Genomic DNA, 144179 nt, shown 5'->3' with positions numbered 1-144179 from the left:
TGCGATCTTATTTAGTTTATGAATGCTAACCTTTTCTCCTTTACCTTTAAGAGCATAAAAAGTGCTTTGCTGGGTCAGGCCACAGATCCAAAGAGCCCGGCATCCTGTCTCTGACAATGGCCAATGCGGATCATTAGGAAGTACCTAGCAAATCCCAAAGCATAAATCATATCCTTTATTGCTCACTTCTAAGGATAGTGATGGGATAGCCCTAGACAAACAAAATCAGTGAGATGGTTGTGTTTGTGTGGCTTCTACTGAAGAAGGCACCATCTGTGAGCAGAAATGACCTTTGTTGGCTGTGCTTAATCTTTAGACTGTGCGAGCTCACTACTTAGAGTGTCGTCTTGCCTCTTCCCTTTTGCAAATAGGTCTGTGCACAGGGCACACCGCATTGTACAAAAAATACCAGACATGTATACACAGGCTCCCTGCACAAACTGTGCGGTAATTACTGCTCACCTATTGATACACAGTGTGAACTGTACCCTATGCTACTCATATACAACTCTGTTATAAATGCAGATCCTTGGCGTCCCTCTACATAAATGTTCATAGTCCATTCTACTATAAAAGGAATATAGTCTATAAAAGTGCAATATAGACAGGGCTTGTCCATATTTGTTTAACTGAATAATATTTAATTCCTGCTGCACACATCAGAAAGTTCTGGGCTGCAGATAACTGTCCTGATGTGACTGAGAAAGCACTGAATCAATGCCCCGAACCATTTCTAAGTTGGCAAAGAGAGACAGAGAGAGAAGCAGAGAAAGAGGGAAAGAAACAGAAACGGGAAGAAAATGTTAGATATATTTAAAATTTTTTTTTTTTTTTTTACTTTTCACCTCTTTAATTTTTTAAGCACTTTCTGTATTACTTTGTACAAACTGTTATGTCAAGGAAGTGTACTGAATCTGAACGTGAGAGAGACACAAACAGAAAGAGAGCGCCAGCGAGAGGGGGATAGTGTGCCGACCCTTAACTCTATCAGCGATCTGTAGCCAAGCAATGAACGCGCACAGGCGAGCGTCCTAAACTTACAGTCCGCGACTACACGCAGGAAACCTGACGCGGGGGGGGGGGGGGGGGGATATTATAGCGCCGTGGGATTTGTCCAGTCCTGGCGATGTGCTTTAATATAAACAGCAGGCTCAGGCAGGAGCGTGTTCAGAGCTGTGTCCACCGTGCTCAGCCCTTCGCCGGGCATCTTCCACCGTACCGCTCCCTCCTCCTGCTGGAAGTCATCCCCAGCCGGGGGTTCCAATGCCATTCAAGTCAACCCAAGAAGGCTGATCCAGTCCTATCTTTTTCCCGATCACATGCATAGGGATGCACTTCTGATTAACAGTTGATTAATTGTTTCTCCTTAAATGCTACTATTAAAGTATCTTCAGAGGGCTCAGACAAATGAGTACTCTAGAGTCTAAAAATCTTAGCTGGAGTTAGAAAGGTGCATCACAGCTTTACAATAAAATCATTACTTTATATTATCCTCAGTCACTTTCAGCCTATCCCCCCCTCTCCCTTCTAATTCTGCCTGCTTTTGGTTTTGGAAGAATATCCAAATTATCCTATTCCCTCAAGTTCCTTGTCTTGGACCTCCGCCAGCAACGCATAAATAAAATCATGGGTGCATAGCTCCAGAAACCAGGGCTTTGGCACAAAAACTCAAGAGAGCCTCTTTCCTCAAAACAACACAGGATAAGGATCACCTGAGGAGCAAACACAGGCAAGTAGTTACGTTGCATGTGACTTTTCAAGATACCTCTTTATTAAGGACACAATGACAAATCCCGACTGCATCTTCTGTATGCACTGCTGCCACCTTTGCCTCGATAGTAAGGACATGGTGACCAGTCCTGGCAATATTTCTTAGTAAAGGACTCAGACCCGGATAGAATGCTGATAGTCTCCTACCCTGATCTGAAGTATAAAAGAACTTTCTGGTCTGTTCTTAGTACCCAAGTTCTGTTGAATTACATCAAACCCTTAAATGGCAGAAACAATGCATAGAATTGTATTTAGCAGGTAAAAGCACTAGTAGTCATGGCTTACCTGAGGAAAGCTGGGGCCAGGCGTGAAGCATCGGTCTTCTCCTGAACTTTAAAGGCACTCTCACTCGGGTGCCTGAGCCTCAGGGACAAATGGCTGCCTCTGTCCCCACAGCTGGAGGCAAGTGATGGATGGCACTAGGGAGAGCAGGGGATGGGAGCAGGGGATGAATAATGTGGGAGCAGGAAGGGAGACAGGAGGAGCAGCAGCTGGAAGAGCCGTGTGGTGCCTCCACTCTCACTCCTGCTGTACTGCCTGGGAGGTACCAGGATACTTCATTCACTGCTAGCTCTGCCCCAGCTCCTGGGAGTATTCATTGGTTAGCAGCTGAGATACACTGTAACCTTCGGCTGCTTTACTATTAACCCCTTCAAGGACAGTGGCTGTCTCCTCTTTTATAAACCAGCCGGAGCAGCAAGAGTCTGCAAGCCACCACCTAGTTTCACAATTCTGGTACTTCCTCTTTGGGTCTTATTCCTGGGTCTCCCTTCTTTTCTTTCAGTCTAATGTATTTTACCTTTTCTATGTTCACACTTTTCTGGGAAGGAGTAAATAGATTTTAGGGCAGTTATGTTTTGCTTTGAAAAATTCGTGTGCATATATTGGAGACATGATAACAGATAAAAAAGGTACAGGAAGTGTACCCCCACTGAGAGTGCATGTGCGGGAGTGGCGTTCTTGTATAGCATGCGAACCACCAGTGAATGCCTGGTAATGCAACCAGAATGAGAAATAACGAAACTGAACAAAATAGAAGGCAATAGTATTTCTGATAATTTTTTCGATCAAAATATTCATGTATTCTAAGTACCCAAGTGTAAACTGTAAAATAGTTTACCTCCTGATACTAGATCACAGACATTCAGCTTAGAGATGTGCATCGTTTTTTGTGTTCGTGTCGTTCTTTGTTTTTCGGCCGCCATGGAAATTGTCGTTTTTTTTCGGTTCGGGTCTTTTTTTTCGCGAAAAATCGATTTTTAGTTAGTGCGCGCTAACTCCCCGTTAGCGCGCGCTAACTCCCCGTTAGTGCGCGCTAACTCCTGTCAGTGCGCACTAACAAAAACCGTTAGATTTTGTTATTTTTTGTTACTTTTTGTTAGTTTTTGTTAGTGCGCACTAACGGGAGTTAGTGCGCGCTAACGGGGAGTTAGCGCGCACTGACTCCCGTTAGTGCGCACTAATCGGAAAAACGAATTTTTGTGAAAAAACAGGAAAATCCTGATTTTTTTCAGGCTCCCTGAAACATGCCAAATTGGACAATTTCGTTGCAATTTTCCAATTCGGCAAAAACGAATGCACATCTCTAATTCAGCTGGATGTACTTAAGGTGTTCTTCCTTTATTTTATACAAGAATGCTAATTCAATCTCTTTTTGTGTTGTGCTTTGAAACATCTCCATTCTTGCAGCCCCCCCCCCCCCCCGTGCAGCTGTCTGTGCTGTATTCATGCTTTACATGTTATCAGTGTGCTGCCTGCAGAGGGCTCTGATGAAGATCCGCTTCTCAGCTCTTTGTGCTATATTTATGCTTTGCATGTATCAGTGTGACACCTGCATGGGGCTCTGATGAAGATCCGCTCCTCAGCTGTCTGGGCTCATTTCATGCTTTACATGGGGCTCTGATGACAATAACATGCTTTGGGTGTATTAGTGCAAGGCCAGCATGGTGGTTCTGATGACAATCAGCACAGCAGCTCCCACCACTTTTATTTATTTAGATAAATTAGAAGAATGCCCATCATAAATAACAGGATTTGAGAGTTAAAAAATTTCATAGTGTAGTACATATGCAGTCCATTGCCTCTTAAGATTGGAAAGGTGCATGCCAGTGGGCGTGTCTGTGTTGTGTACATCTGCTCAATTCCCAGTTCTTTCTCTTCCCCATCCCGCCACACAATCCTTCTAGATGTAGCTTTCCCTTAGTGCTGCCTCTATCAAGTCTCTGGCATCCTTCTCAGTGCCTGCCCACTAAACTCCCTAGCAAACCTCCTCAGCCTCCACCTAATTTTCCTCCTTCAACCATCCATCCATCCATAAATAAATAAATGTATGTATGTATGTATGTATGTATGTATGTATGTATGGGCTTTCTATACCGACATTCATTGTTGGACATCATATCGGTTTACAGGCAACATGGAGTCAGCAACAGAGCTTTACAGTGTAACCAACATAACATCGTTTACAGAATAACTATAATAACAGTTTAACAGAAACAGGTAGGCAGTAACAAGTTAATAATGTTTCCAATAGGGGTTGCTACATAATGTTGCTTCCCCCCAATTTCAATCTCCTATCTCAACAACTCATTCTCTTCTCTCGGCAGAATGGGTCAACAGCTCCCTAACCAGCCTCAATATACCCTCCCTCAGCCACTAGTACCACCCCAGCCGTAATCTCCCCTTCATACTCAACAGGCGCCAGCCGGAATTCCCTTGCTTGTATGCATCTGTGCATGGGTGTCTATATGTATGTTACTGTGTTTTTCTGTGTGTGTGTGTGTGTGTATATGTCTCTGTGTGTATGTTTCTGTGTATGTGGAAAGCTGTTTTTGGCAACTTGAAGAAAAACAAAACTAGGTCTTTGAGCTGCTGACTGGCGGTGTGTTTGTCTGGTGCATGGTAACTGGTTCAAAAATCTGAGTAGTCAGTGAGAAACTTTAGAACTCCTTTCAAGGGAGTGTGACAGACAGAAACTGGCTTTTATTATATAGGATAAAAGTGGACATAGCTAACCAGGAGGTGCTTTCAGAAAGTTTTTGATTGGAAAGATTATTTTAGGACATTACGAAGAAATGTAGCATTATCTGCTGACACGTTTTGATTTTCCTCAAGACCCACTTCTACCTCATTGCATGCTGGGACATATAATTCATGCTTAAAAAAACCAACACAATTATTACATTTCCCAGAATGCAATGAGAAGAGGCTGGTAGGAGGGAATGTCAGGTCTGGATCAGTCTCTTATGAGTGAGCCAGTTTGACAAGCAAAATGGTTTTAGGATAATCTAAAAGTGAATATGGATGAGATTAATTTGTATACCAGAGGGTTAGTGTGCATATTCCATGGTGAATCTGAAATCCTAGCCATTGCCTCATTCACTGCTTCTAGGGACTCCATTTTCCAGATGAAACGGAGTTAGCTATTTAATGCTATTGTTAATAGACAAGAAGGCTAAAGACCCACTGACTGGTAAATATTTCACGTCAACATTGTCTCAAATCCAACAGAATATTTCAGATCCTCATCATCCTGGCTGTGAACACTTCTTCCCAGGGGGACATAAAGTCCCCTCTGTCCCATTCCCAACTTCCCGTTGGCTATCTCCAGAATGGTATGGATGAGAAAACAGAGTATCTGTCAAAAAAAAAAAAATCTCTTTGGACTATAAATGGAAAGTTAAATTGCGTCTTCCAATCCCCAGCTGGGAAAAGTGCTTCAGACAGAAGGGGGGACTTTGGTTTCTTTATCATGTTTTCAGAAATAAATGTACAGAAATGTACAGTCAGAAAAGACTGAGAGAATAAGGGGAGTAAGAGAATATCACAGGGCTCCTGGTCATCAGGGATAGGTAGACCCAGCCCAGGCTTCCCCTCACTGCATGCAGAGACTTATAGTTCTAATTTCCGTAATAAAATTGGAGACTACAAATCCACAAATGCAATCAGACAAAGCTAGGACTAGACCTGGATGATCTGGAGTGAATTAGTCACCATCCCCAAAGCACCCCACCCTTTCATTTATTTCCTGGTGGTGGGGTATCCTTTCCATGTGAGCCAGTCCTTGTTTTATCCTATTACATCTATGGATGTGTAGTTTTCTGCATTTCCTAGAAAAAATGGAGCTAGACGTCTGTACATGCAATGGGGCATAATCAAAACTGGCTCAGCCTGTCAGGGCCCATTTGCATCAGGTGGCAATCTTACCCAGTGCAGAGCTACCAAGTGGCCAGTTCCTGGTTTTCTTTTTTTGATTTTGATTTGATTCATTTAATATCCACTTTTACAGACCTTTGAACAAAGCAGCTTACATTAAGTAAGACAGCAGACATACAGATCACATCATAATGCAGTGTAGTATCTGTAGTCCCTGCCTCTATCATTTTAAATCGGCACCTCAGGTACCATCAGGATGAGGGGTCGCCAAAAATCCAGAACTGGCCTCAGCCTCCCTCCCTGTGCTGAAACACTTGGGAGCAGTGCTTGTGGGAGGCTCGGGAGTGGATCCCGTCTCTGGCCTGTGCTGCTCTGCTTTTGTAATTCTAGTGGAAGTCATTGCTTGCTGGATCACTGAAGCTTGAGCACCGCCACCAAACCGATGCCCCTGGGGGCTCTGGTCAAGGACGATTGAAGACAGCCCGGAATTCCACAGCTCATGAGGGCCCCTCTTGGGAAAGAAGCCATGTAATTCATATTTCTAAAAATGAATTTTACTGAGTTCGCTGAAAATATGAAGGATAATGTATGAGAAAGGGCAAGGTAAGGTAGGACTTCTGGTAACTGACCACTCTTTCCACCCCACTCAGTGCTTACAGCGCCCTCTGGAAGAAGAATGGACAAGGGAAGCTTCAGGGAAATGAGGGTCAGGCTGAAGCATTCTTGGGTTTGCTCCACCTGTATTTCTGTGGCTTTTAGGGAGCTGGAAACTACAGGTCCCTGCTTGCCCCGTGGAAATTTCAGTACTAACTTTGCCTATCCCAGATGAACTGCTCGCATCTGGGAAGTGTCGAGATCATAGGACAGATAGCGATGGAGGGGGAGATTCTGAGAAGACACAGATGGTCTTTATCAGCTGCAATGCAGAAGCTTAAAAATCAATAACCAAAGACAAGCAATGGTGTCCAATTTACTTTCATCCTGGAAGCTGTAAGCCAGCCCCTACTTATAATGAGAGCCTGGCATCTCCCACTGTGGTAGAGGTAACCCCATATTACAAGCGACAAACACATCAAGGGGGGCATTTTCTCAGGCTAAGGGGGGAATAGAGTTCACTCCTTTCAGAGAAAGGGGTCCTTTATTTAAAAATAGGATAATTATTAAATATTTTGTCAATGGAAACAGCCATAGTTACAACACTAAATAAATAAATAAAATTAAATAAATACTTCAAAATAAAACTGGGCATGTTTTTGGAAGAAAAAGCTCTTGGTAGATGGGTTGATGAAAAGCATTAGTCTTATTGTGGGTGCAGAGGACACAGCATGAGAAGTGGCAGGAGGGGCAAGTTAATGGTTACTACTAAGAGTGTAGAGAACATGGGGTAAGGACTTATGTAAGAGGGCAGCAATGGCTATTACAATGGGATGAGAAAGATAGGAGGGGGTTCATAGTTATTACTGTGGGTACACAGCGCTGGAATACCCCCCCCCCCCCCCACCCGCAGCCAGTCTGGTTTCAGGATATCCACAATGAACATGTATGAGATAGATTTGCTTGCACCGCCGTTATGTGTGAACATCTATCTTATGCATATTCATGTGGATATCCCGAAAACCCGATTGGCTAGGGATTACTACTGGAGAGGTTTGAGAAACAATAGTCAGGAGGACACAGGATGAGATATCATTGGAGGGGGCAGGGTAATGGTTATTACTGGGAGTGTAAAGGACACGGGGCGAGGAGGGTGATATTATTATTATGAGTGAAGAGGACATGCGCGTGAGGCATGAGAGGAGGGGGCAGGGAGTGAAAGTGTAGAGGGCAGGAGAGAATAGTAACATAGTATTGTAATCAGTGATGGCAGATAAAGACCAAAATGGTCTGCTTCATCCTCGTTTGGCAGACCTGCATATAAAAATTCTCATTTGCAAGCCTACAGCAAATCCCCTTTTTGGGTCTTCCATCCGATATCTCAACCCTCACCCAGGCATGGCCATCATGGTCAATCCATCATAATCATCACAGAAGTGCCGAAAAGCAGAATATAAATCAAAGAATACATAAATAAGGGTTGGCCTCCCCATGCTTTTTTGAGCCCTGATGCAGTCATATCGTTGCTGTCTTTAGGATGCAACTGCCACTTTATGCAGGATATCCCAATATATTTCATTTCCATCCTCTTGCCACAATGGATCCTCTGTGCTTATCTCACACATTGTTTAATCCCACTATCGTTTTTTGCCTCCACCACTTCCTCTGGAAAGGCATTCCAAGTATCCAACGCCCCTTTCTGTAAAAAAAAATAAAAAAGAAATTACTGACATTGTTCCTGAATCTTTCACTTCGGAGCTTCACATCATTTCCCTTACGCTGAAAAAGGTTTGCCTCTTGTGTGCCCTTAATACCTTTCAGGCATTTAAATGCCTTTATCAAATCTCTCCATCTCTCCTCCTCTTCAGTCTCATCTCATGCGGCTTTTGGTGCAGTCCTCACACCCTTTTGATTGCCTTTCTCTGTCCTTTTTGAGATACGCCCTTCCAGAACTGAACACAGTACTCCAGGTGAGGCCTCACCAGGAACCCGTATAGGAGCATTAGCACCTCCTTTTTCCTGCTGGTGGTTATACCTCTCCCTATATACCCAAACATCCTCCTGACTCTAGCCACTGCCTTATGGCACTGTTTCACTATCTTGAGATGATCATACACTATCACCCCCAGGTCTCTCTCCTGATCAGGGCACATCAGTTCCTGACATCCCAGTGTGTACTGTTTCTTCAGCTTTCTCCACCCCAAATCCACGACGCTGCACTTTTTTTGCATTGAATCTTAACTGTCAAGCACTTAACCACTTTCCATTCTGTTTACTCCATCAGGGATGTCTGCTCTGCTGCAGATCTTTGCATGATCTTCAAAAAGGCAAACTTTTCTTTCTACCTCCTCTGCAATGAGCTTCACAAAGGATATTGAACAGAACTGGCCCAGGACCGATCCCTGAGGCACTCAACTAATCACCTTTTTCTCCTCTCCATTTACCACCACCCTCTGACGTCTATTGCTCAACTAGTTTCTATCCCAGTTCACCATCTTGGGACCCATCTCCAGGCTGCTCCGTTTATTAATCAGCCTCCTATGGGGGACAGTATCAAAAGCTTTGCTGAAATCCAAGTACACTACATCCAGAGCACACACAATCCAATTTTCTAGTCACCTAATCAAAAAAATCAATGAAATTAATTTGACATGATCGCTTGCAAGCTGCTGGCTGGTAGATACTCCACTATCTTTTCTTTCAGTAAAGTCTCCATTAATTTTCCCACCACCAAGGTCAGACTAATTGGCTTCAGTTTCCAACCTCCTTTCTGTTATCAATTTTATGAAGAGACACATCTACCTGTGGCATTTGACAGTCTGCGGGCTCATCCCGCAGACTGCAGCACTTACCTCCGGGCCAGGCCTTCCCCCTCCTCAGGATGCCAGCAGCCTGCCTCTTCCTCAAATGCAGCAGGATGCTGTGGCATGATGTTGCAGGACACCACTGACGGGCATCGTGGCAGGATGCTGCTGCCATCGCTGGTCCCTGCTGCCCCTAGGGTGCACGTGTGCCGATTTCCCCAGCCTTGGAGGGCCAGCAGTGGGGAAAACCTGACAGGTGCCCTCAGATGTCGTCACTCTCTCGGGCCTATATAAGGCCATGGCTGACATTCCTCCAGTGCCTTGGCAACAGGTTTTCCTACTGCCTAGCATCATGCATTGCCTCAGCGTTCCTGTCTCTGTGATTCTAGTAATGAGCCTTAGTTTTCAGTTCCACTGTCTTTAGTCCCAGTTCCAGTGTCTTCAGTTCTTACATCTTCTGTCCGGTGTCTTTGCTCTTCAGTTCTTGTGGCCAGTCTTCAGTTCCTTAGTTCTTCAATATGCCTTGCCTCCTGTCCTTTTCCTCACCTTCCTGCCCTGCCTATCCATCCTGCCTTGCCCTTCAGATGGATACCCGGTACTGACCATTGCCAGCTTCTTGGTCCTGCCTGAATGCTGCCTGCCATTGATAACTGCTTGCTCCTTGGATCTTCCTGCATGCCGCCTGCCACTGACCACCACCTGCCATTGACCACCGCCTGCTTACTTGACATTCAGCTCATCAGCAGAGGCCCCCACCTAAGACCTGCCAGCTCTGGCACCCAAAGGCTCAACCCCAGGGGAATGTGGGCTGGTAAAGGCAAAGCTCCAGCTGGGCCGCTGCCTCGTCTGACCCCACCTGCCAATGGTGGGGATCTGCAAGGCTCCTCCCTGCAGTTTGCGCCAACTCCACTTCGGCCCAAGGGTCCATGTCTCCAACACTACCCTTCTCCAGTAACATGTGACCACTCCCATATCCAAAGATCTGTTGAATAGATCCTCAGCGGACTTGCCAGAACCTCTCTGAGCTCCCTTAATATCCTTGGATGGATACCATTCGGCTCCGGCAGGGGGTGGTTAGTACTGTGGGTGTAGAGGACACAAAAGTGGGGAGTAATAGGAGGGATAGGTTAATGGTTATTAGTAGGGGTGCAGAGGACACAAGATGAGGATTGATAGAAGGGGGAAAGGGATGATTAGACTAGAAGTGTAGAGGACACAGGATGAGGAATAATAGGAGGGAGCAAGAGTTGGTTAGTACTGGTTACAGATGACACGAGGTGAAGAATCATAGGAGGGGTAGGGGCTGATTACTATTGAATGTGTAGATGAGTATATTTGCCAATTTTTTTCTGTATAATATCCCTGGAGGTAGCTATGCCTATTGGAGAAGGTTTTGAAGCAGAACGATGTTTCATAACAAAGATACAGAGAAGGATGATCAAAATGATAAAGGGGATGGAGCAGCTCCCCTATGAGGAATGGCTAAAGTGATTAGGACTGTTCAGTGTGGAGAAGAGAAAACTGAAAGGGGATATGAAAGAGGTCTAAAAAATCATGAGCGGACAAGAACCAATAAATGTGAATTGGTTATTTACTTTTTCAGATAATACAAAGACTAGGGGGAACTCCATGAAGTTAGCACGTAGCACATTTAAAACAAATCAGTGAAATTTCTTTTTCACCAAATGCACAATTAAGCTCCAGAATTCATTGCCAAAAGATGTGGTTAAGGCAGTTAGCATAGCTGGGTTTGAAAATCACTTAGGGAACAGCCACTACTTATTACTGGAATTAATAGCATGGGATTTATTTACTGTTTGGGTACTTGCCAGGTACTTGTAACCTGGATTGGCCACTGAGAGAAATAGGCTGCTGGACTTGATAGACCTTTGGTCTGTCTCAGTATGACAATTTCTTATGTTCTTAAAATCTACAACATAACTCCAGTAATCATTTGCAAGTTTTTCTGTCCCTACTAGTGCTGAGTATCATTATATGAGTGCTGTAGCAACTTTGGATGAGTGCAGTGATAGTTTCATAGATACACAAACTTGACTTGGCGTGCCATTCACTTGTCAGGTGTACAAGGTCAGAGGGTCAAGGTCACAGTGATATCACAGAACAGTCTCAGAAGGCGAGAGCATAGATTGCAGCAGAGCAGGGCACATTGATTTTTGTCTCCTTTTCTCTTCTGAGTGAATGATAGAAAATACCCAGAACAGAAGAATTAACCCCTTACTCACTTGGGGATGTTTCTTACAAATTGACTGAGGGGACTCTCACGTGATGCGAGCAGGAGTTAATAGTTATTGCAAACAATACAGAATGCTGGTTTTTATACCAGTCAGGTATCAAAGCTATATTATGTGCATGGATTTTAAGGTGAAGGACTATTGTTCTGCAATTTCTAAGTCAAGAGATCATAGGCTCATTAGCAACAGTTAAGAAAGAGATCAGGAATGGGTAACGTTCACCTCATCACTAGAGAATAGCCCCAACAGGTAAATGCTATGTACTTTATTTATTGCTGATTCATGCTGGTTTATCTCTGGGGTCAGTGTCCCCAAATGGACATTGCACATATCATGACAGGAATGAATCTCACTAGTAAACCGGGGAGTGCTGGATACAATCTCAGTCTCTCAAATTTACTGCAGTTCTCTTCTTAGTACTTCTCTTCTGCCAAAGGAGCCTTCCTTCTGGAGTTCGTAAAGTATAGTTTTAGTTACAGGCAATATATAACAAGCTGAAAGTTCTTTATAATCCAGCTGATGATGCCTAAAAAAATTTGGAACATTTTGATTATCTTTCTGTCACATTTTCCTGGTTTCCAATTACCAGGGCCGGTGCTAGCATTTTTGCTACCCTGTGCGAACAAACACTGTGCTGACCCCCCCCCCCCCCTTGTTTTTTTTTTTAAACACAGAATACCCCACCTCAATTAAACATGTAGAACACAGACTCACCCTCACCACATTCAGAATAAAGAGACGATAAACTATAACCAGCAACTGAACCGGAAACCGCAACAAGCCAGACTCTGTATCAATGCAGCAATGGAGAAACAGAAACATCACCAGTCCTCATAAATCATTCATCAAACAAGAAAATCAAGGACTATAAATCAATCATTTAGTAAAAACTATACATAGAAAAAGAATATTTCCAATGAGCTAAGGAATAGAATAACATCCAATAATTATGAGTTCATACATAATATTAAAGATTTCCCAAACAACAGCAAATTATTTCAAAATGGTAGACACAGACATCCAATAAGTAAAACTAATAAGGATGGAAAATTCACCACTCTCCATACCTGAAAACTTTTTATTTGAGTCATCCTGAGTAAGGCATGGATGAGTGAAGCAGCAAAAATTTTCTTCACACACACACTCACACACCCACCCCCAGACACGTTCCCATTCATTCACACACACCCCAGACAGGTTCCTGCACAATCACACACACACACACACACACACACACATATCCCAGTCAGGTTTCCATGCACACAGAAACACACATACATGCACACACACACACACCCCAGACAGGTTCCCATTCATTCACACACACCCCAGACAGGTTCCTACACACACACACACACACACACACCACCCCAGACAGGTTCCTACACACACACACACACACACACACACATCCCACTCAGGTTTCCATGCACACAGAAACACACACACACACACACCCACCCCAGACTGGTTCCTATTCACACACACACAACCCTCCAGTCAGGCTCCCATTCACATACCACCCCCCTCCAATCAGGCTCCCCTTCACATTACCCCCCCCCCCCCCCAGTCAAGCTCATTTCACATTAATACCCCCTCCCAGTCAGGCTCCCATTCACATACACTAACCCCAGTAAGAATCTCATTCATTCACACACACACACACACACATACCAGTGGGAGCCATTCTGCTGCTTCTCGTGTGTCGGCCTGTGTGCTAATCAAACCACGTGAGCCTAGCACTTCCTCTAAGCTGATTTTGTGCATTGCAAGATCAGCATAGAAAACGTGCTAGCTGCATGTGTTTTGAACAGTGTACACCAGCACCAAGAAGGAGTAGGAGAACAGGCTCCTTCTTTCTTCAGCTGCCGGTGGGATGGGGTCCACCGGCGGAGGCCTCATTCTCTTCCGGGCCGCCAGTGAGATGGGGTCCATTGGCAGCCTCATGGACCTCTTCCTCTTCTGGGCCACCGGTGGGATAATGTCCACCAGCAACCTCGTGGGCCTCCTCTTCTTCTGGGCTGCTGATAGGATGGGGTCCATCGGCGGCCTCATGGGCTTCTTTTTTTCTGGGCCATCAGTAGGATAGAGTCCACCAGTGGCCTCATGGGCCTTCTCTACTTCCAGGTCGCCGATGGGATACAATATATTGGTGGTTTCCACGGGCCTCTTCCTCTTCTCGGCTGCTGGTGGGACAGGTCCACCGGTGGTCTCGCGAGCTGCTTCTTCCCCTGCCCCTTCGGATGTGCTGCCCAGTGCAATTTCACGGTATGCACACCCAGTAGCACCGTGCCTGCCGATTGTTAGTAATCTTTTTATATATATATGTATATATGGCCTCTGTATTAGTTTTTACCTCTGCTTTTAACTGTATATCGCATCAATTTACAATCATAAGAGATTGCAATCAATTAAGAAAATAGTAACCATTCTGTGTTTCCATATGTAGTACGGAATAGTCACTTAGTACTGAGACTTCTATTAGCAATCTGTTCTTGTGTTTTCTGCTTACCACAATGAGTGGTTGGCTTGCATCACACTTTGTATGGGTTGAAAGGGAAATGTTCCAAGTGATCACAACTTCTTTGTTCTCTGTGATTCTTTCAGGCTCGTGAGTCCTGGTGTAATAGTGATCATGTGCTCTCTTCCTCTGGTACTATGTGGACCTACGTGGTCTTCAAAGCTCATGAACAACATCACTGGGTAATTCTTATGCCCACTCCTGTAAAAGGTATTACAGCCCGCAAAGACCAATTGGCTACTAGAAAGCTACCCAACTGGCAAAGTAATAACCCTTTTTAGTGCCTCCTGTGTTTCAGCATCTCCATACCCTTTGGGAATGGGGGGAACTATTTATTACAATGAACGATGGCTGCATTTAAAAATGATCTGTTTAAATAAAACACTATGGGATAGATTTTCAAAAAATACGCACGCACGTCCATGAGCGCGCCTACCCGGCACACACACATGGATGCGCGTTTTTATAACATGCACTGCTAGTGCACGCATGTTATAAAATTCCGGGTGGCCTTCCCCAGGGGGAACTTCCCAACCCCCTACCCTAACCTCCCTTCCCCAATCTCCCTTCTCCTTCCCCTATCCTACCCTCCCCCTATCCCTATCCTAGCTACCCCTAATTTTTTTATTTTACTTTTTGCTCCTGCAAAGGAGCAGGAGCCAGTTGCGCACACCGCCACAGTGGCAAATGGTTGCTGAACTGGGCGCCTCTAGCCTTTCCCCGCCCCTCGGCCTGCCCCTTTCAGGAAGGCCTGCACTTATGCTTGTACCGGCCTTTATGCGTGTGGCTGGGCCTTTTTGAAAATAGGCTCGATGCACGCTAGGCCCGGCCACGTGCGTAAAGGCCGGATTTTATGCGCATGGCCTTTTTAAAATCCGCCCTTGAATGTATTTATTGCTGTACTCTTATATTCTGCAAGCTTCCAATATAATTATCCAGTGCAGATCACAAAATAACAGTCATTTAAAAAATTGTCTATGTTGGATTCTCTCCCTACTCTCTCTCCACTTCTCATGCTTCTCTCTGTCCAGCTTTCTTCTCCTTGGCTCTTTAGTTTTCTCTCCATCTTTCTCGCTCTTCCACTTGGAATGAATCCTGTGCTAAGGCCTGAAGCATGGAAGCTCCAACCCTATTCAGCTTTTTCAGGCATTAGAAACCTCTTCCCGCCCCCCCCCCCCCCCCACTCTGCCACGACCCCTCCATCATTATCCACCCAGCTCAGAAAAAGATTATTGAGTGCCCAGGATAAGTCACAGCACAAGGACAGGTGGTTGCATTGGCACAAGTTGGAAAACATTGGGATGGCAACGCCACCTTGTCAAGCGTTCATCGGTGGCTGATTACCCATCAAGTGCCCTGACCAATAAGAACCAGTCTGAGTAGCACTTTCATGGCTTTTATCTCCTGTCAAGTTGTTCTAGAGAAGGCATCGGTATCTATTGGACGTGCGGGGACTCATGGAGCATTGGCTGTGGATGAGGGCGTTCTTCCCTGTCTTGGGTCCTCAACCTCATGCTCCAGATTGATCGAAAGCTTCAGTACCGCCTTTCAGTATAATTGTAGATTTGCATATTGAAGCCCAGTTTTGGCTGTTTAATAGCAGGTGCTTGTCAAAATCCAAGCCACAATCTGCCTTAGATATTGTTATTGAAACGAGAGCCTGGGTAAGTGGGGCAGAAGATGGGGCAGCAGGTCAGTGAGAGGAGTATAAAGAGGCTTCCTTGCTGCAGCCACAGCTTTCGTCAGGGTGGGGAAGTACTGACGGCATGGCGAGGAGAGGAGAGAAATTCCCGGGATTAGGGGTGCAGAGGATGCAAATGTCTCCAGATACCAGCAGGGGCACTTCTTTCTTACCAGGTTGGGGGCGCACTGACAGCACATATGAGAGAAGAGTTCCTGGGACCTGGAATGCAGAGGGTGGACATTTCTCTCTGGCACCTGCATGAGGTGCCCTTACTGGGGATGCGGGGGATACTGACAGGCTAAGGGGTCCCCATAACTGGAGTGCAAAGGGTAAAAAAATGTCTCCCTACTACTTCTATTATTTATATAATGCAACAAGATGTTTGCCGCACTGTACAGACGCATAAAACAGAGAAAGTTCATTCTCCTTGGAGCTTACAATCTAATTGAGGCACACAGACGAGACAAATAATTTCTAGAAATCACTTGTGGTGGTGATGTCCGCCATGCTGCTTTGCTATGCTCTACTTGACCTTATATCCATCACAACACCTCGCACTGCAGAAAACTAATGTTATCAGATATCGGTCCCAAAATTGGATAAGTGCATTGTAACATGGCACATCTAATACTGTTCTTGCTGGTCTTCAGTCAGTAATCATCTCCTACAGATATGTCCATGCCATTGGCAGAGTGCCGCATAAATATACACGTGTGCAGGGTAGAAATGCAGACGATGTCAGCACGCAGGGATCTCCCTAGTGTGCTGTCCTTAACACCAGCAGGAGGCACTCTCTCACCAGACTGGGGGGGGGGGGGGGTTGGAGCCCCTAGGCGGGAATGCAGAGGCTCTGGTGTGATTACCTGGCATCAAGCAGCTCTTTCCTTAGGGGACTGGGATTTATTTTAGTTTAATTTTCCAAATTAAAATATAATTTCACAGATATAGAATATCTATATTTATTTATTTATTACAAAATTTTTATACCACCAATCATAGTTTCTTGGTGGTTTACAATTGGGACATTCATAATCAATAGTCAGATAATAATACCACTTTAGCTTACCACTAAAGCATACACCCACCTCCCCTCTCTAAAACCTTCAAGCATACACCCACCTTCTCTAAAACACCCACCTTCTCTAAAACTTCTTCTTCAAGCATACACCCACCCTCTCTAAACCTTCAAGCATACACCCACCTCCCCTGCTCTAAAACCTTCAAGCGTAAGCTTAAGACCTGGCTCTTCACCAAAGCATACACATAAATTCTCCTTGCTCTCATCTGTGTTCCCCTCTTCTCTGTTCCCCCTTCGACCTGGCTTACCACTAAAGCATACACCCACCTCCCCTCTCTCCCTTTTATGTTACCCTACCCCCTTTCCTATCCCTCTTCTCCCCTCCCTTCTCCTCACCTTCACCCCTTACCCTGCACATATGTTAAATTATGTTAATCCCTATTATTGTACATATTGTATATACTTGCAATCTTTGCCTACAATAATTTTCATCTACCTTTATTCTTCTGTCACTTTTCCCTACAATAATTCCTCTGTCACTTTTCCCTACAATAATTTATTAATCTAACTTTATTCTGCTGTCACTTTCCCCCCCCCTTTTTTTTTTTCTTCTTTTACCCTTTTGTAAACATGTTATTTTAATTTTAGTTTAAATCTTTATTTCCCCCACCTTTCCTTTACTCTCTAGTTATTATGTTTCAATATGTTTTAATTGTATTATGTTAAACTTGTTCGATGTAAAGCGCCGCTACAGGCACTAGTTTTATGTTACGCTGTGAACCGATGTGATATCATTGATGAATGTCGGTATATAAAACCTTTTAAATAAATAAATAAATAAATAAATAATAATATAAATTAATAGATATTAATAGCATAGAGGTTAAAAGAGATTAAGAAATGAGATATATTTAGGTAGCAATACAAATATTCTAATGAAAAAAATGTAATAGCTCCTCTATAATACCTCCGTTCCCCTCCTCCCCATATGAACAATTTTGTTTAAAACAGAGAGAGTGAGGATTAGGGACCAAGAAGAGGGAGAGTGAAGGGAAAGAAAGGGTGTGAGGAGAGAGAAGGGGTGAAGATTTATTTTTTATTTATTTAGCATTTTTTTCTATACCGACCTTCATACCATATCAGATCGGTTTACATCGAACAGGGAAAGGAACTGTAACAGAAAACAACTTTTTTATATAAACAGAAGAATCAAAGTTACATTCAACAAGGAGGGTAAGATGGAGGGAAGAGAGAAAAGAAGAGAGGAGAGCAGGGGGAGAGAATTTGAAGAGGAGAAACCTTTGAAGGAGTTATGTGACAAGCAGTCTCTGGTCCTGTCAGCGAAGATGGGATGGATCCAATGGGAGATGGTGAAACTCTTCCTCGCATGATGACACCCACTGACAGGCGTCTCAAATCAGCTCATGCCAAGAAGTGTCTGCATATCAAGGAGTCTGGGAAAAGGTGTATGTGTTTGTGGAGGCAGGAGAGGGGTGTAGTACTGAGGGGGGAAGAAAGGAGTCCTCATAGGTGTGGGATCAGTTCTGTTACAGGGACAGAGAGGGAGAGAAACAGAGGGAGAAGAGTGGGTGAGACAGTACAGGAGACAGGGAGAAAGGAGAGAAAAGGGAGACAGAAGGGAGGAGACAAGGAAAGAGCGGTGAGAGAACAAGGTGGAGATTAAAGGTAACGTGAAAATGGAGAGAGAGAAGAGATGAGAGAAGACACATGGAGAGTGTGGAGAGAAAGTCTCAAAGCAAATGAGACACAAAAAATAACAAGACTACGTCACGTATGAATTTCTTTTTGCCTATAAACATCTACCCTCTTTTCCTAAGCCTCCATGTGTGACATCATTAAACCCACCTGCACCCTCTTCCAGGCAGCAGGCACAGGAGTGAGGAGTTCCCAATGAAGTGAATCAGTCGGCTGCCCTGCCATGTGTGAGGGCACCGAAGGTTAAAGGCATATCCGACCTACGAAAAGGGGCCTCCTGCTGGAAGCAGCCACGGATGCCGCCTTCTCCGCCGCTTCCCACACTGCGGCGCGTGATGCTGACGTCACTCGCTACTGCATCTCAGCACAAGATGGGCTGCCCCAGGAACAGCAGGGACAACCTACGCAAGGCCAGCGAGCTCAGAAACCTTGGGAAGGTAATTTTATAACTCCGCAGATACATTGTACACTGCAGACTTTACTGAGGCTTTTCAAAGCTTGTTTTTAAAATCCTCAGGTAATTGGCTGAGTGCACGCACAAATAACCGCGCGTAATTGTACACTTCCCCGTTGGAGGGCATAACATACATGTTTACATGCACATATATTCCAATTCTGCCACAAATCCACGCCGCCCCCCCCCCCCCCCCCCCCCCCCCCGGAAAGCCTCTGCTCAGTGCGCATTGAAGTTCACATGTAATAGGGTTACAATTTACTATTACACACTCTGAGCCCTGGGCTATTTTAGTACTGCCATTTAGGTGTAAAAAAAAAAACGGGTTTTACATAAATGGCTTTGACAATTAAAATGTGTTGACCTGACAAGCACATGCAACGTGGACAGAAACTGGCTTACATTTTGAGCGTGCAAACGCCACGCCAACTTAACACAGAGACAAACTATAACAGCACGGAAAGGCCTCTGCTGATTCTCCTTTCCTGCACAGCCTACATGCTCTCTGGATTTACCACCACACTAAGAACACGCCAGTGCCATGCTGGTTCAGACCAGTGAGCCATCGAGCGCAACATCCTGTTTCTGAAAGCGGCCAGTAAGAATCACTACCAAGCGCCTGTCAGATCCCAGATAAGGAAGGCCACTCCCAGAAGCAGGAGGTGGAAATGCTTTCCCATCCTTCAGGATCCTTGGTGTCTCTCTCCCAGGCTTTACCCCATCTGTCCCCCCACTGCTGAGGATCCTCTGTGTCTGTCCCGGGCTTCCCCACCCACCCACGTTCCCCCAGTGCTGAGCGTCCTCTGTGCCCATCCCAGGCTTTAATGAATTCTGATATCCTTTTTGCCCCTGCCCCTTCCTCAGGGAAGCTGTTCCCTGCACCCACTGCCCATTCTGTGAAGAAATATTCCCTCATGCTGCCCTCGAGTCTGCCTCTCTCCAGCCTCGTGCCATACCTCATATTTCTCTTCTTTTCAGCGGGGATCCCATAGCTGCTCCCTCCCCAGCAGGCACACTCCACTACCATCACCCTCCCACTCCATCTCCCCGCACACTTCCATGACTCAGGGTTACAAGTTGTTTGCAGAGCATTTGAACCTGCTCCCCACAGGCATTGTAGGAGGCCTCAGGGGAGGTAAGAACACACAATGGCAGGGCTGGCTTTGTCGTCATTGCTGGCAAGTAGGCGATCAATGTGTTTGTGTTGCTCAGGTTTTTCCTCCTTATTCCTCTGTCCCATTCCCTCATAACTCGCTGAACCCTGAAAAGGTCACAATGGCTGTACCGTTGCCAGCTCATACAAGTCTGCCTGCCTCTCGCTGTCGGGTTGGTATTTCTGTCCCATGGATGTCTGGCAGTAAGCAGGCCGAGATTGTGCTACGAAGGCTGCAGGTCAAGGGTAGGGTCGGCAGAATAGAATCTTGGCACCACCACCTCCAACCAAATGCAGAGTAAAATCTGAATATCCGGAAAACATCTTTATCATCCTGAACATGTGGATGGCGCCTCTTTCACCTCCTGCATCTGGGGTCTGGAATTTGTCTTTTATGTTCTATCTACATCTGTCTTTAGAATTGCATGCAGTGTCATAATGTTATACATCTAGCAGAATCAGTGTACACAGCACTGTAGAGGCCTCACACGGTGTCCATGTCCAAAAGAGCTAACAGGCTGATCACAGAGTGGTTCAGTGATTTTCTCAAGGTCATGCAGGAAAAGTGAACCAGGCAGAGGTCAGGGGCTTTGCAGCTCCCTGCTGGAAGGCACGTTACAGCCTTCTCTCTCTTATCTGCATCAATGTGCTGCTTTCATCTATTATGCTAAAAATGCCATCAAATTGGCTGTATAGCATCAAGTTATAATCAACCATCTTTCTATAAGCATGTGCTTATGTCTTTCTGCATTAATGTTTTTTGACTTGCATTACTCTGAAAGAATCTCATTTGGCAGGGCAGTCAGGAGGAAGGGCCCTGTCCTTCTCTCTCATCCCACAAACTGCCAAACCTGCACCTCGTGCTCACAGGAACGACAATGTACACGTAAAACACTAAGGCCCCACAAAAAGGGGCCTTAAATAATTCAGAAAGCCAAAACAGACCCTGTCTGTTCTGAAGGATTAAAGAAGGGAGCGGCGCAAACTTTGCAGGTTACGCCTGGAGATAATCTTCCTGTATTAGATTATTTGTGTGAGATACTGTGCTGGGTTATTTTTGTGTGTTTTAGTAGATTACATGTGATTATGTTATTTCTGGATATGGCTGTGCTCGGAAGCAGCAAAGGAGCTGTGCTTCTTGGTAGCGCTCAGTAAACAGGCTGCCATCATTACTCAAAAGTCTGATGATAACAGAAGGAAATGATTATATACAGAAATAATTCACATTAAAGCAACTGCTTTACTGCCTAGAGTTAGCAGGACGCGTCCCTCTGAGCCGGTACCGATCCAGTGTTGCAGCCTGGTGTTAGTAGTCACTTTTTTTTTTTTCTCCTGAGCCAGCACTGACCAAATCACCCAGCCTGGTGTTAGGGGACATTCTTTTATTCTGCCAGGACTGACCCAATGTCTCAGTCTCCCCTGTAACACCATGCAGGATCAGAAGTGACTGAGATGCTGTGCCATCTTCCCTCCATGTCTTTGTTTCCCCGCCTGCCTCACTGCCTTCCCCCCCCCCCCCCCCCCGGGCAATGCAATAGAGGTTCTCTCTCCTCCTTCTGACCCCTCTCCACCCCATCCCCCTCTGCCACATTGTTGTCCCACTCTCCTAGAGCAGATATACTCTTTACATACTTTGCCATAGCAACAAACTACTGTAAGATAAACAGTTTTTACATGCAGAAGTGCAATTTGGCAAGCTGGAGGGGGATCAAGGATTCCAGCAGGCCAGACTCCCAAGTGCAAAAGCCGAGGTCAACTTGAAATATGTGTCCTCTGGTTGGGCATAGTCTCTGATGTGCTGTACAGCCAGTCCCAGGATTTCCTCTCACACACTGTGCAGCTGGCCCGCTGCCCAACCCAGATCCAAATAGAACGAGCTCAGCTTGGTTTTCTCAAACCCCACTCCATAACATTGTAGGGCTTTAAAAAAAATCTTTGCATGGCCAGGGAATAGAAGCAGTTAAGAAAACCAGGGACTGTATCTCTTGGCTAAGGTAGACGGGTTTAATGGTAATACTCCGGGGGGACCTCCAGTTCCTGAGCTTGTTGGAGCAGGTGGGACTAGCCCTGCATTGCATGTGGTCTCCTCAGCTAGCTTTACCATATAGCTCCATATCTGCAAGAAGAGGCTGGGCCAGTCTTGTTTCTGCAACCCCTTCATGCAGGAAGTTGCAGTTCCTACTTCTTAAGAAACTGAAAAAGTCCATGCCTCAGCCTCTCTCTACAGTTATGAGGTTACCCTATCTGCAGCTCAGTGGACTAGGGAACTTTGTAGTCCTGGTTTTGTCTGTACATCCCACATAAGGAAGAGAGTTATGAGGCAGGTCTGAAGAACTGTATTCATGATGACCTGTTATAGAGTTGGCCAACAAATCTGACCCTTGTTATTCCTAAACCTCACTTACAAAGATGCATGCAACTCAACCAGAGCAACTGGCTGGGTTTCTCATTATGCATTGTCTTAATAGTGTTATATGAAAATTATATAATCTTCTCTGATTGGCTATTAGTAACACTTAGTGCAAACCTATAGAATTAGAAATATGAAAAATGTTGGTAGATATGGACCACCTGATCCACCCAAAACTGCATGGATTTCCTGAGCTTTTCGAATAACCTTTTGGTGTTGCTTGTGTATAACATGATAGCACAGTAGACTAGGCTGAAGGAGAACTAAACGTTTACCATATTAAACTTTCTTCTGTTGCTTCCCTGGTGGATCCTTAGTGTGATCCAGGGACAAGCAGAAAGATCAGGTTGTCACACTGGGTTATATTTCACAGTGGAAGACGTTATTCCCCTAGCCCGATGTAAGGGGGTCACCGTAGAGTTCTCCACAGACAGTGGTAGATGAGGTAAGAGAGAGTGGAAGTACAGTGGTGACACACCCCAGTGGCAGGTGTCCACCTGAAATGAGTGGTTTAACAAAATGTGTAAGCACATTTGGCTTGAGAGTCAGTTCAGTTCCTTCCTGTCTCTTGTTCCGAGAGGGTGGCTGCTAGACCCAAGAGTGGGGTTCCCAGCTGCAAAGGGACAATACCATTCTATACAGCACCTCCCTCAGAGGATTGCTGGAGTGGAGAGCCCTGAGGCACAAGGGTGGGGGGAGGGGGGGGGCGGCGAGCCTAAATTAGAGCTTGGCAGAGTAGGTTTGGTTTAGAAAGCAGAAGGAGCAGTTTCAGTGTGCTCTCCAAGTTAAGCCCCTGCTTAACACAAGAAGGGAGAGACACTGCCCTACCAATTCCTAGATCAGGAATTGCTGTTTTTTCTGATTTTTTACAGTTTTGACCTGAACCATTACTGGCAAGCTGAATCTCCTCTTTCAGGTGGTCAAGAAGGGGCTGTGCACCTTTTCGTCCAGACCAAGAGGAAGTTACAGTTCTCAATCAAGGTGAAAAGAGAAGGTTTTTGCCCACCCCAATTTTGAGTTTTTCCTATTTGAGAGGGAAGGAATTATTTTTCTGTCGTCCTTCCTTACCCAGAACTGGATAACTTTTAAAAACTGTTTTCCAATAGAAACCTTTCTTCCTGGGAGGCTGTATCAGTTACCATTCAAAGAGGATTTCAAGGGAGAAAAAGTAGGAGGACATCTGGAGACCCCCAAAAGAGTTTCCAACCCTGGCAACAGGACACGACAGAGTAAAGATTGAGAGTACTCATGGACCTCAGGTACTGTGGAGAACAGGGAAATCCATACCCAGGATGCCCCGTCCCCTTTGGGACACTTGTTCAATCTACCCCATGGAGGATAAGAAAGTTTCAAGACCCTACGCTGAGGACTCATCCACAGAGGTAGAGACACTCAAAATCTGTACTTCCATATGGCTGAAGAACCTAAATGTAACTGAACAGTTTATTATTTGCTTCTATTGATTCTTTCACAATCAATCACATTAAAATTTATTTTGAACATCCATCCAGTGAGCCCAGCCTGTTTTGTCATGGTACCTCCCTCAAAGATCCATGGTAACACAAAACAAGGGAGGTCACCACTATCCTGGGCCTTGATGGTTATCCTCCCGCCCCCAACAGAAAGAACCCACCGCTTGGGACACATAGAGCGGAAAAAAGACTGAGGATGTAACCCCCAAGACACAAGTTCTTTTATGGCTCTTTAGGATATAGGACTCCCATCAAGAAAGGGTTATACTTATTTTTTATATGTTTACTTGCTTTTTCTTATAATAATTTCTATTCATGGTCTATTTCCTCATTGTAAAATTTAGTTGTATTGTAAGAAAATGTTTGATAAAATTAAAAAAAAAAAATCACTGAAGTAACCAAAATAAATCACATCACGTATTAGAAGCCGCAGAGAATCAGCAAGTTTTTACAAGGATGGTAAATTTATAATGTACTAGACTTTAGGAGGCAGGTTCTGTAATGAGGGAGCTGACTATGAAAAGGCCCAGTTTCATACTGATCCCGCTCTTAATTCCTTCACAGAAGAAATTCTAAGCAAGGCCTCATTTTGAGATCTAAGTATGCATGTTTGCATATACCCGGAACGTTTAGTGGAGAGCCGAGGTTATTCACAGGGTAATTTTATAACAGCTCACCTAAATTAGAAACATAGAACCATGACAGCAGAAAAAGTCTATACATCCTATCTAGTCTTCCCATCTGCCCAACTAATTTAACTCTACAATTCCCATCACTCCCTCAGAGATCCCCTGTATTTATCCCATGCTTTCTTGAATTCAAATACCATCTTTGTCTCCACCACCTCCACTGGGAGGCCATTCCATGCATCCATTACCTCTGTAAAATATTTCCTAAGGTTATTCCTGAGTGTAGCCCTTTTACCCTGATCCCATGATCCCTCATTCTAGAGCCTCCTTTCATTGAAAGAGGTGAGCCTGCTGTGCATAGAAACCTTTGAGATATTTAAATGAGTGGCAACCCCCTGGTCAGCCACAAGATGGCCCTAGATCCCTATCCAATTATTTTCCAGCTTAGTAGTGCACTCCCTGCCCGAGAGGGTCTGCCTCATCTTTGAAAGAGAGACTTGATTATCATTTTTTGATATTTGGTGATTGGAGTGAAACCTTGAATCCTTATAACAAAGGTAGTCCTTGGATCCAGAGAACAAGGGCTGAAGACCTGTGAGCCCTCCTTCTAGAAGAGGCAAGATCAGGAACAGCATCACCCCAGCCAGAGACAGATTTTTGGACTGCGGAAGGTGTTCCCCTTTTTGTTGTGAGGAGGATTTTGATCCACCCCTCCTCACAGGGAAGCTGGGCTGGTATCGCTGGTTTCCTGCGTGTATTTGACTTTTTTCCCTCAGAGAAGTCACATCTCTTGGAAGTTCAGGAAGAAGGAAGAAGATCAGGAGACCCTCAATAAGATCTCCACTCTAAGAGACTAGGACACGCTGTGGGCAAGAGACAGAATGCTGGACTCAGGAAAGATTTTTCCGGGATTCCCTCCAATGGGATTTCCGTAACCCACTGGGACAGTTTATACAACGAGAGGAAAAGTGATGAGCTCCTTCTCAGAACTTGAGACAAGGACATGAGCCCATAACTCAGGAAGACAGTGTGAATGTTCCCATTGTACTGTTTCATTTGTGGAGTCCCTATTGGACATTGATGGAAGTTTCTAGATAATCAGTAAATTTTATTTGAACACTTAGTCTGTGTCCAGCTTGTTTGTCCCCACCATAAAGACATCAGCAGGGAAACACACACAGTCAAGAAAACATACATGACCACCTGGGCCAAGAAGGATTGCCTTCACCCTCCGTAGAAAGGATCCACTCCTTGGGATCTGCAGTGAGGGGAAATATGCTTGAGAAGTCAGCCCAAGAGAATAAATACTTTTATGGCCCTTAGAGAAATGGCAAACACATGAAAAAAAGGGTTTGCAACTGTATCTATCATACTGTATCTCCCCTATCTCGCCTTTCCTCTAGGATATAAATGTTTAGATCTTTGAGTCTATCCCCATATGCTTTAGAATGAAAACCACTGATCATTTTAGTAGCCTCCCTCTGGACAACTCCAACCGGCTTATATCCTTTTGAAGGTGCAGTCTCTAGCTTTGTACACAATATTCCAAATGAGGTCTCACTAGTGACCGATACAGGGAGAATATCATCTCCCTTTTTCTGCTGACCATTCCTCTCCCTGTGCACCTAAGCATCTTTCTGACTTTTGCCATTGCTTTATCTACCTGTTTGGCCACCTCATCAGATATGATCATTCCCAGATTCTGCTCTTCCTTTGTGCTTAGAAGAATTTCACATCCACTACTGAACCTGGCCATTGGGATTTTGCAGTCCATATGCATTACTCTGCATTTTATAGCATGACATTTTACCTGTCAAACCCTAGACCATTCCTCAAGATTTGCTACATCCCTTCTCATGTTTTCCACACCTTCTTGGCTGTCTGCCCTGTTGCAGATTTTGGTATCACTGGCAAAAAAAAGACAAACCTTTTCCAACAATCCTTCAGTGATGTTCACAAAAAATGGTGAAAAGACTCAATGGAAGGACCGATCCCTGAGGCACACTACTAGTAACAACCCCCTCCTCAGAGGATCAATCATAAATTCCACAACGTAAAATGGTGGCAGGGGTTTATATAAGCTGAGAGTTCACTAGCTCATACTCCCACATAGGGAAGCTACAACCCATACTAATGCTAACTCTATTCTCAATCAATTAATTGGAACATTCCTTTTGGTAGGTCTCATCTAATTCATAAGGTCTCATCTAATAGCACCCCTAAAAGGAGTTTAAAGAATGGAATAAAACCAAAATGTATCTATTTGTGTTTTAATTACTTTGAATAATTTTGTTTCATCTGCAAAATTGGATCATTTCACTTATTGCTCCCTTTTCTAGATCATTATTGAATAAGTAGAACACTGGACCCAGTACAGATTCCTGAGGCACTCCAGGTAGGCAGAGTTCAAGCTGTGTTGGGGTACAGGCAGTGGTCAGGGGCAGGCAGAATTCAAACAGAGTCCAGTCTGAAGTCAAGGCCAGAAGTCCATCCAAGGGAGATGAGGAACGAGGAGAAGGATGGAGGGCGAGGAACCACACAGCAGAACAAAGATACTGAAGACTGATGAGCAGAAGACTGACCATGGAGGAGAAGACAAGAACTCAAAACACAGACCAACTGCCAACACGGGACCAAGAACGAGACACAGGAACTCAGGAACCCGAAGCAGGAACATAACACCACAGGAATCAAGAACACCGCAAAGGCAATGCACTTCTCCAAAGAAGTCGACCTATTGCCAAGGCAAGGAGCTTGTACAGCAATGGCCTTTAAGTAGTCCCCTAGTGGTGATGTCATCAATGGGCGCTACTCGTCTGTTCCCTCCACTGGCCATTCTAGGCCATCTGAGCTCAGTGGCCCGCTGCAAGCAAGAGGGAAGCAGCATCGGCATCCAGAAGAGTGACAGAGGCAGGGGATTTGCAGCGATCTGCCGTGTCTCTCTTTGGGGATCTCCTGCACACGCCGAATGCAACAAAATGTACATAAGGTTAGGAAACAATATAGAAATCCAAAATAAATAGAAAATGACACCTTAAGATCTTAATGTGAAAATAATAAAGTCATAAATATATAACTGTTAATAATAACGAACAGCGAACCCATTTTCTTTATTTACTTCCTAACAAAAAGATTAATTGACCTTACAATATCTCCTTTTAGTTTTGCCCACTGCTCTTTTACTTCCTCTAGATTTTTCCATCCAGCTAGAACATGGGACAACATGGACAGATGGAGAATCTCTGTGAATGCTGTACACACTGCTGGTCCCTAACAACATTCACCCGCTGTTAATAGTCCGGCTGTGCAAAGTTTGAGCTGAAGCCCGTACACTCATCACTTGCTTATTTTAGACACAGTGATTGACATCAATAGCTTAGCTAATAACTGCAGTTAGGGAACACTGAATTCATTAACTTTATAACTGTACAATTTAGTTAATATTATTAGTCTCTAAGATCACCATATGAGAACGAAGATGTCTTGGCTTCATCAAGCATGGGGATCGGAAGCTTGCTGTGATCTTTTACTTGCCCCTGGAGATCTTTGAGGGATGAATGGTGCTGTAAAACAGCAATGAAAATTTATTAACAAGAGCCATTCAAAAGAGATGACACAAATGGATTTATCAACTGCCTCCCTTTTTTTCCAGAACAAACAATCCAGTCCTTCTTTTGCCCTCTTTGTGTCTCTGGTCCATCCATAGATACACCCCAAGGTGAAACCAGAACTGGATCAGCATGCCCTTGGAAACTTGGAATTGATTGGTCACCTCAGTTCCAGATGTGCTGAGATATTGTTTATTTTTAAATCTTTTATTTCTTAGATTTTCACCTTTACATCAAGAACATGCTCTTGAAAAGCAAGAAATAATTATACCATTATGATAGTAAAAGGCAAACAAACAACATCCAAGCCTTACCAACAAGATACCTCAATAACATACAAAAGGGGTCCTAACACGCATGCTACGCTCCAAGTCCAAAAAAAGGAGCGGGGTGAGAATGGGAATTCAGCAAGGCCATATTATACACAGAAAAACTAGAACAAAATAACTTGACATACTGGCAAAGATGCAGCATTCAAATACAATGAGATCAAACTGATACTTTTTGCTCTTCCAAAAATGTACTCACTTGTGAAGGGTGTTGGTGGTGGTTTAGGGTTTAGGGACAAGTTTTACATGCAGGGTGAGATGTACAAATTGCACAGTACACCTCGGTGAAGATTTGACCCCATTTGGAGTGAGGAAAGTCTCACAGAGATGAGATTTCTACAGTGTTCTCTCGCCCTATCTTGGACTCTATAACGGGGTACCATCAAGCTAGGGCGAGATAACCCCCACAATAAATTCCTGAGTTATATACCATAATTTAGTACTGAACACCCAGAAAAAGGATTTCAGGGGTTGGCTAGGCAAGATGGCAGATGCAAAATGCCACACTGTTTCAGATAGATCTCTATTCAGCGGCCTCTGAATTGTCTTGGCTAAATGCAAAAGGAAGCTGAAGACCTATCCTGCTGAGTCACCGTTGACCCATGAGGTTGGCCTGATTGATTCTTTTGTACAATGGATGGCACAGCTTAAGCAGCAGGAGAGACTGGTAGAATGAAGAGTCCCTTCAACTGTTTCTTTGAGCCCCAAGAGGAGATGTCCCCCACCTCTACCAGATGGTGTGAGGCTACTTCACCACTGGATGATGTCAGATATCTTAGCTTATGGCCCTCCTATAGATATAAATAGTTGATTACTATGAGGGCCTTATAAGTAGTCTTTCTCTCTTACAGGTACCCTCCAGACTCCCAAAACCCTTTACTGCAGCTACCCACTCCTGGCACAACCAACATTGCTCTGACACCATGAGACTAGCCCCACAGGCAGGAAATTGGATGATCTGTGCTGTTAAACACTGCTGGTGGAGGGAGAGAGCAGGAAAGAAAGAGAAAAGTCAGTTCTTTGCAATGTCTGCTCCAGGGTGAAGAGCAGAAACCTGTCTCTCCACTGGCTGGCCCCACTGAGTGACACCACCCCCACAGAGCTGCCAGCCTGCTGCACAGTGATAAAAGGATTGCACTGCAGGAGGATGCACCCTGCCCTGGAGAAGCAGGATTTCAACCCTGGTTTCCCTGATTCATTGTTGTCACTCCCTCCCAATAGCCATCTCTCTGGTCTAGCATGCCTAGAATTTTCTTACCTGGACTTTAGAAGTCTTTCTGCTCACAGCTTTCCAGACATCTCTCCATGCCCAGCGGCCCCTCTGATGTAGCCACATTACCTGCTGTCCTTGCCTTCACTTTTGTGTTTTTCTGCACTGATTTCATTTGTTTGTCAGGGACCACGACCTGATGTAATCAGCTTCCATCTGCCACCCCCGTCCCCCTATATACAGAATAAGCTCCTATCTATATAGGATCTGAATATCTCATTCCCCTGGCAGACAGATGCAGGCTATCGGTACAGTATGGGCTTTTACGCATCGCAGGCCCTGTTAGTCTTGCAGATTTGTGAATTCTGCTGCCCATCTTGTCGCTGATTTGTGATAAGGAAAATGCGCCTCTTGATACAGACAAGGGGGATAAACTTAAGATTTTGTTTTCTTTTCAACTCTCCCCCATTCTCTGTTCACATTCTCGGTTTGGGTGGCTTTCCCCCACGGCAGCTCTCTTCCCTGCATAACAATCATGCTTGTAATTCTGTTTTTATAATTTCAATTTTCCTTTGGGATTGTTTTCACAGCCGGTGCATCATGGATCATGAAAAACATTTAGATTTCTGCAGATGAGGTGGGGGGGGGGGGGGGGGGGGGGTTGCACACATCTTTGTAAATGCAAAATATTAAGTGAGAATCACGGCCCATCGTGCGCTGTTCCTGTCTCTCTGACTCAGTTTGCTTTCCCTGCTGGATATGAGTTCATTTAGAGGAAGCACTGACGGCCTCCACAGCAGCTCGGCACTGAATCCCCCTCCCTCCCTCCCCCACCCCCAATCAATTACAGCTGGAGCCAAGAGAATAGGGGGCTCGGATGGGGGGGCTGTTACAGTTTATTGCCCTCCTCTGCACAAACATTTACGTACATCAGATTCATTTGCACACCAATGAGAGAAATGTTTCACTCCATCCGCCTCCGCCACACACATTCACACAAACTTGATACACAGACTAGGGCACAGATCGCTGCCTTTGGGGAAAAGGGGAGACTTTTAGAACTCTGAGCTGGAACATGGGTACCATAACCCATCTATCTCCCTCCGTCCTCACATCTGCCCGTATCACATAGCCCAGGGAATAAAGACTATTCCAAGGCATTTCCATCCCTTCTATCTCTCGGTATCACATGGTGCAGGGAATAAAGACCATCCCCAGGTATTTCCATTCCTTTTATTTCATTGTACCACACCTCGGGGAATAAAGAACAGTTCCAGGCATTTCTGTTCTTTCTGTCTCACTATATCGCACAATGTAGAGAACACACGCATCCCCAGGTATTTCTATTTCTTCTATCTCACTGTATCACCCTAAGTTGCAAGAACCAGGTAAAGGAATTGGCAGTGTGACTGAGTTTGGGATACCAGAAGGTCCATGGTGGAGCTTCAAAGCCTGGCCTAGAGAAGGCAACACACATTGCCCAGAAAGGGGCAAGCCAGAATGGCCTGCGGGATGCAGCACAATTGGCTGATGGGAGGCGCTGCGGAAGAGCCAGAGAGAGAGAGACGCCGTGGAGGAACCAGATGCAGGTGCTGCAGCGAGACACGAGAGAGGCACTACAGGGAGTCCAGAGGGAGGCGCTGCAGAGTGCCTAGTCCCAACCACTGCAGAAGGACCCGAGGGAGGCGCTGCAGATGGCGAAGGTGCAGAGAAGTTAGAAGTCATGAGGAAAGTTTCTGGTGCCACAGAAGGGTGACAGGATCTGAGAGATAAGCATCAGCACATTCAGGCCGCTCCAGGTCTCTCTCAGCCAGGAGCTGTTCAAGTTGCTGAGGCCACCAGTTATATAAGAGAAATGGAAGCAAAGATCATTCAGCTGCAATCAATGGGGGAAGATGTTGACTGGGAGAAGGGTGGAGCTTCTCAAGTCACTCGAGGAGGGGAAAAGGAAGGCTGAGGACCTGCCATTCCCTGTATCAGAAAAATCCATTACTAAAGGAGATCTAGAGATAGCAATGATGTTTGAGAAATTTCACATCATGGAGCTAGAATTCTACCTAAGCCTGCGAGGGAGGGAAGTACTAAAGCTTCAGCAGGAATTAGAGTCTGCTAAACTGGGGACACTTCTATTTTTCGGGTAAAAGAAGTTAGCGGCGTGCATGAATAAATTGCTCCACTGAACCAGGAGCATCAAAATGAGATCATCAGAAGGCAAGAAAGTTTAAAAAAAAAATGCTACACAGTCTCATCAAAAGGAAATTAATGCCCTGCAAATTAGGGTGAAGAAGATTTCTAGAGAGAAGAAATCTGTGAAAAACAAGCTTGAGTAGGCCAACAAGGAGAATACAGAGCTGATAGGACTTTGGAAGTCAAAGCTGAAGTCAGAACAGCAAAATGTAATGGGAAGTTTAAAAATCAGCCAAGATGCTGAGAGATTCACTCTTGCAAAAGAGGTTGATGCTCTGGAGACTGTGCCTTTAGGAAAAGAGAAAACCTTGGAAGCATTAAGATCCAAGCTGGAAAGTGCAGAAGAACCGTACTTGAGAGAAATGAAAGAGGTTTTGAGCAGACTGCAGGTGGCGGGAATTAAGATAAAGGAACCAGAGATATTGCAAGGAACAAACGAGTGTTATAGACCATTTTACAACTCAGATGAAAGCAGCTGAAAGAAAGTTGGTAAACCTTGACCTATTACAGGAAGCCAATTTTGAAGGGGAGTTGGACATTCGGAGACTGAAAGAGAAACCTGATGCAACGGAGATGCCAATAAAGACAGTGGAAATAGGACACATTTGTCAGAGAAGCCAGACACCTGAGGTAGCCAGAGTACCACAAGAGCAGGGTGAGAAGCTTGCTAGTCTTGAGAATAAGGTGTCCGCTGAGAGCCAATTTCAAGATTCTTTGGCAAAAGAGCTCCAGGTGTGGAAAGAATATTGGGAGCTAAGAACCTCTAGAAAAGAAAGAAAAACAAAGTTAAAGAATGTACAGAGCAAGCAAGGACTGCTGGAGAAACAAATGCAGAAAAGCCTTAGTCAGAAGGAGGTGGCACAGAGTCTGCATAGAAAAACTGTAAGACAAGTGGAAGAGAAACCCCAACAGCAGCACTCATAGAAACATAGAAATGATGGCAGAAGAAGACCAAATGGCCCATCCAGTCTGCCCAGCAAGCTTTCACACTTGTTTTTTTCTCATACTTAACTGTTACTCTTTGGCCCTTAGTAACCATTTGGTTCCAATTCCCTTCCACCCATGCCATTAATGTAGAGAGCAGTGCTGGAGCTGCATCTAAGTGAAGTATCTAGCTTGATTGGTTAGGGGTAGTAACTGCCTCCATAAGCTTGCTACTCCCATGCTTATTTGTTTATCCAGCCTGTGCAACTCAGTCATTGTTGGTTATTGTCTGAATATAAATCCTCTTTTCTTCATTCCCCCCTGCCATTGAAGCAGAGAGCTACACTGAATATGCATTGAAGTGAAGTATCAGGCTTTATTGATTCAGGGTAGTAACTGCCATAACAAGTAAGCTACACTCATGCTTATTTGTTTACCCAGACTATGTAATTCAGTCCTTGTTGGTTGTTGTCTGGATATAAATCATCTTTTCATTTATTCCCCCTGCCGTTGAAGCAGAGAGCTATGCTGGATAAGCAGAGAGCTACGTTGGATATGCATTGAAAGTGAAGAATCAGGCTTATTTGGTTTGGGGTAGTAACTGCCATAACAAGCAAGCTACTCCCTGCTTTTTTGTGAATGCAAATACATTTTTTTCTACATTTCCTCTTGCCATTGAAGCATAGAGCAATGTTGGAGTTGCATTAACCATGTGTATGTTTATTGAATAAGGATATTAATCTCCAGGTAGTAACCATCATTCCCACAGCCACCCTCTCTTCATTCACATCCTCTAGACTTTATGGATCCACAGTGTTTATCCCACTCTCCTATGAAGTCCTTCACAGTTTTGGTCTTCACCAGTTCCTCTGGAAGGGCGTTCGAGGCATCCACCACCCTCTCCGTAAAGAAGTACTTCCTGACATTGGTTCTGAGTCTTCCTCCCTGGAGCTTCAAATCATGACCCCTGGTTCTGCTGATTTTTTTCCAATGTAAAAGGTTTGACATTGTCTTAGGATCATTAAAACCCTTCAAGTATCTGAAAGTCTGTATCATATCACCTCTGCTCCTCCTTTCCTCCAGGGTATACATATTTAGATTCTTCAATCTCTCCTCATCATTCGATGAAGACCATCCACCTGTTTGGTGGATAATCAGAAAGAGCAGTGGGCAGGAAAGAAAAGTGAACCACAAGCCTTTTGAACTGAGCAGCGCTTGTGCTTTCTCAGGTGGAACATTTTGGAGCCAGACTGCAAGACAGATTTGAAAAGGGTCAGAAGTACCGTTGTGTGTGTGTAGCTGCAGCCAGAAAGAGAAAAAACAGGGTTGTTTTTTTTAGTAAGAGAGAAAAAGAAGGTTTTAGCTAAGGTAAGTCCTCAGCTCTGGCAGAAGTGGGTTGCCTTTTTAACCCAGAGCTACAGCTCTACTAGAAGCAAGAGAACTTTTGAAGAGAGGGTAAGCAGAAGGAGAAACTGGTGTGAAAGGAAATCTAGTTAAAGTTTACCAGCAGAGACATGCGGCATTAGTGATCTGCTATAGTGAAAAGTTTGTGTGAAGAAAGGTTCAATTGGAACTAGCTTGATTGTGAATTTGGACTTTAATGTTAACTTAGGATTTGTTCAGTCAGAGTCTGGTATTCAACCCAGAAGCTGTAAATTCTGACTGAAGCAGAAATACTGTGGCAGAGTGACCGTACTGCGGTTCTTTTCTCTGAGACCTGCAATAGTGTATGACTGAACTAAATCTTTTAGCTAAAAGCTGGAGAGAAAATTTAAGAAAGATTCCTCTGCTAAACAACGATATAAAAAAAATTCCCTCTCCATTAGAGCTGTATCCCAGTAAGCCTGCTGGACACCAAAACAGAGAGAAAAGTACATTAGAGTAGCAGACGTGCTTTAAGGTTTATTTTTATTTACCTAGTTCACAAAATGCAATAAAGATTTTCCAGCAAACGAGGCATGCAGATACCTAGTTTCTGCTGGAAGAGACCAGAGGATTTCAAGAAGAGAGACTGCCAACGCACTGCGGCAGCACTAGGCAGGCCTGTGGAACAGTGAACTATTTCTTGCACATCCGTATTAAAGTCAGCACTTTTCTGGCCGGATACACTGACAAAAAAAAGATAAGACACACCGAGATGCTCAGGGACTCACAGCAAGTGATGCAAAGAGAGTTGCGCAGGGAAGGACTGCCAGTAATCGAGGGCAGAGGAGAGTTAACAATTACCTGGGATTTTTTTCCAAGTAGGGACTGAACCCTGCAAGAAACAAAAGGTCAATCCATTTTTAAGGAAAAAGAATCACAGACTTGGTTTAAGAAATTGGCACTTCAAGTTTGGGGTTAACCATTTGAAGTGAAACTTTCTCTGTTTTGTTGCTGTTGGAATCATTTGCACCTGCTGAATATTTCACCACAAGCTGTTAAGTGTATTTCCAGAAATACGCAGAAAAACGCCTTGTACACATGTAAGTCTGACATATGCACATAGAGGAAATTTTAAAATCAAGTGAAGTGCGCACTAAAACCTGAGACATGTCCCTGATGCTGCATTTTCCAATACCTCTACCTTTACTTATTACTGCTCTTCCTACCCTTTTAGTCATTCTATATATTACTTTGGCAGCACATACAAAACTGACATGCCAATAAAATCTGAAATCTGAATCTGAACTTGAAATACCCAGGGACGTGGGTTCAAACCCCATTGACCCTGACAGAATGCCCCCCCCCTTCTGATGGGTGCCCTCTGGACACTCCCACAGGACTCCAGGGTTCCAGCCTAGACAGGTACAGTCCAGAACAAACATGGGCCAGAATTTGCCAGACTGGAATCAGGGCCTGGCTTGCGTCTGGAGTTGGAGCATGATCAGGAACAGTTGCAACCTCTGGGGCTACTGAAGCATGATCAGGAGCAGTTGCAGACTCTGGTGCAACTGGAGGATGGTCAGGAGCAGTTGCAGACTCTGGTGCAACTGGAGGATGGTCAGGATGGTGCAACTGGAGGATGGTCAGGAACAGTTGCAGTCTCAACTGCAGCAAGAACTGGAACTATTATAGAGGGCTGATGCTGAATTCACCAGTGCAGAATCAGGCTCTGGAGCTATATAGACAGTTGGAGCTGGTTTCATGGATGCAGGAAGTGAAGCTGCAGCTGTAAAGACAGCTGGAACTGGATTTATGAACGTAGGAATTGGAGCTGAGGCTGTACAGCAGCAAGTGCTGACCATCAGTGTAGAAGTAGGCATTGGAGCTGGATAGACATCAGTGCAAGGACAAGAACTGAAGCTGAAGAGGAGGCTAATACTGGCCTTATTAGTGCAAAAGCAGGCAATGCAGCTGTAGAGACAGCTGAGGTGGACTTCACAAGTACAAGGTCAGGAAATGGAGTTTCAAAGACTGTTGACACGGACTTCACTGGTTCAAGGACAGGTACTGGAGCCGAAGGGGCAGGTGGTGTGGACTTCACTGATGCAAGAGCAGGCACTAGAGTCATAAAGACAGCTGGATCTGGATCCGTCTTTGAATTTGTTGGCATTGCCAGTAGTGGAGTCGTCACAGGAGCAACTGGCATGGCCTGGAGCAGAGTCATCAAAGGAGAGGCTAGCAGGACCTGGACTATAAGGAACAGCTAGTGGGTCCTGGAGCAGAGACATCAAAGTTGCTGGAGCAGCTGGAACTGGTTTCACTTGTGCAAGAGCTGGAACTAAGATGGCCAGGACTGGACAGGCTGGAGTTGGAGTGGCCTGGAAAGCCAGCACTGGATTAGCTGGAGCCAGGCCTGCATAGATAAAGAGCACTGGGTTCTTCGGAGCTCGGGTTGCACAGATAGCAGGTGCTGGATTCTTTGGAGACGAGGCTGCAAGACAGTAGATGTTGGATTTGCTGGCACAGCCTGGAGTGGAGTCTTCAGTACTGCGGGTGCTGCCTGGAGTGAAGTGACTGATGCACAGAGTAGACTGAGGCTGCTGGGACAGCCGGAATCACCAGTGCATGATGGCCTGAGGTTGCTGCCTGAAATGGACTCTTTAAATTTGCTGGTACAGCCTGGAATAGGATCTCCAGAGATGCTGGCACAGGCTGGAATGGCTCCTTGGGAATTGCTGGCATAGCTTGGAATGCAGTCTAAAGGGGAACCACAGAAGCCTGTGGCTTAAGGCCAGGAACCCCTTCTGTAAGACTCGCTGCCAGCATGGTGTTATAATTAGTGAGGTTTGGGTGGACCCTTGGACACTGTGGCAGCTGACCACGCCCATGGGGGGAAGTCCCGTGAGGGGCCACAGGTCAGGCTTAGCTCTGGACACACACAGATATTTCTTTATTTAGACATTTTGAGAAGCCACCAGAGGTGGCAGTAGTGAGTAGAAGATGTAGCCCGGCTGGGCTAGTATTCCCCAGGATGCTGGAACAGTGGTTCCTCCGGTAGCAGTGCTGTAGTGGAGAGAACTGAGAAAGTGAGCACAATAGAACATTCACAGAGTCCAAATATGGAGAAGTCCCGAGATAGGGAGAGCTGGCCCTCGAGGAGCAAGTACCAGATCCCTGGAGATAGAGAGACTTATTGGCAAAGTACTCACACAGTGGTTCCACGTAGGAGATGGCACTGGTGCTAGAACGGGGGCAGGCCCTCGAGGAGCGAGTACCTGGTTCCAGGGAGACAGCTTTGGGAAATAGATGATAATAGTACTCACTGATGGTGTCTGTAGCAAATTCTTCCAAGTAGAAGAGGAGATAGATGCAGGCAGCGAGTCAGGGAACATGGGCCCTTGAGGAGCGAATACTGGTTACCTGATAGCGACCTGAAAGAAACAATGAGGCCCCCGAGGAGCGGGTACCCCGTTAGCAGAAAGAGCCCAATAGGAGTTGGAAGGCAGAGTAGCTGGGTATGGATAGCAAATCCCATCCGTAAGATCACCCTTGCTAACTCAACGACTAGCAATAAACAGTAGGCTTAAATATCTGGGCAGCGTGACGTCATCACAGGGGGACGCCCTTGAGGAACGCGCCAATGAGGAAATAAGAATGAGGGCCGCGTGACGTGCACGCCCTAAGGTACCTGAAGAAGATGGTGGGAGGCAGCGCCCAAGCCGGTCTGGGGACGCTGGAGAAGATGGCAGACGGATGCTGCGGCAGCCAAGCGTCCATGAGGAGCAGGAGGAGTCGTAAGAAAGAAAAGGTAGGTAGAGTGAAGCCGTCGGGCAGCGACGGTCGCAACACATGGAGTCATGGCCATGTGTTCCTTGTCCCTCTATAGGCGATGATCATAACTTAGAGGCGACTCAAGCAGCCATTTTGATGCTGAGTTTCACACAGATCTTGCTCTTGTATAGAGCCGTGATTGAATGGTTCAATTTTTCCAGAAATGGCATATATGATTGTCAAAAAAAAAAAAATTAACTGGGCAGGACCACTTTCACTGAAAGGCAGAATGCTGGACCAGAAATTCTTCAAATGCTTTTCATTAAGTGTCTTGCGGTTTCAGGACTGCTCTGTTCTATCCTTTCCTCTGGTTTGGGCTGGTCCAAACTGTCAGGGCTATCAGGTCTCGGCTATCAGGGGGCACCCTCAGTGGAAGGTGTGTAATTGGAGGGGCTAGGCCCGAGGGGCAATGGTGGAGCCCAGGGGCTGGACAGGAGCCAGGACAGAGGTGTGCAGCAGGAGCACAGGAACTAGATTGCAAGACAGGAACCCTGGAATGGGATAGCAAAACAGAAGCACTGGAACCAAATTACCAGGCAGGACCACTGGAACTAGATAGCGAGGCAGGAGTGCTGAACCAGGGTCAGGATCAGAGGCTAAACCATTAACTGTTCCGTAGGGCAAATGCCAAGAAGGTTGGTGGACCAGCAACTGTGTGCCTTCTGGGAGTTCTCTTATATGTTTGTGTAAATATGGGGCACACTTAATGCTGGTCCAGACTGACTGCTGCAGAGGCATGTCTACGGTAGCTCTCCCTTGCATAGAGAGGGAAAATGCTAGGACGCCATGGAGAGCCGGTAGCTTCTGTAGCTCTGCAGCAAGATCACAGCCTGCAACTCCCAGCACTGTGGGCTCAAATCCCATCAACCCTGTCAGGGTCACTCACTAATATGAAAACTGGATTGGACGATTACAGCCACCTTCAATGGGAATGTTGTGGACAAATGGTCCATTCCTCTGGTCTACGCTGCTTAGTGTGACTCTTCTACAGGACTCGCTCCTTATGAAGGACCCCAGGGGAGCCCTACATATGAAAGGTACCACATCCAGCTCAGCTTCCTTCTTGGTTATGTATGTATGCTTATAGCTCTGAGCAATTTTGTCTATATTAGAAAATAGTTCCATCAGAAGGGTTGATAGCTTTAATCACATTTCCCCAGAGAAAGTCTGATGTGTTTGCCACAGGCCAATTACTAAAAGCATCCTGCAATTCAGAGTTATAACTTTAGCTGCAATTCTGAAAAAGACTTCAGCTTGTTTGTCAGATTCCTATTTATTTAAAAGTGCGTGACTGTAGAGAAAGGGATCTGTGCGCGCCGTGGAAAGGAGCTTGACTTTGACTGGTGTTTTTCATACTATGTCCCAAAACACAAGCAGAAAAGCACAGAGCCCTCCAAAACGTGCCTCGTCTTAAAGACCATCCCCAGGCATTTCTAGCCATTCTCTCACCTGGTGCAAGTCAAAGCTCCTTTGCCAGGGAGCAGTGGGGAGGATCCCCCCTCCAAAGATCCAGCTCTTCTCCTCAACGTTTGCAGCTAGCCTGCAAAGTTCTGCACCTTTAACTACCAAAGCATCCCATACAACTCCCTTAAAGGTGCAGGGGTGCCAGGCTGTCCTAGGGCAGCAACATTCGGGGCACTGACTAGCAATGCTGCTGCTCCTACCCCTCTACACCCCATGGCTCTTTTCTGAGTTCTCTCACTCCTACCCTCCCCCATCTCACCTCGGAACTGGTCCGGGGTCCTGCAGCAATTAAAATGAAAGTTCTAGCATCATCACAATTGCAGTGTCTTGTCAGGGCACGTCTGGTCACTAGCAAATAATACGGAAGGAAAAGATCTAAAGAAGAGCCAGTGCTGGTAAAATCAAGGCATCTTGGCATGCAGGATGCAGCTGTTAATGCTATAGCATGCGCCAGATTAGGACACTGGAGCAGGAGTGGATGTGGAGCAGGACTGCAGGGCAGGGATGTACTGCAGGAACAAGGCCAGACAAGCAGTAGTTCCAGAGGACCTATCCAAGAGTGTGATGAACCAGCAAAGGTGCATCTCTGTTGCTCTCCTTTATATACTATACCAATCAGGGCACATGGGACCTTTAGGAGTGGAGGTGAGGGGACTATTTACCCAGATACCTGAGGGTAAATGACTCCTGGCCTTTCCCTGCCTCTGTGGCTCCTTTGCAGCTTCTACATTTTAGGATTGCCAGTTTGAGCCCCATTGAACCTGACATGCCTAGATCCTTTTAAAGAGATTATTTTAGAAGAAACAGAAAATGTGTTGAGCTCTGTTAATTCAACTGCATCATATTTTGATCCTTATCCCCTTCTGTATTCTCATGATGGTTAAAGTAGGGTGTGCTTACCTACTACAACAAATCCTTCCTTGAGGTACAGAGAAGGGCAACCAAAATGATAAAGGGGATGGAACAACTCCCCTATGAGGAAAGGCTGAAGAGGTTAGGGCAGTTCAGCTTGGAGAAGAGACAGCTGAGGGGGGATATGATAGAGGTCTTTAAGATCATGAGAGGTTTTGAATGAGTAGATGTGAATCGGTTATTTACTCTTTCGGATAATAGGACTAGGGGGCACTCCATGAAGTTAGCAAGTAGCACATTTAAGACTAATCGGAGAAAATTCTTTTTCACTCAACGCACAATAAAGCTCTGGAATTTGTTGCCAGAGGATGTGGTTAATGAAGTTAATGTAGCTGGGTTCAAAAAAGGTTTGGATAAGTTCTTGGAGGAGAAGTCCATTAACGGCTATTAATCAAGTTTACTTAGGGAATAGCCACTGCTATTAATTGCATCAGTAGCATGGGATCTTCTTAGTGTTTGGGTACTTGCCAGGTTCTTGTGGCCTGGTTTGGCCTCTGTTGGAAACAGGGTGCTGGGCTTGATGGACCCTTGGTCTGACCCAGCATGGCAATTTCTTTTGTTCTTATGCTCCGATGTCTGTCTGAAAGAAGCAATTGTTAAAAACCTTTATTTCAAAACATCTGACTTAGATTCTGCTATTTTTAGGTAACTGACATACCTGAGAACTCTCTGGATTGGACCCAGAGACTCAGGATTTCAGAGAACCAACTCCAGATCCATCTCTGGATCTTAAACATCCTGTGGCCCCACTGTGGCTTTGTTTTTCTCTAGTATAGGATGAAGAGCTGGCAGGAGTCAGTGGGGAGAAGCCTCTGCCCTCTGGCTCTAGTTAGAATAATGAGCCAATCAGCAACCAGAGAAGGGGGACACGCCTGGCTGTATTCAGGAAATGCTTTCCTTGGAAAGGGGAGGTCCAATCTACTGTTTCAGTCCTCACAGTGACTGCAGTTGTAGTACGATGATGGAGTAATGGATTCTTGTGTGTGTTTGTTTATTGCATTGACACACAAATATTGAAAATGACTGTTTAATCATAAGCAGGCCGATGCAATACAGTGTGCTCAGCCGAGCGCACTGTTTAACCTGTGGTTGGATGGGCGTTTTGGACGCGCACTGACAACCCCTTATGCTATAAGGGGATTAATGCATCCAAAATGTGTGTCCAACCTCTCGTGAAGGTAATAGCGCTCATCACATGCATATGCATGCTGATGAGGCTATTAACAATTAAAAAAAAAAAATGTGCGCCCAACGCGCACATTTTAACCTGCAATAATTAATGCCTGCCCGAAGCAGGTGTTAATTCTTGAGGAACCCAAAAAATAACAGAAAAGCACAAAATACTGTTTTTTTTTGTTCCTTTTTTCAGTTTCTCTGACTTAATATCATTGCGATATTAAGTCAGAGGAACCAAAATAGGAGAATTAAAAAAAAAAGTGTGCCAGTGGTCCGGTTAGGAAAAGGGATGCTCATAAAACTGAGCGTCCATTTTCCTAACCAGTTGACAGTCACCTCTCTCAGGTGCCCGCTGCCGAGGAGGCGCTAGGGGCATGCAATTTCCCCATGTGCCTCCTTTTTACCAGGAGAAGTGGATTGGCACGCCTTAAGGGAGCGGGCGCTCAATCATGAGCACTGTTTAACATGTACCAATATTGCATTGGCCTGAACAAGGGCTGAAGACTTCTGCATTTCTTTAAATACACTACAAGGGACACTGATATGTTGGAAGATTGACAAGAACTGTTGTGAAGCTAAAACAGTCTGCACTCTGATAAAGATAGATGCAGTCATTGTTTGGCTTGTTTAAAAATACTGCAGATGGACATTTTTGCTATGGACATTTGCTGCTGTGTGGTACAAAATAGCCCTGCTTATAGCCATGACCATTTCTGGCTAGCAATATCTTGTAGCTTGGCTATTCATATGAGACTGTTACATAAAGACTCTTTTTGAGTAAAAGACTGAAATATACATCTAATCAGGAAGAAACACTTGTTCCCAAATACATTTTCAATAGATTGAGAAAATTATAAAAGAGTGCTATTTATAATACGATCCTTGGAAATGATGAAGAAGAAGATCAAGGAGAAGAATACATTGCTGCATTTTGTCTCTCCACTTACCTGACTTGGGCCCATCAGGATGATTTGGAGTAAGTGTCAATGCAGAAATGAAAGACAGGAATTAGAATTATATTACCCTTAGAGATCTTTAGAAATTATTATGATAGAAGCTACTTATACAAATACATTATGTAAACTGTAATTAATAATAAGATGTTTATTCACTGCTTGTCATTTATTTATTTAATGATTTTATATACCAACATTCATCAAAGATATCACATCGGTTAACAGTAAAACAGTAAACTACACTTAAGATGTGTTTGACATGAAACAGGTGAAAGGGAAAAAAAACAACAAACAAATATATGCATTATAAACTACGCTTAAGTTGTGTTGTGAACTATATACATTGCACTACTAAAAAACTATATACATTGCAGATACTATATACATTGCACTACAGGTACTAGTAAGATTAACAGATTGTCATCTGTTAAATTTGTTTAATAATATATCTGATGTCTAAAACAATGATAATTCTTCTACATTTTCTAATCAGAATAAATCAAAAATTTTATATACAAGGATAGAAGTGGCTTCTTTTATTACGCTATATTCCCCATAACTCACTGACCAAGACAGTAAAGGAGAAGAGAGAGTGACTGACTAACTGTCTGGGGACAGTGAGAAAAAGAGGGGGACAAGAGTCTGTGTGTGTGAGAAAGGAGATCAAGAGTTAGGGGGGTGAATAGTAAGGATGAGGAGAGCAGGTAGCAAGGGTTAGAAGACAGCAAAGGGGGAGACAGATGAGAGCAATAGAGTGGGGGAGGGGAGGAGGAAGATAAATGGGAGAGACAGGGCTAAGAATGGCTGGAGATGGAGAAGGTGGCATCCAGGAAGATAACATAGGAGGAAGGGTAAGAGGAATGGAGGAGAGAGCACAGGAGAAAGAGGAGGTAAACAGTGACAGGCGAGAAGGCAGGAAGAGGAGGAAAAGGGAAAACCAAATAGGAGAAGACAGAAAAAGGAAGAGAAAGTATTAAAATATCTCCTGCTGGAAGTAAGAGACTAAGAACTGACACAGAAAAGGAGGGAGGACACCAGAGAGAAAAAGAGAGAAATAAAAAAACAATAGAGAGAGAAGGGCGGAGAATGAGAAGAGGGAGGCTGAACCAGAAAATCAAGCCAGAAACACTAAAGGTTGGAAATGGTTTTATTGTAGCGCTAGTGCCCTTAGACAGCGCAGTGACTCTGTCAGTAAGTACCTGCTGCCTGGGCAAGGTAAGGCAAAGGGCGAGAAGAGGGTGGCTGGCATGGGAGGAGAAAGTAGGAGGCCCTTCCCATAAGGGGCAACGTCTATGGGAGAAGTCAAAAAAGGTGAAAAGTTTATCCCCTGCGTTAATATTGGGAAAATCCCAGAGTGAGGGGGCAAGGCAGCCCAAGCGGCAGTCTGTCAAGAGTGGTCGCCTGAGGAAGGGAGTCTTCATGGAGGAGCCAAGCCAGAGGAGTGATTGGAAAAGCAACAGACACCTCCCCTTGCTATGAAAGTGCTGAGAGTGATGAAGAAGACACAGGGTTTCCCCCAAAAATCCCTGAAGAGTGACTCTGAGCTAGAGTGTGTGGAGAAACAGAAGTAGCAAGCGGGAAGAGCTGTGGGAGGGAGCGAGGAGAGTGAGACTGCACGTAATGACCCAGTAGAGCTCGTTATTAATAATGCCTTTCATAGTAACTCTTCTGGCTAGGGTCAGTGAGGTGAGTAGTGAGGGAGCTGGGGTGGCCATCCCCTTTGTGAGGAAATAAAAGCAGCTCTCCCTGAGAGCGCTGGGGCAGTGCAGTTTGGTTTTGGAGTCAGGAGGAAGTTATGGAGTTTATCCTTTGTTGATTTTGCAGCCTACCCTTGGACTCATGCCCCACCTGTCTGCAGTTCCTGGGAAAGGTCAGGAAGCTGGGTGGTAGGCTCTGGGGTTTGTTTTTTTGGGGGGATTTTCGAAGATTTTCCTTGGTAAGAAGCCTGCGAGACCTCTGGGTTTTTGCCTGGAGGGAGGTCATGGGGAAACCCCTCCCTGGGGGGGCTCGGGATAGGGACGATCTGCCCCCCTGCACCCTCCTGGAGGACAGAGGTACGGTGGTGACCCGCCGCATGTCTTGGTGTTTTAACTAAGTTTGGGGAAAGAGACTTTTGGTTAGAAGATCAATCAGGGAGGAACATTAAGAGCTGCGTGTTCCAAGGGGATCCCTTCCATCTTGGGATTCAGGAAAGTAAGAGAGATCGAGAGAGACATTGGAGAACTGTGAGTAAGACCAATGCTGAGTAAGATCTGAGGACCCCCACTTGGAGTCTTCACCCCTGGGAGAGAGAAATTTGGAAGGCTGTGCAAGGACTGCATTATTCACCTTTTTTCTGGCCAGTTGGAAGGAGTTTTCCCTCCACACCAGGACACCACTGCCCACTTTGGGATCTTCATTTATCCAAGCCCTGGATGGTTTACGGTGGCCCTTGCAATGGAAGAGATAGAGAGACCTTTGCACAGATACAGAGAGTGAGAACTGATGAGAAATGTGCCAATTACTATTCAGAGAACATCTTCAGTAAAGTTTACTTTTGGACACTCACCCAGAGTCTCTGGTATCATTTGTTTGGCACTCACCCCCCACCAGAGGGGCAGAAAAGGCAGACCTCTGCCATGGAAATGAAACTGTCTCACTCCTGCCACCGAGGGCCCTGGAGGAGATACCTTCCCCCCCCTCCCCTCACTAAAAGAATCCAGCCCTGAGGTGAAGGAGACCGTGAGAGGGGAATGAAAATCTGAGCCAGCCTCTAAATTCTTTTATGGCCCCACTGGTGTTAAGTCTTTACCGGGATAATGTGCAGAAGTTGCATTCTGGAGTGAAAGGAGAATTTGGACACAGGAACTATGGTGGTGGTGGTAGGGCGGAGGGAGGGGGGACAGCTGGACCCTGGGAAGAGATGTCAGGCTGTTTATTTCACTGCAAAGCTCAGGACTGGCATAAGCCCAAAGGAAGGGGATGCACTGTCCTGGGGCTGTTTCTGGTGCGAGAGGACTGAACTGTGACTTCTGCGGAGGGGAGATATACACCAGAGATGCCCTAAGTGTCCTAGAGAGGAGATTTTGGGGAAAGAGACTTCTGGGGTGGAAGGAAGGAAAGTACCTGCCCCTGAGGAGAGTTATTAGAGAGAGACTGTGCACAAATGACTCTGGGTTCCCCATGGCCTGGGAGAATGTGGAATAAGAGTATATGCCATGGGAATTGTGATCAGAGAAGAGGGTGAACTGAATTTGTAAATATTGGTTATCAGGAAAATATGGACGTCCACTCTTCCAGTTTCACAAGGTCCTCCTGCAATTTATCACAATCCGCTTGTGATTTAACTACTCTGAATAATTTGATCATCCCACTCATCGTACCCCTTTCCAGATCATCTATAAATATATTAAAAAGCACCTGTCCAAATATAGATCCCTGAAGCACTGAGAAAACTGACCATTTAATCCTACTCTCTGTTTCCTGTCTTTTAACCAGTTTGTAATCCATGAAAGGACATTGCCTTCTATCCCATGACTTTTTACTTTTCTTAGAAGCCTCTCATGAGGGACTTTGTCAAATGCCTTCTGAAAATCCAAATACACTACATCTATCAGTTCACCTTTATCCACATGTTTACTAACCCCTTCAAAAAAATGAAGCAGATTTGTGAGGCAAAACTTCCCTTTCAGCAGTCTAACATCACAGGGGAGGCTTAGGGGTTTTTTTCTTGATGCCCTTTTGGAATAAAGTTGACTGACAGTGTCCTTTCTTAAATGATATCTCTGAAAGCCTAGATGCACTTATCTTAATTCCCTCCCAGCTACCACAGGAGTTCCAACAAACAAGCTCCTGGCTTTGAGTGTCCTTCAGTATCTCAGGGTTTGGGCACACTGCTCCCTGCCCTGGCTTTGTGGTTCCACAATGATTTCTCTATAGCCATCTCCCTCTTGGTTTGTGCTTCTCCTCTGTCTGTCTCTTTCCTCTGCTTGACTCTTAGCCCCTCCCCCCAAAATATCCTGGCAAAACACAAGAAATACATCTTTTTCTGTTCTGCTTCCATGGGGTTAGGGCACAGCTCTGACATTCTCTTCTTAGTTGCCTGCCAGTTGCCATAGACTTACTTAAGTTAGGTGGTCTCCTTCACTGATCAGATTAGGACAGGTCACTTCTTCTTAACCCTGCAGGTGCTGGCTCTGAAGAAGTTCTGCCCGGGAAAAAAAAAATCCTTTGCAACACAAACAGTTCCTTTGGCACTTTTCTTCTTGCAGCAGGAGACAGCTAGCAGGCTGTGCAGTGTCAAACTCCCTTAGGCAAGTCTGAAGCACAGGTGTAATACTTCAGTCTTAACAATATGTCTTGTCTCGGGCCGATACAGTACAGTGCGCTCCAACGGAGCGCACTGTTAACCCGCCATTGGACACGCGTTTTCGACGCGCTAGCGTTACCCCTTATTCAGTAAGGGGCCGAAAATGTGCGTCCAACCCCCCTGAACCTAATAGCGCCCACAACATGCAAATGCATGTTGATGGCCCTATTAGGTATTCCCGCGCGATTCAGAAAACAAAATGTGCAGCCAAGCCGCAAATTTTGCTTTCAGAAATTAGCGCCTACCCAAAGGTAGGCGCTAATTTCTTCGGGCACCGGGAAAGTGCACAGAAAAGCAGTAAAAACTGCTTTTCTGTGCACCCTCCAACTTAATATCATGGCGATATTAAGTCGGAGGTCCCGAAAGTTTCCAAAAGTAAAAAAAAAAAAAAAAGAAAATTGAAGTCGGCCCGCGGCTGTCGGGTCGAAAACCGGACACTCAATTTTGCCGGCGTCCGGTTTCCGAGCCCGTGGCTGTCAGCGGGCTCAAGAACCGATGCCAGCAAAATTGAGCGTCGGCTGTCAAACCCGCTGACAGCCGCCGCTCCGACCCAAAAGGAGGCGCTAGGGGCGCGCTAATGTCCCTAGCGCCTCCTTTTGCCTGTTTTTACCGCCGGGCCTCATTTGAATAGAGAATCGCGCGCACAGGAGAGGGGCCTGTGCGCGCGCCGGGAGAGCGAGCATTCGCCAGCTCTCCCCCGGACTTTACTGTATCGGCCCGAGTGTGTGGTTTCAGCACAGTGTAAGCTCATGGAGGTAAGGACCCCAATTATGGAATCCTGCCACAAAAAAGTGTACAAATAAATCACAAGCAGAAAAAAATCATCCAGTAGATATGCAGAGGATCTAAGCATCATCAGATATAGTATATTATAATCACTGAATTACCCGCCACAAAGCCTAATAAATCCCCCAAACTTGCTCATATCTGTCTAGTCTATCCTTGAAAGCATGTGTAATCCATTCTAGCTAAGCTATTTCAGCAACTACACCTTTCCAGTCACTCAACTGTGGTGTCTGTTTCCAGAAAAATGCTATAGTTATTCTTGCCACATGTAATAAATGCGAAATCAATAATTTAATTTTCTTTGAGATTCCATGCGATACCCATCTAGATAAAAAAAAACAAAGCTGAGCTGACAATTCAAGATGATGGCCGGTAGTTTCTTTTATATCCTTTTGTACATCTATCAAAAAAACCCCTCAATGCAGGAACAACCCACCACATGCAAATATGATGCCTGCACGCCAGTACCTCTCCAACAGGATGGACTTGCATTATTAAATTTAGAAAAATAAAGTGGATATCTTTGCAAAATGTTTGTACATCAATTCTCTGTTTTTGTTACGGATAGAAAGCTTCTGAATGGAATACCAGATGCTGCGCAGTCTCATCGGCATCCAGTTCCAGAGACAAATCAGCGTTTCATCTATTTGTTACAGAAGACTTGTTTCAGCTATCGGTCCCTCATCCCATAAATAACAATAAATCTGTGATATTATTTTTTTTTTGTTTACCATAATCCCATCTTGTGAGAATTTTTTCCAACCCATCTCTGATTCTTTATGAATTCACCCCATGCCCTGTTCCCCCACCCCCCCACCCCCTCAGCACCATGAGAACAAAGTCAGCATGGCTTTACCCAAGGCAAGTCTTGCCTCACAAATCTGCTTCACTTTTTTGAAGGGGTTAATAAACATGTGGATAAAGGTGAACCGGTAGATGTAGTGTACTTGGATTTTCAGAAGGCGTTTGACAAAGTTCCTCATGAGAGGCTTCTAGGAAAAGTAAAAAGTCATGGGATAGGTGGCGATGTCCTTTCGTGGATTACAAACTGGCTAAAAGACAGGAAACAGAGTAGGATTAAATGGACAATTTTCTCAGTGGAAGGGAGTGGACAGTGGAGTGCCTCAGGGATCTGTATTGGGACCCTTACTGTTCAATATATTTATAAATGATCTGGAAAGAAATACGACGAGTGAGATAATCAAATTTGCAGATGACACAAAATTGTTCAGAGTAGTTAAATCACAAGCAGATTGTGATAAATTGCAGGAAGACCTTCTGGGACTGGAAAATTGGGCATTAAAATGGCAGATGAAATTTAATGTGGATAAGTGCAAGGTGCTGCATATAGGGAAAAATAACCCATGCTATAGTTACACAATGTTAGGTTCCATATTAGCCGCTACCACCCATGAAAGAGATCTAGGCGTCATAGTGGATAACACATTGAAATCGTCGGTTCAGTGTGCTGTGGCAGTCAAAAAAGCAAACAGAATGTTGGGAATTATTAGAAAGGGAATGGTGAATAAAACAGAAAATGTCATAATGCCTCTGTATCGCTCCATGGTGAGACTGCACCTTGATAGTGTGTACAATTCTGATCACCGCATCTCAAAAAAGATATAATTGCGATGGCGAAGGTACAGAGAAGGGCGACCAAAATGATAAAGGGGATGGAACAGCTCCCCTATGAGGAAAGACTAACGAGGTTAGGACTTTTCAGCTTGGAGAAGAGACGACTGAGGGGGGATATGATAGAGGTGTTTAAAATCATGAGAGGTCTAGAACAGGTTAATGTGAATCAGTTATTTACTCTTTCAGATAATAGAAAGACTAGGGGGCACGCCATGAAGTTAGCATGTGGCACATTTAAAACTAATTTGAGAGAGTTCTTTTTCACTCAACGCACAATTAAACTCTGGAATTTGTTGCCAGAGGATGTGGTTAGTGCAGTTAGTGTAGCTGGGTTTAAAAAAGGATTGGATACGTTCTTGGAGGAGAAGTCCATTACCTGCTATTAATTAAGTTGACTTAGAAAATAGCCACTGCTGTTACTAGCAATGGTAACATGGAATAGACTTAGTTTTTGGGTACTTGCCAGGTTCTTATGGCCTGGATTGGCCACTGTTGGAAACAGGATGCTGGGCTTGATGGACCCTTGGTCTGACCCAGTATGGCATGTTCTTATGTTCTTAAAATAAAAAATATTTAAATTGTAAAAGTCAAAGGCTCAGAGCCAGGCCCTGCCCCCTCCCCTTCCCCTTTTATAACAATCCCCTCATCTTTGTAATTTTTCAAAGGGCAAACAATCAATTTGCATTTACCCGTTCCACTCCGCTCATTATTTTACAGACCTCCATCACAGATTGGTCGGGTGGGAGGAAGATAAGGGCCACCTGAAGGACCCCAGTCGCAAAGGCTTCTTCCTCCCTTACCTGTGCGTCCAGCCTGCAGTGCTTGCCAAATGGATGCAGGGATGACCAAGTGGCAGTGTGCACAAACACCTCTCCTGGGCGCCCAATGAGCTGCCGCACTAGGGGGGAAACTGTGCGTCCCTAGCGCTCCAAAGCATCGGGCGCCCAGGAGACGTGGCTGTGCACGAGTCTGGAAAACGGATGCTCAACATCGGCATCCGTTTTATCCCGCCACGTCAGGTGAAGACTGCGAGCCACGCGCCCTAATGTCAGCTAGCTCACTCCCTCTGCGGCGTGCTGTAATCTTTTCACTTACAAGGGCACAGGCGCATGGCCCAATAGAAACAAAACAAAATCGTGTATGGGCTCGGTGAGGCAAGGGGTTAGAAGCAAGACTTGCATGTGCTGGTGAAAACAGCTGCAGACAAATCAAAAGAGAAAGCAGTATTTTTGCTTCTTTGTTGAGCCCTTGACGTGCGGCAACATTTAACGCCAGCTCCGGGGCTGGGGGTTAAGTTTTCCGCGTTAAAAAGTGTGCATTGGTTGCACGTTGATTTTTTTGCATCAGGGGGTAATAACCAATAGCCTCATCTACATGGCATTTACATGTGATGAGCGCTATTAGCTACGTGCTTGTTTGGATGCGCATTTGGGACGCGCTAATCTCATTACTGCATTGGGAGTCATTCTGGCGCGTCCAACCACCCGTCAATGCACTGTATTGCATCAGCCCCCCCAAGGAGGAATGGGCAAACATCTTTTAGATAAGTTCATGGCAGCAGGGATCACCACAAAAAGTTCTCGCCAATTAGGATACCCTTATAAACCACACCTATAGACAAGAGGCATGATAAAAAAAAAAAAAAGCAATCAACTCTCCAAGACCTGCTGATGTAACAGAAGGCAGCTCTGTAAAATAATTATTCAACCTGTGTGAAGCAATATACTGAACACCTTAAAATATTTTTCTTTTTTTTGTGGAAAAATGTCAAAGTTTATATTAAATACTCCATATGACATCAAACCCAATCAATTTATATTACCAAACTTTTAATGCTGTGCCATCTGTAGTACTTATAACAACATTTACACAAGGTTTTATAAATCACTTTATTTACCATTTAAAACAAATGATAACTATGCCATCTGTAATGTTTTTAGAAAGCATAAACAAACATTTTCAGAACCTTATTAGTGTTTCCAAAAATGAAACTTTTGCAAATGTTATTCATTAGAATCCATTATTCTGCTGTGTATACTCAACTTATATAAACGTTTCCACCCAACAGGGATCATTAATTAGCGCCCCTAGTTAAATCTTGCCTAGCAGCAGCTCTGCTGGTATCTCAAATCTTCGATGGTATTTGACTAATCAAGTGCTATTTCCTAGAAGGCTACTTTGAGGTAGTTCATCTGGAAAACAAGAGAAAAAAACCACCCTCCCATAAACCAGCAAAACAATGCAATAAACCTTTTTTCAAACTTCAAATAGTGCAAAGAATTAGCAGTTTCAAACACAGCCCTACATTTTTTTTATAGCACCAGCTGGGCAGGCGGCAGGTGCCAGCTCACTCCAGCAGTTTTCCCAAGGCTTAGGATCCTAGGTGATCCAGTTCTTTTAGTGGAGGTATAGGGGACGCTGGCCCTTTAAGGCAGGCCCTTCTGCTCTCTTCTTGCAGATCAGCTCCTGCTGACACAGTATTAGATCTGGCACAGCAGCTCTCTATCCCTGGTGCTGGCAGGATTTTGCTGCCCCCCCGCCCAAAAAAAATTTTGGCACTCTAGGCAACTGCCTCGTTTACCTAATGGAAACACCGGCCCTGCTGCCATGGCTGCAGGAGGTGATGATTACAGTAGATTATTGATTCATTGCTTTACAGCCCTGGAAGGATGTGTCATGTAATTCCCTTATCAGGCTTTGTCTATATCCCCTGTAACACAGCTAAGAAAGGAAGAGGGTGGAGGCAGAGGAGAGAAGGTGAGAATGGTTGGGGAAGTGAAGTGAAGACATAGGAGAGGAGCATGGAAAGAGAGGCTCATTATCCTATTAGAAATCTTTAACCCAACTCATCTCCCCAGTAATGGTGAGGGGCTGCAACCAGATAGCAGCATCGCAACCTGAGTCTCTTGGCTCCCTAAGGTAGAAAAAACAGCGAATAATTTAAATGTAGGTCTATTGAGAAAAATGGTAAATGGGAAGCATTAGAGCCTCTGAGGTTCTTAATGGAATTGTTTGCGAAGGAAGATATCATAATTTTAGCAGAAAGAGAAGGGAGCCTATGGCTTAACTCTCCCCCTCATTCCTTCAATGAGCTCCAGAAGACGGATTCAGCGCCCCCCACACCGTTTCTCTCGGCTCCTGCTGTTCACTTACTTTTCTTCCCTGATAAAAGCCTCGGTGCTAGGATGATCCCATGGACGATGCCTGTGTATAACTCTCAGCTCAGATCTCAGTTTACTGCTTTAAAATCACCTTTTTCTCTCCCCCCGCAGTCAGATACTAGAGCGAGGAAATGGACTGAAAGGCTAGGGCTGTGTTATGCCTCTGGCTGGTGCTAGCAGGTCCATAGCACAGGGAGAAGAAAACCGATTACGTGATAGGAGCAAAGGATGGGGCCCAGGCCTAGAAGGAAATCCGGACACCCCCTGGACTGATTGGAGGGGGGGGGTTCTTGAGGGTCGAGGTCCAGACCTCTGGAGGAGAGATTTTCTTGTTGAAAGTGAGGGATTGGGGTACAAGGCGTGGGACCGGGACTGATTTTTTGAAAGGTTTTAAGTTTTATTTTCTACTAAGGCCGTCTCTGAGGGTGGCGGGCGTGGTGAGGGCTGGGACAGAAGGTCTATGCAGAACCTTGGGGTCTTTTAGGATCTTTCAGGAGGGGAGTGACTCAGGGCGGAGCATCCCCTTTCAGTCCCGGGTCCGCCATTTACCACCGCTGTATTTTTCCTGGCAGTATTTTACCACAGGAAAATTACCACAAGAGTCACAAAGTGTCGGGGCCAATTACTGTGGCTTTGTGACTCTCATGGTATTGGGGGAAAAATATTGTGATGTAGAGAATGAGCCCCTTAGATTGTTAGCCCTCTGAGGACAGAGAAATACCTAAAGTACCTGAATGCAACTCGCCTTGAGCTACCAATGAAAAAGGTGTGAGCTAAGTGCAAATAAAATGTCTGTATCAGTCCTGTACCGACCCCCGAGGAGGCAGCAGACCTGTGCTATTACCAGGATAGCTGCAGGCCAGAGGCCAGTGGAAATCTGAGTGGGCTGCAGGACTCAAGTTGTGCAAACGTTTCTTTCAGAGAGAGTAATGCAGTCCTAAAAGCAGTGGAGGCAGAAGAATATTCCTAAAGAAGATTTCACACGTGGCGAGTCTCACGCATTGTGTGAAACTCACTCGTCGGGAGGAGGTGTCGCGCTCTCACGCTGTGTTCCCCTCCTCTCACGTATTAGGCCAACGGAAGCAGGGGGCGTCAAAATAATGCGAGCCCCTCCTTGCCCACTGGCGGGCAAACAAAAGAAGAGGGGCCGTGGCAGAACCCATTCCACCGCGGCCTGAAGACAGACTGGCCCAAAGAGATTGTGAGCCTACAGGCCCAAACCTATCCCTCGCCTCTTGCCCACCTGAGCTCCAAAGGCCAAACTTGCCACCCCCTCCCCAAAGTGCTCTATTTCATGATTTAAACATATATATTTGGGCCAGGAGTCATTGCCATTTATTCTCCCCCTCCTCCACCACTCTGCTCCCAGATGCCCCCTCCCAAAAGTGCACCCCAGCCTTTTCCAGTCTTCTCCCCCTGTACCTCAATTTGTAGTATTTGTTCACCCGGATCGTGGTAGCATCCTTTCGCGATCTGGGCCCGGCGCACCTGCCATTGCTAGGCCACTATGCTTCCATCCTGGTAGCCTAGCAACGGCAGACTCGCCAGGCCCAGAGCGCAGTAGGATGCTACCACGATCCAGGTAAAGAAATGCTACACATTAAGGTACAGGGGGAGAAGAATGGAAAAGGTTGGGGTGCACGGTTGGGGGGGGGGGTCTAGACACGACATATTAGGATTTAAAAAAAAACGGGAGTAGGGGGGAGAATAAATGGCAATGACTCCCAGCCCAAATATATTTTTTTAAAACATAAAATGGAGCCCTTTGGGGAGGGAGCAGCAAGTTCAGCCCTGCAGGGCCTTTGGAGCTCAGGTGGGAGGAAAGCGAGGCACAAGTTTAGGCCTGTAGGCCTGCGATATGTGCTTTTTGATTTTTTTTTTTTTTTACAGAAACGCTACTTAACCGGCTATATTCTTTTGAATAAGTGTTAAGTTATACGGCCATGACAAGGCCGGATAACTTAGCCAGTTATAGTTGAAAATCACTGAGTTAGCCGGATAACTTTGTCACGCTCAAAAAGCTCCTTTTTTTACCGGCTGAATTACAGTCAGATAATGACTTATCCAGCTATAACTTAGCTGGATAACTGGCGGAATATCCCCCAAACTTGCCATTTAGACGGATAACTTTGTCACGCTCAAAAAGCTCCTTTTTTTACCGGCTGAATTACAGTCAGATAATGACTTATCCAGCTATAACTTAACCGGATAACTGGCGGAATATCCCCCAAACTTGCCATTTAGACGGATAACTTTAAATTATCCATTTAAACGGCTTTTGAATATTGACCTCCCGGTTTATGTTTTGGCAATGAATGCTCTTGTTGAAAGAAGGGTGGATTCTTTATGCTTTTGCCACGGCAATGATTGTTGTTACTTGAGAAAAAAAAAAATAACCCTATTATAAAAATAAATAAAATGCCTGAAAGAATAAAAAATAGTGTTCACTGGATATATTTTAAATAAAAACTTCTCTTTTTCAGGATGGACCCCCAAACATCCAGAATCCTTGCTACTCGCTAATAATTTTGTGGCTTTACAGTGGAAATCCTGTGGACTCCTATTCTGCTGGCTGCTTCCACAGGCCTAGTGGGAGGTGGACGGGGAAGATGATGGAGAGCTGTGATTCCGTCATCCAGGGAACTCCTGGAGCCACCGAGAGAGGGCTGGCGCTCCACCGTATTTCTCAGGACAAAAGAAAAGAACTTGTTGAAATGTGGTATTTTGGGGTGATGTTGTGAACATTCAGCAGGCGTGGACGGGGACGAGAAGGGCACCCATTCACCTCCCTTTTGGCTACGTCATTTCATGTGCTGATTATTGGTGTAGGGCGTGGGTTCTTTGTGGATTGTGCCCGTGGCTCTGTGGGCATACTAGCCCTACTATATGTGTTTCAATGATAAAAACAGTTGGTGATGACCGACATTGGATATGTTTTCCACCCCAAAGAGCTTAAAGGAGAAATGGAGTGTATTGACAATGATTAATGTTTTGTAAGGAACTGTTGGTAGTCTGTCTCTATTTTCACATTATACTTAAAACATTCAGATATCTCAGAGGTTTCCGTGCAAGGAGGTGAGCCTTTTTTCAATGGAAAGGAGGCTCGAGGTCATGAGATGAGGGGGTAGATTCAGGAGTAATCTTAGGAAATAAATACAGGAGATCTCTAAGGAAGCGATGCTAAATTAATTGGACAAATGGGCAGACTGGATGGCCCATATGGTCTTTTTCTGCCGTCATGTTTCTCTGCTTCTACTTGGAGTTGATGGTCTGTGTTGGATGCAGGCTCTGAGGTTAGAGCTCTCCCTGGTGGTCAACAGTATTATTGACATCACACTTTTCCATTGTTATTGTTTAATGTAAATGTCCAGTCCTAAACATTTTCTGTGATAGTGCCCTGTCCCAAAAAATGTTTTTCATGGAAGGGGAAGAGTAGAGAATTCCTAGGTCTGTACCAGATGTCTCTAGCTCAGGTTTGGGTAGGGGAATGAGGAGGGGAACACAGAGCTTCATTTCTTTTTGTTCCTTTTTTATTCTATTTTATTAATTTCCTTTTTGGAAGTGGACATTTTTTTAAGGACTTTTACTTGGGTTTTCCTGCTGCAGGGGAGGATACCTTGTTTTTGTTAGTAGCAATTTTGAAGGACGCTTCTATCCAAGCTTCCTTCTATATTTCTGTTAGCTGGAGGACAATTCCTAAGTTGAAGTTGATTCTCTCAGCCAGAGAGATTCCTTGACTTATCAGAGGTCACAAAGAAGGAATTGACATCCATCCCGTTCCAGAGAAGAGAAGAAGAGTAAGGAGTAAGGAGAAGACTGATACCTCCACCGATGATATCATGCAGATAGACAAGGAAAAGAAGGAGAGAGGTATCCCATTGGTACCACCTGAACTAAGAAACATCAGAGAGGAGTGAAACGGAGTTTCAAGATGTGACAATTGGGAAAATAATATTGCATCATCTATCCACCAGTATTGCCACCCTGTAGAGGAAGCTTCGAAACTACATCAAATTGGAATGGATAAATGTGGTTGGGGCTTTTAAGACAAAGTTACAGTCACAAATATATCTGATTTAATGTAAATACCAAAGGAATGCCTATGAAGTAACTGGACTTATTTTAAACCATCAATTCAGTAAAAGTTATTTTGCAACCTATTACCTGACCTCGGTGTGATGCGTACTTTATTAAGCTAGATTGTGACTAAATGCCCAGGGTTTGGAGAATATTCTCTCCCTCCCCCCCCCCCCACAGGGAATCCTGGAATTAACGTGGGAGCTATGAACAACTTAATGTAAGCATGAGATGTAGGTCCAGGACTTTGGATTGTGTGCCTTAGGACTCCTCCGTGAGGACTTCAGCCCGAGGGATGCACATGAGATGCATTTGTATGCAAGAGAGGCAGTGCGTACAAATGCAGCTCAGGAATACTCCGTTTGGATATCTTGAAAACCCAATTGGCTTGCAGCACTCGAGGACCAGAGATGCCCACCTATGCTTTGCATCTTTTAAACTCTCATTTAAGTTCACTATGTTGAGCCAGTAGTGAGAGACATTTTTTACATTTTCTATAGTTTACTTCTAAGGGAAACTTCTGATATCTAAAGTGACTGAATCTCTCCACACTGTCTTTATAAGAAAAGTGAGTTAATATGTAAAGATAAAGACATGGCAGATACCATTTTCAGCCCCTGCATTTTGCTGGCGTCTCCCCTGGTATTTTCAGCCCCTGTACTCTGCATTTTGCTGGCGTCTCCCCATGTATTTTCAGCCCCTGTGCTCTGCATTTTGCTGAAGTCTCCTCTGATCTCTGGTATATTCAGCCTTTGTGCTCTCTATATTTTGATGGAGTCTCTTCTAGTATTTTCAATCCCTGCACTCGCTGCCTTTTGCAGGGGTTGAAATACTAGAAGAGACTCCAGAAGAATGCAGAGAGTGCAGGGGCTGAAAATACCAGAGGAGACTCCAGCAAAATGCAGACAGTGCAGGAGCTGAAGATACCAGGGGAGACTCCAGCAAAATGCAGACAGTGCAGGAGCTGAAGATACCAGGGGAGACTCCAGCAAAATGCAGAGAGTGCAGGGGCTGAAAATACCAGGGGAGACTCCAGCAAAATGCAGAGTGTGGAGGCTGAAAATACCAGGGGAGACCCCAGTAAAATGCAGAGAGTGCAGGGGCTGAAGATACCAGGGGAGACTCATCTTTACCCCTGCACGCTCTGCCTTTTGCTGGAATCTCCCCTGGTATCTTCAGTCATTACATTTTGCTGGAATCTTCTTTGGTATTTTCAGACCCTGCACTGCATTTTGCAGCAGGCAAGAGTCTTTCTGACTTTTCAGAATCTCCAGCAAAGGCTCTGCCAGCCATAATTCTCAGAAATAACAGCATTAAACCCATCACAGCTCTGGAAAGACCGTCTTTGAATCTCATTGAACATTTGCACTCGAGTGCCCCAGCAGGTTGGAAATTCTGATTTTACATACATCCACAGGGCATTGAAGACAGGCCCTCCTTATGTCAATCGTGATCTACCTCTCTTTTCATTGGCTAGTGGGGAAGGACTCAGCCCTCTTATTGGCCTAGTCAGGGACTTGACTAATTGTTTTTCTCTTGCATTATTCGGCTTCATATTAATGAGCTCCATGTTCAGGCCATGAGCCAATGGAAATAAGAAAGCATAAAGGATTTCTATTAAAAAAAAAGGAACATTTCATTTAAAACGTTCAAACAGAAAATTTGGGAGAAAAAAAATAGAGATTTTGGTCCTGAGTGAACAAAATCAGAGCCTCTGCAGGCTGAATCCAAGGGGATGCAGGAGAGAGAGAGGCAGGTTGCCATGGAAACAAGAGGCAGGGATAGGGATGTGCCAGGGAAGAGAGAGAGGAGGTAAAACTCAGAAGGACCTGGGCAGAGGATGAAAGAAGTGACGGAAGGAGAGGGGAGGTAAAGAGAGGTTGCTATTTTGGGGGGGGGGGAGGGAGGGAGGGAGGACGGGGCTGATTCTGAGGGATCGACTCCAGAGGAGGCATGGCGGAAAGGATGCCCGGCTATGGAGGCCTGTACGACACCACCTCACTTCTCCAATACTGCAATGGTAAGAGAAAGAGGAGGGTTACGCTTCCAGCAATGCAGGCTCTGCTCCGGGGCTGGGGGGAGTTGTAAGGGAGTATGCTGACGAGCAGCAGCATGCCTCCCCAAAAGCACTTGCCGAATGGAAATAATTTGAATCCGACATCTCTGATATGTACTGTCCCTATTCAGTCTCCGGCTCATTCCTTGCTAGCAGACCCTGGATCTGGTGGCTTGCGGGCTGCTGATGACATCACAACCCATTCCCATAGCCAGGGCTTGTGATGTCATTACCAAGGGGGTTATGATATCATTAGACCTTCTGACCTGTTGAATGGCCCACAGTGGGGTGGCAGGCGATCTTGTCAGCTTTTGCATGCTGGAGAAATTGAGGGCTCTAGATGAAACAGATATTTTCTGCCTGTGTGCCGAACCACCACAGGCTTAGCAAGCTGAAAGCTGTGGGACAGAGAAACCCTTTACTTAAAAAGGAAATACTGAAAAAATATATATTTTACATAATTCACTTACAATTAATAAGATCCCCCTCTTGCACATGCAGATTTTAAATCATTCCTGAGGAGAGGTTAGTATTTAAAGTACTGGAAAGCTCCTCCAATTATCTGCTCCCACAGTAATAAATCTAAATAAATTAGGAGCACTGCTGTGCTGTTCATCATTGGGAACGCTCATCCCCTCCCCCTGCCCCATGCAGATGTAACACTGATACACATAAAGCATAAATATAGCATGGACAGCTGGGTGAATCTTCAGCAGAGCCCTGTGCAGTCAATATATCGAAACATGTAAAACAGGAATACAGCACAGATAGCTGAAGAGCAGATCTTCATAAGCGCCCCCTGCAGGTGTCATACAAATACATATAAAGTTTGAATGCAGCACAGACAACTAAAGGGTGGATCTTCAGCACAGCCCCATGCAGGTGCAAAAGCCTGAATATAGCACCGACAACTGAACATGTATTTTTATCTAATCCCCTCCATGCAAGTGTTCCACTGATGCACATAAATACAGCAAGGACAGATAAAAAGTAGACTTTCATCACAGTCCCATGCATATGTTAACACTGACACAAGCAAAACATGAATACAGCACAGAGAGTGGAAAAGCTGGTCTTCATCAAAGCCCCATGAAGGAGTGACACTGGAATACATCATGGACAGCTGAAGAGTGAATCTTCAGCATAGCTCCATGCAAGCATCCCACTGATACACGTAAAGCATGAGTACAGCACAAACATCTGAAGAGTAGATCTGCATCAGAACCACATGCAGGCATCTCACTGATTCCCATAAAGCATAAATACAGCCTGGACAAATGAACAGCGGATCTTCATCAGAGCCCCCTTGCAGGTGTAACACTGAAGCACGGAGAGTATGAATACAGCACAGACAGCTGAAAGGCAGATATTCAGCAGAACTTCATGCAGGTGCTGAAAGCTTGACTATAGCAGAGACACCAGAAAATGGATCTTCATCAGAACTACCTCATGCAGGTGTTGCACTAACACATGTAAAGTGTAAATATAGCTGAGAAGAGAATCTTCATCAGAGCCCCATGCTGGTGTCACACAGCACGGACGGTAGTCTTAAGGAAGGAAATGTATATATCAGAGAGTGTGGCCACAATAAAAAGGTCTGTGTTTTATTCTTGAATGTGTAAAGATAGAAAACAGAAAATATATTAGGGCAAAATGACAGGGAATGAGAGGGAAGCAACAGAGCTGAGAAAGAGACCAGGTGAGCTTCTGAAGACTGCAGCTGATGTTGCTGGTTTGCAGTGAGGAGGGGTTACTGAGGGATGGGGAAGCGGGTCAGGAGGTCTGTGCCATGTGGAAAGAGATGTGAGGTAACATTATAGGATTATTAGTGGTTTCCATGAACACAGCACTGCAGATAAGCACAAGCTTACAATGTCCCTTTCCCATTGAGCTAAAGGTCAGCTCATGGAGTTTGAAGGACTGTGCTGAAGGTTGCATAGAGGGTCCTAGGAGATGAAGTCAGGTTCTACGGCTCTGTGTTCTACTCATTGCCAACCCCTAGAGATCCTCGCTGCTTGCATTTCATGGAAAATATTCCTTGCAAAGGTCTTCTCCCCAAGGTGAACTGGATTATTGGGCCAGATCTGGGGATAGATTCTGTCCCTTCCCTTGAGGTTTCTCTTCAGCTGTTTGTGCTGTATTCATACTTTGGGTATCCTGGGGTGCTGCTGCCTCCTCTCCTGATGTCTCTCTTCAGTTGTTTGTGCTGTATTCATTCTTTAGATGTCTTAGGGTGCTGCTATCTCCTCACCTGATGTCTGTCTTCAGCTGTTTGTGCTGCATTCCTAATTTGAATGGCTTGCAGTGTAACTATCTCCTCCTCTGAGGTCTGTCTTCAGCTGTCTATGCTGTATTCATTCATGCTGTCTCCTCCCCTGATGTCTCTCTTCGGCTGTTTGTGGTGCATTCATAATTTGAATGGCTTGCAATGTTACTATCTCCTCCCCTGAGGTCTATCTTCAGCTGTTTGTGCTTTGGGAGTCTTGAGTGGGACGCTGTCCTCTCTCTTGACATGTCTCTATATCTCTTTGTGTTATTATTCATACTGTGGGTGTCTCAGGGTGCTGCTGCCTCCTCTCCTGAGGTCTCTCTTCAGTTGTTTGTGCTGTATTCTTATTTTGGGTGGCTCACAATGCTGCTGTCTCTCCCTGATATCTCTCATCAGTCGCTTGTATTACATCCATATTTTGCATCGCAGTGCTGTGGTCTCCTCCATTGCTCTGCTCTCTCAGCTTTGAGGGATTTCCTCAGGATGGTGACACTGCAGGTTGATGCGGAAGTCTCTAGGGGTGAGTGGAAGAGAGTCTGCCTGGTGTCACAGCCTGGGGAGGGGTATTAGTAGGACCTCCTGCTCTCTAACTCTGCAGCAGCCATCCATAACCTCTGCAGTGACAGCTCAGTCTGGCAGCCTCCCAACTCCTCCAGCCTTTCTCTCCTCGAGGAACTCCTTCTGCGCATAGCCAGACTGCGTAGGCCTCGCTGGGAACACATTATTACTACACACTTTAGGATTCTGGTGTATGCAGAATGGGATTGGGCTATGTGTAAATGTGACCACATGCAATTGTATTATGTGATTACAGTTACAGGAAGCAAGCATATGTGTGCATTTGGATCGCTGCATGTTTTTGTGCTGTGTAAATATCCATCCTGGTACCTGTAGTACTGACAGCAAAAAGGACTACAAATTCCACAATGCATTGGGAAAAAAAATCTATAAAATCATGACTGGTTCAAAATATTCATCCAGGAACCAATCAGGTCACTTTGCAGCTCTGTGTGTATGCACAGCTATATGACTATGCATGTACACTATGTTGCCTGCATGACTGCCGAACTAGGCATGCCATGTGTTCCCTCTTCTCTGCTCCAGACCCCCATGTACCTGTATCACTTCCTCCCGTTACTGTGTAATGGAGATTCCCCTGATGAGATGTGGGAGCCAGGTCAGGCTGGATCTGGGCCAAGATTCTAAGGCAGGGCACAGCCATGCAGTCAGGGTCTGCAGCAGGGCTCGTGCAGGCCCTGCAGTCAGCATCAGACGCGCAGAGGAGAAGGACCGTGGAGATACTGTAGAGAGAGGGACATAGAGAGTGACTGAGTCTGCAGAGTGAAAGGGACAGAGAGAGAGGAAGAAGAGAGAGACTGCAAGGAGAGAGAGCGATACTAAGAGAGAGAGAGCGAGAGGGAAAGCAGAGAAATTGCAGGGCGAGAGAGGGATACAGATGGCAGCGTGAGTGGGAGAGAAAAGAGACTGCAGGGAGGGAGAGGAGAAAGAAACTGCAGATAGAGAAAGAAAGAAAGAGAGGTAAGAAAAGAGAAAAAATATAAGAAGAGCAGATACAGCAAAGGAAAAAAGAAAAGAGAGAGACGGAAGGCATAAGGCTTTGCCAGTATGGCCAGTGCAGGTACGTTTCTCTTTCCTTTTTGAAATTTCCAGGTTTTTAACTCCTGACTCTGATGCTTGATTTTTTTTTGGGGGGGGGGGGGGGGGGGGTAAGGGATGGTGTATGGGGGGAAGTACCAAAGCTCTGCTGGTTCTCCTGTGTTGAAGGGTCTCCTTGTGAGACACTGATGATGAGGAGTCAGCAGACCTGCAAGGAGTACCCCCAGGAGGAGGGGCTAACCCACCATCATCCCTGTGCATGGGAGCCATGCACTAGGGCTCCTTCCAGAGCCGCGTGTCATGGGCTCTAAAACTGGCCACCAGGCATCACCCTTATGAATGACTCCCTCCCCCACCTCCCTGGGGCTGTGAACGCTGCCTCTGCAGCATTCCCAGCCCACCCGGGATGAAGCGCTAATCTGGGAATTGAATCAGGGACTTTCTGCATGGTAGTGTGCAACATGCAGCACTGTCACGGAGTTAGCCCCCCAAAATTGTTACTCCAGTGCCCGTCAACAAGGGACTGTAAGACTTGTAGAGCACAGAAACGCCCACAGATTCACTCACAGGGAAATAGGAAGCAGAAACAGGGAGAAACACAAAGGTGCATTTCCATTGCACTGTGCACTCTTTTGGTAAATCAGTGTGTTTTTTCAGTATAATCAGTGCAGTATGTGTTTTTTTAGGAAATTGGTGCCTTTTCAGTGATATCGGAACAGCATGCGCTCCTTTGATAAATCGATGCCTTTACTGTGCACATTTCTTTGATGAATCAGCGCCTTTCGGTGTTAGCAGTGCAGTGCGTGCGCCTTTGGTTACCTGGTGGCACCTTTACTGTTATCGGCACTATATGCGGATTTTTTGGGGGGTAAATCAGCATAATTTAGTATTATTGGTGCATTATGGACTCCTTTGGTAAATCCTTTCCATCTCTCCCACCCCCGCAGATGATAACTTGTCCGGCACGAGCGGGATGGAGGTGGATGATCGGATCTCATACCTGGAGCAGCGGTTGCAGCTGCAGGAGGACGAGCTGCAGGTGCTGAAGGCTGCTTTGGCAGATGTGCTGCGGCGGCTCAGTATATGTGAAGAAAGTGGAGCTGCCCTGCAGAGAAAAGGGAGCGCTAAAGGTAAGGTGAAACCCTCCAGCAAGCTTACTAACAATGCTTCCATTTACAGAGAACCAGTCTTCTTACTTCAGTAGTGATATGGTCTTCCCCTTATTTGCACTAGTGATAAAGAACATGTTTCTTATTATAACTAGTGATACAGAACCCTCCTCTTATTATCACTAGTTATTGTTCAGCACCCACTCTTATTATCAGTACTAATGCAGAGCCTTCCTCTAATCTTAATGAGTGGTACAGAACAATCCTTATCACTAGTCCTGCAGAGGCTCCTCTTACCGTCATTAGTCATTGAAAGGCTCTTACTTATTATCACTAGTGACAGAGAACATGTTTCTTATTATAACTAGTGATACAGAACCCTCCTCTTATTATCACTAGTGATAAAGAACATGTTTCTTATTATAACTAGTGATACAGAACCCTCCTCTTATTATCACTAGTGATAAAGAGTCAGTCCTCTTATTGCTAGTTACGCAGAACCCTACTTACTATCGGTACCGACGCAGAGTCCGCCTCTGATTTTCACTAGTGATACTTACATCAACAGTGATAGAGTCCTCCTCTCATTGGGGTGAATCTTAAAAGAGTTCCTCGTGTATAAAAGGCGCCAAGTGCAAGCAACTCTTATTTTAAAACTGGAAAATTATGTGTGTACCGGCATGTGCATGCACAACAGGGGGCACAAAAAAGAAAGGGACATTCCAGGCTGGGGGGGGGGGGGGGCGCAGTATTTCCGCACATAAATCCTGATTTTCAATCTGGCAAACGTAATCGCCCATAGGGCTTTTACCTGCGCATATTTACTTCTGGTCTTTATCAGGTGTAAGTCTGAAAAAACTCGTTATAGCCAAATTGCCGTTGTTACGCCATCGCAGTTTAAAAGGAGAACCCAGATGGACTCATGAAGGAGAATTTATAAGAAAAGAATAAGTAATTTATAATAAAAGAATGAGTAATTTCTAGGATCATCACAACCGCATGGCGTTTTTTTTCCACTTGATATATTCAAGATAAGTATAAGTTTTGATAATATAGAACACGACACTAAGGCATAAAAGCATAACAAAACTTTTTTTTATATAAAATATGGGTTGGTAAGGGTGAGCAGACCGAAGATTACATGTTGAGATAGCAACGAAAGTTGCCACAAAGATTTGCAGCGATGCACAGTGCCCATTAATATGACGGTCTTGCCTATATAAATTAATATTTTTGCGTCAATCACATATATATATATCTGACTGGGAAGAATTAGGGAATATTTTTTATAGTTATTTATTGTATTTTCCTTTTTTGGACTTTTGTTCTTTTGAAGCATTATTCCTAGTGATACATAGCCCCTTCTTAATTTCACCAGTGATACAGAGCCCCGCTCCTTATTAGTAGTGATGCACGGCTCTCTCGTTATCACTACTATTAATGCTGTCGTCTGAATCCAGTTCCACTTTTTCCCCCCTGCTGTCAAAGTGGAGAGCAATGTTGCAGCTGCATCAAAAGCATCAGGACTAATTGGTTAAGAGTAGTAACCCCCATGCCTTCTGTTAAGGGTGGTATCTGCCGCTCCATGCAGGTGACCCCCTGCACCCTTTTCTTCATTTCCAGCTTCTAGCATTTAGGGATCCTTTTACTGTTTTCATCCTCACCACTTCTTTCGAAAGGGCATCCCAGGCATCCACCACCCTCCGCGTGACTATCGTATTTTATAACGTGTGTGCTGATGCGTGCGTGTTATAAAATAGCCACGTCCATGTGCGAGCGTTGGGAACCGCATGCACATGGACCCACGTGCGAGGGTCTTAAAAATCGACCCCTAAGTTAGTTGCCTTGACCATGTCCTTCGGCAACGCTTTCCATAGCTTGATTGCCCTTTTATCACCAGTAATGTGGCGTCCTCCTCTTTTTGGAACTAGTGCTACAAAGCCCCTTCTCATATCAATAGTGATAAGATCCTCCTCTTTTTATCACTAGTAATGGAAACGTTCCTCCTATTATCACTGGTAAGGGAAAGTCCTTCCTCTTATCCGGAACAGGGACCTTACCCGTAGGTAAACTCTCCCTGTTCGAAAATTGCCCTGGGTTTTCAGTGGGGAAAACGGGTGATGCTGGGGGCTAGAGATGTGGTTCATTTTTCGCCCTATTTAGGAAATTTAACGAAATTTCCTAATTCGTTTCTGTTTCGGAGTATCCGAAACACGACATAAACGCCGTTATTTCGGAGCCCCCGAAACCGGAAACGAAATTTTCCCATCAATTCGGGGGAAAATTCGTTTTCGGGTTTGCCTGGGGAGAGGGGCAAAAATTATTTTTTTTTTATTAAAAACCACCCCAAATTTAAATTAATTATAATACACCACCCCCCGATCCCTCCCCAAGACTTACGAAGATCCCTGGTGGTCCAGCAGAGTCCCGGCTTCCATTTGCCATGCCCTCCGTGCCCTAGTTCGTGCCAGTGCAAGCCGCGCGCCAAAATGGTGCCGAATAGCCCGAACGACCATGTCACAGGGGCTTTCGGCGCCATTGGTCAGCCCCTGTCACATGGCCATCGGTGCCATCTTGTGCTCCTATCATGTGACAGGAGCTGACCAATGGCGCCGAAAGCCTCTGTGACATAGTATGGGCAAAGGCTATCGGCGCCATTTTGGTTACTGGCAGCCGAAAATGAAATCGCTTTCGGACCCTTGCTGGACCCCCAGGGATTATTGGCAAGCCTTGGGGGTGTCAGGAGGGGGCTCCTGACCCCCCCAAGGCTTGCCAATAATCCCTGGGGGTCCAGCAAGGGTCCGAAAGCGATTTCGTTTTCGGCTGCCAGTAACCAAAATGGCGCCGATAGCCTATCCCATACTATGTCACAGAGGCTTTCGGCGCCATTGGTCAGCTCCTGTCACATGATAGGAGCACAAGATGGCGCCGATGGCCATGTGACAGGGGCTGACCAATAGCGCCGAAAGCCCCTGTGACATGGTCGTTCGGGCTATTCGGCACCATTTTGGCGCGCGGCTTGCACTGGCACGAACTAGGGCACGGAGGGCATGGCAAATGGAAGCCGGGACTCCGCTGGACCACCAGGGATCTTCGTAAGTATGTCACAGAGGCTTTCGGCGCCATTGGTCAGCTCCTGTCACATGATAGGAGCACAAGATGGCGCCGATGGCCATGTGACAGGGGCTGACCAATAGCGCCGAAAGCCCCTGTGACATGGTCGTTCGGGCTATTCAGCACCATTTTGGCGCGCGGCTTGCACTGGCACGAACTAGGGCACAGAGGGCATGGCAAATGGAAGCCGGGACTCCGCTGGACCACCAGGGATCTTTGTAAGTCTTGGGGAGGGATCGGGATGGGGGGGGGGGTTGTTATATATGTACGAAAATGCTTAAAATTGTTTTTAAATGCTTGGGGTGGTTTTTTTTTTTTCGCTTCGTTACCGATTCGTTTTTCGGTCCGGTTTCAGGTTTCTCGTTTCGTTTTCGGGCAAACGAACCGAAAACGAAACGAGAAGACCCGAATTATACCACGAAGTATTCGAACCGAAAAACGACCCGGTAGAAAAAAACGAAGCACATCTCTACTGGGGGCACAGCCCTGGTGGAGCAGCGGAGATATGCTTGGGGAATTTCATTTTGAAATCCTACTTCCTGCTTCCTCCTGCTTCCTCCTGCTTCCTCCTGCTTTTCCTTGACTACTTTTCACCTGCAAAGTAGGTGGTGGAAATATTCCTGTAGCACTAGTTGGCTGGAAACTTTTTAAAGCCCGGTTTTGAAAACCACCCTCTAAAAGTGTCAGCACGCTTTGCGCCTGCTGTTTGTGAGGGCAGTGGAAGAAGCAAAATAGCAAGCAAGCAAGCATGCATTTGAAAACTGAATACGTGTGCTATTTTCCTCCCCAATCTAAATATGAATGTGTGAAATATTCATCTTCCTGAGGCTAAAAGTACTCACGCTCTGAAACCTGTGTGTTCTTTTAGCCACATTTGAGGAGGGCAGGGCTCAGTCAGGCTATCTTAGCCAATTAAATGTCTTAGAAAATCTCCCTCATTATCAATTCAGTACTAATATAAAGCCAACCTCTTGTTGTCTCTAACGATACAGAGTAACCCTTATTAGCAATGTGCAAAGGCAAAACTTTCATTTCAGTTCGTTTATTCATTTCATTTGTCACCTCCATTCATTTCATTAGTTCTAAACGAAAAAGAAATTAATTTATTCGTTTCATGTATTTTTTCGTTTCTCATTAACGTCAATGAGGGAAGCAATGCAGCCTATTTTGAGCTTCAAAACTAGGGTTTTCTAATCAATTCTAATGAAACTTCTTGATTGAAAATGGGAGTGGTGCTGAGTGATTGGAGAAGAGCGGTGGTGGTCCCGCCTCACAAGAGTGGGAACAGAGAAGAGGTTGGTAACTACAGACCAGTTAGCCTCACTTCGGTGGTGGGGAAAGTAATGGAGTCACTGTTGAAAGAGAGAATACTTAACTATCTACAGTCAGGAGAATTACTGGACCAGAGGCAGCATGGATTCACCAGGGGAAGATCCTGTCAGACAAATCTGATTGACTGTTTTGACTGGGTAACCAAGGAATTGGATCAAGGAAGCGCTCTTGATGTCATCTACTTGGATTTCAGCAAAGCTTTTGATACGGTTCCGCACAGGCGACTGGTGAATAAAATGAGAAGCTTAGGAGTGAGTGCAGAGGTGGTGGCCTGGATTGCAAACTGGTTGACGGACAGAAGACAATGTGTGATGGTAAATGGAACTCTCTCTGAAGAGAGAGCGGTTTTAAGTGGTGTACCACAAGGATCAGTGTTGGGACCGGTCCTGTTCAATATCTTTGTGAGCGACATTGCAGACGGGATAGAAGGTAAGGTTTGTCTTTTTGCGGACGACACTAAGATCTGCAACAGAGTGGACACGCCGGAAGGAATGGAGAGAATGAGACGGGATTTAAGGAAGCTGGAAGAGTGGTCGAAGATATGGCAGCTGAGATTCAATGCCAAGAAGTGCAAAGTCATGCATATAGGAAGTGGAAATTGAATGAACTGTATTCGATGGGGGGAGAAAGGCTGATGTGCATGGAGCAGGAGAGAGACCTTGGGATGATAGTGTCTAATGATCTGAAGTCGGCAAAACAATGTGACAAGGCGATAGCTAAAGCCAGAAGAATGTTGGGCTGCATAGAGAGAGGAATATTGAGTAAGAAAAGGGAAGTGATGATCCCCTTGTACAGGTCCTTGGTGAGGCCTCACCTGGAGTACTGTGCTCAGTTCTAGAGACCGTATCTACAAAGGGACAGAGACAGGATGGAGGCGGTACATAGAAGGGCGACCAAAAAGGTGAAGGGTCTTCATCAAATGTCTTATGAGGAGAGATTGAAGAATCTAAATATGTACACTCTGGAGGAAAGGAGGAGCAGAGGTGATATGATACAAATTTTCAGATACTTGAAAGGTTTTAAAATGATCCAAAGACAACGACAAACCTTTTCCGTCAGAAAAAAAATCAGCAGAACCAGGGGGTCACGATTTGAAGCTCCAGGGAGGAAGACTCAGAACCAATGTCAGGAAGTATTTCTTCACGGAGAGGGTGGTGGATGTCTGGAATGCCCTTCCGGAGGAAGTGGTGAAGACCAGAACTGTGAAGGACTTCAAAGGGGCGTGGGATAAACACTGTGGATCCATAAAGTCTAGAGGACGTGAATGAATGTGGAAAAAAGGATTTGCATTCACAAAAAAGCGGGGAGTAGCTTGCTTGTTACGGCGGTTACTATCCCAAACCAAATAAGCCTGCTAGTTCACTTTCAATGCATATCCAGCATAGCTCTCTGATTCAACGGCAGGGGAGAGAGACTGATACTTCACGCATATCCAGCATAGCTCTCTGCTTCAACGGCAGGGGAGAAAGTCTGATTCTTCACTTTCAATGCATATTCAGCATAGCTCTCTGCTTCAACGGCAGGGCAGAAAGTCTGATACTTCACTTTCAATGCATATTCAGCATAGCTCTCTGCTTCAACGGCAGGGGGAATGAAGAAAAGTGGATCTATATACAGACAACAACCAACAAGGACTGAATTACATAGTCTGGGTAAACAAATAAGCATGGGTGTAGCTTGCTCATTGCGGCGGTTACTACTCCTAACTAATTAAGCTAAATATTTCACTTAGATACAGCTCCAACACTGCTCTCTACATTAATGGTGGGGGTGGAAGGGAAATAGAACCAAAAGGTTACTAAGAGCCAAGAGTAACATAAGTATGAGAAAAAAAAAAAAGTGCGAAACTTGCTGGGCAGACTGGATGGGCCGTTTGGTCTTCTTCTGTAATGCATTAAGATTATGTCAGCGTGGGGCTAATGAATAATGAAAGGACCTACAATGGGGGAAATCACTACCAGCAGTGGCAGGAGTTCTCCAAGGCACTGTCAGAGGAGCAAAGCAGCAGCAAGAGTGTCCAGAACACCCCAAGGTTTCAAAAGAGGGCACCAATAACAGTGGCACGACCCCCAAAAAGTAGCATGAGAGGAGCAAAGTGGCACTAAGAGAGGCCTTGAAAAGACTTTCTTATCCCCCCTATGCGGGAACACTAGGAAGTCACAGGGGCTTCCATGGTCCATGGCCTTTCGTGTATGGCCCATGTCTAAGAGCTACATGTGTATGTATGGTAGGTGTAGGGTGCATGTGAGTGAAGGAATAGTCTAGTGGTTAGAGCAGTGGGCTATGAACCAGAGAAACTAGGGTCAAATTGTCTGCCACTCCTCACGCAGGTGACCTCCTTTGCCTCAGGTGAAAACACTAAGGGGTTTTTCCCATAGACACAAAGTGGGAGAACAGCCTTAATGAATCTGACTCTAAGACGGTGAGCCCACTGGGGACAGGGAAATGCCTCCAGTATCTGAATGTAAGCCCCTTTGAAGTGCCTGAAAGACAGAATGTAAATATTTATTTAAAAAAATGTTAATTCTGCCCATAGCAGAAAAGCTGTATTACAATAATACATTAAAATAATAAGAACGAAGACTAAAATAAATACATAAACATGTTTATGGTGTGTATGGTAGATATATAGTGGGTAAGGTGTATGAGTGATAATGGTAATAGTCACAGTGAGTTTTACTTTAAGTATAATAAATATCAAGGTAGCTTACACAAAAATAATGTTGTATTCATGTTTTCTACTCCTGCGTTAAAGGGGGCACTGCTGGGCATTTTTTGTGATGACTGTCGAACACCCCTGTGATTGTTGCCCATGGGAGGCTGGGATTTTGTACACCGTGTTTGGTATACATGGCAATCCTTCCTTTTCTATATTTTTAGCAAGGGGCATGCTTCTAGCAACAGTATTACCTGGGCTTCCAGTCTCACTGCAGGGATGTAGCATCACCTATGGGACTGCAGTGACCTCATTCCAGAGGATGAGAGCCATGTCACTGGAGGAAGATGGCTCCTGTGTGATGAGACTGCAATGATCTCACTACAAAAATGCGAGACCATCTATGGTACTGTAGTAAGGTCATTGCAGGAATGCAGCTCCTTATATTGGACTGTAATAGCGTGACCCCCGTGTATAGTGACACAATGAGGGCACTGCAGGAATTTCCTAGCTGCTTGCTAGTTCCTGATATTACAGCTGTACATTATATGTATAACAGAAAAAAATATATTTGTTTTATATCAGATGTGGTTTCCCAAATCCAGGCCTCACATGGGCGGTCCTTTAGCTTGTAGTCATTAAAACTATCTGCAGGGCTCCTCCCTTAAAGTCCCTTCTAAAGGATTGGTTGTTTCCATTTTGCAGTGTGCCAGCTGCTAAAGGGTCTGCCCTCCAAGCCCAGCCTGACCAATGGGATGATACCACCTAAGAGAACCGGTTTTGCCACCTCCCCTTCCTCCCCTAAGAAAGAAATGGTGCTGTCCTGCTGCAAAAGGTATCAGCCCCAGCTCTCGTCCCTCCTTTCCTTCCTCCCAGCATTCCCTGCACTGCTGCGCTCCTCCTCCCCTCCCAGCATGCCTTGCATTGCTGTGCTCCTCCTCCCCTCCCAGCATTCTCTGCGCAGCTGCAACTGCTGCTTTCCTCTCTCCTTCCCAATCAGCGTGACGCTCATCTGTCTCTGCTCAATTTTTTTCTGAGAATTATTTTTAGTTTGCAAAACTGTGCATCCAATACAAACAATAAAAGCTCATGCAGTGAGTCAAACAAATGTACATTCAGCATAACAATAATTGACACCAAAGCAAGACATGCAATTTGCAATTTTCTGTAATCATAAAAGAACAAAACAAATCAACATAATGCACTGTCCACCCAACAGAAACCCACTGTACAAACCTCATTCTCACTTATCAAAACCAATCATCCAGAGATCAAGCCTAGCACAATCCTTAGTGTTGATCGGTTTATCAAAGCCTACCCTAGCCCTCTTCCCACTCCAGGTAAATCTAATAAACAGAGATCTAAGGAGTGCCAAATCAGTTCGCAGCATAATCCAGCATGGTAAAATGTGCAGGCAGAATCAGCACCTTCAATAAAACACATCTACCCATCAAAGACATTGGCAAATCCTTCCAAATGTACACTGTGATTGAATGGATGAAACCACCTCCTACATAACATCCACACCCCCAAATATTTCAGTCTATCTTAAAAAGAGATGTACCTTGCCATGTCCTTTGTAAATCTGCATTTAAAGGGAGAGTTTCAGATTCATCAAAGTTAATTTTTAACCCTGCGAAGGATTGAAATTTCAAAAAGAAATCTTGACTGACTGGGATACTGCCTAATGGGTCACCCACCAAAAGTAAAATATCATCAGCAAAACGATATATTTTTAACACAGTTGATCCTACTTTGATACCTTGAAAGGCCAGAGACCTCCACAACTTTATGGCCAAGACAAATAGAAATGGGGAAAGATGGCATCCTTGGTAGAAACTAGGCGAAACAAAGCCATTAATGAGAAGTGGCACACTAGGGTTAGATTAAAGAATCTTCGGTCTTTCCAAAATGTTATCAAGAAAGCCAAAACACTCAAGTGCCCAGAACAAGTATTCCCATGACAAAGAATCAAAAGCTTTTTAGGCGTCTAAGCTGAATACCAATACCCTTTTGTTGGCTTTTAGAGTTAAGGCAGCAATCAACTTACTAATGTTTTTTTACCCCATGTTGCTCATGCACAAAGCTTGTTTGATCAGGAGCCACTAATGTTGGGAGCACTATATTAATTGTCTCTGCTAATACAGTTGTCATGATTTTTAAATCAACATTTACTAACGAAATAACGCAATAAGGGCAAATGTCAAGGGGATCCTTGTTGGCAAGACTACTATTAGGGATTAGTTAATCTTAGAAGAAATAACACCATGCAGTAAGATGTCATTGTAAAACTTAGTCAGAGGGGCTAACATATGGAATTTAAGAATCTTATAGAATTCAGACCCTAACCCATCTAGCCCAGGTATTTTACCTAATTTAGGCCTAGATTTACTAAGCCGTGATAGAACTATAATGCACTTAAACAGTGTTTAACAAGCAATAAACTTTGTTTATCATGTGATATAGCCATATCATGACAATATTGTGCAATAAATTTTGCATGATTTTATTGCTTGAAACATAGCCCCCATTACAATGAGCTGCTTTGTATGAGATTTGCCTGCATTAATTTTGCAAATCCATGCAAAGCAGATCTTGCATAGTCAAACCTATGCAAATAAAATAATGCAGCTGACAGAAAAAAAAGTCAGCTGTTATTTTAATGACCTTCGAGGAAGGGTGGTTAAAACATCACGAGGGCATTGGGACGCTAACACACATTCTGATGGCCCCAAAGTGTTTCTTAAATTGCCTTTACCCAGAAATATACTGTGTCGCACATTTATTTGTACAACAGGTTCCCAAAGCAGCTTGTCATACAGCTCAGTCCTGCATCCACCGATCAGAGTCACCAACTCCATGGAATTGCCTGGGCTGCCCATTTAAAGAGCCTTATAATGGAGCTGTCCGTAAGATCCCTAAATGTCTTTATGCCTCCCATGAATTCACAGGCGATTGGAAAGCCTAGCCGTGTCTTTTTTCCGACTCCCTCCGACATTGTTTCGGAGGCGGGCGCTCTCGGAGCCCAGTGGAAGTTACCGAAGCTGAGCGTCGGTGTGGGTTGGGTTGGAGTAGGGACGGGGATGGTCCATATGAGTTGCTTTGTCGTGTCAGGAGGAGGCGTTAGCAGCAGGAGCATGTCAAGGGGGGCAGTGGCCCCTGTTTTTGTCTCAGGGGCTGTGAGTGGAGCAGGCAGAGAGGGACAGGAGCCCAGGGAGGTCTGGTGGTGCCTCATCTTCCACAGGAAACTAAGGGTAGCGATGTTCACAAGTCCTCCCAGGCAGACCCCCGCCCAGTGAATTCTCCGAAGGAGGACCCTCCACTTCTGCTCCAGAAGGACATTTTTATTGACAGTCAATAACACATTTGGGCGGTCGGTAACGTTCTCATACGGTCAGTAAAAATGTTTCTCAGGGGTCAGCAGCGCTGCTGTCAGTTCCAGTCACCAGCTCGGTGCACAGTGGAAGTCTGCTGCTTTTACTTCAGGCACTGCACCGGACAGACCAAGCCCAGTTCTGTAGATAGTCCTTATCTATAACAACAGCTGGGCATTTCTCTTTAAGAAACAACCAGCCCCTGCTTCCACACTAACTGTCCTCTGGGTCCTTGAGAAGACAAACAGGTAAAGTTTCTCTTCTTCTTGGCCCACAGTTAGCTCTCTACACTCAGGACCTCCTTCCCTCAGGCACCTGCAGGCTGGCTTATAATTTCCCCCTATTGCCCATGACTTGTACCTGGCCGGGGCCAGAAGGAGCTCCAGTCCCATCCTCTTTCCCAGAGTTCCGTGTTCAGTGACCAAATAAAAACTTGTGCTGGCACCCAAGCTGAACTCTTTCTATTATTGCATCCTTCTAGATCTCACACTCACTGCCCCCAAGCTGAACTCTTTCTATTACTACATCCTTCTAGATCCCACACTCACTGCCCCCAAGCTGAACTCTTTCTATTACTACATCCTTCTAGATCCCACACTCACTGCCCCCAAGCTGAACTCTTTCTATTACTACATCCTTCTAGATCCCACACTCACTGCCCCCAAGCTGAACTCTCTCTATTACTACATCCTTCTAGATCCCATACTCACTGCCCCCAAGCTGAACTCTTTCTATTACTACATCCTTCTAGATCCCACACTCACTGTCCCCAAGCTGAACTCTTTCTATTACTACGTCCTTCTAGATCTCACACTCACTGCCCCCAAGCTGAACTCTTTCTATTACTACATCCTTCTAGATCCCACACTCACTGCCCCCAAGCTGAACTCTTTCTATTACTGCATCCTTCTAGATCTCACACTCACTGCCCCCAAGCTGAACTCTTTCTATTACTGCATCCTTCTAGATCTCACACTCACTGCCCCCAAGCTGAACTCTTTCTATTACTGCATCCTTCTAGATCTCACACTCACTGCCCCCAAGCTGAACTCTTTCTATTACTGCATCCTTCTAGATCCCACACTCACTGCCCCCAAGCTGAACTCTCTCTATTACTACATCCTTCTAGATCCCATACTCACTGCCCCCAAGCTGAACTCTTTCTATTACTGCATCCTTCTAGATCCCACACTCACTGCCCCCAAGCTGAACTCTTTCTATTACTGCATCCTTCTAGATCTCACACTCACTGCCCCCAAGCTGAACTCTTTCTATTACTGCATCCTTCTAGATCTCACACTCACTGCCCCCAAGCTGAACTCTTTCTATTAATGCATCCTTCTAGATCTCACACTCACTGCCCCCAAGCTGAACTCTTTCTATTACTGCATCCTTCTAGATCTCACACTCACTGCCCCCAAGCTGAACTCTTTCTATTACTGCATCCTTCTAGATCTCACACTCACTGCCCCCAAGCTGAACTCTTTCTATTACTACATCCTTCTAGATCCCACACTCACTGCCCCCAAGCTGAACTCTTTCTATTACTACATCCTTCTAGATCCCACACTCACTGCCCCCAAGCTGAACTCTTTCTATTACTACATCCTTCTAGATCCCACACTCACTGCCCCCAAGCTGAACTCTTTCTATTACTGCATCCTTCTAGATCTCACACTCACTGCCCCCAAGCTGAACTCTTTCTATTACTGCATCCTTCTAGATCTCACACTCACTGCCCCCAAGCTGAACTCTTTCTATTACTGCATCCTTCTAGATCTCACACTCACTGCCCCCAAGCTGAACTCTTTCTATTACTGCATCCTTCTAGATCCCACACTCACTGCCCCCAAGCTGAACTCTTTCTATTACTACATCCTTCTAGATCCCACACTCACTGCCCCCAAGCTGAACTCTCTCTATTACTACATCCTTCTAGATCCCACACTCACTGCCCCCAAGCTGAACTCTCTCTATTACTACATCCTTCTAGATCTCACACTCACTGCCCCCAAGCTGAACTCTCTCTATTACTACATCCTTCTAGATCCCACACTCACTGCCCCCAAGCTGAATTCTCTCTACTACTACATCCTTCTAGATCCCACACTCACTGCCCCCAAGCTGAACTCTTTCTATTACTGCATCCTTCTAGATCTCACACTCACTGCCCCCAAGCTGAACTCTTTCTATTACTACATCCTTCTAGATCCCACACTCACTGCCCCCAAGCTGAACTCTCTCTATTACTACATTCTTCTAGATCCCATACTCACTGCCCCCAAGCTGAACTCTTTCTATTACTGCATCCTTCTAGATCCCACACTCACTGCCCCCAAGCTGAACTCTTTCTATTACTGCATCCTTCTAGATCTCACACTCACTGCCCCCAAGCTGAACTCTTTCTATTACTACATCCTTCTAGATCCCATACTCACTGCCCCCAAGCTGAACTCTTTCTATTACTGCATCCTTCTAGATCTCACACTCACTGCCCCCAAGCTGAACTCTTTCTATTACTGCATCCTTCTAGATCCCACACTCACTGCCCCCAAGCTGAACTCTTTCTATTACTACATCCTTCTAGATCCCACACTCACTGCCCCCAAGCTGAACTCTTTCTATTACTGCATCCTTCTAGATCTCACACTCACTGCCCCCAAGCTGAACTCTTTCTATTACTGCATCCTTCTAGATCTCACACTCACTGCCCCCAAGCTGAACTCTTTCTATTACTGCATCCTTCTAGATCTCACACTCACTGCCCCCAAGCTGAACTCTTTCTATTAATGCATCCTTCTAGATCTCACACTCACTGCCCCCAAGCTGAACTCTTTCTATTACTGCATCCTTCTAGATCTCACACTCACTGCCCCCAAGCTGAACTCTTTCTATTACTGCATCCTTCTAGATCTCACACTCACTGCCCCCAAGCTGAACTCTTTCTATTACTACATCCTTCTAGATCCCACACTCACTGCCCCCAAGCTGAACTCTTTCTATTACTACATCCTTCTAGATCCCACACTCACTGCCCCCAAGCTGAACTCTTTCTATTACTACATCCTTCTAGATCCCACACTCACTGCCCCCAAGCTGAACTCTTTCTATTACTGCATCCTTCTAGATCTCACACTCACTGCCCCCAAGCTGAACTCTTTCTATTACTGCATCCTTCTAGATCTCACACTCACTGCCCCCAAGCTGAACTCTTTCTATTACTGCATCCTTCTAGATCTCACACTCACTGCCCCCAAGCTGAAACTCTTTCTATTACTGCATTCTTCTAGATCCCACACTCACTGCCCCCAAGCTGAACTCTTTCTATTACTACATCCTTCTAGATCCCACACTCACTGCCCCCAAGCTGAACTCTCTCTATTACTACATCCTTCTAGATCCCACACTCACTGCCCCCAAGCTGAACTCTCTCTATTACTACATCCTTCTAGATCTCACACTCACTGCCCCCAAGCTGAACTCTCTCTATTACTACATCCTTCTAGATCCCACACTCACTGCCCCCAAGCTGAATTCTCTCTACTACTACATCCTTCTAGATCCCACACTCACTGCCCCCAAGCTGAACTCTTTCTATTACTGCATCCTTCTAGATCTCACACTCACTGCCCCCAAGCTGAACTCTTTCTATTACTACATCCTTCTAGATCCCACACTCACTGCCCCCAAGCTGAACTCTTTCTATTACTACATCCTTCTAGATCCCACACTCACTGCCCCCAAGCTGAACTCTTTCTATTACTACATCCTTCTAGATCCCACACTCACTGCCCCCAAGCTGAACTCTCTCTATTACTACATCCTTCTAGGTCTCACATACACTGTCCCCAAGCTGAACTCTGCCTAGTACTACAACATTCTGGATCTTACACTCATTTCCCCCAAAATGAGCTCTCACCTGCACTGCAGTTTCTTAGGTCCCGCCAGGACTTAATTTGTGGGGGAATGGAGCAGGGGTTCCATCACGTCTTTTCAGACTTAAGAGGCAGAGCAGCAGGGGTGTTCAGCCCCTCTTCTCCAGGCAGCTTACATGGAGGAAGGGGAGAAGGGGTGAGCCTGGAGCAAAGCAGAGTTGAGCCAGTCTGCTCCCTAATCCAGTTCCCTCTGATTCTGCAGGAAAGAGCAGGGGAAGGGGGTGTGATCCTGATGCAGACACTAAAGAGCAAAGAATAGACACAAAAAGGAGTTGAATTAGCACAAACGTGTAAGCACTGTGCTGACAATTAAGGCTTCAACACTGGTCTTGATGACTGGCACTACTGCTTACAAGTTTTGAACTTGTGCTAATTCAGCCTTTTTTTGTCTGTTACACAAGGCTTAATTTTTTGCTAATTGATCCAGACTGGGTGTTTTGCTACCTTTTTTCCAGGACCTGATGAAGCAAAGTAGAGTTGTGGCTCCTTTACAGCAATGGTGTGTGAAGAGTGTGATAGCGCATGTGTGTATGTGAGAGAGTAAGAAAGAGCGAGCGAGAGAGTCTGTGCATTTTGAGGGAGTGAGAGAGTTTGTGCATTTGAGAGAGCGAGAGTGTGTGCATTTGAGAGAGCGAGAGCCTGTGCATTTGAGGGAGTGAGAGTGTGTGCATTTGAGAGAGCGAGAGCCTGTGCATTTGAGGGAGCGAGAGTGTGTGCATTTGGGCAAGAGACAGCCTCATCAGTGTCACTAATCTGAATGCTGTCCAGTACTATAGCTTCATAAGTCCCTGCTACCAAGCTTAACCCTTCCCAGTACTACAATTTTATGGGTCCTACACTCACTACCCCAAGCAAAGCCCTCCCAAGTACTATAGCCTCATTTGTACCACATCCACTACCACTAATTTGAGACCTCTTCTGTACCATAGCCTCCGGTGTCCCATGCTCACTGTTCGAGTCTCAAGGAGCCCATGATCACTGCCACCGAGCTGAGGTCTCGCCAGTGTACCCCTTTTTCCAGGGTCTTCCCTTGTGGGAGAAGTGGCACACCTTTAGGTTCTCCTGAGTCCTTGCAAACTCACAGCAGTCCCAGGAGGTCTTCCAGATGGGGAAGGGGGGAGGTGCAACCTGCTCCTAGGCCCAAGAGATCTATGGCACAGTTTTCTCAAATAAAGTGTTGACATCAGTAAAAGAAAAAAAAAAGTTAACTGTTTCAAAATGGTGGCATGTAACCAAAATTCCCCTTCCAGAAAACAGTACAAAAATCAGGATTTACAGTCACTCAAAACACTTACAACACTTTCAGCCTTTAGAGCTCCTAAGTCCCTGGTGGCCTCCCTTATCTCCCAAGACTTCTTGAAAGCAATCTAGGGATCTTCCATTGCTTTTGCAGACTCTCCTGCATTCTGCAGCCCACTGGGCCAGTGGTCCTCTCCTCTCTCCAAACTCCTTTCTCAAAGGAGAAGAGGACCATTGACTTGTTCTTGCCTGGAGAGGGAAGGCAATTTCCCCTTTTTCTCCAGCACCCTTTGAGAAGGGAACCAGCAACGTCCTATCTCTCCTTTTACAACTCTGACACCAAAACGGTCCTCCTCCCAGTGACTCTGTGAGCGGTTTCATACCTTCAAACAAGATCCTTCTGTGTAAAGATGGACCCTGGCAATGAACTCCACCTCCAACACATTGCTAGAGTACACATATGGTAAGATCCTGATAGGCCTTACACCAGTGCTTCAGTCACAGTTCCCATGCTTTCTGCTACAAAGCTGAGCCCTCCCTGGTACCACTGCCTTCTGACGTCCTACACTCACCGCCCCAAAATGATACCTCCCCAGTATTAAAACCTGCTGGCTCCTCACTCAATGCCTCCAAGCTGATTCCGTCCCAGTACCACAACCTCCTGGATTCCACATTCATTGCCACCAAACTCAGCCTTCCTTGGTACTAGCCTCATAGGTCCCACGCTGACTGTCACCGAGACGAGCCCTTCCCAGTACCACAGGCTCCTGGATTCTGCTCTCACTGCCCCCAAGCTGAGCCATCCCCAGCACTACAGCCCCCTTAATCTCACAATCACTGCCAGGATGCTGAGCCCTCTCCAGCACTACAGCTTAGGTCCATAATCTCTCTTTTTGGTGCTCTCTCTTTCTCTTGTCTCCCATTTCATATTCTTTTCCTCCCTTTCTTCCCCCTCCCCCAGTTTCCGCAGATGCTCCTCCCCCGAGCGCCTGATGTCTGTGAGGCGTGAGACTTTCGCCGACCAACGAAGCCGGACCACGTCATCCAGCAGCTCCTGCAGTGGGAAACGGGATAGGTGCGTATCTCCCACCAATACCGCTCCACAGGCCTGCTGAGCCAATTGTGAAGAATCGAGGGAGGTCCACATGGCAGCCAGCCATCTGACCTCTCTGAGGCAGGTCTGCGAGAGGCTTTGGAAGAAACGTTTCTGCTTCCTGCTCTTTCTCTGTTCCCCCCCCCTCCCCCGTCTGCGGAGCCGCCAGGTGATCCATTTCTGGAGGAAGCTTTTGGGCCGGCACTGACTCTTTCTCACGCCCAGTACCTGCAGCGCTGATTTCAAATGGAATAAGCAAGGGAAGCACTGCCTCTAGCTCCTTCCCTTATAATCCAGATGCAAGACATTTTCTGGCTCAGACAATTTGACTTCGTGTTGCCAAAGTAATACACAAAGCGGTAAAAGGAAAGAATTACAAAGTCCAGGAGAGAAATGAACAAATCCAGCTGCAAGGTTCAGAGCTGCTAAGTTGCCCAGTTCCAGCTGGGAGACTTTTGGTCAGTCCTGGTTTTGACCGCAGGTCCCATAATGCAGCGGGATCTCTCTCCTGGAACTGGGGATCTTGGCAGTTCTGCAAGGCTGGTGCCAGTCAGTATTGGCTTGGGTGGCAGAGGACACCACATGTTTGGCCGCTGTTTCTCCCAGGAGCTTTTCCTGCTCGTTCTTTTGTGGGATGTCTGGGGCGGGGCGAAGTTCAGCTTAGTTCTGGCAGAGGTGCACATCCTGTTTGCTTTCATCTTCCTCTTGCTTTTCTTCTCATGCAAACAGTTGAGGTTAATGAGATATGAACTTAAAGCCAGAAGGCGTGGCAGACCGGGGTGCAGGAAGCTGGTTCCGGTTGGCTGTACTGTGTGTGTGTGTGTGCGCCTGGTGTCTGCTGCTCTGTCTCCATTAAAAGCCACGCTGCTCAGAGCTGGAGGCTCTCTCTGAAGAGCTGCGTCCTTGTGCCCCTGACCACCCTCTTCTAATCCCCAGCCGCCAGCATGAGGAAGGCGGGCAGGTAAGAGGCACTTCTGTGCCTGGGAACTCCCAGCAGAAACTTTTCCTTCCTCCCTCTTCTGCATCCCAGGGGCCTATCCACGCTCCCTGGCTCTGTGTGTGACTCTCTGTGCCCGCCCCTCCGGCCCGGCTGATCTCCGGTTCCCTCCTGGATCTTTGTGCTGGGTTTACTGTCTCATCGGACCCATTTCTGCCTCTTATTTTTCTTGGATTCCCGGTGTCTGCCATTAGGCTAGAGTCCCATGGAGTAAGAGAAGCGTGCGATGACTACAGATCGCTGTATTGAGGAGCTGCCAAGTGACCCAGTTCCTGGAAGGAGACTTCGGACAAGGCCTGTTTTTTGGGGGTTTTTTTGCACTTGCATTCCCAGTGCACTGCAGTATTCGGGGACTCTGTGCCTTCCGTTTGAAAACCGCACAGCAAGTAGCAGAATGTTTCAGGATGGAGCTGCAGAAATCCAGAAATGGCCTCAAAATCTCCCCGCAGAAACTGGGTCTCTTGGCAACTGTTCTCTTCAGTGTTACTAACCGGCTCCACTTAAGCTGGACAGTCCTAATTTTAACCCCCCCCGTGCATCTCTGGACTTGAAGTTCCACTGTAAGAAAAGCAGGCACTCAAAGGTTCATGGATGCAATGAGGGTAAAAGCAGGTCGGGCTCCTCCTGATCCCTGATAACCCTAATTGTATTCCCTTTCTTCTCTGTTCCTCTTACACCCAGTTTGTGTTGCTGGCAGTGACTACCGTACCAGCCCTTTAAGTTTGTCATGCTATTGGTCATAAATGCATGGTGATATTTAATAGTGAAGTGCTGTGCATTCCTTGCAAACTTAAGTTTTTTTTCCCAGCCCATTGCTGGCAATCTCCTTCCTGATCTGCTTATCAGGATATCCGCAGTGAACATGCAAGAGCTGGATCTATTTGCGCACGCTGGCTCTCTCCAGTCAATGCAAACATATTCCCTCCTCGCTGGGAAGACAGACTTCCTGGGTCTTATGTTCTGTGTGGCCTCCCTGTGACCCTCCAGGGACTATCGCTGTCTGATAAACTCTCCTGTCTGAAGGAAACCCCTGCTTCTGAACAGCTGCAGCGAGGAGAGCCCCTGACGGGAGGAGATGGTCTCGGATTAACTTCTCACCACCTTCTTTTACTTTCTTTTTCTCTTGCAGTAAAGCCAAAGAAGCCGTCTTCAATGCGGGTAAGTTGCTGATCGGCCTGTCCCGTGATGAGAGGGTTGTTTGGGGGGGGAGGTAAGTCCATCCGTGGGCCTCAAATTCAGTCCTTGTGGCCCTGCCTCCTCCCAAATCCATCCTAACCAGAATATGGACATTAATGCAGGTCATAGACATAGTAACGTGGTAACGTCAGCCGATAAAGAGCTCATTAGTCCTACTGCGTCACCACAGACCCTGCTCTAGTCTTCCCCATTCCTCCAGCCCTCTCTATCTGTCCCAAGCATGCTCCAGCCAAATATGTGCTAATATCTCATGAATATTCACAGTGAGTACATTAAAAATCAGACTTAATGTGGGGCAGAGGACTGGATTTGACTTTCTGGTACAGGAATACAGAGTATGTAAAGCTGGCTTCTTCATTTTGTCTCTGTTCTCCCTCGGACCCCAGAGGATGGCTACGTGAAGATGTTCTTACGTGGCCGGCCAGTGACTATGTATGTTCCTGACTCCCTGGTGGCTTCTTACAGCTTGGAGGTGAAGGCAGAGCTCCCCCAGCAGAGGCTGAAGCTGGACTGGGTGTATCCTTTCTAGTGACCCCCTCTCAGGGAATTTGCAAACACAGCTGGGGGGGGGGGGGGGGGGAGGGAGAGGTAGTTGTCTTTGGGTAGTGTAAGTGTTACAATCTTGTAACCATAGCATCCATCACAGGCTTCAAGGGCATCACCCTGCTAAGTAGCTCATCCTACATAAGACTTCCATAGCATCACCCTCTATCCGATGAGTACATCACTGGGGCTTGGTCCATTCTGGTTCGTGGTGTTTCTCCACTCCTCTCCCTGCACCAGGTGCTGCTCCTTCACTTCCCTCTTCCAGCTATGGCTACCGTGGACGTGACTGCCGCTCCAACCTGTACCTGCTGCCTACTGGGGAGATCGTGTATTTCATTGCCTCCGTGGTGGTGCTTTATAACGTGGAGGAGGAACACCAGCGTCACTACCTAGGCCATAACGATGACATCAAATGGTGAGAGATGCCCGCCAGACCTCTCCCCACCGCACCTATGCGGTTTCTGCCTCTTCTGGCTGGAAAGGGCGAGGGGGGTGCATCGGGCGGTTTGGGCCATGGATTGGGAGGTGATTTCCCAATTGACTCTGTCCTTCAGTGTGTCACATTACATCCTATTCCTCCAGTTATCCAGCCCTAAGTGAGCTAATAATGTTTGTTCTCTCCCCAGCTTGCCTTCGGCGGCCAGAAGTGACTGTTTCTGAAACATTAAAGTCTTTAATTTTCCCTGGGATCAACTTGATTTGAATTTTGCTACATATGTAGCAGACTTGCCTAAGGCTTTGAAGTAACGAGTTCTTATACTTTTTGTAACATTAGCAATGTCAAGGCGCCTTCCCAGCCTCCTTAGCTTTGGTTCCTCGGCCAGGTCTTCTCTTCCCCAGTGCTGCAGAGGCAGCAGTCGGTTCCCAGGGGGGGAGACTCAGCCATTGCTCAACAGCGACACACTGTGGACAGAGTTGGAAGTCCTTCTTAGTCGGGTTCTGGGGAAACCCGCGACTCATGGTCCCTGGCAGAGGACTGTTGCTCTGATGCCTGGGCTGAGTTTGGAGGGGGGATATAAAAAGACAGGAGCACCCCCCCTCCCAACCTCCATAGCTGTGAATGAAGGCTCATGGCTCTTTAGTTCAATAGAGTTTCCTTCTGCTTCTTTGTACTTCCAGTTCAGTCAGAAGCAGGGCTGAGATCTGGCACCATAAACCTTCATTTTCAACTACCCAGGGAGTTTTCTATCTCCTGCCAAAGTGTCCTTCAGTCCCCAGTCATTGATGGTGAGGATCCTAGGCCGGAGGCCATGCACCTGGGCTCCTGCTGCATCCACTAGGTGTCGCCCTTAAGCAATGACTATAGCTCCCGCTTTTATTTATTTAAATTTTTATAGTCCACTTTTTGCCACTTCAAAGTGTACATCAAAGTAGATTGTAAGCTCAGAGGGCTTACAATCTAATTTTGTACCTGAAGCAATGGAGGATAAAGTGACTTGCCCAAGGTGACAAGGAGTGACATTAGGATTTGATCCCTGGTTTCCCTAGGTCATAACCCACTGCTCTAAGCACTAGGTTACTCCTCCAGGGGCTGATCCTCCTAGGGGCCGTGAATGCTGCCTCCACAGCATCCCCACCGGGGGAGCAGAAGACACAGGGATTTACCACCTGAGCGATTGAACTGGAAGCCCAGAGAGACAGGAGGAAATTGCCAGACAAAAGGAAAGGAAAAATGTTTTACCTTTGTGTCTTTTCACAAAAAAAAAAAGGGAATTCTCAACTTTGCATTTACAAATACTTACTGTCTTGAATGTAATCCACTCTGAAGTGTCATGAAAGGCAGACCATAAATGATTAGCCCTGGTGCCTGGTCTGGTCTACGTGAGATGGGAGAAGATTTAAAATCATGGGGAAAATAGCCCCAGGCAGCTGTGAAGGAAGGCTCACGGCACCAGGATCCCAGCACTGGTTTCAGCTGAGCTGGCAGTGTAAAGCAACTGGAGGAAGCTGCTGAGAAATGAAAACCAATCCCCTTTTTATTGTCTGAATGCAATGCATTCTCTCTCTGCTATTTCTTGCCCCTACTAACTCCTGCTCTGCTGATTCCTGCCCCATCCCCCAGGTCTCTTGTAGACTCAGTTCAGAAACATTTGCAACCTTTTTCATGCACAAAGTGAAGTGTAAGTCCAACTTAGACCACCAGAATGCATTATGAACCTTTCCAGAGCATTTAAAAATACAGAATCTAAGGACTGGTTTTCCTGTCGGTAATCTCCTCTGCTAAAGAGAAACCCCCAGGCCAATGCGAGTTCTGATTTTATTTAAACTAAATTCAATGGCTTTCTGATCTCAGGCTGTGCTTGCCAGTTCCCTCAGCCTGTTTTGGGTTAATACTGTCTCCTCGCTCCCTATTCTAGCCTTGTTGTCCATCCTGACATGGTGACTATCGCAACAGGACAGGTGGCTGGGACTTCACAGGATGGCAAGGTAAAAGTATGTAAGCCCCTCAGAACCAGGGACGAAAGCTTCTGTATCATTTGTATGAATGATGATTTGCCTTTGATGTTATTTGTTTGACTTTAACACATTCAGGGTTTTGGGGGTAAATGATTTTTGATTGCTGTTTAGTGTCATCTTTTTTTGCACTTTTTGCATTATATTTTATATATTTTTAATTTTGTTATTGTGAACCTCCCTGGGCGACTCCTGTGAGGGCAGTGAATTAAATAAATAACTTGGGGTGGCATATAGAGTTCCTTATTCACAAAGAATAGGACGCAAAGCGATTTACAGCTAGTCAAAAGGACATTATACAACTGTAAAAGAAACAAACCCATAGCATAATAAATTATCAAATGCAAAAATATGTTATAACAAAATACAATAATATAGCTTCCCAGGGTAATTGGGAGAACATTTTGCTAGTGGAGGGAGGCACAGCCACAATGCTAAATAATGTCAAATGGATGTTGGAGCTTTTTGAAGGTGGGCAGAGTCCAGGTCGGTGGTTATGAACATGGCATTGGGATAAGGATCTCCATGCAATATGTGTAGGGATTTTTGTTTTATTTTGCTGGGAATTTCCATGTTTGAAACAAAAACAAATCTGTGGAAAACTATTTTTCTCCTGTGTGTTATAGCAAAGTCATATTTCCACTGACTTTGTTATAACATTGAAATTCCCAGGCAAAACGAAATAAAACTGCCAACAAAGGTCCCTAAATATGTGTGACATTTGCATATGCTGGAGCCCGTGTAGACCAAGAACAGTCTTCGTGTATATTCTGTGTGAGTAAGGAGAAATAGATCTAGTTTTTGGGATCTGCTGGGTACTTGTGACTTGGGGTAGCCACTGTCGGAGACAGGATGTTGGCAGCTCTGGTTCAACGTCAGGGTTCAAAGTAAGAAGTTCTCCAGAAAGAATTAACACGCCATTTCAGAGTAAGTTCCAAAAGCAAACTCAATTTAGTAGGTGAGAAACAAAATATGTGTAAAGCTTTAGAAGCTGCAGCATAATTGCAGGGTAGATCAGAAGGGAAACCTGAAATCAGCAAACAGAGAGAGAGAGAAACAAGCTGGGTGTTATGGCATCAGCTCGACACCCCCCCCCCCCCCCCAGGTCCAAACACAAAGCAGTAAGTGCTAAAGGGAGAAGGAAGGGAACCTTGTAACAGGATCTTGCTTTACACAACTCTGCGTTAATTTAATACACATTAACATACATAAGAACCTCACCTCCCGTCTGCATTTTTAGGAGTTGATGTTCCCAGCACGGCCTTTGTGTTCATGCGGGCAGCCTGTAAACCAGGAGTGCCAGGCAAGGCCCCGGGACTCGGCTGGGACACTGCCAGTCTAGTGAAGCTGGGAGTCACCAGGGAATTATTTTTGCTTTCTGCAGAATGTTCTAGATGTACAGTGTGTGTGTGTGTGTGCACTATAATGTACCACATAGCCTCATCACTATGAGAAATAAAAGGTAGTGCTCTGGAATCTAGGATATTCTTTTCAGCCAAGAGAAGAGGGTCCACATTTTCTCTGAATGACACTTTGACATCCTAGTCAGCAACTTAGCTCTGGGGCCCCCCCCTTTATTTTCTAAAATTATTTAATTTTTAATTGTCACTCCGTTTTACTATTGCATAGCAACTGCCACCTCATGTCCGCATCTGGGACTCCGTCAGCCTGAATACCCTCCACGTCCTGGGGATGGGGGCCTTTGACCGAGCTGTCAGCTGCGTGGGATTCTCCAAATCCGTAAGCCATTTTTTTTTTGTTTCCCCCACTCTGCTCTCTCTTTATCCCCCCTGATTGCTCAGTTATGAAACTCCATTTGAAAATCTTGCTAATCTCCATCAACCTTCCGTTCATGGCCCAAAAGGTAGGTGGCTTGGCCAGTCCATGGATTCTCCCAGTTCCTGCTAACAAGCAGAATCGGAGTCAGTTGGTATCAGAGGCAGCTCCTGTAAGGGCTGCCAACCCCATTGCTATTGGAGTTTAGTCCAGTCCTGGTTTTACTAACTCCAGCATTTTGGTACTTAAAGGGGGAGTCAGTATATACCACATTCATTTGCCTGGACCATAAGCCCCCTTGAAAGTAGCCACATGGGATGTAAGCTAACTTTGTTGTGGAAAGGACGTTTCTATTGCCAACAGACAGCAGCAGAGCACTTGATGTCACAACGTCCCCTCCTGGTTTCCATGAGTGCAGAGAGCCTTTTATTTATTTATTTTTAAATCTCATGTCTGTCTGCAAAGCAAATGGGATCCGGTGGGACTGAAGAACTCCTTGCCTCTAAGGTGGAAGCTGGCTTACTATTTCTCTTTGCTGTCCTTGGGATAGCCACTAGAGGGCTTCCCTAGTTAACTGAAGAAGGTGATCACAAATTTTGACCTGATCTACTTTGTGTTGCTAAATTACCACATGGATTATAAGGTTTCTCCAGCTCTCTATGTCCTGAGAAGCAATATAGTAATCCTAGCTCTTGCATAGTAAACATGGAAGGGAATGGAAAACTTTGATTCAGCCTTCTAAATCTCCCCAAACTTTATAAGCCCAACGCAGGAGGAGGATCAGAGTGTGAATCCTGATTTGTGACTGGAGGGGAACTGGGGTATTGGCTAAGCAGCAGTGGACACCCCCGACCAGGTGGAATCTCAGGGAAATTAATTAATTAATTAATAAATAAATAAACGGACAAACTTAAAAGAGAGAGAATTTATTGGGAGTGGTACATGGCCCCTTTCCCCACCTCCACAGCAGGATTGTTAAGCACATAATGTTTTGATTGGCTAAGCAACACCAAGTAGAATTTAGTTGACTCGCATGACCTCGGCTGGACAGGAAGAATGAATTTGAGCCAGCGATCATATTTGTTGGTTGGGGATCCAGCCTCTGCCACAGACCAAGCTTGCACAGAAGTTGAGGCTCTCTGGAAGGATGTATTTGTGTTTCTCTTTTGGATGTAGGCAATGGAGTGGGAGGGGAATCAGCCTCAGGTTTCTTGGAGATGTTTCTGTGACTTTTTTTTTTTTAATCTCAGAATGGAGGGAACCATCTCTGTGCTGTGGATGACTCCAACGATCACATTCTGTCTGTGTGGGACTGGCAGAAGGAGCAGAAGCTATCTGATGTAAAGGTGAAGGAACGCCCAAGGATTTGCCGCCTCCTGATTTCTCCAATAGCTTTCCATCATTTGTCCTGAATTCAAACCATGCACACCTCTTCCTTATCTTTTCATGTCATAAAATCCTAGAAACAGAAAGCTGTAAGGGATCTGAAGAGGTAATCTAGTCTATACCCAACTGCAAGCAAGATCTCGTCTAAGCATCCTAGATAGACATTTGTCTGAACTGTTCTTAAAATCCTCCGGTGACAGAGATCCTAGCACCTTGCACGGTAACTCATTAATTCCAGCACTTGACCACCCTCTCAGCTAGAAAGTTAAAATAAAAAGCTTGATGCAAGAAAACAGGATGTAGTGGTAAACATGACAAGCACAAAAAACAGCATTGCTGATAGAAGTGGCAGTACCAAGTGACTATTCTGTGGAGCACAGGGAGACAGAGAAGCCCCTTAAGTACCAAGAAAATGTGGCAGAAAGACTCCGATATAGACCCATTTATATTGAGTGCCATGGGCCTGTCATGAAAGGAGAAATATAAAAAGAATTGCCAGGCACATATAGATATGCTGCCTGGGAATAAAACTAGATGTGAATCGTGTTTTGTGTTTGTCATGTTCTTCGTTTTTCGTCCGACATGGGAAATGTCGTTCTTTTGCGGTTCGGGTTTTTTTTTTTTTTTTTTTGCGAAAAATCATTTTTTAAGTTGGTGCGCGCTAACTCAAATCATTAGATTTTGTTACTTTTTGTTAGCGCGCACTAAAAACAAATTTTCATGGAAAAACGGGAAAATCCCGATCGTTTTTCGGGCTCCTTGAAACATGCCGAATTGGACAATTTCATTGAAATTTTCTAATTCGGAAAAAACGAATGCACATCTCTACATAAAACATCTTATGAACTTCAGAAGGAAGCTCTCTTCGGCATAATGCAAGTATTAAGGGCTTCAGCAGTGAATTTAAGAGATTGAAATCATACTCCATGTACTCTGGCTTACGAGTGAGGTTCAGTCTTGTCAAGGTTTGTGCACAGTCAACTCATTTGGGGACCTTACCCCTAGGAAGTTCATCCTGTGTCACCCACCCAAGTCTCTTACTGAACTCTGAAGCTCTTGACCTCTTGTCCCATCCCCAGTAGAAAAGGTATAATTGAACCCCCTCCACACACCCCTTTTGTATCTGAAAGCTGCTATTAGGTCTCCCCTCACTCTGTTCTCCAGGCTAAGTAATCTCAAATCTGCACTCTCTCTCCTCTCAGGTCCTATTTCCTAGGCCTGGAATTGTTTCTTACTCTCTCCTCCTTCCTGAAGTGTGTGGCTCAGAACTGGCCACGATGTGCCAGCAGAGACAGTGGCGTGGGAGGGATCACATAGTACTTTATACGTAAACTCCTGCTAATGCAACCCAGTGTGGTGTTTGACTTTTTTTCTGTCAGCCCTAAATCTCCCTCTGTTGTGCTTTGCACAATCTTTGCTTTTCCTTGTCCCTCTGGCTTCTTCAACTGGTACCTGTTCCTCCTCCCTCTGCCTTTTGCCTTGCTACATCCTCTTACCCTGCTCACATTCTCCAAGCCTCTTCTTTCTCTTTCTTGCCCCCAAGGCCTGCCACGAAGCCTCTTCCCGCCCAGCCAGTATCTCATCCATTGCTGTTGGGTTTCATGTCAGCTGTAAGCCCTTACGAAAATAAGAGCCATCTGGGTCAGACCACTGGTCCATGGAACCCAGCCGCCTGTATCCCACCATGACCATACAGGGTCACTAGGAAGTAATCGGCAAATTCCCTATTGCTCACCCCCACATATGTGCAATGGAGACACCCAGGTCTGCCTTCCAGAAACTTGTCCAAACCTTTTTTAAACTCATCTATACTACTAACCTTGAGCACATTCTCTGGCATTAAATTCTACAACTTTAATTGTGCATTGACTTAGTGTTTTAATTTGTTTTCAATCTGCTTGGAGTGTCCCCTAGTCTTAGTACTGTTTGAAAGGGTAAATAGCCATCCCTGCTTATGATTTTATAACCTTCTATCATATCCCCCCTCAGCCTTCTCTTCTCCAAGCTGAACAGGCCTTTCCTCATAAGGGAGCCTTTCCATCCCCTTTGTCATTTTGGTTGCCCTTCTTTGTACTCCTTCCAGTTTCTGTCTTTTTTTTTTTTTTTTTTTTGAGATGGGGTAGAAGGGCATACAGTGCTCGGGGTGTGGTCACATCATGGATCTATACAGAGGCAATGTGATAGTCCCATCAGCATATGAACCAGACACCCTCCGTACTCTATCTTTTGTGTCTTGCCTGCTGTTTTGCAGCGCTGTATGTTGAAGGCGCTCTAAAAACATTCATTTTAAAGGTTTTGGTTTAAATGTTTGTTTCCAGTGTTCGAATGAATCTGTCCTGGCTGCGACCTTTCACCCCACAGAACCCAATGTGGTCATCACCTGTGGAAAGTCTCACATCTACTTCTGGACTCTGGAAGGCGGCACCCTGAGCAAGCGCCAGGGGATCTTTGAGGTGAGCGTGTGCCCGGACACGGGGCTCTTGCAGAAGAGCGGTCACTGCTGGGGGTGGTAGATTCTTCTTTTAGCGGCATGGGAAGAGAAGGAGAGCGGTTGTGTTTATGCAGAGGCTTTAGACCCCATCCCAAGTAAAATGGCCGGGCGGTCTCACCACATGTGTCAAGTTCTTGGTGTAGGTTCAGTTCGCAGCATCCTTAAAAAATATATTTTTTCTGTCTCTATCCTTTCGGACAGAAACACGAGAAACCAAAGTACGTGCTGTGTGTGGCGTTCACAGAGAACGGCGATGTCCTGACCGGAGACTCCAGTGGCAACCTCTATGTCTGGGGAAAAGGTCAGGCAGGAGCTCAGCCCCATTCCCAAACTTGGGGCAGGAGTTTGTACCCCCCCTCCCCAGCGTCCCTCTGGGAAGGCTCCAGCATTTTAGTGTCACATAACCCACGAAACTGAATGCTGCTTTCCAGCAAAGTGCCTGAAAACTGTACAGAGCGGCATTGACGGGTGTGTGTGTAAGTTAAGGCTCCGCCCTGTCACCTGAAGGCTAACAGAGTTGCATTGCACAGCGAGGAATATCCGTTTGGTGGAACTGCAAGGGTGCACACGCCTTCTGCAGATGGGTTAAACCTAGATATGTGCGGGGAGGAAGGCTGCAGGTAGGCCCGTTTCTCTATCTCTTTCTAGTGGGTATTGGATGGCCACCCCACGTCTCTGGCTGGTGTTGAAGAACGGAGGCGGCGACCAGGTGTTTATTTGTATGACATTCGGCCTTTATTATTATTATTATTTTTTTTTTTGCATTTTTGGTTGCAGGTGGGAACCGCATCACTCACGCTGTCCTGGGTGCCCATGAAGGTGGCATTTTCAGCTTGTGCGTACTGAAGAATGGAACCATCGTGACGGGTGGCGGGAAGGACAGGAAGGTGATCCTGTGGGACCGGGAGTACCAAAAGGGCCAGGAAAACGAGGTAAGCAAGATAATCAGAGAGAGTAATGAGGATGAAACGGGAGTAAGGATATAAAGCCACAGCAAGGTTGTGGGTCATTTCTTATTTTATTTCTTTTTTTAACACGGTTACTAATAGCAACTAAAGTTATGTTTTTATAACAATAAGAGGTCTACAAACTAAGCCACATTAAGACCAGCATGGCACTGCAAGTTACCTGCTGGTTTTAACACCTGCTGTACAGCACTTAATGAGATGCAGAATGTGGCAGCGTTACCATGGCCACAATACAGACTGCATTAATAACTAATGAGGCCATGTATTTAAAGTCATTTGCACATGTGTTAACGTTATCACCATTTCCGACAGTAATGCTAACACACTTAGGACATGGACGTGAGCTAATGCAGAAGTAGAACAGGGTTTTACATGCAGGCATGAGCTTTTTAAGAACTGCCTGCCTGATATGTGAGGAGACTTAGCACATATCTTATGTTCATACACAGGTTTACTAGGCCTGAGCAGAGGTGCAGAGTTAGGACTTGTACACACATTTTTTGGATTTTAAGATATAAGCCTGATAATCTGTAGTGCAGGCAATGGACAAGTTATCCAGTGGAACACCGCAGGTTAGGTGATCTGCCCTAGCTATCCAGATAAACCTATCCCACTGACTTTAGGACTTCCTCTCTAGCACGATCAGACTTAGCCAGATAAGTTATCGGCTAACTCTGAATATGTGAGTTAGCCGGATAACGTCTCTCCATCCCGGACCGCCATTAAGGTTTTATCTGGCTTTATCTGGCTAACTAGTTAGCTGGATAACTTGGAGGTGATCAGAGCATGGGAACATTTAAAAGCCCAGGGTTTTTCTGGTTATGTGCCAAGCTTAGGGGTCAATATTCAAATGCTTTGTCCAGCTATGTGCACACATTTTCCCTGAAAGCTTTCTATGTACATTTTGGCATGTGTGATTGTGTGCGGGTGCGTTTGCTGGAAATCATTTTTCAAAGCGGATACATCTGATTTGAAAATTGGTGTAACTTATGCACACGTTTGCTGGCTAACTTATGCAAGAAGTTACAGAACTACTCCTAAATGGTTAAATACTGAAATATAATTAAGCTTCTGTTAAGTTATTCTGTAGAAATAAGGATCAATCAGGTTTCACTGGATTAATTCAACGCATTCAAATTGCCTACAAATTTTAGGCTCAGTTTTGATGTCTAAGTATCTAAATGGCATAACTTGGCCACTGCACTGCCAGAGGCATTAGAGCTTTTATAGTGTGGGTGCAAAAAGCTTCATTTGATTGAATTGTATTCTACATGGCAGTTTCCCCATAATTAAATGAGACTGGGCACCAGCACCGACCAATTCCAGCTCCTCTGGGCCCTGCAGTCTACTACTTGCTCATGGCTCACGTGGCCTTGTGTCTCTCTGGCCCTCAGATCCCTGAGCCCCTCGGGCCAGTCCGTACTATCGCCGAAGGGAAGGGGGAGAGTCTCTTTGTCGGGACAACCAGAAACTCTGTGCTGCAGGGCTCCCTGGCCTCAGGCTTCACCTCCCTGGTGCAGGTAAGTCAGCTCCCCTCACCCTCACCCTCTGAGGAAATGGGGCTGGTTAAGAACACGCTTTCAGCAAGTCTCCAGCAGCTCAGCTGGGGATACCACCCTGCCAAGTGCCTAATGAATTCTCTGTAAATCTGTAACACTGGCATAATAGTTGAGCATTCTTCCTTTATTGATTTTTTTGTAATGAACATTTTTCTTAATTTAATTTGTAGAGGTCTTGTTGATAGCAAGTGTCCCTTCTAATACTACAGTGCAAAGGATCTTTTTTTTTTTTTTTTTTCTTCAGGTGCCTGAATAGGCCTCCATATAAATGCTGAAATTGGATATATAGGGCCTAATATTCAGCGCTGGCTGGTTAAGTAACTTAGCCGGATTTGGCTAATTGGCGAATTTTCGATATATATTCAGCGGCACTGCAAAGCCACTGTAATATACACGTATATGTGCACACTTTGCTGGATAAGTCTAAGCTAAGCTTAGGCTTGCTCTATGGGGCGTCTAAACTTAAACGTAAGTCTATACCTCTAACTCCATCAGTAGTTAGGCGTATAAATTAAGGGGTAGATTTTATAAAACAGCGCGAGCGCGTACTTTTGTTGGCGCACCAGGCGCAAACAAAAGTACGCTGGATTTTAGTAGATACGCGCGTAGCCGCTAAAATCCTGGATCGGCGCGCACAAGGCTGCTGATTTTTTTGGGCAGCCGGCGTGCGCCGAGCCGCGCAGCCTGTCTCCGTTCCCTCCGAGGCCGCTCCGAAATCGGAGCGGCCTCGGAGGGAACTCCCTTTCGCCTTCCCCTCCCTTCCTCTACCTAACCCACCCCCCCTACCTTTATCCCTGGATTTATGCCTCCCAGAGGGAGACGTAAATCCACGCGCGCGAGACGTGGTTCCGGAGGGAGCGGCCCCACCCCTGACACGCCCCCCTCGAAAAACCCCGGGACTTACGCGAGTCCCGGGGCTCTGCGCGCGCCGGCGGGCCTATGGAAAATAGGCGCGCCGGCGCGCAAGGCCCTGCTCGCGTAAATCCGAGCGGATTTATGCGAGCAGGGCTTTTAAAATCCGCCCCTATATGTCTAACTTGCTCCGCCCCAGTGTCGCCCACTTTTTTTGTGTGTACATTTTAGCCATATACGAGACTGCTGAATAAGTCCTGCTTATCTGACTAAATAGCGCTGAACGCGCATTGAATATTGGGCCCACAAAACCTACAAGGAGAGAAATAGGAGGGACCTCTGTCATCTAATCCATTCCCTGTCTCCAGATAGGATGTCCCTGTACCTAGACTTTGCCAGACAACCAGGTGTCTGATTTGCTCTTAAAATCCTATGATTGAACTCATTCCAGCACTCAACGACTCTCCAGTAGAATTCTTACTAACTTCTAATCTGCATTTCTTCTGCTATAAGCCTAAGCCCAAGGCTTTTTATCCCGTCCCCGATGGTGGTGGAGACATGGTTGCTGAGTCCACATATACTTCACAGTTGCGTTTTTGGTCATGTTTTCAGGGTCATACTGAAGAGCTCTGGGGTCTGGCCACCCACCCCAGCATGAATCAGTTCCTGACCTGTGGCCAGGACAGACAGGTGCACCTGTGGAGCACTGCTACCCACCGACCCCTCTGGAGCAAACCTATTGAGGTAAGGGAGGGGCAGTGTGGGGTAGGTTGTAGCCAGAATTCAAGGGACTGAACTGAAGTGTAATGAATACAGTCAAGCTCAAATTCAGGCAGGAAACAGAGGAAAGGAACATCTCTATCAAGGGATCATGATAGGAGCCTGGGAGGAGGTAGACTCAAGAGAACACAAGGAAATATTTCCTCGTAGAAAGGACAGTGGGTGCAGGGAATGGCCTACCAGCAGGAGCACTGGAGCAAAAACGGCATTGGAATTAGAGAGCCTGAGAAGGGTACAGAAGATCCGCCGTGCCAGGAGAGTGAAAGCTGAAGCCAGAGATCAAGCAGGCTCTGTTATTGCAGCTGAAAGGAAGAAGGGACAGACTGCATGGGCCTGGTGGTCTTTGCCTGCTGTCCTAGTTTGTCTGTTTAAATGTCCCCACAGCACATGGAAAATTCTAGAAGCAGCTAGACTCCTCTCTGTCCCCCTCCTACTCCCACAAATAATGCTTCCAAATAGCAACAAATATATCAGGGACACAGGCTCCTAAGTCCTTTCCTCCTCCCGCCTCCCCACCTCTAGGGATGCCAACTTGTCCACAGACAGGACTAGACATGAGGACCAGGGTAGGGGACCTGACCCTCCACTCATTCACATAAATTTGCTACTAGTGCCTCTAAACCTGCCTCTTCTCTCTTATCCCATTGTTATTTCTATTCTAGCATCTCTGTTCACCAACACTGTCCTAATCTATGAACAGATCAACAGGGCTTTTACTGATGAGTGATGCACTCATGAATCAACATGAAACCCTATAAGAATGACTGAGTGTAATCTGCATAGATGCATGCATTCCATTAATTGTGTGTGCGCACATGTGTTATGGGTGCACTGCTAATTTTTCACAATGTTATGGAAATGTTATGAGTGCATCAATCATCCACACCCTTCACTGATCTCTTCTTAAGGTGCTCAAAGCTGGCTGAGATTCCCAGTCACAGCACAGAACAGCAAACAGCCATTTGGGTTACAGTATTATAGACCTTTCAAAATTGTGCTGTCTTTATTTTGATGCTGAAAACAAATTAAAAATGAATCCTCTGAAAAAGTGAATTACAATATAGTACACTTTCCACAACAAAACAGTGCTAAACTTTCAGCACTCAAAACAGTAACAACCCTACCAATAAAAAGGCAACACTACAAATATTACACCAGGCCCTAAAACACCAATACACCAGTTATTATGAAATCAGAACAGGGCAAGCTGCTATAGATCCTTACAAAGAAACTTCATGCTAGCAGAATACCTCACCTCTGTTACACATGCAGAACAGACCTTACCAAATACAGAATAAGGAGACCATAAAGTATAAACAGAAATATGCAAACACAAACCGAATTGGAAACTGCAACAAGTCAGATTCAGTATGCAGGTCAACATTAGACAAAACATTGCCATTCCACATAACACTGAACAATAAAATCAAGAAATAGTAAACATTAGAATATTTATAATCCACACTTAATCCAAAGCATTCATAAACAATCATAAAATGAGACAAATAAAACTTGTCATAGTTCTGACAACTCGAGCCAGTCAAGAGAAAAACCCTAAGATAATTTACAATAAAACAATCATAACTTTCATAAAAACAGAACAAATAAAACAGCCATTCTGCATATAAAAAATACATTTTAACACCAAAAAATATTGCTAACCTTTTCCGCTCCCCTATTACATAACTTAGGCCTTATCGTACGCTTTGAAAATAAGTATGTTTTCAAACTTTTCCGAAAGGTTTGTATGCAGATAATAAGTCACAACTGTTCAGGAAGGGAGTTCCATAATGTCGAGGCCCCCACTGAAAAAAAAGCATTCTTATTTCTGCAAGATGTGCTACTCTCGCCAATTGGAATATCCAACAATTCACTGTATGCTGACCTAAGCCTACGAATGGGATTATACATTTGTAGCACAGCGTTGGCCCATGGAAGTGACTTGTTACTTAAGTTTGTGGGCCAACATAAAATTACCTGATACCTCACCCTCCATACAACTAGCAGTCAATGGAGTCTATATAGAACAGGTGTAACATGATTTGAAAGCTTTGCACTAGTTTAACACTCGTGCTGCTGTGTTCTGCACTAGTTGTGTTGCCCTTAGGGTCTTTGAAGGCAGACTAAGGAAGATGGAATTACAATAATCAAGGCTTGAAATATCAATGACTGCAACACAGTCTGAAAATCTGAGGGATTCAGCAAAGGATTTAATCTTAACATGCTGATCTTGGCAAACGTCGCTCATTACCGCTTGTACATAGAGAGCTTTGCATCCAGGTGACATCAAAATGGCTACGAAAGAAGATCCAATTAAAAATTAATGGAAACATTTTTTTAAATTTCCCAAATGCCAATAAAATATTTCAAAAGAGCAGATACATACCACAAAATAATTAAAACTAATAAGAAAAAAAATAAAATAAAATAAAATCCCTCACTCTCTCCATCCCTAGGAACTTTTGATTTCCAGTCACCCTGAATTTGTCATGGAATAGTGGAGGGTGGGATTTTTACACAAACATACTCTCCAACACATGCTGGTATACACACATGCTGTCGCTCCCATATGCTGTCTTCTGTACACACACACACACACACAATCTCTCACATCTGTTCTCACACACACATATATATTCTCTCTTCCCCCCCCCCCCCCCCCACCGCAGAATACATAAAACTTATCTGGACAAAAAGGGGCATCAAAGGTGGCATTCCGGGGGCCGGACTTAACCCAGTATGAGTGCATATTCAGCGCTGTCCGCATAAAGTTATGTGCATCACTATCCTAACTTCTCCTGGATGAAGCTATTTGCATAACTTTGTTCGAGTATATTCAGTGGGAGACCTGCACACGTGTACTACTGAATATCCAGCACAAGTTGCACTCATGACTTTCCTGCTTGCTGCCTCGCTGAATATCTACCTCTATATGCTGTTCTACGAGGCTACAAGGCATGTCCTCTTTAATAATTGGGTACAGTGTGTTTTATTTGTAATCTGGTGACTTGAAGTGAGATCTGAGATTTCTTTTGGCTCTTGAACAGAAGCTGAATGCTTTTACCTGGGTCAGGGGGGGTGTGTTCTGAGGTTCTCCCCTCATGCTCCCTTGTTTCAACCTCATCGTGTCCCCCAGGAAGATACTTCGAGGCCTGTGCTAGAACAGTGTCGCTGTACTTGAGGGAAGGAATGCGGGTAACCTGCATTATTTAAGCCGGCCCTGCTGAAGAGGGCATCAAGCGTCCATGCCTAGCACGTCAAGCTGCTCCGTTTTTGAGCTGGCCGCCTTTGAAGTGGAGACACTGTGAGGCCTTCTTATTGTAATAAGTGGCTCTTGGCCTTTTCCAGTGCTCTGCTTCCAGCTTCTGCCTTCAGAAGTGCACGGAAGGGATTACCCTTTAAGGAGTCGATGTACAAAACTGGGCAGGGTTCATAGGTAGTGGATCTTATACCAGTCCTGAAAGGGAAAGAATGAGCACAGGTTCCCTTTGTAAATTAGCTATGGGGAAAGTTGCCCCAGAAATCTGCGCTGGCTTTTTCGGTGGGTGGTACTTCTGCCCAAAACAAGTGTTTGTGCTTTTATGGTTTTACCTACATACCAGGCGGGCAATTGTCAAAAACCCTTTAATACAGGTAAAACAGCCATTTGCCCAGCTAAAAGCCTATTGACAATTGCCATCCCTATAGCAAGGGGCTTCATAAATTCACTCGAAGGTGACTTTTGGACCAATATGTTTGCATTGTTTAACCCAAGTGTGTGCATTTCCTTGATGGTAGATTGTATTTTGTATTCCTAATGGATGCATTGGTGGTGTGGGTGCAGTAGACCTGAGCACGTTTTGTAATGCCCTGGGTCATTCCAAATAGATACAACAGGAAAGTGGTTTTAGACCTTTTGGAACTTATCAAGGGCATAGTTCTGTCTCTTTATGGCTGAAGGCGTTCTTCGGTGCCTCACATTGTGTTCATCTTTTGATCTTCTAGGATGCAGCCCGGTGTGCAGGCTTTCACCCCACTGGCTCCGTGGTGGCAGTGGGAATGCTAACAGGAAGGTAAATGAACTTGAGGAGAAACCTATCAGTCCCTCAAGGACTGTCTTACATGATCTTTTGGTATGTCCACTCCCCTTGGTGCTAGATGTGACTCCTGCAGGCCAACTGAAGAGGCCGCCTCCTCCCTTCATGGGGTTGAAATACCCTCCTCATCTAAAGAACTTGATAGATATGTCCCCTTGCCTTTGGGGACTAAATGTACATTAGCGAGTCAGCTGCTGCCTGTAGGGAATTATCTGGCATGGCTTTGTACAATTTTGCACGATTTCAGGTTGTGTGGCTCACCCCTTGGCTCTGTCTTACCCTTAGGTGGCTGGTGCTGGATACGGAGACCAGTGACCTGGTTACAATCCACACCGATGGGACGGAGCAGATCTCGGTCACCAGCTTCTCTCCAGGTAATCTAAACCTGCCTGGAACAAATAAACAGATGTAGAGGGAGCTGAGTGAGATGCTGGTAAAAGGCATTGGTGGCTGGTGTTAGTCTAGGGTTGAGAATTTTATGGAGTGAATCTTCACAGGGATTTTGCACGTAAGTAGCATGTACACGCTTATGTGCTATTGCGTAATCCTCAAGAGTGCGCGCGTATTTGCAGTATGATGCATACACTTTACCCAGGGAAGCAAAGGGGCATTCTAGCCATGGAGTTCAGAAGTACACGTGCAAGTTGCAATCTTGTAAGAGGTGTTTGAGTATCCATTACCTAACTTGTCCGACCGTTTTTACACCTGCTAGTACTCTCGTGCCGTAGAGATCTGACCTGCCTTATGTCTGCAGTTTTTGGGTGGACGTCTGGGTGAACTGGTGGGGGTTCATGGTTAAGTGCTAGAGGGTTTTAGGTGAGCTGGTGGAGGTATCTGCAAACTGGTGAGTCAGAGTATGCATGAAGGTATTTTCAGAACAGTATATACCCATACTTTATAAATTTCCTGTCTCGGTGTTTAAATCAGGGTTTCTGCTCTGAAAGTACTGTGTATGTTTTCAATGAAGGAAAATGCATATTTCTCTACCTGTTTTATAAGCATAGGCGTGTATATTTTATGTGTGCAGACACTGAGGTTAAAGGTGCCTGTGCAAGATTTGGCAGATATGTACAATTCTGGTGAAGTAGTAGTGTTTGTTTATTAGGGATTCGTTCAGGATTATGTCTCAGTCTTTTTTGAATATTGTGGCCACAGTTAAGAACAGCTGTTATAAGGCCAAATGGACAAGAATCTAAACTATAAGTTTTGCTGAACACACTTTTCAGAATAATGCCTTTCGATCATGGGAGTGGTGCCTACCTCTCTCAAATGTGCCATGGTCCGTCCTAAACAGCAAGATCTTGCTATCTCGTCAGCTTTGCTATCTAATTACCATCCCATTTCTAAATTAAGCATACTCGAAGTGATACTTGTTGCAGTTGGATGAGTTTCTCGAAGATAATAGCATTTTAGCCAAGCAGACTGAAACTTTGCTGGTGTCTCTCTTAAATGATGCATATTGTACGTAGCCTTGGTTGCTGTAAGACAGGAATATTGGTACAAATTGATATTTCATCTGCCTTTGATATGATTTCTCATCATTTGCTAGTTACTAAGCTGCGAGCCTTGGATGTAGGTGGGACAGTGCTGATCTGGTTTGAGAGGCAGTATTAGGTGAGTTGGAACGGTTCCAAATGATTGCAGAGCCTCTAAAGGCTCTGCATTATCAGCACTCCTCTTTAATGTGTTTTGCTTGAATCTATGAATTTGATATTCGAAATGTTCTTGGATGATATCCAGTTGTACATCCCTTGCAGTAATGAAGGAGAATTTCCCTATGATGTTTGTGTTGCTTTGAAGTTGCTAAGAGGTGGTTAACAATTAACTGTCTGGTACTGAATTCAGGAAAAAACCTCTATTCTTTGGCTGGGTCATAACTATCTTTCTCAGAATACTGTTTCATATTTGGATGGAGTCTTGGCTTCTAATATTACTGATGAGGCTCGCAATCTTGGAGTTATTTCTGACTTCACGTTGTCTATGAAAAGTCAGGTGAAACAATTAGTGAAGATGGCCTTTTATAAACTGAGATTGGGTTTGTCTCTTTAGGACAATTTTATCACCATTAGATTTTAGGCTGGTGGTACAAACTGTGGTGCTTATCACCATTGACTATTGTAACGCCCTATCTATTGCATTACCAAAATATTTGATTAGTTTGTTACAGTTGATGCATAACATTGCTGTGAGGGTTATTTATGGGTTGCATTGCAGGAACAGTGTTACTATGCGCACAAGAGTTGCACTGATTATCTGTTGCCCTGCATTCATTATTTAAGTATTTTACTCTATTACACTGCGCTGTTTATCAAGATAAAATGAAGTCCGTATTCAAAGCTGGCCATTTTAAGTAACTTAGCTGGATATAACTTATCCAGCTAACAGCCCGATCCAGTAAAGTCCGTGGGAGAGCGGACTAACGCCCGCTCTCCCGGCGCGCGCACCAGTATTTAAATTAGGTGAGGTGGTGCAAACGAGGAAAAGGAGGCGCTAGGGACACTAGCGCGTCCCTAGCGCCTCCTTTTGGCCTGGAGCGGCGGCTGTCAGCGGGTTTGACAGCCGACGCTCAATTTTGCCGGCGTCTGTTCTCGAGCCCGCTGACAGCCACGGGCTCGGAAACCGGACGCCGGCAAAATTGAGCGTCCGGTTTTCGGCCCGACAGCCGCGGGCCGAATTCAAAAAATTTTTTTTTTTTTTTTTTATACTTTTGGGGACCTCCGACTTAATATCGCTATGATATTAAGTCGGAGGGTGCACAGAAAAGCAGTTTTTACTGCTTTTCTGTGCACTTCCCTGGCGCCGGAAGAAATTAGCGCCGACCTTTGGGCGGCGCTAATTTCTTAGAGTAAAATGTGCGGCTTGGCTGCACATTTTACTTACTGGATCGCTCGAATACCTAATAGGGCCATCAACATGCATTTGCATGTTGAGGGCGCTATTAGGTGCCGCGGGTGGGCCGCGTGTTTTCCTCCCCTTACTGAATAAGGGGTAAGGGAAAACACGCGTCCAGAGCAGGGTGACAGTGCGCTCCGACGGAGCACACTTTACTGGATCGACCTGTATGTTACAAGTTCTCACTCCTTAATTCATATGGCAACCCATTCCATCATATAGGCTCTACAACAGAAAAGGGCCTAGATCGAATTTTGCTCATAACTATCACGCCACAGTGGAAGGAACCCATAACTCTTAAGAAGCAAACCACAATGCTCTTTGTGGCTCACAAGAAAGAAGTTTGTCACTAAGACAAAATGAGGTCAATATCCAAAGCACATTCAGTGCTATTTAGCCAGGTAAGTCTAAATTATCTGGTTAAGTAGCAGCCACTGATATATACCTATACTCAGCAGTTGCTGCTTAGCTGCTAAGTTGTGGGAGGATCGGGATGGAACGACTTAGCCACATAACTTACGCGGCTAAGGAGCAATGTTCGGTCTTATCCCGCTAAGTTACAAAGTATATTTAGTGGCATGTCCGTTGCTGAACATACGCGTAATATATTCGTGCTTAGGCGCATAAGTTATAACTATCTCTGTCACATCTAACTTACTCCTAGATTCATCAAAATCCTATAATAACGCATGGATAACGCCCACGGTAAGAAAAAGGGGTGTGTTTATGGTAACTTTTCTTTAATTACCACACATACCGAGAGAGAGACTATAAGGCCATCATACTACTCAACTATTTATCTCTCTATAGGAGGGCCAGCTAATAGCTCAAGGTGAGGTGTTGGTGGTGGTTTAGGGGGCCAGTAATACATGCAGAGTGAGACGTATGAACTACACAGTAGATCGCTGAAGATTTGACATCATTTGGAGTGAGGAAAGTCTCACAAAGTTGAGATTTCTACAGTGTTCTCTCGTCCTAGCTTGATGGCACCCTGTGTTAGAGTCCATGCCTTATCGGGTTTTGATGAATAACCTATTAGCCAGTTAACTTATGCGGCTAAGCTCAAATGCATATGTGTATATTCAGCAACATAGCTGTGCCACTGAATATAAAGATTACTTGACATTTCAGAAAACTGTTAAAAGCATTTTTGTTTTTGGATGCATATCCTGAACAGAGTCCTATTGAATGGCATCAATATAATTAGTTGATGACATGTATAAGCAAGATATTTTATTTAAATGTATGTTTGTTTTTAAATTGTCTTCATTGTTCTATGATGTATGTTGATTTTTACTCTGCACTGGACAACTTTGTAGACTTGGGCACTATAAGAATATTAAATAAATGTGAAATAATTGTCACACTGTGCGAATAAACACCCAGAATTGCATGTGGAGGTGGGTATTTTATAAAGTATGAGCGAGTATCTGGAATCACCAGTTTGCCGATTTAATTCCACCAGGACACCCAGTCCTTCTCCAAACAATTCACCTAGACCCACCTAGCACTTCATCTTGAACCCCCTAACAGTTGTCCCAGACCTCCCACCCAGAAACAGACAAGTCCAATTTCACTTGAGCGAGTCAATTAGCAGATGTAAAAGTTTAGGAACAAATTTGGTAATGTATACATGTAAATCTCTTTCAAAGTAGCAACTACCATGCATACTTCTGAACCCCACACCAGACTGTCCTTTTTTTTCTCCCGGTAAAATGTACATGCAGAACTGAAAATATGGACATACACTCAGTGTTTGTAAAATATATTCCTTATCATCCTGCCAGACCAGTCCCAACAAGAGGTTTATGTCCCCCGACCAGCAGATGGAGGCAGAGAACAAATCCTTTTTTTCTGACATCTCCTATATGTAGCAGGAAGTCAGTAATTCTCTGCCTTCAACAGATGGTAGTCTGGACCGGTGCATAAAATTGAGGAGCTCCTAGGGTGATGGTCCGGTAGGACGAGGTCTATCTCCTTAGTAGATCTGGGACAGTCAGAGGCTCAAAAGGGATATTAATCGGGGCTGGCTGTTCTTCCTGCTCTTGGAAAAATCCAGTTCTTATTTGGGGCCTGGTCTAATTGGAGCATATACCCAGGTATACTCTGCAGTTGCAGTGTAGGAGCTGGCAGAGTTCTGCGGAAGTTCTCAGTCTGCCATTCCCTCCCCCCCCCCCCCCTCCCAAGAACAAATGGAGGATAAAAAAAGCCTTACTATATGGTAGCCCACAGAGTCTGTGATAGGGAGAAGGTGGCATCAAACACTGCTCCGGATGTTAGCCCTCATTCGCAGTGGGGAGGAGCCTGGCCCATTGGCAGTGTAACACTGCCAACCTCTCCCTGGGAAGATACAGCTACTGAGCTGCAGACACGCTTCCCATGAAGGAGCAGGCATAGGCCTGTTGAGGGTAGCAGCAGGACACTGCAGCCGAGCAGGGACTCCCATCAGAGGCACATTGTGCTTGGAGAGGCTATTTCCCAATGGGATCAATGTGGTTTGGGCACCATATGATCCCTCCAATTAAAAAGATCTATTTCAAGGTGCAGCCTTTGCAGCTTGGTGGCAAGCTCTCCTACCCTTAATCTTCTGGGGTTCAGTCCTCAGTAACCCCCCAACAAATCTGAATCTAACGTTCCCTAAGGCCTGGCCTCTGATATCTTTAAAAAAAAAAAAAAAAAAGACCAGGTTTGATCTTGGAAGAAGCTTCTTTCTCCCTCTATTCCTGACCTCCCAGGTTTTCCAGAATGAAAATCTGGAGGAAGGGCCAAATGAGTCAGATGGTTATCCTGTTTCAGTAAGAGAGAGGATGGAGCTTAGGCAGGAAGATCCAAAACACATCCTTAAAGCATAAGAACTAAGGGCTTCCAGTACCCGAATTAGCAGGTGGAGAGAGACCACCCACTTTTTTCCATATATTCAATGTCTTCTCTTTCTTGGGGGGAACCCCCCCAAAAAACAGTCCCAGAGTCTGCAGGACAGATTCAGGGGGACCGTGAGGAATCTGCAATAGGTTCAGGGGGGCCAAACAGTATTGACCATAGGCCATTTAATATTGAAAAGACTTGGTCCTCACCAAGGTTGCAGCTATTTCATGGGAGCTGGAGAGGGGGCTATGAAGGGAACTCTTTGGGTTCCAGTGAGTCCAGAAATCCAAAAAGAAGGCTTTGAGGGCCCACTCTTCATGCCCACTGGTGGATGGCTTTCTAAATCGGTTTGAACGTTTTCACATCATAAGGGACAAATAGTTGCTAGTGATATTCAGTATGCTGAGGCAGTCGAATAGGCTGCCCCTAGTTGGGAAGCCTGTGTCCTTTCCCCATGCAGGTTGGGCATCCAGGTGACCAGTGGATCAGCAGCCTCAGGATGAAGCTATAATTTCAATCCCAGAGGCAATAAGAGAAGGATGCTGACCCTGTGGATTTCTCATTTCTGGATAAACAAGTTAAGATCAGTACGGAAGGAGGAGTTACTCATATCCCTGGACTTGTCCAAATCATATCATCAAATCCCGATCATGGAGGGACATCAAAACTTCCTAAGATTCAGTATTGGGTAAGCATTGCCAGTTCAGAATCATGTCATTTGGACTGGTCCACAGTTCTGCGGACCTTCGTCAGGATAATGATAGTGACGGCAGTATTCCTTCACAAAGGAGTTCCAGCCTAGCCATATCTGGACAAGTGGCTGATCAAAGCCAAATCATTAGAAGACAGTCTACAGACTATTCAGAGTCCAGCAGCTCCCAGAATCATTATGCTGGGTAGCAAAAGGAGTCGACAGCAGATATCCCAGTCTTTAGGGTATCTGGGATGTCTGGTATGTTGGAACAAATAAGAATAGGAAAGATATTTGACACTTGGGAGGATCATAGAAATGACGGCAGAAGAAGACCAAATGGCCCATCCAGTCTGCCCAGCAAGCTCGGCACTTTTTTTTTTTCATGCTTATCTTTTTCTCTTGGCTCTTAGTAAAATCAAGCAAGCAAGCTTCAGGTTCAGGTGCAGGTGCAAGCTTCATGTGCAAGAGCGAGAGCTGCCGGTGGTTTAGAGCACCAGGAGCAAGGAATTGCTTACATGTACGGGAGGCAATAGTGGCAGCAATGGATCTGTCCCACAAGGTCAGGACTATAAAGAGATGCTTCCAGTATCAGGGAAGTTGAAGAACAGTCTAGAATGGAGTTTGAACAGTCAATCTGACCCTGGGATTCAACCCAGTTGTACTGGGCCATGGTCATGTTAGGAGGCCAGCTGGTCGGGTCAGGGAGCTCATTGCAGCAAATAGACAACACAGGGCCTATAGTCACCATGGGAAGCATCCTGCACAATACTGGCTGTCGGCAATGCATACTCCAGGGGTTCACAATGGTCAGGCAGGCTCATTGGACCCAAGAGAATGAGAATTGGTGGAGAAGCCAGATGGGGACATCCCTGATGGGACCTAGTGGCGACTTGCCAGAATATCAAGGCCAAGAAATTCTTCAGTTGAAAATGAGAAAAGAACTTGAGGATTAGGCATATTTGGCCAACCACGACCGTAATACGAGCTACTATGGATTTTCCCCTCTGGTACCACTGATAAGGAGGATTCTATAAAGGATCACATGCCACCTCGGCTGGGTCATTTTAATGGTACCAGACTGAAGCAAATGCTCTTGGTATACAGATCTGGTCAGGCCTAGGAAGGAAGGCCCAAACTTACCTCAGAGGGATTGTTACAGCAAAGCCCAACAGTAAGGGAGGACCTTTCTCCATTTTGTTTTGTGCTCTGGCTATTGGGAGGAAATGGTTATGAAAGCCAGGCCACTTGGAAACAGTAACTGAGACTTTGCTGAAGGCAAGGAAAAGGTCCACTTCCCTACTTTACGAAAGAATCTGAAGCATGTTTGAGGCAAGGGCCAGGCCAGAAATTGTTCTCCCTTCAAAGTGCAGATCTCATTGATCCTGGATGTCTTGATAAGCGATCAATTTTGGAGTTCACTGAGAATATAGGTGGAGGCCTGACTTAAGTGAAGCAGGTTATAGAGGCCTTTTAGGTGACGCACCCAGGTGAGGTATATTTCTTTAGTAGGGTGAAACAGGTGCGACCTCCCTCCATGCACACACTATTCCAGGTAATTCTGGCATGGGACCTGAACTTACTGGTCAGTTCCCTGACAGGGCCACCCTTGGAGCCTCTGAGGAAAGTGTCCATTAAAGACGGGATTCTGAAAGCAGTGTTCTCAGTAGCCATTTGTGAGGAGAATGTCAGCTTTAAACGCTGTAGTGTAGGGGACACCTGTAGGTGTGTACCCCCCCAAGGATGGGGGTCACAGTTTGTCTAGTTCCTTCCTTTTTTTTTTTTTTTTCCTGAGCAATAGTGCTTTCCTCATTTGAGACACAGAATGTGTACGACGCAAAGGGAGACTGTGCTCCTTGGAGGTGTGGAGGGTACTACTGGTAAAGATCGCAACTGTCTTCTGGAGATCTGATTTTTTTTTTTGTATAGCGGGCAAATAAATGGAAAGCAGCAACTGAGGCATCCATCAAAAGATGAGGCAATTACCTTGACCTACAATGTATCAGAATGAGTGAGGAGTGCAGGCCTAGTTCAGGGGACGCATAGGCTGCTAGCTCCACATGAAATTTGCAAGGCAGCAAGAAGGCCCTCATTATACTCCTTCAAGCATTACAGAGAACAGAAGTCAAAGGAGTCCTGGAGGCTCTCCTGGCTTCTTGCCCAGGATAAACACTGCTTGGTCATATTCCACTAGTCTGGACTGAGCTGGGATGACAATAGGGAAAGTGAAATGTAAGTGTACCTGTTAACTTCCTTTCCTGGAGTCCTGACAGACCAGTCCAGAACCTACACAGGAGCCAGAGTAAAAGGATGATAAAAAAAAATGTAAAAATGAATTCCATATATGCTTAATAAACACATCCCACAGAGGGCAGGAAGCCCGGAAGAAGAACAGGAGGACCTCTTTGTCTGATCTGGATGCATATTCAATCTCATTTCTTTTTTTTTTTTTCTCTTCTCAGTTGAGATGGCTGGTTGGGTGGGGTTAAGCCTAATAGATTGATAGCTTGGGCAAGAGGCTGACTCTTTCCTGCTACATTCAGTGTTATAACTGAGAATGTCAGAAAAGGATTTGTTTTCTGCCTTCATCTGCTGGTGGGGGACATAACCCACTTGTCTGGACTGGACTGTCGGGACTCAAGGAAAAGAAATTAACAAGTACAAGTAAATTTCACCATATGTGTGTGTATAATCTACTTACTTGCATATATGCTGTCTTTACACACAGCAGCCCTTTCAAAATTCACTCCTAAGTGTTTTCTGGCATTGGAAATATGTGGGTTTACAACATGTGTGTACTTTGGGAGCAGAAATAAGAGGCATTTTATAAACTGAGCAGCATCCACAGCACAATTTATAAAATATTTGCATATATCTCCACACATGCAAATGCAGTTTTGATAGTTGGGCTCCAAAGGCTCATCTACATGCATACTTTTTTTTTTTCCTTTGAAACTCACCTGGACTTTTGAACTTACTTTTTGTGTGGGTAGATTTTTCATGGAAAATAAGTTTGCAAAATATGCCCTGGGGACACCTGCCCCCATATACACGTTGTCGAGCTCCATACATACTTTCAGGTGGAATTGGGCAGGACAGTTTTCAGACTGACCGTTTACATGGGTGCAAAGGCCACAAGTACAAAGTACCCATAGATCTTTTAGAAAATTTCAAAGTGAAACGCTGTAGCTTAATTAGCCAGAGTTCCAGGGGTACACAGCAGGTAAGAGGGCTTTTTGACAATTTCGCCTATAAATTGGCTAGTTATGTTCGCTCTGTTCCTTTTTTTTTTTTTTGCCCTTTCAGATGGAAGCTTCCTCGCCATTGGGTCACATGACAACTTTGTTTACGTCTATGCTGTGACAGAGGCCGGTCGGAAGTACAGCCGTGTCGGCCGATGCGTGGTAGGTGGTGGTGGACCTCTCTCTATGCCCTGCTCACAGTATGAGTCAGCTCCCCCCATATAAAGCTACAAGGTCCTGGTTACCCAAAGTGGCATTTGACCAGGTTAAAACGTCTTCCCATTGCTGTAGGTGTCATTTTTCTCTGGAAGGGTTGTCGTGCACCAAAATCTTTGATCGCTGCCTCCCCAGCTGGCCCTAGTGGAACCTCATTCCTGGAACTGCTGTCCGATTTAGGCCTAGGAGCAGGTTGGAGCTGCATAAGATATTCATAGGGGATGTGCAACCCAAAATATTTTGTATAGGTTTTTTTCATTTTCTTTATTTCTTTCCATTTTATTCTTTTTTTTTATTTTCATTTTTAGTGCGTGCTAAAAACAAAACAAAAAAAAAACCGCTGCACGTCCCGAATAGCCATGAGATCAGTGAGGGATAGTGCTGCCCAGTAAGAGACCATCCTTGAGAGAACAAGATTGTTTGTTTGCTTTCAGCAGTTCCCTTTGACTAGCACTCTGTTATTAGATGAGGACTACTTGGCTTACCCTCCCCCTCTAGGGACTCCTTCAGTCCTAGCCAGCTCCCACAGCAATAGTCCCAGCACTCCCGGGTCATTCCATTTTTTTTATTTTTATTTATTTATTTTTTTTGGTAGTGCAAGTTCACACCGGGCATGCAAGCCATAAATTAATAAGGCTTTAAATTTTCCTTTCCACACCCATCTGTTTCCAAGAATGGAGGACAAATGACTGGCTGCATCCCCCTTGTTACCAGGGCTTTCAACGGACCTCTCGCCATCTGTGCATGACTAAATCATCTTGGCATCAGTATAAAGACTGCTGTAAATCAAAGACACATATTCTGCACCCAAGCGTGGAGCACTGTCCTGACTTACCCTCATAAATCCCACAACAGGACAGCAAAAGGCACATTTTGGGGAACGCTTTTGGCCCAGGATGGTTTCCCATGATTGGACTATGGCCATACTGGGCTCTAATCTGTTTAGAAAGCACAGAATTGGCAGAAAATGGGAAGAAGTGTATGTATAATCTCAGTGATTTGAAATGCTGGAAGTATTGGGAGAAAGAGGAGATGCAGGTCTCTCTCCTGCCGGTCTGTCTTCTCCAATAGGCAGATTTTGGTCCTCAGGTCTCATATCGTGACCTCTCATGCAGACCACGTACCATTTTGGTTGCTTCTCTGGATCTTAAGTCCTTTAGGGGACACAGCATCCAAAACCAAAACACAATATACTCCAGGGGAGGTCCCACCATTATTGCCTCACTATTGCTGCTGGTTCTTCCTTTCCCACCACCTTATCACACCGTCTGCTACCCCCAGACTTTCTAAGCAAACTGATGTACATACGTTTGCTCTGACGATGTTATGTTTAAATGCCCGAGTACACACTCACTTATATCTGCCCTTTCGAGGGCATAGCTTGTGTGGATGAACTTGCGCAGGTATCTTATAAAATCAAAGTATGGGCAGATAGCTTAGAGGCTGCAGCTCCACCCCTTAGAATGCCTCATGCTTGTTCGTGTCAGAACACGTGAAAATGAGGTCACTGTGCACATTTTTATAGGAAACGAGTCCTGGGATAACTTAGGACAGCCGTTTACGTGCATAAAACCAAGATGTCTGTGTATAAATGGCTTTGAAAATTACCCCCTTAATGTACAGGAAGCAAATTTTTTTTTTCCAGTGAAAAGGAAGCTGTAGAAGTAGGGGGGAGGGTCACAATATAAAGCTCCAAGGGGGAAGACTCAAGGACGTCAGGCATTTATATTGTTTGACTGAGATGTTGGTGCAGGCCTGGAACGCCCTCCTGGAGGAGGTGGTAGAGACAAAAAATGGTAGTGGGATAAGCACAGAGGATGGAAAAGAAGCACTGGGGCAGAGTGCAAGTTACCACCCTGAACATCTTGCTGGACAGACCGGATGGGCCACATGACATCTCCTTTCCTCTTCTTCTTTTTTTTTTTTTTCTTTTTCCTTTGTTCAGGGTCATTCAAGTTACATCACCCACCTGGACTGGTCAGCAGATGGCAGCTGCTTCGCCACCAACTCTGGCGACTACGAAATCCTCCATTGTGAGTAGTAGTAGAAAGGCGATCAGGGCATCCTCGGGAAGTTCTGTGTGCATTAAGTCTCGGGCTGGATACATGATATGGGAAACAGTGGCGTGACTGCGTTGACTTTCTTTTATCCGGTACAATATAGCTGTTAGAGATGTGAATCGGAACCAGAATCGGATCCGATTTCAGTTCCGATTCACATCTCTAATAGCTGTTATCTTGCTTTAGGTTTGTGAAGGCTGAGATAGGTTCCTCCTGTACCCTGGAAGAAAGGGGAAGGGATCCTCCTGGGGCACAGGAACCATCACTAGGGCCATCTGAGGAAGAAGCCCGAGACAGAGGCCTCGAGCCTCCAAGGAGTCAGGGGGTAGGGGTCGGTTAGTGAACCAAAAAAAAAAATGGACACACAGTAAAATCCCATCAGGCAAGCAAGGTCCCTCTGAGGTAGTCAGGTCGGCGTTGGTGCAGCAGTGCATGGAAACGGTTGGGGACTGGCGAGGCGGATGGGCTTTGCATGCAGTTTAGGGGATCCGTTGGTGAAACAGTGAGGGCAGGGTAGTTGGGAGAAACCTATCATGGGTGAATATGCAAAATGAAACCAGTGTAGGAGTAGGTAATGCTCTCTAAAGCAGACCTGGTGGTGGGAGGAAGGGTCCTATCTCTGAGTATGTTCAAACCACAGTTACTTTCAGGTTCCCAGCAGGACTTATTGGGGTTAATGAACACAGATACACAGGTTCTTTACACTACAGAGATTCAGAACTCAAACATTAAGCTCCCACAGAGCATGGAGCAGGGATAGTTCAGTCTCTCAGCAACAAGTCCAGTTCAGGGATTTCAGCTCCCAAGTAGCATGAGCAGATTCAGTGCACAGCACTGACCAACCTGTCCAGTCCAAGTTCTAAAACCCAAACCCTGGTTCTCTCTGATCATGGCTGGCTTGATTTTAATTGATTTGCAGTAAACCAGGTTCCTCTTAAGTGTCTTTGTTAGATTTTAAGCTCCATGAAGCAGTGACTTTGCTTATATGGCTGTTCAGCTGTGCCAGCTTTGTAGCGCTCTGTAAATAATGCATAGTGATGAGGAGCGATCTTAATGATTCTGGGGCCCTGGGCAAAAGTCAAGGATGGGTCCCCCATACCCCATTTTTGTTCCCACCCAACTTTTAAGTGACCGGTTTTCACATGGTCCCTTCAATAATGCACCGCAGTTTGTGTTACGAAGCTCCAACGCAATACCTCCCGCCCACAACAAAACCATCATTACCATCAGTGGTAATGGTTTATCTGGGAGGGGGAGGCCCCAACATGGCACCTCCAGCTGCACAAAATGTTTCCTACCTGTGGCTGTGTCTTAGTCGCATGCTGCAGAGGGTCTCGAGCATGCAGTGGGGGCAGGGGGGGGGGGGGTGCGGTTTCAGCAGGAGAAAGCTCCCAGGCAGGATGGCCTTGGCTTCCGTGGCCACAGTGTTGGTAGGGAAGACTCCCAGGCAGGCCGGCCAAGTTGGGGGGTGGGAGCTCCCATCTAGGAGGCCGCCCTGAGGCACGGAGGCAGCTGAGACACAGGGAACAGCGGTGCCTCCTGCACGCATCTCCCACGTCTGTTGCATCTTGTGCACCGCTCCTCCTGCTGCCAGAGATTAGCTGCTCACAGCAGCCTCCGAGGAGGGCGGGGAATGCCATCACCTCTGTCGCTGTTTGCGGCGGCCGGAAAAATTGCAAGGAATTCAGCTCCAAGTTCAGGTATCGCTACGATCACTGGACCGGACTCTTCTCAGATTACTGGGCACAGCTTCCCTGTTGCCAGCAACCTCTCGTCTCACCCCAGAGATCCATTCGGTTTCAAACTCTGTGTAAGGTCCTGTTTTGTATGAATTCTTCCCAGCTGGTAAAGCCCCCTGTTTGAGATCCACAAGTAAGCAGTCCAGACGGGTCCATCGGTAGATAAGGATGGCAAAGGGAACGAGAAGACCCAAACTTTTGTTTGGGTCTTGAAATAGTTTTGGGAAAGTGTGGACTATAAGTTTTATTAAAAAAGCAAACAAACCTCAAAACTGAATAAACATACATGAAGGTGGTCATCCCATCGTACAAACTGTCTTGCAGGGGGGAGAATGAGAATAAAGAAGAAGAATGTGCATTCTTTGGGGATAAAAAGTGTTAATCTATTCATCTGACCCTTCCTTCCTCTCCCACAGGGGACCCTACAAACTGTAAACAGATAACCAGTGGTGAATCGGTCAGAAATGTTGAATGGGCCACAGCCACCTGCGTCCTGGGATTCAATGTATTTGGTGAGTGTGTGTGTGGGGGGGGGGGTTAAAACTTTTTCTTCATAACATACAGGCTATGAAATGAAACATCATTACAGGGTAGTCCCCTCTTGGCTTGAGGTCCCTAATACAGGGGCCACACTTGCTGTCCCAGACCTCTTACTCTTCTCACGAATCCTCTGCAGCCGTTAGGACCTGGGAAGCCGGGGTCCAACCAGCAGGGAGGAGCACAAGCCTCCGGCGCCCTAGGCTCTTGGGGGGGGGGGGGGGGTGAGGACCCTGCACGGTTTTTCATTGCTTCTCGCAGCAATAGATCTGAGCAAGTCTCAGGAGGCTGGCTCTCGGGCTGGAGTGGCATTCGGGAAATAACTGTAATTGTAAAAAAAAACAGAATTCAAGCGAGAATGGCAAACAGCATCATCCTAAAAAAGAATAACTCCAGGTACTAGAGTCTCTCTCTATCCATGTGCAGCCTCTGAATCAATGTCCAGTGGCCCTTCCAGCGATAGGAAAGCAAACTCTTCTTCAAAAAATAGGGAGGGCGATGGTGGTGGGGAAAAATATCTCCCTCCTTTTCAAGGGGGGGGGGGAAACAAACTTCTCGCAACAGTTCAGTCCTAGGATACCACCCGCACGCCACTTTTAATGGGCAGAAGGCGCTGCGGTACCCTGACACCGATGACTCTGCTTTAGTGGGCACAGCGCATAGGAGCCAAAATCCAGTCCCCTCAGACCGGAGGGATTTGTCCTTTTGAGCTGGGAGCTGGTCAGAAAAAAAAACCCAGCCAACTGTCTTCAAGACACAGGATCCTTTTTCTGCTCTCCTCTTCTAGGTCTGTGAAGACACTGGGACAGTAGGGCAATGTCCTTGTTTTCCAATTTTGCAGGCTGTGGAACCTACTGGGATCCACCAGAAATCTCCACTTCTCTCCAAAAAAAAAAAACCCCTCTCCATCCAACCAAAGGCAACGTCCAACCACACTGTTCATGCTCAGACTAGGGTTTCTATAGCCTGGGCAGGAAAAATCTTAGGGATAAGCCTTTCAAAATGGTAAAGGTCCCTTAGCATTTCCAGAGGAAACCCAGTTGGGAGCAAAACAAAGTCCCCGCTACAATAGAAATGTCAGAATAAAAAATTACAAATTCAGTTAAGCTGTACCAGTATAGGAATAATCAGCAAAGAAATCTTGGTTTTTGCCTTCAAGGCCTAAAATGATTGTGCGCCGCCTTACTTCAGCTGCTGCCTTGTCCCACATGTTGCCCTCCCACTCCTCCTGGCCATGGTTACAAGCCCACTGACGAGAGCCTATGCCAAGGACACAAGGCCTCTTCTGATGCCATTCTCCCTGATCACTAAAATACCACAGGAACTTCCACCGTTCAAGAGCCCATTGAGCACAGAAGCCAGTCATACTAAAACCTTAGCCCTATACTTTTAAGTGCTCTGCATTACGAGGGCCTTACAGGGCTCTCTAATATATTTCCCATTTTTGAAGTACCTATGATGTCTGCCTGTGATGACCTCTGCCTTTTATCTGGGATATTAGAATGTACCTGATCGAATGCATTTTGAACTCTCCAGTTGGAAAAGCGTGAAATAAAACAATGATGAAGATACATAAAATAAAAAAAATCAAGTGAGCAAGATTAAGGGGAAAGAAATTCAGTCAGCCAATGCGAGCTCACCATTTCCAGTAGGGATCCCACACATGGTTATAGCATTAGAGTCTCCTCTAAGGACGGATGTTAGTTTTTCCATACCGGCCAGATCAGAAACTGAACTTGGCGGGGGGGTTGATGTGATGGTGCCTCTGACAGTGTGGAGTAGGCGAATTGTTTAATTTCTTTTGAGCCAAACAGCACCTCCCAAATGACCCAAGAAACCAACAATAGGTGTACGAGAGACTGCAACCCATAGTAAGGAAAACCTTTTCTTCAATCCACTGGCAGAGTGAATGAGAGGGAAGGGAGGCTAAGGGAAGGGGGTGTGAGCAGAGAGGAATGGGGTGCAAGTGAAGAAAGAGACGTGAAGCAATTTAATTCACAGGGGAGGATTGGCATCTTCAAGCTGATCCTGAAACAGGAAGGTCAACACATATATGTTTGTAGGGACCAACATGCATCATAAAAAAAAAACCTAGAAAAAACAATGATAAACGTGGTACCTATACAAAAGAGTGCCTCACACCCCAACCAGAACTAGTAATAGCAACACCGGGGCGCAGGTGGGACGCAAGCCTGGACCTAGAAACCAAACACCAAACTAAGCACGCGAGAAAATTAAAAAAAAAAAAAAAAAAAGGTATATGAGCAATTAACTTGCAAAAGCCCAAGTCCAGCAGCACTCAAAAGCACAAATGCCTTCTGTCCGAGCCGTGAGCTTGGAGCATTGAGCAACAGCATCTGCACAATGTACTTGGGTGAGTACAGCAGCTGCCAGAGGAAGCCGGCACCACACAAGTCAGAAGACCCTCTTAGCCACGAGGCATCCTCGATGGACATCATGGTCCAATGTTGGCAGCGCCACGGGCCCCGTGTGCTCAGTGCTAATGACTCCCCTGATTTCTGATCTGATGAACTCGCAGCTCGCATTGCTACGTAAGGTTTTGTAAAATGATTTGGCGTTTGACACTGCAGTGCTTGATGTACTCGTGTGATAATTCTTTAAACTGAATCTTTCGCTGGATTGGTAGCCAGTGGAACTTGTTCTGTCTCGGAGCAGTGCTCTCTGTAACCTGCTCCTGTTATTACCCTGGCCACTGCATTCTGGACTAACTGCAACGCCCTTAACAATAATTAAAGTAATCCCAAGTTCAGGGAGCTACAGTAGTCCATCTTACTAGTAGCAGGCCTTGCACTACGGGCTGCAGGTCTGTGATCCAATATTGTAAAGGTCTAATCATCTTCAGTTTAAAAAATGCATTTTTAGCCACCATCCTAATTTGTTCCTTTCACCCATTTAGAACAATCTCAATATTTTCAATCCTGAAAAAGGGCAAGGTGGCCGGAGGAGCAGCTTTTCCTATCCCTAACAATCTTGTGTTTTTCAGATTTAAGCATTAATCTCTTATCATACATCCATTATGCTCTGTTTTTATACACTATGGAGGTAATTTTCAAAAGCATTTACATGTGTAAAAGCACTTTTCTCGTATAAGTGGGCTTTTGAAATTGCTTCACTATATGCCATTGAATAGTCCCTAGGTTTTACCTGCATTAAGTGCACTTAGGCGGGTAAATGGCTTTTGATAATTGTTATGATAGTATGTTACATTTACATGGGTGTAATGCCTTTGAAAATTCACCTGACTGCATGTTATCTCACCCAAAACACGTCCCTGGGAACACTACCTCCGAATGCAGATTACAAGATGAGGTTTGTAAAACATGAGCATTTTGAGACACCTTTCAGAGGACTGATGTTACACTCACACACTCATACAGACTCTGAAGGAAATGTCATTACAACAGAGGAGAACCTCTGGGACTCAGACGTTTAAATCCCCTCCCCCTTATCTCCCTCTCTCTTTATGATCTTGGGATAACTTGTTTTCTCTCCATGCACCACCGTTTACGCAGCTGTAATTGAGTAATAATGTTCCTGCTCCCCTTCTTGACAGTACAAAAATAGGCAGACTTAGCATCCCAGAGGTGGCTGCATGGGTTTCTGACATGGCCATTGCCAACGCTTGTTTTGCTTGACTGAAAGGTGCTTTTATAACTACAACTAATAGTAATGGGTTTGGGGGAAGATGGGCAGTGGGTAATTGCTGTTTAGTTACTGTAATATGTTGCTTTTCTCTTTCCTGAATGTCCGTCTAATCAAAAGGGGTGTGGCCAGAGGGCTCAGATGGGACGGACATCAATGCCATCTGCAGGTCACATGATGAGAAACTTTTGGCCTCTGCTGATGACTTTGGCAAAGTGCGCCTGTTCTCGTACCCCTGCTCCCAGCCGCGGGTAAGTCTCAAGAAAGGTGGTGTAGGTGAGTGGCTGACTATTAGAAATCTCCCCAAATGAGCCGACCCAGTGGCAACACTGCGAGTTGCCAAGTGGGAGACCCTCCCCAGTTTTGATTCCTGAGCTCAGCTCTTGTGCCGCAGGGCAGTGGTCATGAGCTGAGGGGCACTGTGAAGCGGCTTTGCACAGCAGTGACAGCTGGTGACTGCCTCAAATCTGCGACAGTGCCAGGTTACAGAGGACTTCACAGTCTGTGGCTTCTCAGCTGCAGGACTGTCACTGCGATGGCTGGCCAGGATGGGGGATAGAGGACAAGGGACTAGAATGAGGAGAGAGAAAACCAAGGATCATTGAAAATGGAAGGATCCCAACTGCACCTAGTTCAGATTGTGTGGAAGCCCTCTCATTCTCTTTCATTCCCTACCTCTCAGGAGCGACTTTTTTTTTTTTTTTTGCCATAATTTGTATTTATTTAAAATCTTTTCTATACTGTCGTTCAGTATATATCATCACAATGGTTTACAGGTAGGCACATAAAGTAAATTTAAGAGTTAAATTGGGTAATATCAATTAACATAACATAGTGCCAGTAAAATCCGGTTCCATAATAAATAATATTTGAGTGTCATGAAACTTGTCCATTTATACATGTATAATACTTTTGTGCTGTATATTTCCTTAAATTAGCAGTGACATAACACTAACAATATGTACATTTATTTTAATTACGTTCTGAGAGCTGATGTTTTTTTTTTCTGCCGGCTTAATTAATCTTTATTCTAATCTCCATTCTCTTTGTGAAATGCTTGTTTGAAAAGCCAGGTTTTTAAACTCTTTTAAAAAATGTTTGAAATTTTTCTGCTGTCTAATCTTGAGGTGTTCCATAGTGTCTATCCTGCTAATGATAGAGCCTGCTCTCTAACTTGAGTCAGTCTTGCTGTCCTAACTGAAGGGATTGTTAGGAGGGCTTTGTTGGCCGATCTAAGACTTCTCTGTGGGACGTGCACACGAGGTGCTGTGTTCAGCCACTCTGCTTTTTCTTCATTAATAACAGCTTCTAAAATTTTAGCAAAAGGTCGCAAATACTTCCTGCCCCTACTGGATCTGAAATATGGACACCAGCTTACTCTCTTCCAACTCTACATTTTAGTTTTTATTTTTTTTTATTTTTTCTTTAGGCCTCTAGTCACAAGTATGGTGGCCATAGCAGTCACGTGACCAACATTGCCTTTCTTCATGACGACAGCCTCCTGCTCTCCACAGGGGGCAAGGACACCAGCATTTTCCAGTGGCGGGTCATCTAAGAGACCTACAAGGGAGTTTGTGTGTTTGTGTGCGTGTGTGCAACAGAAGGCAGCTAACCATAAGAGGGTGCTAATCCATCAGAACCTTTGTAGCCTTTTGGGATGTGTCAAGGTGGGAAAGTAGGCAATATAACTGTTCTACATATTATACACTTTACTATGTTACAGATGATGCTGTGCAGTTGCAGGTCTTTGAAATATGTTGGTGGATAATTTAATTATATATATATATATATGAGAGAGAAAATTATATATATCTATGTGCTGCATTAAAAAAGAACATTTAGAAGTAGGGAAGGAATTTTGCACTGATGAGATGGAGGGTGCCCTATTATGGTTTACAGCCCCACCCCCCACCTCATGTACTGCCCCCAGAAAAATGATTGGTGGGAGAAGGAGAAGACAGTCAGCATTTTAATGTAACGAAGAGGTGCCTTCATCAAAGGGGAGCATTCTGGAATTAGGCCAGAAAAAAATACAATTTGCCGTATTTAGATTTATTCCACCTTTTTCAATAATCCATGTACAAGGTGGATTGCAAAATCCTGGATTCTGATCGTGAATCCTCTCCATTATCTGGGCAAATCTTGTGCCAAGCATGCTCCAGAGCCTCAAAAGGCTGTACTGCCAAAAAAAAAAAAAAAAAAAAATCATGGAGGAATGCTGCGCAGTGCCCCTGATAGTCCGTAGAGCATTTTGGCTATTTTGTTTACAATCTAACTATTCTCAGGCACTTCTGGATCACGAATGGCCGCTGCCTGATAATGGGCAGGATGTTAGGGCTGCAATCTTTATTTTTTCCTGGCTTGTCTATTATGTTGTACAGGCCCTTGAGCAACTTGGCAAGGCTGGAACAGTCCTTCAGTCCTTTCATAGCACTGGGTCTAATCAAGTTCTGGGCAATGTGAGACAGGAACTGGCTCTGGGGAAAGCTTGATCTTGACGCTTTTGTGTAGCAGTGAGTGAGAAATGTTGTCATTTTTCTGTCTGTGGAAACCTGCTGAATAACCAGTCTTTTCCTGCAGCCTTTTGTGTGTGTTTTGCTTCTGTCTGCGCTTCCTTGTCCATCGAAGCTCTTACAATATTTTGTCTGTTCCTCCTCTAAAGAGACATTGTTGATAGCTCAGGTCGTTTTGCCTAGTTGCCTCCTGCCTGCCCTGTCACTGCAAGCCCTACTCCATCACTGTAGCATCACTTACTCTATCTTTCCTGGTTGCTCCCATCTCTGCTCGCAGTGAGTCCAGGCATCCACCACCCATTCAGCAAAGAAGCGTATCCTCCTTCCACCTTTTTATTTTTTCTCTCTAAATTTCTTTTATGCCGTTTGTGGGAGAGTTAGGATGTATAGCATTGAATGAAGAGGTAGACATAATTAGCATCTTAAGAGAATTGGTTGAAGGAGGATAACCAACGGGAACAGTGCACTACTAGGGTACACATTTATATTGCAGAGATAAGGTAGATTAAAGTGATGTGGGGGTGGTACTGTATGTTAAGGATGGCATAGATAAAGATCGTGCAGGAGACTAAATGTACTATGGAATCTTTAGGGATATAAATTCCATCGGTGATGCAGACAAGTATAGCAGTGGGGATAAATTATCATCCGCCTGATCAGAATGAACAGACAGGTTCCCTAATTTCTGTTAAAATTTCATTGTCCATCAAATTTGGCAACACCATAATAATGGGAAATTTCAATTACTCCACTATTGGCTGGGGAAATGTCACCTCAGGTCCTGCTAAGGAGGTAAAGATTCTAGATGAAATAAATGACTTTCATAATGCAGGATTTGATGTAAGAGGAAAGGGTAGGGGGGGCCACTTGCCAACTGTGATCAGAATGTGATCAAATTTCACTTAATAACGGAGGGAGGATATTAAGAAAAATGAATGCTCTAGCATTTAACTTTCAAAAGGGAGACTTTGATAAAATGAGGAAAATAGAAAAAAAGCTGAAAGCTGCTGCAAAGGTTAAGAGTTTACACTAGTTGTGGATATTGTTTAAAAATCACATAATCAAAAAGAGGAAAGTTTTATAATTTTATTTATTTTCACAAAAACATGTATTCACAATGTGTCCATAAATAAAAAAACCACATGCACACTCACTCACTCATTAAAATCTTCACACTGAGGGTACACAGCAGGTCAGCATGTACTAATGATCATACATTTACTAGAACATGATAAGCACATTTCCCTGTGGAACACTCCACTTACATACTATTTAACAAATTGAAGTAGAATATATCAAAGTGGTCAACCCCATATATTCTACTTCAATTTGAAACGTCACAAAGAGGTTACACAGGAGACATCAGCTTATCAGGAAACTTGTATAAATACATGTGTTGTTAAATAGTATGTAAGTGGAGTGTTCCACAGGGAAATGTGCTTATCATGTTCTAGTAAATGTATGATCATTAGTACATGCTGACCTGCTGTGTACCCTTAGTGTGAAGATTTTAATGAGTGAGTGAGTGTGCATGTGGTTTTTTTATTTATGGACACATTGTGAATACATGTTTTTGTGAAAATAAATAAAATTATAAAACTTTCCTCTTTTTGATTATGTGATATAGGCTGTATAGAGGAATTGGTTCTAATTTACCCAGTGTATGTATAGTGTTTAAAAATATCATCCAAGCTAGTCCAGCTCTATTACATGTATTAAAAAAAGGTGGGAGGAAGGCCTAATGACTGCTGGCATTTGAAAGAGGCTATTATACTCCAAAGAACCTATTTGAGAAAATGGAAAGAAGATCCAAATGAATAAAATAGGAAAAAGCATAAACACTGCCAAATTAGATGAAAAAGATTGATAAGACAGACAAAAAGAAAATTTTGAAAGACGCTAGCTATAGATGCAAAAACTCATAATAAAAATTTTTCAAATATATTCATTGCAGTAGCTGTGATTATGGCAGTTAATGTAACTGGGTTTAAAAAAGGTTTGGATAAGTTCCTAAAGGAAACATCCATAAACTGCTATTAAGCAGTAAGGAATAGCAGCTTGAGATCTATTTAATGTTTGGCTACTTGCAAGGTACTTGTGTCTTGGATTGGCCTCTGTTGGAAACAGGATCCTGGGCTTGATGGACCCTTGGTCCTACCCAGTATGGCATATCTTATATTCTTATGTTCCTATCCAATGGTGGAAGCCTGTGAAGAAGGCAGTAGATGATTGAGGGGCTAAAGTGATACTTAGACAAAGCCATAGCAGAAAGATGAAATAATTCTTAACTTTGCTGTTAAAGGAAGAAGATGTTGGGGGAGATAGTCATGCCAGAAATCGTATCAAGGACCTGAAACTAATTACAGTGAACCTGCAAGATGAAATAGGGCAAGTTGGCAAATTAAAACATAGCAAATCACCTAGACCAGATGGTGTAATCCTCAGCATTCTGAAAGAACTAAAAAATGAAATTGCAGACCTATTACTAATTTGTAACCTCTCATTTAAATTCATCTTTTGTACCTGAAGTTGAGAGGGAGGTCAAGGAAATGCCAATTTTTAAAAAGAAGCTCTAGGTGTGAGCTAGACAACACTAAGAGAGCCTGATGTCTGAGCCAAGAAAAATCATAGAAACTATTCTAACAAACAAAATTACAGAACACACAGGCGGACATGGTTTAATGTGACATTATGCACAAACGAAGTCTTGCCTCACCAGTCTGCTACATTTTTTTTGAAGGGGTTAATAAATATGGATAATGATGAGCTGGTATATATATTGTATTTGGATTTTCAGAAGGTATATGACAAGCCCTTCAGGGGAGAGTCCTGAGAATTTAAAAATTATATGATAGGAAGCAATGTCTTATGGTGGACCAATGACTGCTTAAAAAAATAGGAAACCGAGTAGGACTTAATGGTCAGTTTTGTCAATGGAGGAAGGTAAACAGCTGTACTGCTTCTAGTACTTTTCAATATATTTGTTAATGATATGGAAAAGGGAATGAGTATGCCTTGATCAAATTTGCAGACAACATAATTATTCTGTTACTAAATCATAAGCAGAGTGTGAGACATTGCAGGAGGACCTTATGAAACTGGGAGCCTGAGCATCCCAATGGTACATGAAACTAAATATGGATAACTGCAAAGCGATGCACATAGGGAAAAGTAATCCAAACTGTAGTTATAGGATGTTAGGTTCTATAGTCGGAGTTACCACTCAGGAAAAGGATCTGGGCATCATCGTGGACAATATGCTGAAATCCTCGGATCAGTTTGTGGTGGCAGCAAAAAAAAAAAAAAAAAAAAATTGGAATTATTAGGAAGGTAATGGAGAATAAAATGAAGAATGTATTAACATCTCTATATTGCTCCATGGGGCTAATGCATCTAGAGTACTCTGTGCAACCAGAATGATAAAGGGAATGGAACTGTTCCCCTATGCGGAAAGGCTAAAGAGCTTAGGGATTTTCTTCTTGGAGAAGACATAGTTGGGAGGAGATATGATAGAGGACTATAAAAGTGTGAGGAGTAGAACAAGGAAATGCCTATTCAGTTGTTTGCTCTTATAACAAATAAAGACTAGGGCCACTCCTTGAAGTTGCTAAGCAGCACATTTAAAACAAATCTGAGAAAATGTTTTTTTTTTCACTCAATCCATAAATAAGCTCTGGAATTCATGGCCAGGGGCTATGATAAAGGAAGTTAGTGTGGCTGGGTTTAAAAAAACGTTTGGACAAGTTCCTGGAAGAAAAGTCCATAAACCAGTATGGGCTCTATCGACGGTTTGGGATCCTGCCAGGTACTTGTGACCTGGACTGGTCACTATTGGAAAATAGATACTGGGCTTGGTGACCCTTGGTCTGACCCCCTGTGCCTGTTATGTTATTCTCCCTCCTATCTTTCACCCCTACCTTATGTGCTCTCCCTTTCCATTTCACGTCGTCTCTGGTGCTTCTATGAATGGCTGCTCAGAGAAGTACATATTCAGACCATTTCTCCAGCTAAGTAAGGGACTTATTTTTATTTGTTTATTTAGCTCAGGCCTTTTCAGTGGTAGCTGAGGGCGAGTTACATTTAGGTTACTATAGGTGTTTCCCTGTCCGCCAAATGCCTTACGCTCTAACATGGTCATTTACTAAGCCAGGATCTTTTATGATGGGAGAATTGTTAAGGGCAAAGTTAGGTCGATGCCATTTTGGTACTCTACCCCAGCAAGTCTTCAGAGAGGGTGAGGTGCCTCCCCCAGCCTCCAGTCTATTGTTTTCTGGTAAGGAGATGGGGGACCATTAGACCCTTGAGATTTTGGCAAATTTGATGAGGAGGTGGGGCTGCTGTGGGGGGGGAGTTATCTGGTGGGGGGTTTGCTGGAGAGGGGGTAGCTTTAAAAGCAAGGGGCGAGGTGTAGGTAGGGGGAGCAGGGTGTCACTATGCAGTTTCTAATCTTTTTATTTAACTTTTTTTTTATTGTGGAGCCACCTCAGTAAGCAGCCCTGGGATTGCAGGGAGGTCTACGCAGAACTCAAAGGTCATTTCAGCAGTTCGGGGGGAAGTTACTTGTTGACCTGTCTCTTTAACAGGCCTCCCAGGGACAAATAACTATGCCTCTCTGAAGTGAGATAAAATAACGTGACTGCCATTTTTTTTATTATTTATTAGGCAATTTTATTCATGCAAATGCATGCAAAGCAGCTCATTTCAGTAGCTGATGGGAATCTTTGAAAATATTGCACGATAAACATGCACGTAACACTTTATTGGGCAGTAACACCATAGCGAGGCTTAGTAATTGTAACTTTTAAGTTTGTACCTGAGGCAATGGAGGGTGAAGTGACTTGGCCAGCGTGACAAGGCGCGGCAGTGAGGGTTGAACCCCGGTTTCCCTGCTTCTCAGCCCGCTGCTCTAACCACTTAGGTGAAGAAACTTCAGTTTACGACGTTCCTAAAGTGTTCACCAGCTCTGACGTATCCAGCTGTGCACATGGCCAGTCAAGGTGGAGGCCTTAGCTAGAGAATGCCGCTATTCAGTATTATCTGCCTCCGTCTGCTCGTGCCACCGGGCAGTCCTGATGTGAGCCGGATCACTTTTGCTTTAGCAGGGTAGGCTCAGCTGCTGAGTTTATTCGTACAGCTTGTCTGGACTGCCTGCAGCTGAATATGGACCTCTGTGGCCAACTTCCATGTTTCTTCAGGACATGGCTGAGGATCCCGCTTAGAGTCTGCTCCTTGTGTCCTTCCCATCGCTGCTCCCACCCTGAAGTCATTCCTGATTTTCTTAGGGACGTTTAACACTAAGCAGTCCTGGTGCGATGGGGCAGAGCGGGGCTGTTGCATCTCTTCCTGTCCCCCTCCATCATTTATAGAAACCCCATGGTGCACCAAATGCTATGGCCTCTAGTTAAATTTCTGAAATGATTTTCTTCTTTCCCAAAAGCTAGTATAGAGGAAAACTGTCACATCCAGCATTTACAAAGAGAAAAGCCCTCTTGCGCACTTTGCTGGTGAGGAGAGAGTGGGGGCAAGCAGCGTTGCCTCATTTCCACTCTTCTGCACCCTCAAATCCTAAACCTTTTCTTAAGTCTTTTTTTTTTTTTGAGGGGGGGGGGGAGAAAGGTGCCAGTACTTGCATGCATGGCCATGCTTGGGAGGAGAGGGAGCGAACCACCCCCAGGGTGCTCCCCCTAAGGTAGCCCCCTACCTCCTGCAACTGGCCTCTGAGCCTCTGAAACGCCGGCACTGCAGGTAAGACGCTGATCCCCAGAACTCCCGCACCCACTCTAATGGGAAAACAGAGCAAGCCCGACTGCCACTGCTCCCTCCACCGAAACTATCAACTTAACAAAACCCTTCCCCGCTGCCACGCGTGCAGATTACGGACAGATCCTCACCCGCTGCAGCATAAGGGATGACCACATTTGAAAGAAAAATGGACAGACAAACCTTGAACTTGAAACGGCTAAGAAGCTGGACTCCAGCTGCAGCTCGGCACGCGTGAAATAGAAACAGAACTGCATTTCCTCCTGTACTGTGCAAAGGCCAGCGCTGTGGGAGATTCTGTACATTCACCTTACCAAAGCTCACCTATCTGAATCACCAAACCAAAAATAAAATGCTTTATTTTCTACCTTTCTTGTGTGAATACTGTAGGGCCTACCTCAACCCCTCCTCCCACAACAACAGGGGTTCTGCAGTCCCAACATATGACCCCCTCCCCCCCCCCCCAAGACATAAATGAAAAATGAGGTGCTCGGTGGCCCCACCAGTAAGACCTGTACCCCTGCCCCCCACATGCAAAAGAATGATGGGGGCTTCCTGTCTCTAACAAAACACCTGCCACCCCTTATTAATACCACTTTGCTCCCTCCCCATTCTCTCTGCCTAGGTGCCCAGCATTGGCCATCTTCTCATGCCCTGAAGGGTGAGGTGGGGTTCCTGGGGAAAGAGGGAGGGGATTCATCTGGGAGGAGGGGGGGGGGGTTTGCTCGTGGAGAGATGAAAAGGGCCTTCTCATTCTCTCTCACTGCCTCCTCTCTTTCCCCAGGGATCCCACATCAGTCCTCTTCTCTCCTCCGCTGCCCTGCTCAGGCAGCTGTCTCTCCTCCCCAAGTCCCTCCTACCACATCTTCACGTTTCCTGGGGCCAGCACTCCAACTCACCAGCAGCTACAGAAAGCTTTTTGGAGCTAGGAGAGGCGACTTGATGCTTGGCTCTGGGGACACCTCTCGAAATGCAGCGGGGATTGGCCAGAGGCCGTCGTCTCCTGCAGGCCCACCCAGAAGGGAAAACGCAAGGGGGGAGCGCGGAGGCAGCGCCAGCGTTGGCAGGGCCGGTGCATTCATTAGCCAAACCAAGTGGTCACATAGAGTGCCAACATTTCAGGGTGGCAAAATCCCTCCAGGGAAAACCTGGAGGGGGAAAGCCAGTACTGGTCCAGAAGGAGCCGCTGCCAATAGGTAACTCGGGGGGTGCATGACCGAAGCTTTGCCTAGGGCGCCAAATACTCTTGCACTGGCCCTGGGCGCTGAGCTCCTATCTAGTTTTGGGAGGACTGTGGGACCTATCTGGTCACAGACAGCGAAGCTGCCCGTACTCAGTAGTGACATATTCCGCCTGAAATAAACTCCTGCTTTTCAGCCTACAGTGCCCTGCCAAACTGCTCTAATTTCCACCCTGGTTTTCTTAACAATGATGAACAAAGTTGACGCCATTGAATGTGGAAGCTGCTGGGCTCTGAACTGCAGCCCCCAGAGGTGCATGGCCATGCCCCCCCTGGGTACCATCTGTTAGCATAAGCACCAAAGCCAGCCCTGTCTCCTCCTTTCTACAACCTCTTCTTTCACTAATTGCAGTTGCTGTGATTTGATAATGAGATTGGTGTAATTTAAGTCTGCTGGGTTACAGCACCCCCTGACCGGGAAGGTGGGGTAAACCAGGGTGAGAAGCTGATGTGCAGGTCAGCAAACTCCTTTATCAAGCTCATCTGCCATCTCGTTTGCTGTGTTTCCTGAGTGATACTGGTAGCATCTCTTATCTGGTTATGATTTACCATGTCAGCTAATATTTGTCCTCTGAGACCTGGGACACACAGTACCCTATCCTCTCCTGCCTAACACTGCATGCTGAGAGAGGGGCAGAGCCCTGGAAGCAGGTCATATTATTTCCACTTTTCCTCTAGGAAGATTTTAAATTATTCAGTCTGCACTAACCAAGGGGGCATTTTCCAGCTCCTGTTCCTCATATCCACTACTCCTGAAACAAGCAAACAGGAAATGGGGACAGGGATCCAAAATCACCAAAGCTCCTATGTTAGCCCCATAAATGCTAGGGAATAATTTTTCTGATACCAGAACGTAATCAATATGAGATAGATTACTGGCCTCTGCAGATAAAACAGAAAAGAAATGTTCCCTTTCCCTCTAAGCTACGCCCGCACATGATCCAGGTCCCTCCTACGTGTGTGCCGATCCTGCAGCCTATTCAAAACATGCGGGGCTGACACTTCCTTCCTCTGGTTCAACTTGCAATGCATGAGCTCAGTATAGAGAGAGCACCTGCCTCGCATGTTTCAAACAGGCTGCAAGGCTGGCATACAAGCAGGTACGAGGGAGTCACTGTTTCCATCATGTCCTGCAGTCCTTCCCCAGGGCAGGTCCAGGCACCCAGCAGAAGAGAGAGAGAGAGAAGCCCCAGCATGGCTGCTTGTAGCCAAAGAAACAAGGCAGTGAGAGAAGCCCCGGCAGAGCCACCAGCGGAGCCTATCCCATTGGTGGCTGAAGAAACAAAGGAATGACATGAGAGAGAGGGGTTCCAGCCTGGCCACCCACAGCTGAAGAAATGAAGGAGTGAGAGCAGCCCTGGCATGAATGAGAGAGAGACTGTGAGAACAACCACCATGAGAAAGAAAGATCGTGTGTGTGTGTGTGTGTGAGAGAGAGTCAGCATCAGTGGGTGTCATTCCTGGGGGAATTCTCTGCTACTTTGGAATGCAGAATTCCCCTCTTGCACAGAATTGTCATTTTTTCACGTTTAATTTGGAGATGCCCGGTCGGACGCGAGCGGACCCGATCCCACTCACAGCTGAAGTTGATGGAAGCCCCGGTGGGCCATGAACAGAGCCCATTCCGCTCACAACCGAAGTCAAGCCATGAGCAGAACCCATCCCGCTCACGGATGAAGATGGAGGCCCTGGTGTGTCACAAGCAGAGCCCATCCCACTCATGGCTGAAGACGATGGAGGCCCTGTGTGTCTGTGACTGTGTGTATATATGTGTCTGTGATTTGGAGCCTGTGTGCATGAGAAAGGGATTTTGTGAGAGTGCGTGTTTATGTTGAGAGAGGGAGCCTATGTGAAGAGGTGTGTGTGACAAAGAAAGAGAGTCTATGTGTAGGGGTTTGTGAGTGTGCAAGAGAGAGAAGGAGCCTGTGTGTGTGTGTGTGTGTGTGTGTATATGTGTTTGCAAGAGAGAGAAGGAGCCTGTGTGTGTGTGTGTGTGTATATGTGTTTGCAAGAGTGAGATGGAGTCTGTGTGAGGGTGCATGTATGTGATAGAGGGAGCCTGTGTGTATGGGAGAAGGACAGAAGGAGCCTGTGTGAGGGGGTGTGAATGTGCAAGAGAAAGAAGGAGCCTGTATGAAGGCGTGTGTGTGTGAGAGGGACAGAGGAAACCAGTTTGAGGGTGAGGGTGTGTGTGTGTGTGCAAGAGGGTGTGTGAGAGTGAGACAGAGGGAGCCAGTGTGAAGGGCTGTATTCGAGAGTGGTCAAATTCTGGGAGTGGAAGGCTGGGGAATTAAGATAGTGGAAAGGGTTGAGCCTGGAGGGTAAAGAGAGAGATAATGGAGATTGGAGGAGCTAGAGCCTGAGAGGGTAGAGTGAAAGGGGTCTTGCCAGGGGAATAGGGAGAGAGGGTAGAAGGGGCACTTCTACAGTGCACGTCTGGGGAATTCTGCTCAAAATATTTAAAACTATATCTTTGAGTAATAACTTTTCTTTATTACATTTTAAGTTAATTACTCAAGACTGATGTATATTGTGTTATTTTGAGCAATATACAAGATGAAAAAGATTGCAGAATTTTAGAATTTTGTGTGCAAAATTCCCCTAGGAGAAATATATGTATGTATGTGTGTGTGTGTGTGTGTGCACGCGTGAGAAGAGAAACTTTGTGTGCCTCTTTCTCTCCTCACTAATCTATGACAATCTCTGGGTGACTGGAAACACTGCTATACAACTTTTCAAGAAGTCGACTGCTTCAGCAATATAAAGTGCCATTTATTGATGCTGATGTACTGAATTCAAATATGACAATTGAAGTAGCTGATTGGCAATGGCAACCTTTTCCATGATGATTAAGTTTTTATGTTTCTATGTTTATCTATTGTGTAGGTAGTGCATAGATGGTAGAGTTTTAATCATAAATTCTAAACTTAGGTCTTTTTGTGTATTTATGGTTGCATAATATTTCACCTGTCCTGTTTATGTAACACTTTAAAAATTAAATCAGCAAAAGGAATATAGAAATACAATTTACCATGAAACAAAAGACCACAAACTATTATGTATATACTGAACATGTACACAGATTAGTCCTTCCTCAGGGGCTACTCGGCTCTTCTTGGCTTGTCTCTTGCATTCATTAAATGGAACATCTCTTGCCCTGACACCGTTTTTCCATTGCTGCAATGTCCTGGTGAAATCGCCCGCCATGCTCATCTCTCGCTGCTACACACAGTTTGATAGAAAAAAATCTAGATGCAAAAACTGTATCCTTAGTGACGTGTTGCAGCCAAGGCTCTTCCATGCCTTCAGGAGGTTTTCCACTAACTCCTTGTAGTTGTCTGCCTTGCTGCTTCCGAGAAAATGTGTTACCACTAACTGGAATGCTTTCCATTCCATTTTTTCCCCCTTGTCACGTAAATTCAGTCATAGATTTATTCATAGATTGAGTCAAAGACATATAATTAGTCATTCCTGGTTTAATTTGAGATCCTTTCCCTTCTTAACTCAATTATCCTCCGCAGTTCCCAAGTCAAAGGTCGTAGAAAAAGACCCAAAAGCACGTCTTGAAGACTGAAGACAATCATCCGTTTTTAAGCATCATTTTTGTTCTCAGTGACCCAGATTTAGTAAAGTTTGACTACAATCGTTTTGGAAGCATTTTAGCTGGAGACCCAGGGACATCAAAAGCACTTTATATGCCACCTCTAGCGATAAATCGTGCTAGGCGGATTACAGTTGAAACAACCTCATAACAAACATTCATGATACATAATTTAAAAGTCATAAAACATAAAATCAATAATAATATAAAACCAAAATCAAAATTCCTGCTTGAAGACCAAAGAGCAATATTTGTCCCTACAATTCAAACGCTTGCATAAACAAGTGGTCATTGACAGCACGCAGGGCTGCCCAGTATAACAAGCTTGCTGGGCAAACTGGATGGACCATGTGGCCTTTTTCTGCCATCATTATTATTATGTTAGGTATGGAGAGTGGGGAATATTCTTTTATCCCTAGTAGTTCTGATTATGTGATATTTGTAAAAATTTATTGGTGTTTGGAAAAATTAAAAAAAACTTTTACATGAGCTTTTAATTATTGGGTATTCAGCTATTTTGAAATATTCTTTCTATTATGCTTGGTGTTTTCTATTTCTTGATTTTATTATTTTATTAGACATGGTGATGTTTCTGTTTTTCCATTGTTGCACTGCATACAGAGTGATTTGTTGTGGATTCCAATTCAATTTTTACTGCCTGTTTCTAATTATAATTTAAGGCCTTTTTATTCTGTATTTGGTGAGGCTCTGTCTGTGTTCTACATGTGTAACTGAGGTGAAGCATTCTGCTAGCATATATTTTCTAGTGGGGATCTATCTATAGCAGCCTGGCTTGTTCTATTTTCCTAATGGGAGGTGTATTGGTATGTAAGGATCTGGTGTAATATTTGCAGTGATGCCTTTTCATAGATAGGGTTATTACTGTTTCAGGGCTGGCAGTTAGTGCTGTTTTAAAGCTAGATTGTAAAAGGTATGCCCGCCCGCCCGCCCCTTTTACTGAGCCCAGCATTTCTATGCGTATCGGGAGATAGTTGTGTGGCTGGGACGTTTCTAAAATGTGCTCGGCGCGTGCACGGCCCAGCCACGCATGTATTATTTACCGGTATTTGCACGTGCCGGGCTTTTAAAATTGGGCCTTTAGTGTGGGAGGTTTACTGTATTGTAATTGTAATTCAGTTTATCCATGGCTTTCTGAGGGCCAAGCCCACACCTGACATGTGTTACAATACGATTAATACCATATGGGTTCCAAGCGTGGTCTTTGCTCTTTTGCAGGGTTTTCTGGATGGCACCTGTTCATTACCGGAGCGCTGCCATAACTCCTGGATTTCAAAGGATGGGGCAGAAGGCCTGCCCTTCTGTAATAACTCACAACTTCTTATCTTAATGAATAATCTTTATTAGTAAAATGCAAGAAATGAATATATAATTAATTTGTCTTAGAAGCATAGTGCATCTAACAGCAAAGTACCTAACCTGTCCACACCTGAGCAGTGCATGTAAATATAATATACATGCTGTTGTAAGTGATATTTTTACCTCAGATGGCTCTGCTTTGAATGTCCTTTTTCATATAAAACCTGGTTAGGTAAAGGGATTAGGATAGAGCTGGGGGAAGGGGAGGACCTAGGATGGTGTTGGGGAGAGTGGAGGAAAGGACCTAGGATTTTTCATTTGGGATTCAAGAACTACAATTTAAATGAAACCAGAGAAAGCTAAATCTAATTTTGTTACTCGTTTCATTTGCAAAGCCATCTGATACTCAAATCTTTCCAGATTTATAGCACAGACACACCACCAGAAAAATCGTACTCTTTGGCCTTGAATTTCACTCATGAGCGACTTCTTAGGAAATTAAAATGTCATGGGATAGGGGGCAGTGTCCTCTTATAGAGTGGATACTGGTTAAAAGAGAGAAAACAGAGAGTAGGGCTAAATGATAAATATTCCCAGTGGAGAAAGGTGAATAGTGGAGGGCCCCAGGGATCTGTTCTGGGACCACTGCTTTTTAATATGTTTATAAATGACCTGGAAATGGGAACAAGAGAAGTGATAAAATCTGCTGATGACACAAAATTATTCAAAGTTATTAAATCTCAAGAAGACTGTGAGAAATTGCAAGAGGACCTTGCACAACTGGGAGACTGAGCATGTAAATAGCAGATTGAGATTTAATGTGGACAATTGTAAAGTGATGCACTTAGGGGTAGATTTTAAAAAACTGCGCAATCGCGTACTTTTGTTTGCGCAGCAGGCACAAACAAAAGTACGCTGGATTTTATAAGATATGCGCATAGCCGCGCGTATCTTCTAAAATCCTGGATCGGCGCGCGCAAGGCTGCCGATTTTGGGCAGCCGGTGCGCGCCGAGCCGCGCAGCCTGCCTCCATTCCCTCCGAGGCCGCTCTGAAATCGGAGCGGCCTCGGAGGGAACTCTCTTTTGCGCTCCCCTCACCTTCCCCTCCCTTCCTCTACCTAACCCACCCCCCGGCCCTATCTAAACCCCCCCCTACCTTTATCCATGGATTTACGCCTCCCGGAGGGAGACGTAAATCCACGCGCGCCAGCGGGCTGCTGGCGCGCAGAGACCGGACCTGGGGGCGGTTCCGGAGGGTGCGGCCACGCCCCCGGAACGCCCCGGCCCGAAACCACGCCCCCAGGCCCACCCCCAAAACGCAGTATCATTCGGCCCCGCCCCCGACACGCCCTCTTCCAAAAACCCCGGGACCTATGCGCGTCCCGGGGTTCTGCGCACGCCGGCGGCCTATGGAAAATAGGCACGCCAGCGCGCAAGGCCCTGCTCGCGTAAATCCGCCCGGATTTACGCGAGCAGGGCTTTGAAAATCCGCCCGTTAGGGAAGAGTAACCCAAATTATAGCTCAAAATGCAAGGTTCCACATTAGGAGTCACCACTCAGGAAAAGGATCTAGGTATCATCATTGAAAATATGTTGAAATCTTCTGCTTAGTGTGCAGCAGCAGCCAAGAAAGTAAATAGAATACTAGGGATTATTAGGAAAGGAATGGAGAATAAAACAGAGGATGTCATAATGCCTCGGTATCGCTCCATTGTGAGACCGCACCTTGAATACCGTGTGCAGTTCTGGTCACCACATCTCAAGAAAGATATAGCAGAATTAGAAAAGGTACGGAGAAGGATAACCAAAATGATAAAGGGGATGGAACAATTCCCTGATGAGGAAAGGTTAAAGAGGTTAGGACTCTTCAGCCTGGAGAAGAGATGGCTGAGGGGAGAAATGATAGAGGTCTGTAAAATAATGAGCAGAGTGGAATATAAAGACTAAGGGGACACACTATGAAGTTACTAGGTGATACATTTGAAACTAATAGGAGAAAATATTTTTTACTCAATGTATAATTAAACTCTGGAATTTATTGCCAGAGAATGTGGTGAAAGCTATTAGTGTTCAGTAGCTGCATTTAAAAAAAGTTTGGACAAATTCCTGGAAGAAAAGTCCCTAAGCCATTATTAAGGTGGGGTTGCAGATATCCACTGGGATAAGAGGCTTGGAATCTCTCTACCCCTTGGGATCCTGCCAGGGACTTCTGACCTGGATTGGCCTCTGTTGGAAACAGGATACTGGGCTTGATGGACCTTTGGTCTGACCCATTATAGCAAGTCTTGTGTTCTTGTTGGGATGGTTAGTAAGGGGTAGGGGGGAATAGGGAAAGGGAGATGATTATGATAGAGAGTTTGGGTGTGTAGGGAAAGGAATGTGATTATGCGGGGGGGGGGGGGTGAGGAGGGAAGAGAAGGAGATGTTGTGCATTCATTGAATCCCCTACTTTGAATGTCATCACACGCCACCTTTAATTGCTAATGTAACTGAGGCGGGTACATGACCATTCATGATGAGATATCTGGGATCTTTGAAATTTTGTCCCAGTGTTGCCACCAACTCTGCCTGTGCCCATCAAACAGTTGCTTTGAGGCCTGTTTACTGAATAGTGTCAACTTGCATTAAACACTTGCATTAGCACTTAACATCTTAATGCAGTATTAACCTGTTCACATTAACAGTAAAACAGTTCATTTGCATCAATGCAGATTTTCTCATTAAAACAAATGACCTGATTAATATGAATATTTATGCTAATCAGTTCATTTAAATTGCATGTGAATCCTGTTATTGCAAAAATCTGCATCCATGTCACTGTTAATGCAACATTTTAACTTTATTAAATAGGCTCCTTTCTCTCCCTAAGCCTCAGTACTAATCCCCGGCTCTCTCACTGAGACACTTTATCTCCCTGAGTCTCAGTACTAATCCCCGGCTCTGTCACTGACTCTATGTGAGCTAGGGGTGAGGCACTTTATCTCCCTGAGTCTCAGTGTATGTGACCACGGCCTGTGTGACCTTGGGCCCAGTCTCTTTCATGCCCCCAGCTGAAGGGAACAGTGAGCTGGCACAGTCCCGTGTCTCCAGGCCTATGCATGGATAAACAGCCCCCTTCTTAATCTCTAGGATCAGCAGATTCTGGTAAATATTGGAGAAAGTGAAGTTTTATTGACTGAAAACACAGGGCTGTCAGTGTAGGGGACTTGTAATGGTGTTTAAGGAAGTCTTTACTGCTGTCTGATAGCTTTGCACTGAAGAACCTGAGTGTGTGGGTGTGTGGTGTGTGGGTGGGTGGTGTGTGTGTGGTATGTGGGTGGTGTGTGTGGGTGTGTGTGTGTGTTGTGGGTGGTGTGGTGTGGTGTGTGTGTGTGTGTGTGTGCAGCTTACGTTGCTGTCCATATGCCAGAAGACCTGCATAAGGCCGTTGTGTTGAGTTGCATGGGCACCTCTGGGACAAGGTTACATAAAATCCAGTCTTTTCTGAAAATGATTTCCTCACAACTGTATAACAGCTGTGGCATGAAGCCTTTGCTGTTCCTTAGGTCTGTGGTAGCATATGGTTGTGCCAGAACACACTGAAGAGAAAAAGGAGTCCTGTGCATCTTGATTTTCAGAAAAATAATATTATTTGAGGGTTTTAGCCTGCTTTTAGCTGAGAGCATTATTAGTAATTCAGATACAGTAAGTCCCTTCCCAAAAGCATTTAGGGGCCTATTCAGTAAGCCAGCAAGCAGACACATTATTTGGCTAAAGTTAGCTAAATAAATGCCCAGCTGAATATACTTGCCTACAGTTATCCGGCTTCCTGTAGCTGGATAACTTTAAAACCTAACTGGCTGTGTTTGAATATAACTGGCTAGGTTTTGTGTGACTTGCTGCTTAACCGTATATCTTTTAATATATCTGGTTAAGTGGCACTGCTAAAAATGCAGTTGGAGCGTTAGGCCCGATTCCCTCCCCCTCCCTCCCCTTCCTAATACTTCACAAACGCCCCTGCTGGGCCAAGCCTTGAAACCACTTTAAACTGAATAAAAAATATTTCCAGCTCCCAGGTCAGTCCCCCACCTCCTGGCTCCATAGTAACTATCCCAAACTGCCCCTTCTTTCACCCTCACCTACCCGCTCTCTTTAGGTAAGAAGGTCCCTCTGCGATCCTCATTGCTTCTCTGGTTGCTAGGTGTAACGGCGCTGGATGGGCTCGGCCCTGCAGGCCCAGCTGTGAAGTAGTGGGGGTGAGAATTCCACCTGTTTGGGTTTTTTTTTTTTTTACCAGTGCCACTTAACCAGATATATTTGAAGATATCCCATTAAGTGGCAAGTTATCCGGCCACACAGGCAGGTCTAAAGTTACCCAGTAACTGGAAATTGGCTAGGTTAGCCAAATGGTTCAGGCCCACTCTGGATCACCCATGGATCGCCTCCTTTTTATTCAGTTAATGAACTACCTGACTAAAAGCTAGCTAGATAAGTGCCTCAGTATTCAAACCTTTGCCATTTAGCCGGATAACTTGGGAGTTACTGACTCCAAAGTGATTTGCCAAGGTCATGAGGCGTGTCAGTGGGGGAAGTGGGATCTGAGCCCTCCTTCTCAGCCCATTGCCATAATCACAGGTCACTCCTTCTTTCAGGAATGGGGATGGAAGGCTGCATGCCCTACGTTTATCCTACCATTCCCCCCCGTCTCTGGGACATGGACTGAATCAGAGGGGCCTCTGCTCTCCTCTCAGCCTTGTGTGAAGTCTCCTGGGACCCTCTGAGCACATGTGGTGGTTCTATCCGTTTTCCAGAGTCCTGGTCTGACTTGGATTTCTAGGCAGTGCAGAACGGCGAGATTGTTTTTATGCAGAATTCAAATAGACCAGCGTTAAATCACAGGGAACCTGAGATGCAAGAAAAAAAAATACTCCCCAGGTGTTTCTCTTAAATCGTATCAGTGTAAGAATAGGCACAGTCCTTCCGCTGGCTACAGGATAGGACTATTCCTTCATTAGCAGAGTATTCATCCAGCACCATAACAGTAAAACACAAACATGCCTGGCTTTACAATGGGCTGCCAAAGGTTCATCTCTTTACTGCTATAAAATGACTATTAATTTTTTAAATTGTCATAACTGCAACAAGACACTCACAATGTGCAGCACCTGAGGTGTGCTGATATCCAAAAGACATTCCTGCTATAACAGCTCCCACCTCCCGGGCTTTACAGCGTTGTACATAGAGTTCTCAGCATCTGTTCCTCAGTTCTTCCCTTTTATTGTGCTTTCCAAAAGTTTATCGATGCCTCCCTGGAGTCTCCTTCAGCACTTTCAGCCCCTGCACTCTCTGCATTTTGCTGGAGTCTTCTCCTGTTTTTTCAGCCCCTGTACTCTCTGCATTTTCAGCCCCTCTGCTCTTTGCATTTTGCTGGAGTCTCCTCTGGTATTTTCAATCCCCCTCTGCACTGTGCTGGTATTTTCAGCCCTTGAGCTCTGCATTTCACTGGAGTCTCCTCCTGTATTTTCAGCCACTCCAGCCAGGATCTTCCTAATCTATTGAGTTTCAACAGAACCAGCAGTTTTCCTGTAAGAGCTGGTGCTCTCCAGCCAAGCACCGAGTGACAATCTCTGGAAGAAACGCTTTCTGAATGCTCACAAGTCAATAAGCAACTCCACAGAATGAACCTGAAGACCCGCAGCAGAGCACAAGACAGGCTGAGTTAATGGACCAAAGGGGTGACCTCTTCCATTATGGACAAAATCCAACTTTTATGTACTAATTTATTTTCAATTTGATGATGGGAAAGCAGTGGCAAATCTGAAATATTAGCATCCTCTCAGCTTACCTTTAGTGTAATGCAGTGTTGGCATTTGCTCACTTAAATGTTGGCTGAGCTTTGTGTCTCAGCTCTAATCCCCAGTTGTGACTCTGAACTGAAGGTGAATCACTTTATACTTCAGTTCACTTTCCCGTAACTGGGTAATAGCATGAATACAGCCCTTTGGTTTCTTTCGTCTCTGCACTGTGAAAGCTCCTGTAACCTCCAGCCTAGAGATGGCTGCATTGCCCTGCTCGAGGTTCCCTGTATAAGCCATTGAGATCTAGATTTAATGGACACTGCTCTCTAAGACTAAATAAAAAATGAAAGAGAAAAATAACACAAAAGAGCCAGAGGCCTCTAAAATTGCCACCTACTGATGACATTGTACTTGGTTTCAAGGTATGTGGAAAATATGGTATAACCCCGTCGCAGTCAGGGGGCCCACAGAATAGGCCACAAACCACACAAGGCCTCATGGCCTCCCGGGGCTCCCGCACAGGGGAAAAAGACAGGTTTTTCAAGGCCCTTAGGATTTTCTTCACTCTGGGGCTCTTCGGCATACTGGTCAGTCACACCAAACAAATTCGCTCTTCGTTCCGCAGCTCTTGTTCAGACTAACGTCTTCACTGAAAGTTGGTGGCAGGAAAAACAAAGCCCAATACAATAACACCAGAGAATAGCACACCCCAGCAAACAAAAGTCCAAGAACTCCGAAAAGTACAACTTGGTCTTTTCCACACACTTCAGTCCCCTTCCCACAAAGTTAAACTCTTAGGGGACAGGGAGCCCTTCCACCTTGGGCTCTCCCAGGTGGAAGGGCTCCCTGTCCCTTGGGCTGATGCTGATCTTTGAGTTTCTGGCCAATTTGCTTTTCCAGCCCAACACTGTGTAAATTTTCCCCAAGGAGGCCATTCTCTCTTAGGGTCCCTGGTATACTCATCCAGGGCTCTGCAGAATCCCCCTCTCTATTGGGTTCACTCAGGATCTGACACTTTCTTAGGAACTCTTCCTCCAACACTCTCTGGACTCCCGGAGCTCCTTCCTAGAACCCTGAAGCTCTCCTCCTCCTCCTCTTCTCCCTCGACCTTCCCTGTGGATCGATAAGGCCCACCAAGAGTCCCCTGCAAGGAGAGACCCTTCAGCCATGTGCTGAGCCTGATGCTGAACTCTCTCAAGTCTCCTGGACCCTCTGACTTCATCACATGGGTGCAGGGTTTTTATACACACTTACAGCCCCCCTCCCACTGGGGAGCAGTATTTTATTTTTTTATTTATTTGACAATTTTTCTATACCGTCGTTTGGGGTGCCATCACAACGGTTTACAGTTCACATAAAAATAGAAATAACAATCTTATCAGTCAATGAATTATAAAATAATAATAAAATAAAACAATCAATTAAATATTAATATCCAAATAAAACTTAAAAACAATCATATTTAAATACAGTACACTAGAACGCCTCACTACACTGATCTCACACTTAGGAGCAGGGTATGGACTCACAGTGCTGGCAAGCAGACCTGATGTTGTCATGGCTGCCATACCAACCTTGGACAACCTCCGCTCGTAAGTAGCATAACTGGGCACCCACTCTCAACAGGAGAACCTGCTGCCCTCCCCCTTTCCCTCATCTTCTCTGTTTGCCTTGGACATTGCAGAGTCAACTTAGCCTCCCATGTTGATTGCAAGCAACACTCCCTTATCCTCTATTCCAGTGATTCTCAAGCCTGTCCTGGAGGACCGACCAGCCAGCCAGTCAGATTTTCTGGGTATGCAGGAGGTATATTTGCATTCACTGTCTCCATTGTATGCAAATATATCTCATGCATATTTATTGCAGATATCCTGGAAAACCAATTGGCAAGTTAGCCTCTGAGTCCTGCAGTTCTGCGGAATGATGGGGTTAGGGTTGCCACTTGATCCAGGACAGAAAGACAGGCTGAGCTGGTTTTGGTTTTTGCCCCATTGCATCTGTGAGCTTGTAGTTGCCCACCTTTCCTAGAAAAAGTAGTGCGGCTGCTGTGTTAATCCACGTGAATGCAAGGAGAAGGAAATAAAGATTAACAAAACAATATCAGCTGATGCTTTGCTATTGGACTAAATACATTTCTTGACTAGGTTTGGGGAGCTGACACACTCTTCCTCAGGTCCGAACAGAGAATGAGGAATAGATGATACTGCAGAAAATACACGTAAACCATTAAATACATTCCAATGATAGTGTGAAGGGGAGATGAGAAAGGTGGGGGTGCAGCTGAGGTGTCTGCATGATCATAAAGTGATAGGCACTCAAATTTTATGGCTGGTAGTGAATTGAGAAACCAAGATCTCGGCTGAGTCCTTCCATGTCAGTTTCAAAGTGTCTTACAGTCCCAGATTCTTTTGCATGCTCCTTCCCACTTTTCCAAAGAAACTGGAACTGCAAGTCGATAGATGTAATGAGGCAAAACCAGCACCGGATCAGCCTCATCTGTAGAGCTCCTGCCTCTCGTAGGCTGCTCCCCTGAATAACTGGTGTGCCATAGCAAAATCTCTTGTTATCTGACAGTGCTGGAAATGAGCTTTGACCAGTACCGTTAATAGACTACAAGCACTTGCTTTCCATCATTAACATGACAAGGCTGGGTCTGTTGTGAGCCCTCTGGCTAGAGGAGTAGGGTTGCAAGTGGAATCCATGTTTGCTGGTGCCTTTGTTGCCATGGTACACCAGCCAAAATCGGCACGCCGACTCCCGTGGGGTGCAATGGAGTTAACACCAGAACTGGATCAATTTGACCAGTTAAGAAAAATTAGACTCTGCTGTATTTATTTATTTTGTTTAAAACCATTTATTGTCCGCCTATATCAGATCTACTGTGCTAGGTGGATTACAACCTTAAAATCATACAGATTTCATGGTACAAACACATAGTCACATGTAAAATATATCAGCCATCTCCAAAATAACACAAACGTTCTACCAGGAATGCTTTTTGAAAGAGACGAGCCTTCGATTGTTTTCTGAAGATACAGTAATCATTTTCTGAGCACAGTGAAGCTAGCGATTGGTTCCACACAATGGGCCTACAAGCGAAAGGGCTCGTGATCCGGTAACCTGCAAATGGCTCTCTTTAATGAACGGAATGGTGAGGGATCTTTTACCCTGGGAACAAAGATTTTAACAAGTTGGCCAGATAATTTGCACGGTTCAAGTTGACTGATTTAAAGCCTAAAGACAGCATCTTAAATCTGATCCGCTGCTTCAACGGAAACCAATGTAATCGATAAAGTAATGGAGCAATGTGCTCCCAAGCGGCATTTTGCATCGCTAGCCGGGAGGCAGAAGTTTGTAAAATTAGAAGACCCATGTACATCCATTATGACTGACACCAGTGACTGAACAATTGTTCTGAAATCACTGCGCTCCGATATACAGCGACAATGCCGCAGCAGAAGATCCTTCTCATTCCCTGAGAAACACACATTATTTGGAAGCCACTTCTCCTCCAGCTGCTGGCTGGCTGCTGGTACCCACTTGCTCACTGCTTCCGGATGATAACTGGTGTGGGTCCCTATGTCCCGGAGCACTACTTCCACTACCTGCTTGCCAGCTGCCCCCCCGCGAGCCAGCTCACTCACCCAGCGCCGCCCAGCCATGCCGGCACCGCCGCTCCGTGCGGCCAGGACCACTGCTGCCATCACTATCAGGGCCTTCCCCTAGGCACAGCGCCCACCAACCTAGGAAGGCCTCGCAGCGGGAACAGACTTCCCGTTCTCCCCATGAGGGCTTCCTTTCATTTTAGATTACATTTCTCACAGATTAATTTCTCAGGCGAGCAGCGACCTCTCCAGGTAAAATGCTTCACCTGGTGAAAGGTAAACCCTTTTCGGAGGCATAGGGCTATAGCTTTTATTCATGTTGACGACAGGCATCTCCGTTTCATCTCCTGAAAGTTACCCGAGATAACTAACATGAAAGGAAGAACATGGAACACTGAATCCTGTGACTGAACTTTTTATCAGTCAGACAAAGCTGACAGAAAGCACTGAAGCTTGAAGGCATGTGCCGACGTCATTAATCCTCTCAAAAGCCTCCTCCTCCTATCTGGTAGTTAGAATTTGGTCATCGTGCTCCTGAAATGTACTTTTGAAAGCGAGCACAGTGAAATAAGGCCATGATGGAAACGAAGACCTGGGGCACTGCCATGTCTGGGAGCCATAATGTTCCTGAGGCTTGCGCGTCGGTGACTAGGAGTAGCCCAATCCGAGAAGCCCAGCTGGCGCTATATATAGCGTTTGTCTCATTGGTGCATTTGGCAAGATGCCACCAGGTCCTAAGAACCCGCCGCACCTGTGACTTCCCAGCATTCACCATGAAGTCTACGGCAACTCAGAATCAATTTAGCAATCTCAATAGGTACCGCCCCTCCACCTCTCCCATCACCTACAATCCCCACATCCTCGGACTTCTGTAACGCATCAGCGTAGACTCAAACCTCGGTCGTTCTCTTTGTGATCCTAATGGTTTGTGCAGCAAGCATTGCCCTCTGGGTCAGAGTTTTACGTTTCTTTTATTCTTTTGACGAAACGCCACAAAATGTTACATTCTCAAATCACATTTGCAGGCCGATACAATAACGGTGCGCTGTGGTTGGACGCGTGTTTCGGACGCCCGTCCAAAACCTCTTATATCATAAGGGGTTTAGCGCATCCAAAATGCGCATCCAGATTTAAAAAAGAAAAAATGTGCGCACGATCTGCACATTGTAATGCTCAGAAATTAACACCAGCCCAGAGCTTTTCTGTACAGCATCTGACGTAATATCATGGCGATATTAAGTCAGAGGAACCAAAAGGTTAAAAGAAAAGTAAAAAAAAAAATTTAAAAAATGTGCTGGCGGTCAGATTAGGAAAAGGGACGCTCAATTAACGGGCGTCCATTTTCCTAACCCCTGGCTAGATCAGCTGTATACAGTCACTTGTGTCCAAAACATGTAAAACGTTTTGCATGCCGTGCCTGACAAATCTATTTTGAAAATATAATGTAATGTAAAAGGTGCATGAGGGTGTGGCTACAACAAAAGAGTGCCCAGCTTTTATTCCACAAAATGTGAAAAAAGAATTAAAGATAGTAAGCAATAAAAAGAAAGATGACCTAGGAGTAAAACCAAAGGCAGACTCAATGGAGGCAAGAACCAGGTAAGCGTAAGAGAGGTGCCTAGCAGCAGGGGTGTGACAGTGAATGATAATAGAACCGGTCAGGGACTGGCTGGAGTTTGTTAGATCCGGAGTGGGAGACCTGCACTTAATTATCATTTACTTGCTGTGCCCTGACCCTTCAGAAAGACTTTTCAGTAAACAGCCCTGAAAGAGGGCCCCGGAGAAGGAAAGCACACACATAGCAAAACATTAACTGAAGTCTCCAAAATGTGTTTAATGAAAACATCTTTTTCATGCTAACACAGAGCAAGCCACTCTGTTTAATCTATCCTGGCAAAGAAAAAAGCAACCTTATCCCAAGCAAAGCTAGAGTAAACTCAGCCATGCTTTGGGTAGATGCACATAAAGTCGCTGCTGCTGGGCAGACTAGATGGGCCTTTTTGGTCTTTATCTGCCATCACTTTCTATGTTCCTGTTACTTTATTCAGAAGCCAAGGATTGAGTGAAATGAACTGCTGGGGTTGACATCTTTTAATGCAAAGAAAGCACAGCACCAGACATTTGCCAATAATGAGACAGCTGTGACCATGCTTGATAACACCATAATTATTTGGTTAGTTAGGCTTGCCACACTGGGTCAGATCAAAGGTCCATCAAGCCCAGTATCCTGTTTCCAACAGTGGCCAATCCAGGTCACAAGTATCTGGCAGGATCCCAAGGGGTAGACTGATTCCAAGCTGCTTATCCCTGGTGTGATTGGGCTGTGCCAGTCACTAACATAATCCCTATGTGACCTTTGTCACAAAGGGGCAATAGGAGGGGTTTTGATAATTTTGAATCCTCCCAGTGCTATAACCCCATCTTTTTGGGGACAGGCTTTTTGGGAGTGTATAGAATTTTGGAGCATGCCCAGTGCCGCAGAGGGTCAGTAAGAAGGCGACACAGGAAGAGGTAGGAGAGCTAGAGATTCCTCCAAGATTTCAAAGCAACTGGACAAGAGATTTCCCCAAGATCTCAGAGCAAGGTGGTTGGAGAGCTGGAGATTCCCTTTGGATCTCACAGAAGGCAATTCAAGCATTTGGCAAAAAGGTTTTCAGGAAGAGAATTTGTAGATGATTTTTGGATTTTGACTGTCCAGGGCCAAAGGGAAGGGCATATCCCCAGTATCACAAAGGACTGGAATTAGAGATCTTTTTGACCCATTTGACCAGTTAACAGATTGTATTAAGAGAAGGATGTAGACTTTTGAGCCACTAAGTCAAGAGACTTGAGTTTTGATAGTTGATTTATAGCTGAAGAGTTTTGACTTGTTGGAACCCGCTTTTGGATATTTTGCTTGGGGATATTTTTCCAGACCAGTTCATACCAGAACTGGAACTACACTCAATGGTGAGGATATTTTCAATCAGATGAAGGTGCAAGAG

General features: G+C 45.3%; 1 protein-coding gene across 2 annotated transcripts; it reads left to right on the top strand.

Moving 5' to 3' along the window:
- The first annotated feature begins 81045 nt into the window (after window positions 1-81045).
- EML2 (EMAP like 2) lies at window positions 81046-119961 on the top strand. 2 transcript variants are annotated; one of them, XM_029572086.1, is made up of 19 exons: window positions 81046-81356; window positions 82522-82550; window positions 82976-83105; window positions 83401-83550; window positions 85493-85562; window positions 87219-87329; window positions 88616-88711; window positions 91070-91204; window positions 91444-91543; window positions 92020-92174; window positions 93605-93730; window positions 95234-95365; window positions 99386-99453; window positions 99763-99851; window positions 109232-109329; window positions 111329-111416; window positions 113599-113694; window positions 117503-117633; window positions 118812-119961. In XM_029572086.1, the coding sequence occupies exons 1-19, from the start codon at window positions 81340-81342 to the stop codon at window positions 118935-118937; spliced, it is 1947 nt and encodes a 648-aa protein (XP_029427946.1). In that variant the 5' UTR covers window positions 81046-81339; the 3' UTR covers window positions 118938-119961. The 2 variants fall into 2 exon arrangements, with proteins under 2 accessions (XP_029427946.1, XP_029427947.1); XM_029572087.1 differs by lacking the exon at window positions 81046-81356 and adding an exon at window positions 81511-81602.
- Window positions 119962-144179: the final 24218 nt, after the last annotated feature.

Source organism: Rhinatrema bivittatum, chromosome 11, assembly GCF_901001135.1.
Source record: "Rhinatrema bivittatum chromosome 11, aRhiBiv1.1, whole genome shotgun sequence".
NCBI lineage: Eukaryota > Metazoa > Chordata > Amphibia > Gymnophiona > Rhinatrematidae > Rhinatrema > Rhinatrema bivittatum.
The sequence above is the reverse complement of the archived record's forward strand: the minus strand, read 5'-3'. Positions and strand labels throughout refer to the sequence as shown.

Bases quoted from the DNA above. Each gene is read 5' to 3' on its own strand.
- EML2 (XM_029572086.1), top strand. The intron at 95,366-99,385 runs GTAAGGGAGGGG...TTGATCTTCTAG, and splicing joins TCTGGAGCAAACCTATTGAG to GATGCAGCCCGGTGTGCAGG. The intron at 109,330-111,328 runs GTAGGTGGTGGT...TCCTTTGTTCAG, and splicing joins GCCGTGTCGGCCGATGCGTG to GGTCATTCAAGTTACATCAC.